At 45.0% G+C, this 115,575-nt stretch overlaps 1 protein-coding gene across 1 annotated transcript; it reads right to left on the bottom strand.

The window, feature by feature from the left end:
- Window positions 1-7,905: 7,905 nt before the first annotated feature.
- Window positions 7,906-108,676, bottom strand: LOC112953149 (exocyst complex component 4). The gene is made up of 9 exons (XM_026046151.1): window positions 108,660-108,676; window positions 91,734-91,953; window positions 68,545-68,681; window positions 61,705-61,860; window positions 51,514-51,692; window positions 34,777-34,918; window positions 31,393-31,571; window positions 29,337-29,496; window positions 7,906-8,279 (listed from the first exon to the last, which is right to left on the bottom strand). The coding sequence occupies exons 2-9, from the start codon at window positions 91,926-91,928 to the stop codon at window positions 8,042-8,044; spliced, it is 1,386 nt and encodes a 461-aa protein (XP_025901936.1). The 5' UTR covers window positions 91,929-91,953; window positions 108,660-108,676; the 3' UTR covers window positions 7,906-8,041.
- Between the last annotated feature and the right edge of the window lie 6,899 nt (window positions 108,677-115,575).

The raw sequence follows: 115,575 nt of genomic DNA, 5'->3' as shown, positions 1-115,575 counted from the left end.
CGTGATGATTCAGACAGGAGAGGGGATTATTAAAACCTCAGTCCTCCTTCCGTGCCCCCTTCTGCCCCATCTGTTTGGGCAAGCAGTGCGGGGCTGCTCATGTGCTCTGGGATGAAATGACTTCTTTAAGACCCCTCTCTCCGTGGGTGCAATTGGAGTGCAAGTAGCCTCAGGTATTTAGGGCTAGAGACAGATTATTCCTGAATGGGGCTATTTAAAAATGAGACACCATCATTAATGCTGAGAGGACTGGTAGGATGCTCTGGACCACTTCTTTAGGCTCAAAGAGCCCAAAGCACTTTCCAAAGTGGTGTCTGTTTTGTTCTAAATATCAGTCATGGGCAAGATGAGTTTCAGGTCTTGATCACAGAATCACAGAATGGTTAAAGTTGGAAGGGACCTCTAGAGATCATCTAGTCCAACCTTCCTGCTCTAGCAGGGACACCTAGAGCACGTGGCACAGAGTGGCATCCAGGCGGGTTTTGAAGATCTATATCCATTTTATCGTCTTGGATTTGTGCACTTCGCTCTGCTTTCTCTTCATCCTTATGTGACCTCCAGCAGCTGCTGGTTGGATTTTAGCTCCAGGTTCTCCAAAGAAGTCCTGTGTGGGCACTACATTTCCCTAGTGATATTTAGTGTTTCCAGCCCCAAAACATCATTCCGATCATTCCAACCTTTGCTGAGACCTTGAACCATTGCTGGCAGACACAAGTCACCTCCACGGAGATGTCTTGAAGCTGATGGACCCTTCATGAGGTTGTGGATTTGTAGTGACGGTGCCTTTGATGGAGTGTGTTTAGGGGAGCCCTTAGCAGTAATTATGCACATGCTTCCAGAGAAGTGCCCATGTTTAGGTTTTCATGCAGCTAATTTATAAACGGTTTGACTCCTGTCCTGTTTGGAGATATATTCACCCACCAGCCTTGCTCTTCTGCATCTCTTTTCCAAGTTTCCCTGGATCAATCCATTGGTCAAAATCCAAGGAGGCAATTTTGCAGGGAGGCAAATGCAAGGAGCATTTCTGTTGCCATAAGGAGGCATGGATGGAATGAAGTGCAACCTCCGTGTTTTCAGTAACGTGGCCTCTTGACCTGCTAAAAGAAGCGGGGAGGATGGCCCAAGCGCTTATCTCTGGTCGCCCAGCACTTGCAGGTTAATCCACTCATGTTTAAAGTATCATTAAAAAAAAAATAGGAGCTGTACAAAGAGTGTCCTTCTTCTGTAATCAGCTGGGAAAGAGCTAATCATGCAGATGAGGAACTCTTACAGTTCCCCTAAATGTCGGGGGCTTCTCGGTGATTAAAGAGCAACGTCTCAGTTTTTCATAGCCTGCTCTGACACGTTCTTGTTCCTCGTGTGAGAAGGGGGATTTCTTGATACACCAAGAAAAGATAAAACTGTAGGAATGATGTTTGATGAGGGGAACAAGACTGGCTGGCTGGTGGGCAAGCAGGGTAAGAGAAAGAGCCACTCGCAACACAACCAAGGTAGCTTCCCTCATAGGAAGCAAGTAATTTGTGGTGAGCTTTGGATCACAGACAGAGCAATATTTACCAGGACTGTCATGTGAGGTCAGTCCCACCAAGCACCCGTGTTTCAATTGGAGATGTGCAGTTTTGCATCATTTGAGGACTGTCAAAAAAGTAGGACCCACCAATGACTTGGCCAACAGTGATGATAGCGATTGACTTGGCAGCAGCCCGACCCTTCCTATCACAGCCTGAGCTTCCAAAAGTGGAGAGATCTGTGGAAGAAACACCCTGTCTGAGCCACGAGGGACTTCTTTGCTTTATGGAGGGCTGGTGAAAGATCTTCTTGAGTTTAAATCTCAAGGAAGTGGCTGGAGAAATTCAGACGGGTTGGATATGACCCCTCCACCTTTGCTAAAGAAAGGCAACTCATTAATCTGCTGTTCCCTGGTAGCCAAAGGGTCCTATGTGGCCCCAAGAATGGGAGATGCACTCCCAGACAAGTCAAGCTCATGTCTCTGCAGTTTGAAAAGTGCTTGGCTTGGTGGGAACCTTTCCCCAAATTCTTCTCGTTCTGGAGCAAGTAGCACTGAATTGATTAAAAAAATAATAATCCAGAACTGAAGCTCTAAATCAGCCGTTATTATCCTAATAAAACCTTCCCAGTATCGACAGAGGAAGCATTTCATACTCAGAAGTGTTAAAACGGTGAATGTTGGCCTTAAATACACTGATTTACAATTCAATTATAAAAACAATCAGCTCCCAAATACACGCCACATGCAAAGCAGATTTATGGGCAGCCCTAGCACTTTGATAGCACTTTGCAGCTGCAAAAGCCTCAGGCAGAGTCGCCCGGTGATTCACCTGGAAGCACCAGGCAGTAAAAGGTCCCAGCTGGATGCGGGGCGTAAAGGGGAAACCAGAAATGCTGCCAAGCTGCTCCTGAGGAGGAAGAGACTGTGAAAGAGCCAGCGTGCACGCAGCTGAAATCACATTTAGCTAGGATTTGCCAGCTCCCTTTTCCATGGCAATGGGGAAGAGGAGGTAGTTTAGTCCCAACTTGGCTTAGCCCTATGGCTGAGTTAATATTTCGCTGCTCATCCCACTGGGAGCCCAGCCAGATTCCCCAAATTAATTCCCTTGGGAGAAGCCCGAGTTGCCCTCTCTCCTTAGCTCCTTGTCTTGCTCACAGCTATAGGTGAGGGATTTCATCGCAGGGCTGGATCCTCTTGCGTTGACCCCTCCAAGAACAGGAGAACACTAACTTTCTAATACAAACAGCTGCTTTGCCATTACCCTCTGCTATTTCTCTCCCTTTTCTTGTAGGTTCCTAGGATTTTCGCCCCTCTACTGCTCACTGCCTGTGATCACCTGGATGTGATGGTCCTGGGATGGAGGGGGACGTCGCAAGGAGCCAGATCTGCAGCGTTGCCTCAACTCAGCGGGAACGTCAAGGAATAAAATGACCTTGAAATTCATGGAAGGCCTTGGAAAGGGTTCAGCCCTGGGGTCAAGACTCAGGCCACTTCCCTGTGTCCTTTCCCTCAGGACCGCTTTCATGTCCCTAATTGCCGGGAATCCGGTGTCTGGATGAACACGCTGAGCTGCAGCAGTGGAGGGAGCGATTTGTCCGTGCCAAATACATTTCATGCTGCAACTCGTGCTGGAGGAAATTACAAACTCTGAAGTCCAAGGCCCTAACAGTCCAATTTTCTCCCCTGATTGCCACGGTGCCTAAGCCTAACAGACTAAATAATGAACACGGATGCAATGAACTTCCCCATAAATCGCTCCTGATGAATTTCATGTAGGTCACCCAAAAGCAAATTTAATCATTATATGCTGGCCACGGCTACCTCAGTTCTGTTTTCTTTTTTTCCTTCCTGGCTGAGCTGTTAGATCTAATCAGCAAAGGAAGGAACAGAAAATAAAATAAAATGCATCATTTCTGAGCACGCTTCTCCATTTGATGCAAAAAAAAGGTAAAGCCTGAAGTGCAGGGCACAGCTGGCTTTGGCTTGGGTTGACAGGATGGTTTTGCACTGCAATGAGAGCAGCGCTGGTCCTCGGGGGACCGAGAGGCTGCTGCATGGCCTGGAGCCCCATATTTGCCTTCCCTGCATCCAGCTCCCTTCCCAGTTCATCGTCCATCAGGCCCATGTGGAGCTCAAGCTCTTCAGGAAGGACCATCCCTTCACATGGGGATGGAAGGATGGTCCTTCCATCCTTCAGGAAGGACCAGCCCTGCCTGAGGCTCAGATCACTTCTGTGATAGAAATGTGGTGGGTCACCGGGCACCTAATGAGCGTTAGGGCAACTCCAGGCCTCGGCTAATTAATTCCTGAATTACTTCCTGAAATTAGAGCACAGTTTCGTGCTCGAGGTCTGCAGAGATGGACTGAGCTTGACTGTTATTTTATGTTCCCATTCTGGGCAGTGACCCCCAGAGTGAGGATCGGTGGCCAAATAGCCACTGGCCATTCCCATGACTTCTCCATGTCCCCACTCCCTAAATGACTTCCCTGCACGAAAACCTCCCTCTTTATCCAAAAGCAATAAGATCAACATTCCTGGGATGGTAATTTCCTCTTGGCAATTCTCCCCTGCACCCCGAGTTCCCTCCCCTTCATTGCCATGTGCCACACTGAAAATGAAAATTGCAATTATGACTTGTGCCAATAAAATAAAAGTGCAGCCAATAAAAGGCAAAAGGAGAGGCTGGGTGGAATGGAGCGAACTTCTCTGCAGAAGTTTGCAGGCAGGGCTGTCTCTGAACGGCTGCATTCATCACATATGTGGAAATTTAGGAGGGGATCCACTCCACGATTTCCCTGGGGGCTTAAATATGTATGTATAAATACATAAGCATCTATATATGTATGTGTATTTTTGTTAAACAGAAAAGTTACCTTAATCGAGAGGATGTCGGAGTGCAGAAGGCTCTCAGGAGATGAAGAGCTCGAATTGATACCCAACTGTGGAAGAAACAGGAACAATTTCCTTTACTTCCCACTCCTGCTATTGTGTCTGGCGCAATAGCAAAATAGTGTGATAATTAAAACCCAGTAAAGATGATGACGCTGTAAAGAGGAAATTGTGAAACCCTCGTGAACTTTTACAGCCCCCATGAACATATTTCATTTTGCGGTGCAGGGGAGTCTTTCCTTGTCTCCTGAAGCACCAAAGGGCCACATCCATAAAACGATTACTCGTTTTCTGCTGCTGCCGGAGCTCACAGTGTTTCATGTTGCATTATGACACCGAATCCGTAGCCTTGTCCTTAAACCGTCTTGTATTTGCAGGGCTGCATCAGGAATGCAAAATCATCACCGGCGAGAGGTGCTGCAGGGAGCAGAACAGATGCAGATCGTGTTTGTGGTCTCACAACCCCACTTTGGGGTAAAGTGGGGCGAGTTTGTGTGGATGGCTTCCATGGGTAGGCTGGGATGGAGGAAGAGCTACCAGAAAACAAGAGGCTGAAGGGAAGTGGGTGCTGAGAAGGCAGTGTAGGAGTTTCCCAAGGGCCAGTAAGTTCAGGAGCCCAGTGGTTGTCTTGAATCTGTGAGAACTGATGAACTCAGGACACCCAGAGCTGCCCAGAAATGTGCAAGACCATGAGTGTCATCAACATGACCACTACAAACAACACACTGAGTGATCTGGACCGCACCAGCTCAGTAGCTGCTATGTGGAAACGAAGATTACCAGCCTATATAGATGTCCCATGATTTCCTAGGGCTAAGGAGAAATATTTTTGCCATTATCTTCCTGTGATACTGTGAAAAAGCCTGTGTAGACTATGCCAATGGATGGCTGAAGTGAGGTGTTTATGGTCTGGATTCCTAGATGCCACAAGCTGCTCAAACCTTTCGCTACCTTTCTTCCCTTGCCTGCAAAATATACACAGAATAATGTGCTGCCATTGAGAGGGACCTGGACAGGCTGGAGAGTTGGCCAGAGAGGTACCTCATGAGGTTCCACAAGGACAAGGGTAGAATCCTGCACCTGGGCAGGAATAACCCCAGGCACCGGCACAGATTAAGGATTGACCTGCTGGAGAGCAGCTCCATGAAGAGGGACCTGGGAGTCCTGGTGGACACCAAGTTGCCCATGAGGCAGCAGAGCCCTCGTGGCCAAGGAGGCCAATGGGCTCCTGGCTGCATCAGGAGGACGTTGGCAGCAGGGCAGGGAGGGGATCCTGCCCCTCTGCTCAGCTCTGGGGAGGCCAAACCTGGAGCACTGGGGGCAGCTCTGGGCTCCCCAGGACAAGAGGGACGTGGAGCTTCTGGAGAGGGGCCAGCGCAGAGCGACAGGGCTGAGGAAGGGCCTGGAGCAGCTGTGGTGTGAGGAGAGCCCGAGCGAGCGGGGCCTGTTGAGCTGGAGAAGAGGAGGCTCAGAGGGGTCCTTACATATCACTGTGTCCTCTCTCCATGGCCATGCCATGATGGGCTTGTGCCATGCCAGCAAATTCCTTCTCACATCTCAGGCTGCACATCCATGGCTTGACAGACAGTGGGAGTGACAGTTCAAAGACAACTCCTTAAAATAATCTGTTTCCAGAACAAAGACAGTCCTAGGATGGAAATTTTCTTGATTTCATGCAATCTGTCACGGCACCCACTGGCACAGCTGCTCAGTGGGTGGAAACCAGGGACTGCAAAGCTTGAGATCAGCCATGTAAAGATGAGGCAGAGCCTCAGATCATTAAGCCATTGTTTTAAGAATGAAAAAACGTCAAAAACAGTCTGACATTAGCCCGCAGGAGCCCAGTTTGAATGCAGAGCTCTTCATATGTCCCCTCTATACCTCAATAAATCTAAAATCGGTGCCTTAAATGTACCAAACAGTTCCCTTTTCTCTCCAGGAAGAACCTGCAAGGCCCCTTGCATCTCAGATCATCAAACATGTTATGATGACAGTGCTCTCCAGCCTCATCCATTTCCTCCGTCCCTGCTGTTTTTCCTTTGCCAAAGGACTAGAGGAGTGAGGAAAACTTCTTTACAGAAAAGTGCACCTGGTCAGGCCTAGGATCTAGTGCTGCAAGATATCTGAGCATACTACTTGAGAGGAATTTAGATGGAGACAAGTAGGAAGCAGAAGGAACTTGGTTTATTGAGCATAAAGGCTGAAGGAGGATAAACATACCCCAGAGATGGGGGTCAATTATTGTAGTTAATGACCAATACTAGCAGAAGAAGGACTGGGTTTGTAAATAAAATCAGGCTTGAAATCAGGAGAATATTCCTAACATCTAGAATTACTGGGTTCTGCTTTTACTGTGGAAGTTGAGAGGTTTCTTCATCAGTCAGTTTAGGGCAGGCAGTTAGATATTGAAGGATTCAGAAGTTCAGTTCCATACTGATGTAACTGCAGAGGACAATGCATGAATTTGGACCTGGAAGAGAATCTTTTCAAGTGACAAAAGTACCACGAGAATAATAATTCTTAAAAAAAAAAATCAACAAAAAAGGAAAGACAGGAGCCTTTGAGGATTCCCCTAAATATACTTTAATTTTGCAGTTTCAAGACTGATGCACAAGCAGTTGTACAGATCAGAGAGAACCCATCATAGGGTATGAAACCCAGCTGGGTTAGGAGTTTACCCTAAAAATCTACGATGTGCAGTGTATTCTTGGTCTCAAGGGTCAGCATAAACTCATCAGACTCGGGGCACAGCAGAAATGGGACTGACAAAGTATTGAGGAGCTTGCAGAGCTGGGGTCTGCTCTCCTACTGCCCTCCTTGGCCATCAGTGCTGAGCTACGTAAGCCCATGTATTCTTCAGTACATTTAATGGCAATGAGGATTAGTATCTTTTGAGCTGACTCAAAAGATATATTGAGAAAAAAAACAGAATTAAGCTCTGCTATTTTATTTGCTATTTTCTCATACACCCAACATCATCCAGTGCAGCATGAGCCTTAGGAACCAATGCCAAGTAGCTCTATCCTAGCGAAAAACAGCAGTGGAAATGAGTGGTCCCAAGTTACCTCCTACTATGTGAAAGGAATGAGCAACTAGAGCTGTTGACAGTGGAAACAGCAGAAAAATATCACCGAGAATAGTACTGGCAGGGCTGAAATGGGCTTCCCATGTAGCAACACCACTGAAAGAGCCTGAAAACCACCAAGATCCCACACTCTACCTACCAACAGATCTGCACTTGTGCATCAGGTGCCTTTTACTTTCTTGTGGTTTGAACTTCCACTGAAAAGCCTGGAGTAACCCACTATGAATTCCTCTCCTTACCCACCTTGCAGCTTCTCTTACATCTCAAGGCGAGGCAGAGGCAATAGATCAAAGGCAAATTCCCCATCCCACTGCCGCAGGACGACGGCTCCTCCTGCAATGCCATCACTCTTGGGAGAACACGTCAAGGAAGCACTGCATGAACCCACATGAACCCCCCCGCAAGCAACCCCCAAATCAAACCTCAGATGGCATTTCCCTCCTTGCTAATACGCCACCCAGAAGATAGGTGCTTTTGCCACTAATTTGAGCAGAAATGCAGAGCGTAGGACCTGCAACCCGACAACCACTGCTGCTCTGTGAAGTGACAGGGCAGATTACACAGTGGTGATTTTCTTGTCCTTGGTGGCCTGCTTGATAGCAGCTTGCTCACAGATGATCTCCTTGAGCCGCTGCAGCCTCATGTTCTGCGTGGTTTGGTCTCCGACACCCGTCTGGCTCCGGTGCAGTAAGTTCAGGGCATAGATGTACTCCAGCTCCGTGTACTTCACCCCTTGATCCACCACGAGGTTTAGGAGCTCGTCTGCGGTGTTGTAGAGCATCTCGTAATACTGCCTGGAAAGCAAGCAAGCAAAAAACACATCCTGGTGAGTATTTGTGCTTCAGCTGCAGCATGTCCTTGCCATACAGCATTATCAACTATTACTTTTTATTTAGCAGTGCCATAAGATGGGACAATTGTGTCAGGAGCTGTACAGGGAGAGCATGAGGATACGGTACATGCTCCCTGCTCCCCTCCACTTAGCTAAAACATGGGAACTGAGGAATCCTCTTCCCTACAAATTGGTGTCAGCCAAAATGTCACTGCTTGGTAACCAGTACCTAGATGGCAGTATATGGATATATATAATTATAAAGGGTTAAGGGGAGCAGAGACTTGTCCTTAGCCAACCCCTCTCGCAGAGAGATGCTGACACAGAGCATAGGAGAGCTCAAAGCCCCAAACTCCAGAGACTCCAACGCTAGTGAAACACATGGTGTCTGAGAGAGAAATATGAAATAATGCAAAATGAAATTTAAGCCAGGAGCCTAGGTGCCTCTTTTAATAAGTAAAAGCTCACCCGAGGTGATAGCATAATAAAGAGGCTGCAGAGCAGGCTGGTTTAAATTAATATTACGTGGCTTAATAAACAAATGAGTTTCCAAGAAAGGGGATTCAAAGAGCAACTTGCTGCAAGGGCAGATGAGCGGTGGGGCCAAGGAAGCAGTGGGACAATTCCCAGAGCTGGACTCTTCACCCTGGCTCCACATACCAGGCAGAAGAGGCAAAGTTCATGAGAGCTGCTGGTGGAAGGTACCACGTTTTCTAGAGGAAATGATTAGCCTTCTAACTTCACCCAGATGCCACAGAACCTCATAGAGAAACAGCTCAGGCAAGGAGGAATGGAAAGATCCCAATCTGCTTGCATGCATCCCATGGCTGCAAGGGCTTCTTGCAGCCACATACGGTCACTTCCAGCCCCTCCTTGGTTGCAGAGCAAGGCAAGGCAGAGGTGGCCACAGCAGCTGAAGAGCTGCCCCTGCATCACTCTCACAGGCTCCTATAGGAGGATGAGGACAGACCAAAATCTTAAGCCTTAGGTCTTGCTGGAATCAATTATTTAAAACCCATAAGCAGGGGCTCCATGAAAAGTTGTATCTACCCTTCCTGACTGTGGTCCTTGAATGCATTAAAATAGCTATTAGGGCAAAGAGGGGAAAGCTGCATATTAAACACCTCTTCTTTAATCTGCAGGCTCTCAAGTCTGGCTTAACTGTGCCTTTGCATAGCATCCAGCATGCAGCAAACTGCAAATCACTGCAGCAAAGATCGTAATTGGATGGGACAAAACCACTTGTTTGGAGTGGCTCAAGTCGCAGGTGGCCACTGGGCCGGGCTGCTGCGCTTTGTAGTTCTGCACTTTTATCTCCCCCATGTTCTTCAAGGCAATATCTGATGCTGTGACCTGAGAATTTGCTCCTGTGACTCAAAGCCTGCACCAGCACAACTGCCCTCAGGAGCCAGGTGGAGGGAGGCGACTCCAAAATTGTCGTTTCAAAGGACAAGGAGTGATGAGATGCAGAGGGAGCAGTGAGGAAAGACAGGAATATGCCCACGCAGTGGAAGAGAGACATAGAAGGCACCAGAAACGAATGAAAAGCAGCTTCTGGAGACAAATGATAAGCTGAAAAGAACAAACAAGCTGTTAGGCAACATGTATTTGAGATGCCGAGCGTGGAACTCCTGCAGCTGGTGGGCTGGAGCCCAGATCAGCTGAGCTTCACAACTGTTTTAGACAGCCCTAGGGGAGCTGGAGATGGGTCTCTGGTAGAAGGACTCACTGGTGTCCTCAGAAGAACCAATGGGATAGTCTCGGTGAGAACATTTCCTTTGGTTCCAAAATCCACTCAAGTTACCTGAAAACACGCTTGCTGTTGGCCGTTCAACAGCACTTTTGATCTGAGGAAACTGCCAAACCTCCTGGTAAGAAGAAGATGGAAGATTGCTTGTACAGACCAGTAGGTAAGTGGAAAGAAAAGGACAAGGAGACCTGACACCACCCTGCTATTTGCAGAAGGCATTCAGGTAGTCTCTACATGCACTGCAGCCACCAGCTTGCTGTCAGCTTTGGGTAACACCAAGTGCTTCACCTATGGATTTCAGGCCTGTGTCTGTGAGAGGAACCCAACGGCGTGACCCATGGACAAGCTCTCTGTCCCCTAGAAGCTCCTGTGCCAACATGTGACATTTATATGATCACTGCTGTACATCTCTTCGAGCTTCTGACTCATTTAGACTGCAGTGCTCATGGTGCTGAACAAGGTCAGTGTCTCCCAACACACAACGTAGCTTTGACGAGAAGCATTTTTGCAATGCTGACCAGGTCCCCTGGAAAGCCACACACTAAATCTATTTTTTTTTTAAATAAAAATGATGCATCATTCTGGCACCTTCACCTGTGGCTCATTCACTGACCCCCCGAGTTTCCAGAAGCTGCTGCTGGCCTCAATATTCTGGAAGATTAGAGCACTTTTATAAAGCTGCTTCACAGCATTATTAAAAATCTAGTATTAGGTTAACAGAGGATATTGGCAATAGCTCAAATACAGTTATGTGCACCATGTGGAGGGAAAAAAAAAACAGTAAAGTTGTCAGGGCAAACATTTGGATTTAGGGAACACTGCTCACCTTTACAGAACTTAATGCTGAGCTGATGGGAAAGGAGATTTTTTACCTTGGTCAAAAGCCATAAACTTTTTGGTGAGGTTTTCAACGGGATGGCAAAGGGCATGTTGTGGACAGGGCCATTTCCCCGTGAGAGAGGGCAAGTCTCTGCTCCAAGGCATGGGACGCTTGAGCTTCCCAAGGTGTCAGACCACGTTAACACAAGAAAGAACAAGAAAACCTCCTCCTTTCACCTTCCCATAACCACATGCCCAGAAACGCACAAGCTCTTGTACCTGAAATGTTTCTATCTCCCCTTGAGACACATCTGAAACTTAGAAAATTTCAAACGCAGACAATTTCAAACATCAGCAAAATTAAACAGTGTGTCCTGGGTAGAAAACCCACAGCCTGACATTGTAGCTGTGCTACTGCCTTTGCCTGTAATATGACAAAACACTTCCAGTTCCTCCCAGACAAGCGCCCTTCAGAAAGCTTCCCAGCACATTTCCATCCCTCCCAGGGGCTGTATTTCGATTTTCTCTTTCAGCAGGAGGCCACAAGGGAGAAGAAACGACCTCCCCACATCCCTTTAGCTCATCTCGCCATCTGACGCTGCATCTCAGCTGCTTCAGGGACATTTAGGTGCCTCATTCTGGCTCATGTGAAGGTCCTTCCCACCCATAATGATTCTGTGATTCCACGTCCCTGAGCGTCTCCTGCTGAATCTTCCCTATTTCGTCTTGCTGGCTCTGTGATGGTGACGTGCAGGGACTCGCCAACCATCAGTGGTCATGGATGTGACCAAACCAACCTTACATCTCTCTCCCGAGCTGCTGAAACTCCTTTGCTTACAGCATGGACCACCCGTCACACTCTCTACCGCCTGTTCTTACAGCTGCCTCCTCTTCAGCCTGTCCCAAATCCCGGATTACCGCAGAAGAACAAACACAGGATCCACCTGTCACTCTGCTCAAGATCAGATTATTTTTTAATTAAAAATTTCCTACAAAATAATAATAAAAAAAAGATGAGGATGAGCGAGACCATGAGCAAGTGAGAGGTATGCATTTTTAATTGAGCACAATTAAAAACCTGCCGCTTTGGCATGGCATTGCCTTCGGCCAAGCTCTATTTGCATGAGTGATTATTCACTCCATTACGAAGTCTGCTCAACTTTGCCTCCCTTGTCTTTGAAAGTATTAATAAATATTGATCAGACGCGCTCCTGTTTGCCTTTGCCCAAGTAGCTCTGATGGACTCATCTTCTGATGTTATCAAATAATGAAATATGAAAGAGCGAGGGGGATGAGCCTCTTGTTCTGTGATTTTTTATTTAGGCGCTTCATTTTACTTTCAGGAGTGCATTTGTCCCTGCCATTATAAATGCTCTTTTGATGATCAGGAGGAGGCTGAGGAAAGGGAGCACGTTGGGAATAGGTGGGGGAAATAACTGGACGCCAAGCGAGGGAGATGTCTCCTCAGTGAAATGCTGCCAAACTGTTTTGGTTTCTCATCTGGAGATTTAAAACCGGGGAGAAGAATTAATATTTATCAAAAGTTGATTCTATCATCTGACAAAGAGGTTGATAAATAACAACAGAGCATTAGTTAACCTAACCAAAAACCAAAGCTTGAGAACATGTAAGCTCGTTAATCGTAAGCTCGTTAATCCTAAACAGAGCATTGGCATTGCCTGAGCAGTAAGATCCATCCAGTTCTTAACTGTGAGATGTTTGGGGTAAGAAGAGGATGGATTGAAGGTGATCGCACCAAATCTTTGCTCATCTGAGATGAACTCAAGAAAGCTGCTGATGGGAACACCATCAACTGCTGGTTTGGAAGAAGAAGGAACATTAATCTGAGCCTGAGTCCTTGGCTCTTCGGGATTGTAAAAGTCTGGCCAATGCCTCCATTTACATTCAGTTTCAGGGCTGATGGCCCTGTTTTGGGAGAGTTGGGAGAACTTAGGCATCCAAAGATGAATAGAAGGTGATACCACAGGGAAGATCTCATTTTATGGTTAATACAGGATGCTAAACTAGTTTTGATTGCTAGTATGGCAAGGATTTAAAAAATTCCACCACTATAATGCTCATTCACGGGATTAGTCCTTTTCTCACATCCTGGTGGTCAACCAACCTAGACAACTATGACCTGGTCTCCTCTGACTAAGGGCAATGAGATTTGGTATCTGAAACCAAATATATATATCAAGATATCAAATATATATTTGATATACATATATATAGATACATATATATATATATATATATATCTCAAAGTATCTGAACTGTTCCTTGAATTCTTAGGACAGGCTTTTGAGTCCAAAAACCACATCTCAGAGCAAATGATGCCCAACCCAAAGCCCAAAGACCAATTAACACTTTCTGCTGATTTCTACTGTTAGTGGCCATGAAATTCTGAGGTCGCGTGAAGAATATCTTTGTACTAAGAACCAGTTCAGGAGGACAAATATCAGAGGTGGAAATGTTTCCAGGTCAAAGGAAACACCTCCAAGGAGAAATCAAAACAGAAGAAGCCAATTAACACGTACAACTGTTTTAAGTTGCCAGCAATGAATCCTCTTCAACAAGGATGCATTTTCAGTGCGTAATATCAACAACAAAAAAGAAGAGGTCTCTTGAACTCCATCCTTGGAGGAAGAGAAAAATAAAGAGGCTTTCTCACATAGCAAGAACCTCGGAAAAAGCAATCAGGATAAGACAAGTTCCTCGGAGGGCTATTAATACTGTTCTCCATTTAAATGCTAATGCTAACCTATAACCCAGGGCCTGCGCACGGCAAAGTTTTTCCAAAGATGGCCAGGTGAATTCCAAATTAAATTCTGATTTCCCCGAGAATGATTCAATCTCTTCTTAGAAGAAGGACCTTCTGATGAGCGCTGTGATGTTTCGGAGCAAGGTATCTCACTTTAATTATCTATACATAATTTAGACGGATGTCTAGCCCATAATGGGGCAAAGACAGAGGTGTTGGTTCACATGGGAAGAAGTCCCCTCTGGATGTGACTTATCCAAAGGGATAAGTTGGCCAGTATCGCTTGCCTTATCTCCCTTCATTTTTGGAGATTAGGGGGCCCTTTTTGCAGGACTCGAAAAGCTCTTAGGTGCTCCAGTAAGAAATAAAAAGATTAAGCATGAAGCTAAATCCGGGCAAAAAATAAAAAATCCCACAAGACATAAGAATGAACAGGCAGGTAAAGGGGAGAAAAGACCAGGGCTGCAAGTGTAAAAGGTCACTCGATTTTTGATACATGGCACCTTGGTGGAAATATTGTGTTTAAATATGCGGAGAAGTTGAAAGAGTGAAAATAGGAGTTAGGGGAAAAAGGAGCAATCTGCAATTCATGTAATTCAGACAAAGGAACTTGAAGGAAGAGAAGAAAAGCCAAGAAATGGGCCCTTTGGGGCTATTCTAACTGCAGAGCACGAGGAGCTGAGGTGGGAAAGGGAAAGGGATGAGGACAGCGCTGGGCATGGGAGATGAGGCAGGAGCCAGTCTTAGCACGCATGATTTTCCAAAACAAGCTTCTAAAACCCGAAAAAGCAAGCAAAGGGCAACTGGTAGAAACCAGCAATTACTATAATTTCTACACCTCATAAAGACTGCACTGATGTTTGCCCACATTTGCTCAGCATTTCAAAGGACACCGGAGTCTACAAGCACGAGTGCTGCTGCTGCTTCTTGGGAGCTAAAAGCAACTATATAGAAACCAGTGATGGAAAGTGCCACCTAAGTCATATACTTAGGCAATAACCACTGCCCTTAAACTGTGTTCTTCAAGTCTTGCAGGTAATTGCAGCATTAAAACACACCAGAGAATATCATTACTCTTGGGAGACTGTTCCACTGGGGAACATAAATCATCATCATTTCTTTCAATTTCTTCGTTGATTTTCTAATGAATCTGGACTCCTTCTGGCCTCCAGAAGGCCTCAAAAGTACTTTGGGGGGAATTCATGCCGGCTTAGGTGTCAACCCTACACCTACAGATGTTATTATTGCTGTGCTAGTCACTCCCAGCTCCTTTTGCAATGCACGGCACGATTCTGCATGGAAAACATGGATGACCGAGAGCTGTGTCCCTGCAGGACAAGAGTGCCAAGGACATACAGCGCATGCACTTAGGGAGCTAAAATATGCAAACATCCAAGCTGTGAAATTGGCTCGCTAAGGACAATAAAATGCAAAAGGAAGAAATAAAAGTGAATTTACAGTATGCTGCTACTTAGTGCTCCTGCAAATCACAGTCTTTAATAAACATGCGGATCAAGGCTGTGATGTAAGGAGAACATTAGCTTTTCTTTCATTTTATTTTATTTTCAGCCACAAACCAAGTAATTTGCCCATGGTGAAAAACAGATACGGAAGTTCTGGCACCTTGATTGGTCCTTTAACCTCTTTGGGCCACTGACTCCAGGGCAGAGACCTCAAACCATCGCCTAGAGCCTGGTAGGAAATCTGGGTGTATTTACATTCTGCATTTTGCATAGGGTAAAAATTAAGCTGTGATGACTAAAGCCACCCATATTATAAAAAGCAATTAACTGGCTCACGACTTGGGCAATTTTGCCCGGCTGGGAACAGGTGACAAACGGAGATCTCCATGGATGAGATGGTGTCACACGGAGGTAAATGCAGTTCTTCACATCTCGTTTAAAAACCACCACACAGACGTTCGCAGCCACCCTTGGACTGTGCCACGACACCCAGCAATTACACAGCTTTTCAAAGGAAGGATAAATGCATTAAAACCCATTAAATAATTTCTCAAAAACAATGTCTGCGACCCTCCTGGCAGCCCCACGCGGGCTGACATAACGAAGGACAGAATTCCTTGTTCTCCAAATGGAACTTTATAGGGTATTAAATAAGCACCCTCAGCACTTATCTAAATCTTTAATTAGTTCTATAATATACTGATGATATCAAGGCTAATTAAATTTATACAGATAAAGAGCAATGAAATTCTAACCAAGTGAGCTGGAAAGTACATATTAAATAGTAAATTTAATGGTTCAAGCAGATAAGTGCAATTTTATATAAAAAAAAATTAAATTCAATTTACATGTTGTATTAAAATTGATTTTGAGTGTGCAAATGATTGGAAAAAATCTTTTTAATATATCAGTAGAAGTGCTAATCCATCCTGTTTAAATATCAGTTATTAATGCCTGCATTTGCAAATAAGCCACACGCATTTGCATTTTTACTGCATATAGTAAAAAGAAAAAAAAATATCTAAACCATATGCCAGTTTAGAAAGAATATTAAACAATTTTTTTTCCCCCTTGCCTCATGCATAAATGAGAGGAGAGGTGGAAATGAATGTAGCCCTTAAGAAAAGACAGTCAGCAGTTCGATGGGAAGCACTAGGAAGACTGCTGCGGTCAGCAAAAAAATAATACAATTTTAGGTACCCTTTGGGAACAACAATTACCGTGGTGAGAACCCAGGCTTATTTAGGATGAAGTGGTTTGGAACTGTGTGCAGAAGCCCAACGCAGTGATTGGGGAGCTGCGCAGTGGTGCACGTTGGATTGTTCTTAATAAAACCCACCAGGACCCTTTGGTAGTTACTCATGGGTGAAGGACACAACCCTTCGGATCTGCTTGTTAAAGGGCAGCCTAAGCACGACAGCAACACCCGGACGGCCCTAGGAAATGGTGACATCCCTTGAGTCAGTGTCCACCTGTAGCAGAAGGTGATCAGGACTTGACCCTTCAAAGTAGGCTTGAGCTGCTAACTGGAGCCAGACAAACTGCCGCAAAGCTGTGAAATTCCCAGGATACAGCTTGATTCCGGCCCTCTACATGTGCTCATTTAGTTTGTATCCCGCAGTGGTCTCGAAAACTAGGAAAAGGAGCCTTTTGAGGCCATGCTGACACCAAAGTTGGTGTGCACCAAGCCATGGTGGAGGCGACATGACTGGAGGGACTGGAAGGAGCCATCTCAGTTCTCACTATTGACTTTGCTAGCAAAGATGCCCTTACAACCCTGCTAGTAACTTCATCAAACTCCCTTCTAAGACGAACTCAACTTTTGGCTCCCTTGACTCCTCATGGCAAGTTATTTCAGGCCCACAGCCTGCCAAAGCTTTCCAGCCTTAGCGCTCGTCTCCAAGCCTCCTCTGCTGGCCAAAGGACTATTCCATCACACCTACCGTGCCAGTTCCCCATGCCCCCGATGCTTAGAAACTTTCAGATTTGGAAGCCCGATGTATTTACACACGCTGATACTCATCTGCTCTTGTAGCAATAATTCTAGTTTAAATCGTTCTTCTCCCTCTCTGACGTCCCTATAACAACCGGTGCGTTTGTTTTCACAGAAGTCATAGCCTCCCTGAGATATTATTCTACCAGGTTAAGCAAGAAGGTCACTTTTAACGTTTTCTTTTCAATGATCCTGTTCCTGAAAAGAACAACATTCACTTTAGCCAGAGCAAGCGTTGAGGCTGTTGTCTGTGCTACATCTGTGGCCTCTTCTGGCCATTTTAGCTTCATTCACCTCAACTTTTTTGAGCCTTTTTTGAGCCTTTGAGCAACTTTTTTGATCTGCACTGCCCTGAAGAACAGCACAAACCCATGGCACTTGCAATCAGAGTGTCATCAAGGCAACCTCAACGACGTACTGCTCAGTGAGGTTGAACCAACCGGCCTGAGGCCACTTATCACGGCCTCAGAGACCACAGGACAAGCCACACAGCAAAGCTGATCTCTTACGGATGAGGTATCTAGCAGCTGCAGTCCTTTGCTCAACACCTCTCAGAAACAAGGTCAGTCCATGGAGTGAAGGGAGAACTTCAGCACTTTTCCTAAACTGGCAGAGCAGTTCACAGGCATCAAATCCAGGGAAGTCCCTCTGAACCACTCCTTTCATCTCAGTGCAGGGAGACGTCCTCTCCTGCCACAAAACTTCCAAGAACTACTGTGTGAGAACTGAACCTGTAGGTTCACCTGCACCAATTTATTAACCTCCTTTCTCAGTTCCCATTGATACTCCTCAAGACACTTCAGAAACCATAAAGCACTAACCTTCTCTGTACTGTCAAGTGATTCCTTTTTGGTGGAGAAAATGAAAATCTGTCAAGACTATGGAGTCAGGCTGAAGTCCTTGGTGTGTGAAGGATGGAGGCAACCAAGAAAAGCCATCCCTGGGCTGTCACTCATGGTACCACCTGAGCAACCTCCCAGCACCGTCGTCCCCACTGGTCTCAGCCTTTGAACTCTCTCCAAAGACAAAACCCACAAGTAAAGGCAGAACAAATTTTGCAGCAGACAGTTAACAGATGGCAAAAAATTACCATCGTTTACCAAGTTGCATTGGGTTTATGAAAACAACCTCGAGTACAAAGGCACTTTCCTCACTGATAAAGATATATTTTACATATTGCTTCTTCATAATACAAAGCTGTTCTTCACGAGAGCAGGGAACTTGCTACTATGTGCACTTCCCTTGCTCTTCGCTTTGTTTTTTGCACATATGACAATGCGCAATATGCATCTGATACGTGACTGAAATATGCACTCGAGGAGCAGCCTTCAGCTTTAGATGTTAACGCGCTACGTGATGTGAGATGTCACTTGCATTTCACATCCTTTCTATATTATTTGATCTCAAAGCCGGAATGAACACTTCAAAATTCAAGACAAGCTTTACAGCCTTCAGTGACATCTGAGTAAGAGATTAGACATTGCAGATCATTTCCTGACAAGGATACATATCCATATATGTTGACATCGTATGTGCATACTGAGACACGGGGTCTGGTATAATTATTTTACAGCCTTCTGAAAAAAAACCAACAACTTAAGTTTTCCATCTTTACCTGAACACACAGATTTCTCTTGGCTACGAAGGCCAGGTTCATTATGGGACACATTTAATTGCTACATCAGAGTTTGTGTGTTGATATTCTGCATCTGATGTGCGAAAGTTCAGGGACGCCAATCAGGCGCGGTGCAGATGCCACTCTGCAAAATGTTCTCAGACAGTCTCCATCTGTCAGAAATGGAAATACTTGCGCTCAATCAATAATTCACCTCCTTAACTCCATGTTTCCTGCATTCGAGTCGGGATTTTTAACATCAGCTTTGCCAGAGGATCTACCTCAGATGGACAGCAATGGCCTGATCTGCATTCCCCATTAAGGCTGGTGTGTTTCTGTGCCCTGGGGCCAGTTGCAGACTGTAGCTGAAGAACCACCACACAGTTTACTCAATTCTTTCCCAACCTCGCTCCAAAAAGCACAGTTCCTCTTTGGGAGCACTGTTATCTTCTTATCAGAGGAAGGAAGTCATAGGATCATTTATGAAGATCACACCTTAGTATCCAGAGTCCAGCTCAGCTGGACCAAACCTTTCCTAGGAAAGCTCATGGTAACAGCAACAACCTGCAGTAGCTGAATGCCCAAAATGGGACTGTTAACTGCAATGAGTTGAAGGGGGGGAAAGCAGGAGCAGGGGACAGCTGCTCTTCTGCTCGTCAGAAGATGCTAAAAACTCATTAATGGCAACTTATCCCCATGCAAAGCAACTTGCTCCATGCAACCAGGAAAAATTTGGTGAGAGCCCAGCGCCAGAAGTTGGGCTAATCAGTGGTCTCTTCTCCCTGCATGAGGCAGTGGCTACGTTGGGTGCTGATCAGTGGTCTCTTGCTCCAGAGAAAGGCAGTGTGGAAATCCATAGAGAATCCATCAAGTGAGATAGTTGCCTAGCAGCAGGGCAAATTATTGCCCTAATTATCAATCCATCAGCTTTCAGCACGTGACAATTGCTGAACTTTCTTTGGCCGACTCGGATTCAATGGGTCATGCAGGAGAAGATATCAGGGCAAAACCATGTCATGCACGCAGGTGTTACAGACTGCATCTGCCAAGTAGAAGACATTGCTTGGAAGGACCTGTACACCCACAGGCACCATTGACTTCAACTGGGTGGAACAACGGTGCTTGTTGCTACCAGCTCTAGCCCTCCTGATGTTTGTTGACCCATGGGGCTCCTGGAGGGAACAAGATGTGTCACATCCCGTGAGGATGATGTCTTCTTCCTGCTGGACAGCCAGCACTTCCCCAAACTTAAACTTGAGCTAAAGCAACTGCAGCTCTGCAAGTAACTGATCATTGCCAAAGTATTGTCACCGAGGCCAAAGTCACTAAAAGTAGAGATTAGGAAGAAAAATTTCTAAAAAGAAAAATCCTTTCCCTTTAATTAACATTAGCAATGCAGCATGACAGAAAGAGATAAACACACATGCACCTACACAAATAACGAGCTTGGGAACATAAAGTAATTACTTTGATTTTTTTTTTCCACCAACATTCAAAACTTATTAGTCTTGAGAAAGCACCTATCAGCAAAAGACTGTCACCCCGGGGATAAATGGGGAATTTGTTTGTGATTCATTTCTAGGAGAATAGAGCCTGATGTTTTTAATGCACTATAGGAACGTGCTCTGGCCAAGCCTAACAGCCAAAAACATTTCTTAAAATTGTTTATTCACAGCTCCCTGAACCCTGGAAATATGAACAGAGGCTTTTGCTGGCTGAGAGGTTCATCTCCAGTGATCGCTTCACCACCACACCGAGCGTGCCAAGCAACAAAAGGCAAGGAAGCCCCTCTGTTTCTTGAGTCCATTTCCAGTTTAGCGAAATTAAATTAATCTCTTCCCTCGGAACAACTCAGACATTCACATTCAGGCAGTGAAAATCATTACGGAGGCCGCTAAAACCTACACCTCTAAAGGTTACCGTGTGAAGATTAAAAGTGCCTGCAGGAAGAACTGAAATGGCTGATGAAAATGAAACCTTTGAGGCCACAGCAGGAGGACGGAGTGGGGCTGCCATGTGCCGGGACCAGACTGGTGGTTTAAGATGCTTCCCTTGCTCTGTGGAGTGATACGGGTGAAGAATGGATGTTATGGGACTTTGTGCACTGCAGCCTGTTCTGCCATTGGGAATGCAGCACCTGCCAAACCCATCCAGCCTCCTAATCCAGAGTTTGGGGCTGTTCCTGTGTGCAAAATCCTACTGAGGCATTTATGGGTTGGATGTCTTCATGCAAAGCAACTTCCTGACCCCATACACATAACCCCACATAACCACATGGAGGGTTGTCTTGCCTAACGAGAGACATCTGCCATGGATAGTGTCACCTGAGCAGGTCACCTCGGCTCTGCAGAGCCTTGTGAGGCAGGAGCAGGCGCTCTTAGGAGGCCACTTACCTCAAAGGACGTGAACCAATTCAGAGAATCTCACTCTCAACACGCTCATTTCTCACCAGCTGCAGTAAAGGGAATCAAGGGCAACCAGCCCTGATGGAGACATGCCCATGGAGGACCTCTAGCTAGAGCACGGGCCACCCTACACGTACCTGAATGTTGAGCGTGTGTTTTGTTGGGCTTGACTGCACGTTCCTTGGGCTGCCACAGCCCCCATATCTCTGACGTGCCTGGCGTGTGTTTTAATTACAAAGCCAGCAAAATCCCCTCCTGGAGGAATTTCTAATCCATGCAGTCACCAAAGAAGGGGAGGGATGGGTTGTCATTACCCGGTTGTTAAGCCACTCTCATTCCACCTTCACGCGCTCAAGTGCTCTCATTACACAAAAATTACTTAAGGACAAACACGAGAAATGTCATCCCCCAAGAGTGAGGTTCTTCGCTTCAGAACAGCTGGTAAATCACCACGATGCCATTGTGGAGCTTTTCCTAACATGCAGAATCAGCAGCAGACAAAAGCTCTTCCCAGACTCAACCAATAAATAGGAAATGTGCAACTCGGCAAGCCTGAGAACAAAAGTTGTCCATCCTCCGACTGGAAGGAGGCCAAATGGCCCAAGAAGGCAGAGAGAAGAGTGATGAGGCCTTCTGCACAAGGACACACTCGCTCCTCCCTTCTCCCCTCTGCTCCTGTATGGAGCAATTTGCTTATTCACCCATCATGCCTTAGCCTAACTTACGGTAAAGTCCCACTTTGAGGAATGCTATCATTTTAGAGGATTTCAGCTCATTTCCTTTTTTGTTCCCGCTGCTTCAGTGGTGCCAGCGCAGCTGTCTGCAAGGCCTGCTGTGAACCAGACCGGGCAGCTGATCCTGCCAAAAACAGACTCCAAGCTGCTGCAAGAAGCCAAACGTGTCCCTTCCCCGTGAGCTGGATTGCTTCCCTGCAAGGGAAGGAAGGACAGGACCAGCGAGTGGGGAGGCTGGGAGGCCACGGTTTGCAATCACACATTTTGGGTAGCCCAACATCTTGCTGTGGATAGAGCTGAGGGTAAACCTCTCCATGCAAGACCCACCTCCTAGAGCAGTCAATGAGATGAAGACAGAAGCAGCTCCCACGTGCTGTGGCTCTCAGTGTTATTGTGCCTGCCAAAAGAAGCTCCCATGCCCTACGTGGCATCCTAGAGAAGGCCGCAGAGAGCACAAAGAAGCCCTCTCCAAAGGCACTGGGAACATCAGGCTTCAAAAAGAAGCTTGTTGTTGTGTCAGAGAAGAAATATCTGTATTATATATTTACCTATATGTCATCATGGACCTCAGCATCATGGGCAGGTGATTTCTGGTTCAAAGACAGACCCTGGCCAAGCTCCTCTCTGAAATAACCATCACCTTGAAGCATCTGTAGGTATGGGAACACATTCTCCAATCACCCAATTCACAGGGGGGAAATGAAGGAAGGAAGAGGATAGTCGGGAAGCTAAAGGGTGCTTCTTAATCCTCTATGGTTGGGATTTTTGGTTAATGCAGTGAAACCACTAATTACAGCTAATTAAACCTGCACTGAGATCAAAGAGAGAAAACGAGAGAAAAGAAAGGAAAAGAAAATACAGATTTTGTTGTAACCCAGTCTTTAATTGAAAACTAAAGCAGCTTTGTTAATTAAAAGCAGCAAAACCTAAATGAGGGCATGCTTCACAGACACACAACGTGGATCCAGCATCAGGATGGACCTAACAGGCCTTTCCCATCCTGCCAAGGGGAAGTTTTCCTTCCACAGCCTGTTCTGTTCCTGTTTTCCAGAAGGATCTTCCTAGAATTGGTACTGCAAAGTGTTGATCACTTCTACCTGCTGCAGCACTGAGTACCTGTGTATGCCACAAGGACAGAGCAATTCTCCAGGCTAACACATTTACAGTTTTTATTTCTTCCTTCCAACACTGTATCAAGAAGAGGTCAACCTGAGACCAGGATGTCTACACCAGGCTCCCAGAAACCCATCTTGGTAGTTGACTGCAGAAGGAAGGGGTTCAATGTGTAGGATTGCCAAGCCCTCATCAAGACATTATAGGACACATATGTGTGCAGTTACCCGATTCTGGGTGCTGTGCATGCTCAGGAGCCATCTGTTTTTCTGCCATGGAGACAAAAAGAAAACCCCCAAAATTCTTATCACATTGATACACCACCCTGATCTTCATATGTCATAGCTCTTTCGGGATGGAAGTGCCTCAGTAGGAGGTAGGACCCCAAAACTCTTGTGCCTGACCAGTGGAAGAGGTCCTGAGTTACCTCAAAGAGGATCCAGTATTCAGGCAATAGCTGCTCCTACCTACAGCCAGACCTCATTATCATATTCCTTGATGTCCTTGACATCTCATCCCACATATTATCCCGAATTCAGTGATTAAAACTTCATGGAAAATGAGACATTGTCCTCACTCAGTTCTCCACCTCCTCCCTGTGCAAGCCCTACCCATGCATTACACAATCAGCTGTTTATGAATAAAATCTGAAAAAAAAAAGCTATCAAGAATAAAATCTGAAAGAGAAACATTATTGCTTGCTCCGAAGCAAGAAGAAGGACCCCTTTATGGGCACGGGGATTCAGAGGGATTTGGTGCACGCAGGCTTCCCCTTCCCTAGGCAGAACCCCAGTAGATGGCAGCATGTTATTGCTTATTCCTGCTGCCGGGAACAGTCTCGTGCATCAGGTGGGAGCCAGAAATCTCTCCTGCCCCTGCACAATTTAACAAAAAAAAATCCGCTGCCTTACAGTCGCAGCAGGAAGTCGTGGCCCTGAATCCCAAATGCGGCATCCTGAGCAGATCCGCACTCCAAAATAAAGCCCCTTCCCCAGCCCTGCTGTTGCACTTGGGAGCTCATTCTCGCTGAAGTTAACGGGCGTTTTCCCATTAGCTCGGGGCAGGAAGAGTCAGACCAAGCTGGGATGACCCTGCTGTCCCCATGGGTGCTTGTGCTAAAAGCAACGGGTCTGTTTGCCCCGTGCAACTGCAGCCCAAGCCCATCGCTGCCTCTCGTCACTGACTGAGCTCCTCCTAAAACTGCAGCGTCTACATCCAGTCCTCTGCTGTGCTAAGCTTAAACTTACTCGCAAAATTAGAGAGCTTAAGAGGGCCCAGAATGGAGCTGGGGTAGATAAACTCCTTCCCAAACCCACATTATTCTCTTCGCATGGCACCTTGTGCAGTGTCTCAGGTCAGATCTCTGTGTCTGACCCCACTGCGTGATACAGGAGTGGGACGCTGGTCCAAAAGAAAGTTCATTCTTCTGGCTCACCCTCCAGTTACATCATTCTGGGTCTTTCTTCTCTAACTCCCCCTAAGTGCAACCCCAGAAGCAAAATCTGGGGAAAGGGGGTATCTCCTCTTCTGGCTGGCTGGTCTGTGGCTCTCTACAAACTCCTTGACGGTTCTTCAAGCCATGCGATGACCATTCTCTTTTGACTCTACTGTCTCCCATCTGCGGGTGGCTGTATGGGCGCAGGGAAGCTCTGCCCCCCCAAAAAATAAAAATACAAGCAAGCGCATGTCCATCGTAGCCTCATCAGAGCAGGGGAGCGAGGTCGTGAGCAGCAGCTGCAGCTTCACTCGGATGGGAAGCGGGAGCTCAGGTCGTTGCTGCTCATGAATGATAAAAACTCAAGGCAGGCTCTGTGTGCAAACAGGCACGTTTGATCATGGGCTGCACTTCAAGGGCTTCTTCATGGTCAATGCGTGAACAAATGCCTGGAATCCTGATGGCTCCTTCCATTGCCATTCCCTTCCCTTCTCTGGGGGCCTGGATGCGCCACTGGTGGCAACGTTGGTGTCACCTCTACTACAAAGACAGAGACAAGGGCCCTGCTAACACCTTTAGCAGCAGGAAAGCAAGGTTTTCTGATCCCTGTGGGAGCATTTGTTCCTTCTGGTCCTGTTAATCAGGCTCCCATGTCAGAACAGGCTCTGCTACCTTCCCCAAAGACATTTCTAATCTCTGTATCTCCTCACTTAGCATTAACTGAGCTCTTTCACATGGATTTACACTGCAGGTGCTAACCAAGCGCCTCCTCATGTCTTACAAGATTCCCTGTGTTCCCATGGAAATCCCTTAAGCTCTACTTGGGTCGTTTTTCTCTTTTTCTTGCAGTTGAAGAACCTGAAGCCTCCGGTCAGCCTCTCGTGGAGAGCATTTTACAGAGTGGGAATGATTAACACTGAGCAACAAATTGGAGAGCAAACCCAGACCAACGGTGGTCACTGCAAGAGCTGGGAAGACCTTCCATGCAACTCCTGTGCTTGTAGACACAGCTGGTTCCCATGCTGCAAACTCCTAAAGCAGCAGACTACACTTTCCGACCCAATAATGAAGCTTACATGGTAATAATAATAACAATAATAATAATAATAATGATAAGGAAGCTATATTCAAAACTGTTCATTTAGGTTCAGCTGTTCACCAGGTCAAAATTACATTGTGTTTTATGAAATGGAGACATTTCATCATTGCTCCCTCCTTTCCTCTCACAACCAGCACAATTCACTTTGGAAAATAAGGCAATTTTATCACTGTCAGCTCTCTGAAAGACACTGTCATTTTTTTTTCTGATAGAAAATGAACACCTAAGACTTGAATTATGTTGAATAATGCTGAATCAGCAACTCAGCCCAGGCTTGACTTATCTCTGACATAATCTCTGTGTAAACATATAAGTTTATTTTGAGGGGTAAAGGAGAGGACGGGCAGGAAAGGAGGCAGAAGACAAAGAATAAGAACAAGAATCCAAATTCAGAGCTGGATTTTATCCCTCTCATAGCAGATGGGTCTGAAAATTCAGAAATTTGGAGGCATCTGGAATCCGTTCTCAAGCCCAGACTTTGCAGCATGTGCCTGCATAATGCATACAGGAAGAAAACGCTGCTTTTTCTCTAACGCAGCAGTGAGTGCCCTAACAACTGATTGCATTTCTGCTGCCCTAGATACTGTACACACACGTAAGGGAAAACCTATTAATACTGGCAAGAAACGCTGCAAATGCCCTTTTGCAATGCAGAGAAGTGCACAAATCTCAGCAGTCAGAACCAGTGTTTTTTATTCCCGCCAGTGCAGAGCTCATTCCCAGAGCCTGCAGAAATCAGCAGCTGCTTTTTCTCCTGATGGAAACGTGCTCACGCTCTGAGTCGTGACACTCGTCAACCTTCCCTGCCCATGTCATGTACATTTTACATGTCCAAGGACCCGAGGGGAGGATGGAGGGAGGAAGGGCCAAGCTCTTGTGGGTGGTGGCCAGTGGCAGGCCAAGGGGCCCTGGGGCCAAGCTGCAGCGCAGGCAGCTCCACGTGGCCGTGAGGAAGAGCTTGTTTGGTGGGAGGGTGCCCGAGCCCTGGCCCAGGCTGCCCAGGGAGGCTGCGGAGGCTCCTGCTCTGCAGATCTGCCAGCGCGCCGGGATGCGCCCGGGTGCCCCGTGCTCTGGGTGTCCCTGCTGGAGCAGGGGCTGCCCTGGGGGAGCACTGGGGTCCCTTCCAACCCCAACCATCCTGGGATGCTGGGATCCTGTGATCTCTACCTTCACGTGAGAACCTCTAAGCAAAGCTCAGTTGGAGCAAACTCACTCCTTGCATGAGCAGCACTCCCAAAGCAGCAAGCCTTGAAAAAGCCTCTTGCTACCTCTAAGTGCCTCCACCTCTGGAAAAGGACTGTCTTAAAACACACTGCAAGGAGGACGATGTCTTTATGGTTAATTGTGGCTCTTTGCTCCTTGACCTCTGAGCATCATGCTCTTTTGGGCATGCGAATACAAAGAGGGCAAGGAAACAACACGGTACCAAACTGCCCATCTGGGACAAGCCCTTAGTCAGGTGCCTTGAAATGCAACTTGGATCCTACTTGGAGGACAAAGAGCTCTATAAAAGCCTGCTAAAAGCTATTTTCTGCAGGGAAAAAATAAATATCACGTCTTTCCTTGCCCAAAAGATCCCATATGAGCGCCTATGACTTCTTTCAAACAAGCTCCATAAAGAAACTGGAATGAATGTTGAATTCTTTTGCATAAGGGCAGATGCAGAGAGCAAAAAGGGAGCTGGCACAGTGTGTTACTTCTAAAATAATCTCTATAATATCCCCTAGAATTAGTAAGGATCATCTACGTCCCACCTGGAAGCAAGGCAGCAAAGACACCCCAGGTAGCAGGAGGGCAGGGGGAGAGAAGGAGAAGGGCAAGCGAATACTTCTCAGTCAGCTCTGGCCCTGCTTGTACATGTGAAATAACCCCTCACTCTCTGGTTTTCAGCTTCAAAAAGGCAAAAAGTGATAGCTACAGCACAAAGCGCTTAAAGATTCATACAGGAGAGGGATCACAGCAATACAAATCACTTTTATCCGACATCATTGATCTCATCTTGTGCTTTCGGAGGGGGGAACCGCTATGTTGATTTTATCGTTTGAGTAGACCTTGGTAACTGGGATCCCCAGGGGAACGTTAGAGCTTGCTCAGGTAATTGTGAATTCAGGTGAGCAGGGCAGGGTTCGGATGCAAGGGAGGACTTGTTTATGTGAAGGGGGAATCCACATGATAAGCATTCGGGAGTCATCTGAAGAACAAAGGGATAAAACACACTCCAATATCAGAGAAATCAGCCCCAAAAGAAAGAGGGAAGCCTGACAGTGAGAAAAGCTAGAAAAGGGCATTTTTTAGCTGTCGAATTTGTATTATGGGGGGAAATGTGAATCAGAAGAACCATCAGGTAGATGCTGCTGCTGTGCAAAAAGCTCAGGTACAGCCAGTGAGCTCCACAGCTCTCGACGGTGGTGGCCGAGCAGCTAAAAGGGCACAGGAGGAGATCTGTTTGCCACGAAACTCATGGAAGAAGAGGGCTGGTGTCTGCGTTTGATGTCCTCAAACCTGCTGGTCTGGCACATCATAGAGCGGAGCGAGATGGGGAAGGAGGAGCGTGTTCCCTCCTCACCCGTCCTGTCAAACCCCACATGAAGTTCTGCAGCTCTGGAAGTCACGGTGCTGCTGCCACTCGATCCTTCCAACGTGTAGATACCTCTGCAGAGAAGGGCTGGTCTTACTCTGCCCACCTCCTGCAGCACTTGGTCAGCATTTTGTCCTGTGGCTGCCAGCTGTGGATAGCACATGCTCGAGGCCAGCTCTGCCTGCCAAAAAATCTGGGCTAATTTGTTGAAAATTTCAACTGAATAGGAAAAAAAAAAACATTTAAAAGGGAAAGATTGAATTTGGGAATTATGTTCCTTGGAGAGTTAGTAATGGAGCTCGCTCTCTTTCTCTGCCTCCCTCAGGCCTCAGCATTCATAACTTCCCCATGTCAATGTTATTATGAGCAGACTAATTCAATAATGAGATCATTCCCCATATGAGAGTGCAAGTAAATGAGGCACTCAGTCATACCCTCCTTTCCCTCCTCTGAAGCAGTCAAGCTTCTCTCATCATTTAGTCCCTAAGACCAATGGCCAAACAGTGACACCAACCACCTCCAGTGTTTGTACCGGTTCAAATCCAAGCATCACACAAAACTGTGTCATTTGACCTTGTCATTTGACCTATATGCCTTAAAATGCAACGTCCAGCTTCTTCCTTTGGCTATTTTTTGGGCTCAGATACCCATTACTGAACCCCTTACTGCCTCAGGGATCTAGGCAATACTCTGCAAATGAAGTAGCAAGAAGGGTGACATACTTGCAAGCTGACACGTCTTGTTTTTATTTTGGTATCGCCATTATTTTGAAGAGCAAGAGCAACAGAAGTTGAAGGGAGACATCTGGAATCCCTTAGGCTGATGCATGCTGTTTTGGTAAGCTTAAATCTTCAAAAAATTACCAGCTTGTAGCCGAAGTAGAACTCATCAGGCCCAAGATCCCCCTGGCCTCAGTCTCACCCAAGACCTACACCTAGAAACTTCTCCTTTCCTGGGCTTAGGTCTTCAGAGAACTGCACCACCAAGAAGCCCTACACATAGGTATTTTGGTGGGATCTCCACTCCAGGTTGATGCTAAGCTCAGACCCTGCTGTTCTGACTGTATCTCAGCAAGCCCCCCCCGTACAACAAGGGGGAAAGGGACCCCTCTGACGGACACTTGTGTCACTTTAATTTCATTTTATTGATCCATCCAACTTAACAGATGGGTTAACCTCTGAAAGGAGCCATGGCTGTACCCATGGACATCCAAGTAGCGAGTGATTCGATGACACGGAGGTCACAGCTCACCTTGCAAAGTCCAGGTCGGCTTCACGGGACATGGTGATGTTCGTCAGGTTCTGCTGCAGGATGAAGATGTTCCTACACATCTTCTTGATGCCGGATTCACTGATGCGCTTGAAATAGTGGGCACCATTGATAAGGATGCAGGAAATAAGATGGCCCAAGCCTGTGAGAAGGGAAAAAAAATCACAAAGATCACAGGAAGAAGACATTTAGTGACAATAATTCATCATAAGAAGAGTGAACGGGCTCCATTAAGCAATGCATGCAGTCTGGAAGAGGAAACACCACAGGACCTATCTGCAAACAGCCTTCAACATTTTTAGAGGTCTTTCCTCAAAGTCTTCTTCCTTAGTAAAAATATAACCGTGCAAACTCCAAGTTGCATTAACATAGTCATTGATCCCTCAGAAATGTACAGAGCGCTAGATTTATAATGAAGCTTCAGATGATGACTCTTTTGATGCCCCTCTCTCCAGCGTGGTGATGGATCACTACTCTCACCGCCTTAGAAATTACAGTATTTCTACCAATAATCAAAGAAAAAGGTGATTTTTTTTTCTCATAAATACTCAGCCCATGACAGCAGAAAAAGTAACCTTTGGGGGGAAAATACAGGCTGCCTTTCAATGCATTTCATGTGTGTTCTGACCATGAAAGCACCTCTGCTCCAGGTGTTTGAGAAGAAAGACAGCAGTACAGGCACATGGCAAGGCTAATGATTAGGGGAAAAATTGGGGATTTGGTTGTAAATCTTATACAGAAATATTGTTATGGGAGAACAAACATGGAAGTTAAGAACCTCTTTTCACAAATGTGTGTCTTCTATCCGAATGAGATCTTCATCTTTCCTCCCCTACTAAAAGTCATAGCCAGCTGGTCACAACCAACACCAGAACGATGCATCTATTCACACCTCATTACAAATAGAAAAAAAAAAGTACACAGGTCTGAATAATACTAAGCATGATAAAGGCCTAAATTAGGAAAATTTGCTCATGTACAGCCAAGGAGGACTGTTTATACGTAAATCTTAAGACTGACTTTAAAGCTGCCTACACTTGTAAAAGGCTGTGCGTAGAAATCCAGCCTTCTGGACCAATGGTCCCTATGGACCTCTGTGGTCCCTATGTCCTCTGTGAAAAGCCATTTTGCTTAAGCTGAGCAGATACCATAGACCTAATTGGTAGCAGAGGAGTCCTCAGTGTGCTGGTGATCACTCAGGTTAGGGAGGATCAGCTCTGTCCACATCCAACAAGTGCCTGTCCCTTGGCAGCGCATATTCCAGTCTTGCACTTGGCAAGGTGTCCAACATTCTTGTTCAGCACAAGACGAAAAACTGTACAATGAAATGGTTATATGGATATGTGGGGATACTGAAGACCTTCTCTTGAACCAGTAAGCAGTGCACAAGGAGGTTAAGCAAGCCAGGAAAGCCTTGAGCCCTGCTAGCACAATATATAGGAGCACCTCCAGTCCCCACCTTCTCCTGCCTCTGAAAAACCAAGGCATGAAATGACATCCTGCCACACAGGCAACCAAGGTGTGCGTCAGTGCCACAAATAAATAGAGGGGAGATGAACCAAATCACGATTTATATTCTCAAAGGTTATCAGAACAGATGAGACATCAGAACAGCTCATGTTCTCTAAATGTAATTTTAGAAATGGAATGGCTACACTTTGGATAGAAACGGTGCTGTAATGGAGCTATGCTCATAATATATACACATGTTCTACAGCCTCCTATGGCAGAACTTGTCCTGTGTGTTTATCAACTTACTGCTTTCAGTAAGTTGACTTCAGCATGAGCCCGTTTCTTTTATTCAGCCACACATGCTCAGAAATGGTGTGGAGGCAACAGGGTTTTGAGTACCCTACATTTCCATGGATCTCACTGATCAATCTGTGTCTTACTGGGACAAATTTTTCAGTTTAGGGCAAAGACTGGAGTCATTTCATCCAAATGAAACTCTTGGTGGTACCACACACTGTGGAACACCTCCTTCATCTCCTCCCCATACTCCTCTGTGACAACAGCAGAGAGATGAGGAGTGCCTGACCTTCAAAGATGTACTGGAACTTGTGTTGCTGGAGGCTGGCGCTCATGGCCTCCTCGATAGCGCTGATGTCCTTGTTGAGCCGGACCACGAGGGGGTCATAATCCATGCTCTCCACGTTGGCGATGATGGCGTAGTTCCCTTGCTTGGCCAGCGGGATGAGATAGTGGAAGCAATGAACCCTACGAGGCAGAAGAGAGAAACGTCGTAATACAGCAAAGTCAAAGGGGTAAAATGACAGCAGGTGACACTCCAAAAAAACATGGTTCTAGATGGGAAAACTCCTGCAGCAGGACGTTCTTTTTGTCATGAACAGAAATGCCAGCAACAACTTGACAGTTCCACATGTTCAAATCCACTAAAGCCTGTAGAGGTCCCAGAGGAGGAAATGAAAATCCATCAACCACAAAACACAGGTCTCAAGAGGCATCAGTGAATGATCTGGAGGGAGCATATGTCTGCATTGTCTGCTTTGCCTTTGGTTTCTCAGCTGAGACTGGTAAGGAGGAGGAGAACTGCAGAGGCCACTCCTCTGCATGGAAAATGTGCTCCGTGGCCTTGATGTCAACCTCAAAACCTCCTTCTGCCAACCCACCAAGTAGCACCAAGATCCTTGCAGGATGTCTGAATGTTTCTATGTTCTTCTGCTTGCTTCATGTGAAGACTTTTTGTTGCATTACCACCACCAAGGCAAACAAAGTTTACAATTTTTAAATAATTAACCCAACGTTTCATGTGCTAGCCAGTCCTCAAACAGAATCTGATGAGCAGCATTTCCTTCACACCTCAGCAGAGGTTAAGGCTGCTCTTGGAGCCAGGTTAGTCTTTTATTTCTCCCTCCAGATGTGAAGGTGTTTCTGTTCACCTTGACTTGACTTTGCCATTAGGTCCTCTGAAGACACTGCTGTTTGCCCATTAGGAAAACCATGAACACAGGACATTGCAGGAACACACAGTTGCTACTGAGCTCAGCTAAGCTCAGGTCAAAATCTTTCTTTTAATAATAAAAAAGTCAAAACAAGCAGAATACACAGTTTGCCCCAAGTATTGCCTTCTTATTTCCTTTTAATGTTCCAAGAAGTGAAAAATAACCATGATTTTAAGGAATGGCAGGCAACTTCTGCCTTAAATGCACCCTCCTCCTGACATGCCACTGTCCTAGCTTTAGAGATAAACACAAAGGACCTTTCATCATTAGATGTGATCTACACTTCTACTGATAAGATGCTAAGTGCCTTTCACCAGGTGCTCCAACCTCACTCAGGCTGGTCCAGCAAGTACTTCACTACTTGAGTGGAATCTCCTTCTGTGGACTATAACAATGGGCATAATTGGCAAAAAGAGTGAGTCAAGGGACATGAAACAATAACTAACAGGCCAAGGAAGTCTGCGCCTATTCCCAAGGATTTAACGCCCTTGCAAATATTTTCTTTTCCAGTGACCTGCTCAGTAGAAGGTCTGTAGGCAGTGAGCTCTCCCATCAGTGGAAAAATCCTCTGCACTCAAATCCTCTGCTAGTGCTCTGCAAAAAAACCCCAAAATAAAATAAAACAAAAACATAATTAGGGTGTTGAGTCATTTCTCTAGAACCTATAAAGGAAAATGTGGTGTCCAACAAAACTTCGGAGTTCAGTAGTACTTGGATTTCACTTGCATCATGTAATGGGGTTGGAGATAGGAGGTTCTCTGGGTTCTTTTGAACATCACCTGTCTGAGAAACTGGACCAAGTCACAACCCGGATGAAATATCCCTCACACTGCTGAAGTTGCATTTATAACTGAGGATCTTTGGTGCACTGAGACCTCAAGTTAGCGCAGAACTGACCTAAGCAGCAGGGAGCAGTGCTGGGGTGGCAGAAGTTCTGATGAACATAGCCTGGCTTTGCTAACCCCAGCCTCCTGGAAGACGTCCTTGAGTTGGCCATTAGGAGCAAGCTCAATGTAGGGTAATCCCAAGGGCAAGCCTGCTAAATCCGGGGGGATTTTCCTGGCCATTCGCATAGCCTTTCCCTGCTCCTTTTCAGACTGGGGCTGTGAGAAGCAGGGGACTAGAGGAGGTAGGAAACGCTCAGCTCCAAAGAGACAGCCAAAACGCTTCCCAATTTGCATTTGCATTTACTTCTGCTTGCAAATGAACGGTCAAGTGTGATGGGAAACCCATGCAGGAACCTGTCCAGACTGGTGCCGACACCACAAGTTCCAGGTCAGCTCCGGCATCACCTCGTAATACATCTCAGCTGGAAACCTGCTCCATTTCCATACCTTAACAACCTCTTCCTCAAATTCTTCAAGCCTCAGCTCATGTGTGATGCCTATGATGAAGTGGTGGGCAGATGACGGATGGCGGGTTGAAGGGCTGCTGACAATAACTAATGTGTCTTTTTCTCACAGCTACATATTGACTTCACCAGGGCTCTGCCAATGCACGCCACGACGTGACACGGCTCAGGACATGTCACAGCAGAGCAAGCTGGTGGTCCATCAAGGCTCACTGCCCACTCCTGACACTCGTTTATGTTTGATGCTTCAGAGAGAGCGGAGCAATGAAAATGCACCTGGACAGGGTGATGCACGGGGGGACAAAAAAGTCTTTCCAGCCCCACAGTGGACAGCTGGCAGCCTGAAGAAAGAGACTTGTGGCCTTTGATATTTGCATGTGTAGTCAGGGACATAATAAAATTATCCAGCCTTTTAAAAAACCCAGCTGGTGCTCACCCTCTCCCCCGGTTTCTGTTGCTGCTTGAAAAAGTAGTAAGAAAAGCTCCTATTTACAATCCAAAGCACAATGGGTGATGAATGCGCAGGCACCTGGTAGACTATAAAAACATCATTGTGCAATTTTCCAAGAACAAAGCCCCAGAAAACGCATTTTTCCTCATCGCTGCCACATCAGGGGACAACGGAAGAGCAACAGTTCTTTTGTGCTGCCCTCCTCCCGCATCAGGACCAAGAGATGGGCACTTGCTGAGCTCGATGGGCAGCCACGACCTGTAGGGCCAGGTCATTTCTACTTCACTGAGAGTCAACTATCTTCTAGGAGAGGGAAATCCACTTACTCAGGTCCATACGTAGATAAATTATAGTGATGTTTAAGACAGCTTCCTAGCAGCAAGTCCAGAGCAGAGGTCTCACAAGAGCTGAAGAGCAGCAAGTGCTGGACTCAGCCTCCCTGTGAACTTCCAGTTTAGGCTTCATGTCTCCCTCCCACTTTGGGTTGTCCAAGCGTGATGAGATCTAGCATTTCTGGAATGTCTTCCATTCTCTTGAACTTAGCTGCTACAGCAAACAAATATATCTGCCCCAGGTGCTGTAACAGGTGCCTCTGGATATATTTTCAGCCCATGGACTCCAAAGCTCACCCACAATCCCCGCACTCAGGCCTTTTACCTGACTTCCAAATGCAGAACCAGTAGGCAGCGGTCGGCCATCTCTTGGAAAGACTTGGCCAGCTCACTAAGGCTTTGCATGATCTGCTCGTAGGCTGGAAGGTGCTCCATGCTGGCATGGCCATCCTGGCCAGGAGACAGGGCTAGCAAGAGAAAAGAGGATATATTTGTGACATATTTAATCAGCACAGCTCTGCTTGAGCAGCTACAGCATCTTGTTTGCTCCCATCCTGACTATGCACGTTCTCTCCCAGCTTTGGCTGAGCAATATAATCCGGGAGTATATGAAGCAACAAGCCGCAATTGATTAAATCCCAAAGTGAATCTGAGGGGTTTAATCAGCCACCAGAACCCATTTGCTTGGAAAGACCCTGCTATGTGATGGGTATTTCTGTAGCTGCACATTCCAGGGACATTCATCTCGCTTTGCTTAGATCAAGAGAAATGCTGCTCAGGAGTCACAGTATGGTACTCAGAGGAAACATATTCCTTTTTGGTCACATATCTCAAGTGAATCATCTGATCTCTCTGCCTGCCCGCATCCCTCCAGAGGTATGTGGGAGGCTTCCTTCATTCTTGTTAAAAAACCACATCTTTTAGGCACTGAAGTGGTTGAAGAACAAGCAAAAGATACAAGCTGACTGTGGGGTTGTCTCCAAAGTTATGCCTGAACCAAGGTGCTGTTGTGCACAGGGGACAGCTGAGATGATTCAAAAAAAAAAAAACCCCAATCTTTTATTCAGTAATCAGAACATCTGCAGACACATTTTCATCAACTACTGATTGCCATCCCACCATAAGCATGGAAACGACCAGTGTTTCTGCTTCACAGTATAAATTTGGAGCAAAAAGGCAACCTGACTAAGGCCACATCACAAGCTGGGTGCCCATCATCTCTGCATGGAGCAAGACCAACACCCTCCTCCCTCCTTCAACCCCTTCCTCCATTCTCATACCCATGGGCATTTTGGTGGTGGTACCATGTGATTCATCCCATCTTCAAGGCCTGAACATTGCTGTCCTACATATACACCATCCTTATATATACCTACGGGGGCTCATGTCTGTGTCCATCCCACTGAGATTTCTTGGGAAAAAAATCCATTCTGGAGAATCTCCCACCTTGGTGGGCTGAGATGTGGGCTGAGGGTGCTACAGCACCAACAGTTTTTCTTAGCCTTACTGAAACCAAAGCTGGGTGTAGCTCCATCTTGAGTCTTCCTGATCCCAGACTGAGAGGATCCCTTAAAATATTGGCATAAATCACCATGAATTTATGGTTCTTTTGGAACAGGGCCAATGAAGATATAACTCTACAGCTTTTACCCACTATATTTTGTCAATGCTGCCTGAATGCAAAACCATCTCCCCTGCAACACAAATCACTGTGAGCTAAAGCAAGATTTCCAATAATAAGAGTAACATGCTGTTATCATACATTCTGTCCTAATTAGAGGAAGCTTATCCCAAACACCTGAGTTCAAGCCCTTGTTCAACCATCACTTTAGAAACGGCTTCCTGCACAGCGTGATTAGCAATGTTTGACATCAGGCAGCCCTACTTGGGCATCCTCCTCTTGAATTAAACAATATGACCGAAAGCAAGATCCTGGATCATCAAGTCCAGCCCTTGTTGGCATTGTACCTTGAGCAGGAACTTGTCCTTTGAGAATTGTTCACATTTCCACCCTCTTTCCTTCCCTTGGTGACTCCTTCAAAACCTCCCATCTCTTAACAGCGAAGGTAGAGATTAAACCCTAGTTTCCAGCCTAAACTCACTCATATTCATATTTGCTTCTTTAAATGCCAAAATTGTTCTTCAAGTAGCAGCCTAACCCTGACATTTCATTTCTGATGGAACAATCAGAAACTTCTCGAGAGCTGAAGAAAGGCAACCAGTTCTCACGGATGCCTCCAAGAGAGGCTTTCCACCCTCTTTATACCCTACGAGCACTTCCACACACCCCTTCCAGTTTCCATTTAATTCTTCTTCAACACAGCTAACAGGAGCTGCAGCTGAGAACAAGGTATGACGGGTACCGTGAAGGCTTCTCCATCTCTTCTGCTCTGCTTTATCTGCTTTTTCTTGCGTGGTTTCTTCACATGTTGGGCTCATCGCTGCTCTGTGATCAACCTGAGTAATGGAGATATGCTATCTGCTGGCAGTAATAAATGGCTGTTATTCTCTTTTCTTCCACTCCTGTTAGCTCCACAACAGACAAACACTTCGCCAGACACCAGCTCAACTCCGGGCACAATGGACTTATCCATCAGAGAGGAGCTGCTGACGATAAAACCTCCATTTGGATGGAGACTGATTAAATAAATATTACTTGCTGCTGTTTGTGTAGCCAAAGCCCTGCTTTGAAAAAGGAGCCTTGCTGATCTTTGGATTCGCCCACAAAATCAAGTGCACCTTCAAGTCTAGCTGGAAAAGAAAAGAAGAAATGATGGGCTGAAAAGTCCCACTCCGTTTTGTGCAAAACAAACAGAAATAGAGGTAAACACGTTAAGACAGTGTGGTACAATGACAAGCAGGCAGCAAAGCAAAGGGAAAAGATTGCACAAAGCCAAGTGCCTAATTGTGCATCTAATTTTACCGTGAATTACAAGCGAGAAAAATGTGCACAGATGAAACTGTCCTCCAATCACAGAGAAATTTATAAAGTTTTTTGATTTTTTTTTTCACTTCTAACAAAGAGACTGCAATGGATAAAGAAATTCAGAGCATGGCAAGCGCTGCCGAACATAATTAACTGGCCTGATGTGGAAAAAAAGAGAAAGAAATGGGGAAAGGGTGGTAATAATCTGCTCAGGGTGACTGGAAATAATGAGGATTCCCTCCTGCCTCAAACAGAGAGATGTTTCTGCAAGGTTCTCACTGACAACTGAGGTCTCCTCCACAAAGGAAAAGAAATTATCGGCTGGGGTGATGGCCTTATTTGCACAGCCTCTATTCCGAGATAACCATGTGAAGAGGGAAGGTGTGGGAGAGAAGAGGATGTTTGTCCAGCTGCCACCGCTAAGCTCTGAGGCTCCCAATGGTCATTTGTTTCACTGGAGGGTGGCAGGACATCTGGATGATGCAGCAGCCACTCTAGGGGTGCTTACTTAGTCCTGGTGTAGAGCAAGAAGCCTCCCCTCTACCGATGAAGAAAATCTTTTGGGTCAACTACTAATAAAATTCTTATCCTTCTTGGAGAAGCTTCTACTGAGCCAGCTCCTGGAGTGAGTTCCCTGCAGCTTGCCTCCTTGGAAGCAGTGGAGATGGAGGGACCATCCACCGAAACACAACATTTGTCTCCTTTCAGTTGCAAGGGAGAGACACACGTGCATTTTTCTGCTCTTCAAAATTCATTCACAGCAATTTGAGTGAAGCTGTGATTATATTTGTCAGTGGGGATAAGAGGACTATCTGTTGCTTGCTGAACTCCTGGGCACACAAGTTCTTCTGGTGGTTCATAGCCCCCGTGGGCAGAAGGAGGACTCGAGCTAGTAGGTGCTGGCTTGGAGAACGTCCTCTGGTTTCTCTCGTGCCAGATGAGGACACCAAGTGTACGTTTGGTTTTCAAGATCAGAAAGGTCTTTCACAGACCACCCTCCTCCTTATACATTCACTTCCATGCAAAAAAAAGGTAAAAATCATAGAAGATGAGAAGGAAAAGGATGGAGAACCTTCAAGTGAGATGTCCTGAAACTATCTGAGCCCAGCCACAGGCCCTCACATCACGCTGCCTGCCAACTTCTCCAGCAAGAGCCACCATCCTCCAGATGAGCCATCAATGTTCCTTTCTCCTCCTCTGGCCACGTGGAAAGGACCGCTCTGCTGCTGTGCCATGCAGCGAGAAAATCCTGTTTCCTTAGGATTTGCTCGGAATGGTTTTACCTCCATCATCCTTGATGATACAAACCCAGAGAAGGAAAGGGAGCAGCATGCCATAACCAGAGCCTAAACTACCGAGGAGCCTTGGAAAGGGTCTTTGGGCAGACCATTACCTACGTGCTGCAATACATGGACGTTTGATAACCCAAAAAACACTCCAAGTTCTTGGCCCACAGGGCAGCAGAGGTATCTCCAGCGGAACAGGAGGAGGAATTCAATGGATTAGCAGGAGACGCCACCATCCATCGCTTCTTCCCCTTCTCATCCTTTTAAGGACCTTGGCCCATTCCTGCCAAGTCAAACACGAGTTATCTGCGCCAAAATACCCAATGGCTGGGTACGCGGTGGCCAACAACTTGTTCCATAGGTCCTCATCATCTCGCAGCCTAAACAGATTAATATTATTTGCTTTCCTCAGGCTTCCCAGGCTGCTGCATAATAACGGTGCTTTAGCCTGGGGGGCTTTCTTTCTTTTTTTTTTTTCCAGCTTGCTGTGAGCACAGCCAAGACGTCTCACTCACAAGAGAAGGAACGTTTCATTCCAGCAAACCTGTGAAAAATAAACCTCACACACCAGTTGTCACCAATGATTTCTGGCGTCGTGCAATCCTGTGTGAGGCTGGTGCCTCTTGACAGCGCGTGCCTTGGAAATCGATGGATGTAAATGCCTCAGCCCTGGGAATATTAAACCAAACCTGCAGCGTTGGCCATAAATGAGTCTCTGTAAGCAAGTGAGGCCTTCAGCAGCCTGCCTGGCTCCATCGTGCTCAAACACAGCAGCGGCCACCGCGTTTCAGTGATTTAATAGTGCAAGAAGAGAAATCCTTCGAAGGTTACAGGCTCTGCCTGGGCTAAAGTGCAATCCAAAGCTACAAAAATAAACCTGCAAAACGTTTTTCTCCACCAGATGACACATTCTTGCTTTACAGGGGCATGGGGGAGAGACTCGCGGTGAAGTTTTACAGCCCTGCAGGGAGAAAAGTAGTATCTGGAAACGAGATGCAGTGTGAGGGCCTCGTGGGTGACGTGAGGGGCCACATCACATGTTCCTGAACTTCAGCTTCTTCGTCCCTTGCTCTCCAGAAGATGCAGCCCAGAAACAGCTGCAGATATGGGCATGCAAAAGGGAATCAAAGGGGAATTGCCGTGGGGTAGGTGTTTGCAATGCTTTGACTTGGGGTTACCTCTTGTTTCCGAGCAGGTCTCTTATGGGGACCGCTGACATGTCACGTTCTCTCTCCATGCTTCCGTGTCCAGCATGCAGAACTTGGGTAACTTTATCCCTCGCTGTAAGCGATTCAGCTCCCCATGTCATGATCAGGGAGGTTTCTGAGGGATGCTAAATGCCAGGAGAGGGGGCCTGTTTATCTGCTGAGACCTGCTCCGAGTGGAAACACGAGCAATTCCAGGACCCTCCACGCAGGGTTATGGAGATGTCAGGATTAAGCCATGGAAACTTGGGAACGTGCTACTTGCCCAAGATTAAAGACCCTCAATAGCCAAAGAGAAGCAGACAAAGCAAATCAACTCAAATGATTTGCTCTCGGTGGGAATAACTACCAGGACGCTGCTCTCGAGCCACTTTTCTTGCCGTGCTTACACATCTCGCCTCCCACTTTGATCCCTCCTGGCTCTTGGGATGCAGGCTTGATCTAATTTGCAGCGCACGCTCGCCGCAGAGCCGGGGCCTTCTCTTTTCATCCTCTTGCAAAGCTCTCGGCACACCCGTGGTGCTACAGAAATAATGAACAACAACAACCATCTGCAGCCTCGTAGGGCCACTTGGGCTGCTTTCTGGCTGCACAAGTCCTGTTTGAAGCTCTAAGGCACTGATCCTTCACTGTCTACCTCTAAATTGGTCTGTCTGGGGCATCTCGGAGCTGCAGCTCTACAGAAAAGTGAGGGAACGAGCCACAAAATCTGGCACTGGATTGTGATTCTCCCAAAGTTCATGAAATTCCTTTCAGAGCTATAGGAACGGAGCAACCAAAGATAGATTTTGCTTATGACAACCTTCCCCTCCCATGCTAGAAGTGTGGATTGAACCTTCGGGGCTCTGAGCAGTGGCAGACTGCTTTAAATATTCATGCGGATACTGCAGCTTTGCTCCTTCTGGCCTAAATTGTTCTCTTTATGGATTTTAAATATTACTAAGAGAGAAAAATAAGTAAGAGCAATGACACCTCTCAAGACTTCCAGGGAAAGGAGTTCCTCAGCCACCTGCCCAATGACTTTCATTTAGCGCTTTGATTTCCATCACGGCATCAGTTGTCCTCTTCATGCAAACCAAAACCCAGGTCTGCAGCCCACGCAGCTGGCAAGGGCCATGGCACTGCAGACCAGTGCTCTGACCTTCACTTCCAGGCCTCTGGATAAGGTCAACTCATGTTATTAGTCACATTATGGATGCTCTTCCTTGCACACATTAATGTCTGTCCACAGCTTTGCTGAAACAACAACCGTTGAGGGTAACAGGGCCAAGACCCTTGAGTGAAGCAGCATGTGCACCCACTTGCAGGCTTTCCAACCAGCAGATGACAAGAGAAGGAGGAACCACAGTCCTTAATCCAGATGCACTGTGATGGATCTAGTCTTAGGATCAGAAGCAGAGTTACATGGAGGAAGCATCTTTCAATGTTCCCTTTGGTTCATATTTAAGGATCAATAAAAGGATAATCAGAAGGTGCCCAAGGTCAGCACCGAGGTCCAGCTCTCACCCAGCTCCTTCTTGGCAAGAGCTGCATAGAGATGCGTGCAGGGAGACATTAGAAGGGGCAATGAGAGTTGGTGCAGGACTAAACCATGTGTCCCAGAGCTGGACTCAAGCCCCATCACTGAGCGAAGTGAGTGGCCTTTATCCCTGCAAAGCTCTGCAATAGGGAGAACATTTAACGCAAGTGTGAGCAGGGGCTCTGCACACACCGCTCGTATTGACCGTTACAGAGACATGGGAAAGCACGTTGAGTTTTGAGAAAACAAAACAAATACCAAGAGGTGAGGACAAATTCTAACAGCTCTTTCAAACAGAAGACGTGAGGATGGCATTTGCTGAGTCTGGCTCAGCTTCTACTGGGATCAATGGCCAAGTCTTGCGCCGACGCCGAGGGGCAAAGTTAGGCCAATACTTAAAGGCCAAGCACAGAAAGTGCAGTCAGCTGGGGCAGGGAGAGCTTCTCTCTAATATTAATCACAGCAAATTCCTCCTAACGAATCATTTTCCCTAGCACGAGGGATTGGGATCACACTGGAACATCTTCAAAGCAGAGGGTTCCACTTGGGATGGAAATCCTTGAGGCTGTGATGAAGACAGGGAAGGACAGAGAACTTATGCCCCAAAACCTCCCAAAACAGCCACCCAGGTCGGTCATCTACCTTCCACCACCATTTTTTTTTTAATTCCAGGCAAAAAATTCAAGAGTGGGAGATAGGATGGATCAAGTCAAGCTAGAAAAAGCAACCAAACTCATCTGCGAAGAGCGGCGATAAGCTGGCCAGGCTGCAGCCCCCATCAGTTCAGTAAACACTGATGACGAGGAGAGCACAGACTGTCAGCAGTGATAAAGAACAGGCTAAACACTCTATTAGTTTTTCATTTTGTGAATTAATGTTTTTTATGGCGTGTGTACACTCGCTGGTTAATGAATTGTCTCGTTAGAGCTGCCTGTGGAGCTCCTCGTCTGCCTCTGCTGGCAGGCATAAATTTCACAGGGAAATTAGCACTTTTAAAAAGGCAATAACTCCTCCAAAAGTGGTTTGTTTTCTACTAGTTTTTGCACATATGTAGCTGTAAAGAGAGGGATTATCAGGGAAAAAACTTGTCTGAGAGCTAGAGGGGTAGGAAGAAGAAAGGCGGTGGGAGGATCTAGCTCCATCCTACAATAACACGTGGGAAGTCTTGCCCGCCCAACACTTTCCTCTGAATATTTTGCATTCACGTCTGCAACGGGTGTTTTATTATTTTTTTTTTAAAGTTTTCATTCATTTACAAAACTCTAAACTGAAATCCATTGTGTGGGTTGCAGAGCAGGGTTTCTTCACTGAGGGATGCAAACTGTGCAGCTGCAGGCAGGCCTTGGAGAGCAACCATGGTGGTAGACTTGGAATAAGGAAGAAGCTCACTGTAGGTCATCCCAATGTGATGTAGCTAAGAAGGCTCCTCCATGTTAAATTTTCCTATTTTCAGGAATTTCAAAGGCAACATTCCTCTTTCCTACCCTTCTCAGGGTAGAAGACATATTGCTTCTTGGGTTGAATTGTACCACTGCAGAAGTAACTTGATTTACAAAGCTTAGTAAATGCCCATTAATCTACTTTTGAGTTACAGGGGGTATTCAGACCCTGTTAAATGTTTCCCACCCTTCTTTGTGCTTGGCGAGGCAAAACCAGCCACACACTTCACTTGGCTCTCATTAAAGGCAGAGCAAAACTGCAGCTCCAGCGAAGCCAACGGAGACACTTCCATCAATCCCCATGGAGCCAGCAGTTCACTCCAAGCTCATTTCTTTCCCTACTGAAGTCAGCAAAAGCTTTGCCACTGATTTCAAGAAGTAGAGAAGAAATATTAAAAGATGTGAACATTTGTGAATGAACCAGCAAAAACAACTGGAAGGAAAACTCAAACCCTCTATGCCACCCACTTTGGGAAAGGCCCTGTGTCCTCAGTGCTCATAGAGACTACTTTAACATACATGTTAATAAAGAATGCTTCAGAGACTTAAGAATAAACTTAAGAATAAACACAATGCCCACAGCATAAAATTAATGCATTTCAAAGGTGTTTGAGTTGCAGCATGCTGGGTCTGCAGTTGATCAAGCGGGAAGGGAAAGGGGGAAGCACTAGAAACCTGTTGAGATGCCATCAAATTGTCCATAAAAACACAAGCATAAATTCAATTTTTTGCTGGGTGAGCATTTCTGGATAGCAGACATCCTGACAGAGATATATTTGTAAAAAGGATTTTAACCTTAGAGTCTTCTGGGCTCACTAGGAGAGCCAGGAAGGGAAGTGCTGAAGTCAGCTGGTGTCCTGAAGCGCAAGAGCTACGATGCACTTTGCAAAAAGGTGGGAAAACGGTGAGGAAAGTATAAAGGAGATAAATATGGGTAAGTATATACCTTAAGGGTTGTATTTTTTTTTGTGAGTTGACATGTATGAACACAACAGTATGGGGGAATGTTCATTTTTAAGTTGGTTGGTCTACAAAGCAACAGGATTAGGAACATGAAGGTCTATGCTGGAAGACAAACTGGAAGGAATGAGTCTTTTCCAGCAGGATACAGAGTGTGAATCTGAAAATCCAAGGGACTATGAATCTTTTCCAAATAGGGTGGAGAATGGAAAATCACTAGACTGACTCACAGGAAAGGAGATGGGCACATTGCAAAGACCACGTCACATCAGCAGAACATTGTGCCCTGCATCAGCAGACTCACACAGAGACTGTTTCTCCCTGATTCCTGCTTATTTAAGATCCATTTGCCTCAAATCCTGTATGAAGATAAATGCCAGTTAGATGAGATCAAACATTTAGCCCACACATGGTGGGAAAGTTTCTGCTGTCAATGGGGAGGCCACAAGTCACAGTAGTTGTGGAAATGCTTTTGATCCATCCACACTCTAGCTAAGCTGCTACCTGCAAAAAACAAAGGAGAAGAATGTGGATCTACTGCTATTAGTCTTTGATATCAATGAGGTGTTTTCTTCAGAAGAGATAAACAGCTCCTAATGCATGAACCAAGAGGTGCAGAGGGCTGATGTGGACAGCAGGCTCTTTGGAGACATCTCTACCAAGACCTTGATTTCCTGGCACTGCTCATGTAGGATCAATGAAAAGCACTGCTAATTAGGTCACTTATTTACATGACAATCCCCAGCGTTTAAGGCTGCTGGGTTTGGGGAAAGGAATACAGGAACAAGAGTAATTAGTGTAATCCTAACAAGAAGCTACGTGCTGACCCCGCACACCAGGTCGATGCGTGGGACAGCATCACAGTGATGAGCCTGCTGTCTGTGATGGAATACCATCAATGCTCGGCATCCAGATCAGAAAAATAATGTTTATTTTCAAACCATTAAATATTTGATGTAAAGTTTAGAGACTGGAGAAAGAAGTAAGTAATAATCTATAAGAACAGCTCGGCTGCAGACCTTCAAGGGAAAAGAAGAAAGGCACTAGGAGATGACTTTCACAGCAAAACAAAAGCTCTTCATTAATTTACTTGACTGATACCTATATGGTTTTAATTCCTAGGATCCAGCAAAGCTGGCCCATATCCGAGCTAGGAAATTTTATCATCAAAATTATAACACAAATCAAAACAACCTCTTAAAGCTCAGGCCCTATCAAAGCAACCCTTGAGTCCTCAGGAGCTCTCTGCCAGTCTTGAAGGTTGAACCATCACTCTGGATGGCAGAGCAGGAAAGGGATCAGCCTGGGACAAGGGCATCTCCCTTCAGACACCTCATCGTGACATGAAGGTAGATTAGGAAGGCTCAGAATGACCAAAAAAGGGGCTTGACCAAGCTTTCAGTTTGTAATATTTACAGAACATAGCACTAACTGCTCTGTTTCTTAAATGAAACAACAATAAATTGGATTATGAGACTGCTTAAGAAGCTAAAATGAAAGTGCTCATTTAGAACAAGCTCTATAGAAGCTGCAGGACATCGTTAGATAACACAGGCTGTCTAAATGCAGCTTTTTAACTTAAAGGCAGATGTTTTGCAGCAGGAAGAAATGTGCAGGCTTTTCTGCTTCACAAGGAAATGCATTTTTGCCATAGCAAGAGAATTCACCGTTTCTCCTGCTGCATTAGGCCAGGCCTGTGCAGATCATCTTTAACTGGGCATTTAAGTAAGGCTGTGTGTTAACACAAGGTCTCTCTGAAAAAAAAGCAACCGATCGAGCAAAATGTCCGGGTTCAGTGACAGCAAAAAGGAAAAAAAAACAACCCAAGGCCCAACTTGTGAGAAAAACAGACCCGTTTAAGAGCTGAACTGAGTCCATTCGAAACAGTGGGGTTAAGCACAAGCGCTGGCCGAGTTCACCGCTGCAGCGTGGCCTGACTGCGAAATGAAAGGCATCAATTTTAACCGGCGTCGGGCCTGATTTTCCTTTGTCCCGAGGCCCCTTTACGGTGCCCTGCCAGCAGAAAGGGGCCTCAAAGTGACCGTAAATTATAGCCCCTTTACGCCGGCAGAGTGATAGAGAGGGGCTCCTACATCAATTTTTAACGACCTCGCTTTCTCGAGTGCTGCAGCCTGTTTTCCATCAGCCATCGAAGCCTCGTCCGGGACGGGAGGCCTGTGGCGCAAGGCAAGGGGATGGATGGCACGCGGGATGCTAAGTGGTCCTCATCCTCTAATGGCCTTCACTTTTCCAAGTGTTCTGAGATCCGTGGCTGCAAAATGCAATGCAAATGCTGGGCGCCAGCGTTAAGAGCCAGGTAATGACAGGTAAATCTGCATGATTTGCTTAAAAGCTGCTCTGTCAAGTGGTTTTCCTCTTGCACTTCTTGGTCAAGCTCCAGCTCATCGGGAAGGTGATGGTGCCCATCTGTGGAAGCAGTGGTGATGGCATCTTGTTCACGTCGCCCTTTGATTCTGGGGACAATTGCTTGTGAATAGGAGAAGGTGACCTGGTTTGGAGCCATCCCGGACAAAAGAAGCTTGCCATATGGATTGCTCATCCCTAGGAAAGGTCCGGAAGAACTGCAGGCACTTTATACTGAGTTTTGGCCAAGCTCTGCTCTCATTGCAACGCAAATCACAGCAAATTCTCCTTGCTGAACCCCCAGAAAACACCTCTGTGTTTTATAATACTTTAAAAACCCGCTAATGGTCCAAATTACCTTCTGATAGCAATCCTAATTGTCCTCAGCTCTCAGGGCACTGCCATGTTCTTTCTACCCTATTCAGCATCCATGGTCGAAACCAGCAATTCCTCAGCTTTATTGCCGGTGTCCTCATGATTTCACTTCTAAGTATTTCTGCAAATAAACCTGTCAGGTTCAGAAACCCATGTGAGATGAAGGCTGCAAATGTGGAAACTGCTGCATTACCCTCCAAGCCGTCACTGGGAAGTATTAGTGCTATGGGAGAACTGCTGCATTTCAAATATCCAGAGTTCAACTTTCAGCCACTGCAGGCATGGGAGGAACCTGAAGCCTACCTGAAGTCAGGCTCATGTAGAAGATGTTCAGTCTTGCCATTTTAAAGGGTTTTGGCTTCTTGTGGTGACAACTGGGACATTAGGGAGGATAGGGAGGATCTGGGGTGGTAAATCATGAGCAAACTAAGCTGAACGTTAAGAGGACAATCAGCGAGTCTTCAGTTTGATTTGGTTGCCCCAAAATTCCTCATCAAAGATGAGAAGCTGAAAGTGAGGATAATGGACTTGGCAAAGCTTGGACAGACACAAGGACTTCTGCTTATCAACAGACATGCATGGACGCACTGTGCAAATGTAAATACCTGTAAATACTACAAATGTAAATACAATATGGGTAGAACTTAAAGCCCAGGCAGCTCCATGTGGCCGTGAGGAAGAGCTTGTTTGGTGGGAGGGTGCCCGAGCCCTGGCCCAGGCTGCCCAGGGAGGCTGCGGAGGCTCCTGCTCTGCGGATCTGCCAGCGCGCCGGGATGCGCCCGGGTGCCCCGTGCTCTGGGTGTCCCTGCGGGAGCAGGGGCTGCGCTGGGGGAGCCCTGGGGGTCCCTTCCAACCTCAACCATCCTGGGATGCTGTGATATCTGGCTTCCAAAAAGTCACCTAGAAGATAAAGACAAGCCTGTCTCTGTGTTTTAAACATAGTGCTTCATTCAGCTGGGTGCTTGCTGCAATCCAAAGTCAAGAAGATGCCAAAGGGGCTTCAAAAGGGCACCCACAGCTCGCTGTGCTAATGGCTCCTCCTTCATCTTTCTACCTACCCCTAGAATGCAACCATTTTAAAAATATAAAGCTTGCCCCAGCTCCTTCATCATCCATAATAATATATATATATATATTTATATATATATTTTTTATATATATTTAGATATTCAGAGAGTTTCAGATGGTTGAAGATCAGGTCGGGGAAAAACATGTGTGTGCAACACATCTGTGTACAGCACAGCAGTGGAGCAGCAGAAAAAGAGGAGAGGAAAGCTCACTCCCGTTTTGATATATAGTCTATTAACAATTTTCTTGACTTCCCTGGCTAAATCATCCACTTCCTGCAACTTTAATCCCAAAATGGTTATTGTTAAAAAAAAAAAGTTTGTATTCCCTCAAAAGACAAGAGAAGAAGCAAATGACTTTGTCATATCTGACTGCTTCGGAAAATACAAAATCCAATTCTGAGGGAATGCAGATAAGGGGAGAGCTAGGGAAGAGCCATCAGCTTAGCAAACACTAAATAATGAAGAATGCTGAGACTGCCCAGCATGATAAAACACTCTATTAGCAAGGCTGTTTTTAAATGGGTGATAATTGTGGCACATCCACAGTGAGAGGTTATTGAATTTTTATCTGGAGTAAGGGGGCCTTTTGGCAGCCTAACCACAAAACCAACAAGTAGAGCCCCCCTTTCTTAGCAGGTTTCTCAAAAGACATCTAATACGTCTCCAACCCTGCCCCTCTATGTCCTAACATTTTAGCTACATCCATAAGTTGCCCATTTACAGTCAAGGAAAACGCAGTAGACTTTCTCCAAGGATGGACAATGGGGCTAAAACCCCTGCAGCATGAACATGGTGGAGATATGGTATTTCTGGCAAAGCAACAATAATTCTGGTCCCAAGTGAGTGAGGCCAAGGTTTAATTTAATGGTTCTGAGATAGAAATGAGTCTGTGGAAAATGAAGGTCCAAAAAATGAGTATGTGCTTTCTATTTGCCACTCGTTCGCCTATTAGAAGGGAGTAAAACTCCCCAAATGTTGGGAAAACACACTTCAGTTAGGAGATGAGACACAGTGCGCAGGACAGCAAATACCACAACTGAGGAGAGAGGCAGTGAAGATGCACATTGAGTCATCATCATAACAGGGAGCACCAGTCAGTTGAGTTCAGTTGAGTTGGTGGCTCAACTCAAGTTGGTTCCCTACTTCTTTCTTTTCCTCATCATGCATTGGCCCAACACACCATGTACATGGATAATAAAACTCTGCCAGTTAATGGGATTATTACCAGCTAATGGGATTACTGCTCTTGTTCAAGCATAGCCACCAAAATGTAGAATTTATTCCAAAGAGTAACACAGAATAAAGCAGAAGATGATCGAGTTGCTCAAGGGAAGGCAACAGTTGCCCAACAACTCAAGTCAGCTCCCAACAGCGAGTGGGGGCAATAACAGCCTCCCGCTTGCATACAAAGAACCAAGCAATCTGGTTGGGCTCATCTTTGGTTTCACACCTGCATGTCTTAAAAAGCCATGCTGGAACTGAAGAATGACGTAGGAGGTCAAGCAACTTTTGAAGGGCTGAGAGCCGAGGAAGCCACTTAGGACAACCTGAGTCTGAGTTTGAGGAGCTGCAGTGTAGGGCAGCAAAAAAAGGAAATCCTTTATTCAGCTTTACTTTTGCCCAGTTTTCCCCCCTCCCTTGCCCTGATTCTCATTAACATGCTGGGGCTGGCAGCGATCTGATGCTCAGAAACGTGGTGATGAAACCAGCAAAGAGGAGCCCTGAGCAGCCCACATTAACATTGCATGACTCCGAAACAAAACTCGGTGGTTTTAACTCCCTTCTCCTCCCAGCACAGCCCAAGCACATTTGTGTTGCTCTTCTCCTCCTCATCCAGGTGGGAAGCACACACACATCTCATCTCATTTTCCCTCTGTTCTTCCTTCTTTGTATTCTCTCCCCCAAAGAACTGTGCTCCTCCATATATCATTGCTAGATTTGTAAATACTTTTGACTTTTACACCACCACCTCTGCCTCTTGGCACTACTTTTTCTCTCTTCCACATAGACCGTGGTCAGCTCTATTGATGTTCCATTTATGAGGAAGATCCCACCAGGTTTCATTTATAACCACGAGCTCAACAGCCACTATCAGTTCCTAAGACTGAGGCTTCCTCCTCTTGTTTCCGACACTCCTGGCATTTGTATACAGCCATTTGAGTGCATCTATATAAAGCTATTACCAAGGAAGACGGATTTTTATTGTCAGCAGGATGCTGCCAAGTAAAATATTACACTTCCTACTTTTATGTGTATTCACGGCTGCATGTAGCATCCTCTCAGAGGCTTGGAAGCCAAGCGTGTGCCCTTTTATATTTGGAAAATATTGATTTGCTTAAAAGTTCCGAGGTCCAGACAGAACTGAAATTATGAAAGATGCTTCTGATTCTGACAACTGTGACAAAGTGTAATTCTTCATCCAAAAGTAGTTTCCTTGAAACTAAAATAAAGTTCTGGGAATAAGTAGTTGACTATTGAGTTTTAAGAGCATTTGCCTTACGTTTGCTTAAGCTGAGATATAAAGCGACAACCATACTGTTTAATACCAGCAAACGTCCCCATCACCTTCTTGGAAAATAAGAGTGAGGTGATTTTCAATGCCGAATTCTCCACTGCAATGTGCTTTTGGGTGCCAGCCCAGCTAGAAATGGCCAAAATGAAGTCCTCAGCATGCCCCCTTCTACCAAGGTATCCTACCAAGCTGAACACGGTCTATTTTCTCTGTTAAGCTTTTCTTCTCTACTCCTCATCTACAGCACCGTGCTACAATTAAACAGATGCTTCCTTCCACGCCCGGGGCAGCTGCATTTAATATAATCCATATTGCCTGCACAGGAAAAAAGAGGATGCTCCGTGCTTGTAAAATGCACTACGTGACACTAGAGGGACCTAGGGCAATGCAAAGTGTAGGGACAAATTTATGGCTATGTCCTTAGGGCCAGCGTCTGGCAGGTCGCAGCTTTGGGAACGTCACAGCAGGCAGGCGAGACCCAAACCCTGTGGCCCTACATAAAGCTCAGCCCAGCGCCAGATGTGCCAGAATAAAATCCCCAGGAGTTAGGAACAGCAGAAGTGCTAAGGGACACGGATTAAGAGTTGTCACACTGTTCAGCGTGTGCTGTTTGGAGCTCTGTTGCATTTGGTTCCTGCTTTATCCAAAACTCTTCCTCTAAACCATCAGAATAAAAGGACCTGGCATTTTGCAGCCTATCTGTTACGTAAAAGCTTGTTTTAAAAAGAGATGCCTCGGAAGACTGCCCGTTCTGTGAACTGACCGGCTGCATATCCCTGAATTCTTTTTAAGGAGAAGAAAAAGCTGTTGAGCCTGCTATTCTGAGCAAGTGGTGCAGGGATCAAAGGTGGATGAACCAACGATTTTCAGCTCCTGGGATGATAAGCACACTTTTAGCAGCATCCCATGGACCATAGTGTAGTTACTATAGCGAAGGATAGAGGTGGTTTTGGTCATCTTTGGTTAAAGATGTCATCTTCTGGCCAATGCTGCATCTTTCCAACACAACCTACTGCCATTAATTGTGCCAAGGACCCCAGCAATGTCCACACAAGAGCGTTGCCATCGTGGTGCATGTTACTGGAAAAGCCTTTTGTGCTATGAAAACAGCTCAGGGGAGTGATGTTCCTGGCATCCTCACCCACCATGCAACCAGAACTGATGTCCCACCAGAGCGTTCACCAGGATGAAGGGGGTTGAGCTGCTTTGTGTTAGGTGCTCCTGAAGGACTGAATGTGCTTAGGAGAGATGCTGTGGGTGACCTGAAAACTGGTAGAACCCAACGTTATCAACAGATGGAAAATCTCTTTGAAACCAAGTACAAGAGGAGGTCCCCTTCCCACCACTACAGTATAATCCTCTAGGTTTTGTCCCAGAGTTGGCCTTAGTCCATGGTTGCTACTTACCCTGGGTGGCTGAGAGGCTGGAGAAGGCCGCCTTTGTGCGTCCAGCCAACCACTCCAGGCTCTCGTGCATGTTGGCCAAGGCCTTGAGGTCGCTGACGTCGCGCAGGATCTCCTGCTGAGGGATCAATTTATCCCCCAGGTTTCCAATAAGAACCTCCGACTCTTTGCCGAAAGCAGCCCTGAAACACAAAGCAAAACAACCCAACGTGAGTGGAGCACAGGGTCAATGGGGCAAGAGAGAGGCCCCATCCCCAGCAACACGAGACTGGCCAGTACTGAACTATCCCCGTGAGTGGTCTGCACAAATTTGCCTGCTGGAGTTTCCAAAACGCCTCATTACAAAGAATACAAAATGCTGCTACTCGCAACACCTCTCACTTACAAAATCTCAATTTAATTTTACTCCCTGTAGTTGCAAATTGCAGCCCAAGCAACTGCAACGCCCCTTCCCGCGGGCGTTTACACCTTGCAGAGCCCTGCAGATGCTTTCCAGGTCTGTGTGGTATATATATAAATAACGCATTGCATATGCAGGTCTTGTAATCTTCCCTTGCAAGCCAGTCCGTCCAACCCCTTAATCAATCTTGTTCATATACACTCCGTAAGAATATACATTCCTACGAAAACTGATGGCTTAAAAGGACAAAAGGACAACAAAAAAATGGTTCTGAGTATTACTCTGTGCATTATTTTATCGGTATGGATGCAGCACCTGGTGAAAAGGGATGACCAAGATGAATGTTTTTATATCACATGACGATTTGCACATAAAATCTGAAAAAACCCTCCCTGCAAAGTCTGTAAATGCTCAATCCGATGCCACGCTCCAGTGTTTGCATTCAGAGTCAGCTTCCAAAACTCACTTCTGTGAAGAGCTGCTATGGAAAAGCCCTGGGTGGATTTTCATGGCATTTTTTGCCTCTTGTGCAGGTTAAGAAACGAACTGCGGGAGCAGCTCTCCCCTGGTAGGACTTTTTGTGTAGCATGGAGAACATCGGGCAATGCTCCCTCCATCTAATTCCAACAGCTTCTGGATGAAATAGTTCATTGAAAGACTCCAAGAGCCGCCACATTTACCATGGGCCTCTGTACAGGGTTCCAATCATTAGTTGCTCTTTTGGTGACAAATTTGCATTCCACTTTCATTCAACTTTGCAAACCTCAACTTCCCGTCATTAGATCTTTTATGAAGTTACAATGAGGAATCATGCTGCTGAGCATAATAGCTGCAACGAGCTGCAGCAAAATAACTCCAGCAGTGGCATTTTATATACTCGCTAAGTAGTTTTATTGCCAGCGTCTCACTAGATTTGTGGGACTTCACTGTCACTTGAGAACGAAAACAACAACGCTGAAATGGCTTAAAATTGCTCGACCGAATTCATTAGGAGCATAAAATAAAAATAACCTTCATTAAAAAAATCGCTTTGAGAATTTTCTTCTGCTTGACAATGAAAAATATGTTGCCTCGGGGCTGTATCCCTGGCATTGTGGTTTTGGAGGAAACCTTCTCTATTGGCTGCACTGGAGGACTGAGTCACAAGAATGTCTTCGTCCTAAAGGAAAAGATTTAGCTGCTCCTCTCCTCCACAGGGTGAGCTTAATTCCGACCCATTCTGGCTATCTGAAATAATAAAATCTTTTCTGCACTTCTGGAAAGCTCTTCAAACCTTTCCCAAATGGGTATTTCCATGAGATTCGGGTAAAACCATAAAGTTGCTTGCTTGGAGTGCAAGAGTTATTCAAATCTGCCCAGGTTTTTCCTGATACTGTCCCTGAGCTAGGGCTCACCTGAAACCCCAATAGGATTTTGAAGCCAAATACATTAAACTAGGTGGCCCAAGCTCGTATTAGAGGTTTGAGCACTCTTTGCTTGGAAATGCAAGACCATCTATTTACATAAAACCCGTCTTCGATTTCCACAGCAGGCAGGAAACACCTCCCTTCAGCTCCATCATGGAACAGACACACCAGGACCCTTCGTGGTTCCTGGGGAGCAGAAGACATCTCAAGGATATGTTTTTTTTCCACAAATGAACCACCTCTCTTGATTTAGGTTATGGGCAGCTGCATCCATTGGTCTGACGGGAGAGTAGGAAAGGAAGTGTTGCGTTCTACCTCCTTGCATGGGACTTATCCATACAAAATGCAGGAAAATAAGCAGTTCTCTGCAGCCTTCCACTTGAGGAATCGTTACATTAGCAGTCTATAATGTAGAAAGCAAGTCTAAAGCAAAGCAGGGTGCATTTTCCATTTTCACACCTGGGAGGAAACCCAAATGAGGTCCTCTCTATGATGCTCTACCCTAACCTACTGTTGGGATGCCTGAGATTCTGCCGTTCACCCTAAAAGAGCAACACAAATTTGAATCACAGGTGCAAGCAAATCACTCTGCTTGCTTCCTTTACCAGACATCTTGGTCTGAGGAAACCCTATTTCCCTGCTCCGTGCAAGCTGCAATCCATAACAGAGAAAAACTGCAGCGAGCAACTCTTGCTTCCGAAAGTAACTCGGACGATCCCAGGATTTGCATTGCAAACTTGCTGTTGGCAATAGCTTCCCCGAAGCAAATTTTGCTCTTGTTCTGGATCCCTGCTGCAGGGAGCATTCACTAGGTGCATTTCTGTCTCTAAATTTGCTGGGGTAAGCATTTAAAGGTAAGGAAGTAAGTGACAGCAGAGCATGCAATCTTGACGTTTTTCTTGGGAACACATTAAAATAGCATCCTTGGACCTATGATTCCCACACTGTTTATCAGCCAATCCTATGCTTGGCACAGTTACAGAGGTAAGTATGTATTTTGGACAGGGAGAGGAGAGAGATTTCGCAAATAAGGCCTCCATGTGCAAAAAGATCTGCAGTCACATCACGCTATTGGTTTCCGAGGTGCCTGATACCAAGGGCTCAGTGGGGGTCCTTGGGCTGAATTACCAGGACTTTGAAAATGCAGCTTCCATCCTTATCCTAACCCCAGTGCTTCCTTTGGACTGTGCCACTCCATGACTTAGGGTGAGCTCTCATGTATAGTAATTTCTAGTGAGAAAGATGGAGATTTCAGACGTTGAGAAAACATTGCAAGGCAGCGGCTCAGAACGGGGAGCTCTGCAGAACTGGAACAAAAGGGAACGCTCTGCTCCCTGGAGAGCCCTTCAGGTGTGTGAGTACCCACGCTCAGCGAGGAGATTAATATTGCATCCTGACTACACAGGGAATAAGGAAAATCCAAGCACACTTGCTCATCATCCGCTGTTTCTTGGTGGGAGCTTTCATCCCGGGGCAAAACTCAAGCCCTGGTCTTGAGGTGCCCCAAGGGAGTGCACTGAAGGCCATCTACAGGTGGGGACACCACAGCACATGGAAGTCCTTGCATTGCCTGAGCTACATAACGAGTCACGGAGTCTGAATTCCAGCTTGGGGATTGTATTTAAAACCTGCCATTACCAAAGCAGACAGAAATTACCAAAGCAGACAGATTTTCCTTGGATTATTTGGAAGAAATTGCTATTATGCTCCTCTTTTTAAAGAGAGAGAGAAAAAAGGCGGTCTGTGGCCTCATCTTGCTCTAATTTGTTCAACAAGCATGAAGAAACTGGGCGAGCTGCAAAACAAAGCAACCTCCATGGGCAATATCTGCCCAAGGATTCACGGCTTCGCCACAGCAAGACCCACAACCCCAAACCCAGCTGCTTTCTGCTCAAGACCTGATCTCACTCGTTGCAAAGACTCAACATCTGAAACTATTTTAAAAATGCAGCAACATGAGGATGTTTCCTCAGCCCACCCAAAGGACACGGTGGTCCTGCTGGAAAGGCTCCGTCAAGGCTCTGTTGGTGGATATAAACTCAAACCGCCAACCTAAGGTAGAGCCCGTCCTAACAATGCCCCAGACTTGAGGTTTGCTGGAATTTAGAAAGGCTCAACAACAATTTGGGCACCTCTGTGGAGGAATGACATGATTGGCAGCTCCAAATCTCTCCTGAGAGGTTGGAGCACCGCGGAGAAGCAACCACCACTAATTGACAGTCGTAGGCTGTAACATCACACAAAATCATTCCTCCAAAATTTATTTGAATATTCCAGTCTTGTTAAGTTTAGATGATGCAATTGATCACAGCGGACAAGTAAGTGCCTTATAGGGGTGTATTGGGTGGCTCTAATGATGTGATTCAGAGAGAGAAAATCTTGTTAAAGCAGTAGCTGTTATTAAAGCCTTGTGGAGGAGCTGAATCTCTGTGGTCCCTCCTCTACCTTCCCTCCCCATCGCTGCTAAGCACTTTACAGCATCCACATTAACCCAAAAACACCCCATACCTGAGCAGAGCTGGGCATTTGTGCATTCATTCCAACAAGAGATGTGATCTGCAGGCTTAATGAAGCCAAAGCTGTGAGATTCTTCCTGAATTCAGGTGCAGAGGAACATAACCCTCAACTGCATCAAACCAACAAAACTAAAACATCCCCAAACCTACTGCTAACATGTCTTTGCCCTCACGAGACAAGTGGGGGCAGAAGGAAACTTCTCCTTCAAGTCCCACCTCTGTGTGGCGGGCCTGCTGCCCGCCTTCAAAATCATCCGTTCACCCTCTAAAAATATCGTAAATCCAATAATCAGGGCCTGAGAAATGGGAGAGGATGACTATGTGTTTTTGAAGAGAAAGGAACAGGGAAAAAAAACAACTTACAGCTGAAAAAGGAAAGGAGAGATAAGAGAAAACGAAATGGGAAAAGCCTCCCTAGAACATCAACAATTCAGAAGGGAGCTATGCAACAAGCCAAGGATCAGAAGAGAACAGAAATAATGGAAAGTGCCAAACCCAACACAAGAAAACACCTATTAGGCAGCAGATGGGACAACCTAGAATTGGACTTTGACTAAAGGCCGCTCTTCTGACCTTCGCTAATACCTTCAGACTGCCCAGAGAGGTGTCACAGGCAATAATGAGTCTTGCTGGTGGAGACCCTGCTCAAAAACAGAACCTGAAGTCAGAGCTGCTGCTGACATGAATGTTGTGTGGAGCCAAGTTAAGGATTTGAAGGTCTTCAAGCAACGCTTTTGCCTTAAGAATGCAAATTGGCCCAGCTCATTCCCTATTCTGCCCTGCAGGCCTCAACACACTGTTGATCTGAGCGATGGGAGGTTTAAACCACACTGATCCCTTTGGAAGCAGCTGAAGCGATTCAACTGTCATCAGGCCTGGAGCGTAGGACCCATCCGTTGAGTTGACTGCCCTTGAGCAGGCTCCGTGGAAGAGCTCCTGGGAGCCCTTCTAAATCACTTCAGTGCGACAGCAGACATGCCTCAAACCACTAGCTCCTTCAAATCTGCATCCCGCTCCCCGGACTACCCAAAGCTTTGCATTTGGAACGGAGCTACACTTAATTACACATCATCAGCTCTGCGCTGGGCCCCCGATGAAAACCAGAGGAGGCGAGATTTCATTCTCAAGTGTTTCCAGCACGCAATCAACTGGTTTGATCACTCCTGCTGCTTGCACGGATAATCACTGCAAGCAACACTCTCAAGAAGTCAGTTGGTTCAGGCTAGCCATGTCCAGAACTAGGAGCATTTCAGAGCTCCGGCTGGATAAGGACATCTTGACACATACACTTCAGTGGGAAGGGCAGCTCAGCATCCTTGCTGGTGACATGTAGAGCTCAAGTGCCACCAAGGGCAGACTGGGGGATGTATGAGTGTCTTTGCTGCTTGCATGTTCAGAAGAAACCCTGGTGATGCAACCCCATCACTGTCAAGTGTGGCTGGGGAGTCTGGGTGGTCCCAATGGGCCATGCCCTCTCCTACAGCACATGGGACATTTGCTGCGTGACACACAGAGGATAGAGAGTTAGTTGTTCCCGGGCTACAATCTCAATATGTATATTTTTGAGACTACCTTAACTCTTCATTTTGGGTGTGCTCCACGGGATGGAGTCATGGCTCATGGTGTCCACACAGCTGCCTCTCCTGGGAGAACTCCCTTGGCCAAAATTATGCCTTGGAAAGCTCACCCAACACTAAACTAGGACCACTAGCATTTGAGCATCAGTGGTTCAAGCTACAGCAGATGACAAGGCCCCTATTGTCAGAGTATCAGCACCAAGCAAGAGAAGACGAGAGATCCCTAACAAGACGAGAGGTCCCTAGTAAAGACAAGAGGTCCCTAATAAGACACAGGGACAGTGTAACTGTCCTGAACAATGACATTTTAAATGATCAGAAGAAAGGTTAAGGGAGGATTTGGGGAAGGCACAGGTCACCTTCCACATTGCTAGCACAGGAACCCTTCTTTTGATGCAGAGCTCGTGAGGATGCATCTGCAGGCAAACAGAGGAGCAGTGGCAGTGAGGGATGCAGCCAGCAACCAGTGCCTTCTGCAAGCAGGGTTATCCTCATTAAAAAGAAAAAAAAAAAGGAAGCAGGGAAAGGAAAAGTCATACGGTACATAGCGATGCTGAGAATTTTTTTCTGGCTCCATTAACTTCACCCTGAGAATCAGATGCAAATTTAGGCGTTTGGGAGCTTGCTGGTGTCAAAGAGGCGAGAAGAAATGAAATCACTCCATCTTCCCCCTAACGCACGCCGGGGAGCGGAGATCTGCCACCAGAATAAACCGCAGCGCGGTGCAAGCTGCAAACCAAGCCGGGCTTAGGCAGATGCTTTGCCCCCAGGATCGCCGGCGTGTCCTTCCTCAGCTCTCCTGCTTCGTGGTCCTGCTCGCCCCCATGCTGCAGAGCAGCACCCAAGTCCACGAGCTGCATCTGCGACTCAAGGGCAGCCAGAGCCCACGTCTTTTTTTTGCCATTCCTTTCCCTTGTCACAGGCAAACCTGGAAATGATGATACGTCTTCGGGTTTTATCACCAACATATCTGATTCGGTAATGAACTGCAGGCTAACCTTTATAAAGCAATGAGGGCAGCACATTTCGCACTCGCGCCGGTGCCAAGTAGCCTTCAGAGCTTTAAAAACTAATTATACAACACAGAGGCATGACTTTTCATTCCTTTCGCCCCTTGCCAAGTTTTTTGAGCTACTATAATATGCTCAATCAGGTCTCTTTGTCTGGCCAACCTCACAGGAATATTAATGGGGAGATTCTGTTAGCATCTTACCCCGCCTTTTGACATCTATTTGCAAAAAAAATAAATAAAAAAAAAGGAGATAGTGGCAGGTTAAGACAACAGAATCAATCACTGCCAACGCAGACATGCATGAGTTTTTTTTTTGGAAAGGCGCTGCTGTTGGAGTCTTCACTCTAATTAAACAAATGAGTTACAGGAAACCTGGGGAGGGGAAGGGAAAGCAAGCAGGACACTGGCATCTCCTCCTGCCGCAGCTCAAAACCGAGTGCTAAACTTTCGGGATGTGTTTAATTTAGCAGCATTTGTAAAGTGAGGCTACCGAGGAGCTCAGGCAGAGCTGTCAGTGCTGTTTTATGTCCAAGCTCAACACACTCCCATGTTTCGGTTTCCTTCCCTCGCATGAAAAACGGAGCACGGCTGAGAGGACTTCAATCACAGCTTGCCCTCTGGAGTCCGTTAAGGAAATTGTTGTTTTAATGAAAAGCTTTCGTTCCCCTTTGAGTATGTTTGCTCTTCAAGAACAACTGGGCTTCTTGGATAAGAATCACTCCCTTCTCTGCACTGGGTACCAGTGGAGGGACTGCGGAGCAGGTTGTACTCAGTGCAGTTCCCTCAGTTCTTCCCATAGATGCTCCCTTAGAGAGAAATGAGATCTCATCTTTCCTCCCAAGACGCCTTCACCTCTCTCTTGATTTCCCTTGTTGCTCCAAACCTTCCTTTTAAAGAAGGGACAGGAACTCCTGTCCCTGCTAGCTGGAGAACGGGGTCTAACACAGGTGGGTACCTATCTATCAAAGTGATGGGGTTCCTATCCATCGAAGTGATGGATGGTTAAACAGTCAGGATGAAATAAGCTCTCCTCTCCTCTCATCTCAGCGATGGGAGCCTTAACCATGTGTCTCCAGGACCCATTTCCCTCCGGCTGTGCAGCGTTCAGGCAGCGAACGCTACGGCAGCGTCTCTCCCAAGTCATCCGCAATACCAAGATGAAGAAAAAGAACTGCAGCAAAAAGAAATCATGTTACTTTGTATTAGGAGAAAGTCTGATAAAATATGCTTAAGCAGAAAGAAGATGACAAAAAAAATGGACAAGCAATTAATTTTATTTTTAAGCTTACGGGAGAGACCTATTCAACCATGGCACGAATTCTCTAGGAACTTTTTAAGCCATGTTGCTTACCATCAATGGCTAAAGAGGGCCCAGGCCAATTATTATCATTTAAATTAATGCTACAGGACTGTTCAAACAGCACTCTGAGGAACTGGAGCTTAAAATATGATGCTCTGTGCAAACACAGAAGCAAGAGAAGAAATTTGTCCTCTTGTCTAGGTTGAAAACAAGCAGCAGGACAGGGCACAGCGATTTCACAGATGACAAATAGGCCTTTCCACTCTAATACCCCTGATACAACCGGAGGAAACGTTTCAATGGATGGATGATAAAATAACATCAGAATTAAATGGATGTTGGGATCAAGATTTTGAGTCTGCTAAAGCCAACGTGAGCTTGGCCATCGGCTGCGGTCTGGCTGGGAATTCACACTCCCAGATGCAGTTCAATCCACAATGCCCTGCATTATCCCATGGGAATTCTGTATTTCCCGAGCACACTGCTTCAGAAATCACCGTCTGGGAGGACATCCCAGCAAATGCCAAGGGCTGGTTAAATCCCCAAGCAAGTCTGAGCAGAAGAAACAGAGGAGAAAGACGAAGGTAAAGATGGGGGCCAGGACTGAACCCAAAAACCTCAAAAAAACAAAACCCAGGGGCTGCACAAAGAGCTCACAGGCTCTTGCATGCTTCTCTCTTCCAGAATAACCACAGATTTCTGAACCACTATCATGCTGATTATTCCCACTCCAATATGAGCAAACGCTTCTGTGACTAGACATATTTTACACTCTCTGTCGTTCCTCTCTCTAGACTGCGTCATCTTTATGTTATTGTTCTCGAATTCACATGAATAAGTAAAATGACAATCTGGGCAAATTAGACTTTAATTTTCAACAGCTTCACTTACTCCTACAGTTTTATAGCCAAATGCCAATCAAGGAAGTGATGAATAGTGATGGGAATCACAGGCAAGCTCTGTGGCTTGTTGGAGTGACAGAGAAGGCTGCTTTCCTCAATATGCGCCAATGATTCAGAAACTAAGGAATTTACAGTGTGTGGGGAACAGCAATCTGTCCATTTGTCTCTTCAGAAGCTGTTTTAGGCTCTTACTTCCCTTAAAAAATAGGCATAAACAACCTTGTTCAGATACAATAATCTGCTTCTGAAAGAAACCCCTGTGGAACTACCACTATTTTTCAAGACTTGTGACCTTTTTGCTTTCTTTACATAGCTCCTGGGCTTGGGACACAGGTGAAACACCTCTGGGTCATGGTTTGAATGCTGGACAGCTCTGGTGACAGTGTCAACCCGAGGAACTCCTGCCCAGTACAACCATTTGGCCTTTCCAGCAGGTCACAGTGTTGCTCTCCCTGTTGTGTTGGTGCTGGGGTGGTCAAGGCAGCACCATGACGCAAAGCAAGGAACCACCTGAGTTAAAAATTATTCTTTCTCTTTTTCCAACCTTCCTGATCTGGTTCACAGCACAATTTTTCCAACAGTCGTGTCTGAATAACACAGCAAGTGGGAACGAGCAGTAAGGCCAGGAAAGCAGCAAGCTGGCACTGCCACTGAAACCTCTCTGTTGAACTATGGACTTGCTCTTCTGTCCTTGCTGGATACAGAAGCAGCTTCACTTCCTCCCCTCTCTTGAAGGGTAAAGAAGTTCAAGCAGGTTTATCTCCCAATCCATGATGGATAGGCACTGATAAACAGAGTCCAGGAAGCTCCCAAAAACAATAAATGTTCCCAGTGATTTCTTGGTACAGTCAACAGACCCGAATCCTGGTAACATATGGAAAGTTTTTGGACAGTAAAGTGTTAGTTCACCAAAGCTGGTCCCTGCCTTTAACGTTATACATCCTAGTGGCATGTGGACATAGGCTTTCTTACGTTTCTGAAGGAGAGACCACATACCTTAACACCCTCTCACGCTCAGGGACACAACAATTACAAAAACATCATGATTTTGTATTATGGCTTCAACTCTGAAATATTTTACCTTATAAAGTCTTCTTCTTCCTCCCTCTTGGGTCTCAACTGCTTGGGCTGAGCCATGTTGCTCCAGTTGGGCAGGGACTTGAGGAGTCTGCTGATATCGTCATCCTTAGCCCAGGAGGCGCTGATGACCAGCTTCTCGTCTGACTGCACGATGCTCCTACGAGAAACCAGCAACAATCTGATTAGGGCGGAGCAAATCGTTCTCATCATGGGATCCCACAATTATTCAATAAAATCCCTATCCCGTACACGTGCAAAGCAAACTGCAGTGATCGACAAGTCCAAACAGCAATTCAACAAAGAACATAATCTTCTGGGCAAAGGAGGTCAACACCTCATGGATATGATGTGAACTTCTCTGACTCACCTCTCTAGATGTACCTACATCAGGTCCCTGAAAAGATAAGGCACCAGATTCTCCTTCTCTTTTAGTCATTCGAGTTTTGCACAACAAAGATGGTGATTCTGTGTGCAGGAGAGGGAGAAGGTAGTTCCTCTCTGGCTCATTTGGTGTCTGCAATCTCAACTGAGCCTGCCAGCCTCTGCTGATTGTGTTGTGACTGCAGCGTGGAAACCTGCCCAGTGAGACCTGGGTGGAAGCCACCAACGCAGTGCACACCAGCTGGCCCAACCTGGGGAGGACATCTGAAGCAATGAAAGGAAATGAAGGGTCCTCGATCCACTCTCCAGCCATCCAAAACTTCTAATAATAGAGATTTCGGCTGAATCGTATGTACGGGTAAAATTGAATCAAAGACCGTAGCACATTCCAACTATGAAGACTTTCCCCATTTAATATTTTTGGCCGTGTAACTAATATGAAATCCTCACTGGCAACCCCAGAAGACAAAAATGATGCTGCATTGGAAGAAGCCAGCTAGCTGCATGATTTCTGTGTCATGATTGCTCATGAATGACCATCAGCACATATAGATCCTATAGGTCACAAGGTCCTGCACTTGGGGAGGAATAACCCCAGACACCAGTACAGGCTGGGGAATGACCTTCTAGAGAGCAGCTCTGTAGAGAAGGATCTGGGCATCACGGTGGATGACAAGATGACCATGAGGCAGCAGTGAGTCCTGGTGGCCAAGAAGGCCAATGGGATCCTGGGGTGCATTAAGAAGAGTGTCTCCAGCAGGTTGAGAGAGGTGATCGTCCCCCTATACACAATCCTGGGGAGGCCACATCTGGAGTAGTGTCCAGCTCAAGACACAAGAGGGATGTGGAGCTGCTGGAGAGAGTCCAGCGCAGGGCTACCAGGATGATCAGGGGCCTGGAACATCTGCCCTGTGAGCAAAGGCTGAGAGAGCTGGGCTTGTTCAGCCTGGAGAAGAGAAGGCTGAGGGGGGACCTGATCAGTGTGTATAAATACCTCAAGGGAGGGAGGGAGGAGGAGGTGGGTGGCCTCTTTTCAGTGGCCAGCCACTGGTGGCCACTGATAGGACTACAGCCCACAGACTGAAGCACTGGAAGTTCTACAGGAACTTAAGGAAAATTTTCTTAAGAGTGAGGGTGACAGAGCCTTGGAACAGGCTGCCCAGAGAGGTTGTGGAGTCTCCTTCTTTGGAGATCTTCAAAACCCGCTTGGACGCGGCCAGTGCCACCTGCTCTAGGTGACCCTGCGTGAGCAGGGGGATGGACTAGATGATCTCTACAGGTCCCTTCCAACCTTAAGGATCCTACGATTCTATGACTCTATATAGCCCAGTCCTCAGTAATGTTTCCTATTTCACTGGGTTCCGGTGAGCTGAGGGGGAAAGCACGCACTCAGTCTTGGTTTGTTCTGCAGATTGCAAGGATCTAGGAAGTATTTTTCCCCCTCTTACAGAGAGAAATGATGGTTAAGGACGCATCCAAAAGATAAAGCCTCAGTAGATCCCCCTCCTAAGGAGATGCTTAGCTGCTAATTAACAACAGACTCACCACCTCCCCCATGCTCTGCAAGACTGATCAGAGCAAGACCGTCTTACAAACCTCCTACAGACAAAGTTCCTGCATTTGCCCTTCAAACATGCAGCATCCCTTGCTCCCAAAGCTACAAGGCATCTAGAAGTAGTTTGTTTTTACTGTGTCCTTTACTGTGTCCTACGAAGAGCTGTCAATGGCGGATCTATTTCTGCAACTACTGAAGAACTGTTGAAGAACCTATTGAAGATAGATACTGTGTCCTTCCAAAAGATGCGGAGGTTTGATGCTGCATCTTTTCAAGGAGATATGGAGTTGTTGGGTCATGCAGCATGGATTTATCTGTGCAGGTTCAGGCTGTGCCAACTCAATCTGCAACCTGTGGAGCTCTCGTGGGCAGCACAGAGCGTGGCCGTGCTGCTGCTGGACCCAAGCCAGCATGGTGCATATGGCAAATCAACCTCACATCAACCAGAGCATTCAGGTTCTCATTTTGGGAAGGGTCACGAAAGACCGCAATAAAGATGCAGCACCTTTATAAGGGGTTATGTGAATTAACCAGTCCCACTCTCCATTTTTTGAAAGGCATGTGGATGTCAATAAACAGAAATAAATGCAATAACACATTGAGTACAGGAGGTTCAAAAAAGAGCACAGTGAAAAGGGCATCAAGGCATGAGCCAACACTGATCTGTCTTGAAATAGAGCAAATTGCTTCTTTTCCCACCAGCACTGAGCAACCCATCATTTCTTTCACCCACCAAGAAAACAACCTCCGCTCAGTAAGTACATGTTATTCGTGAAAATGAATTTGTCACATATACTTACGTTTGAATTTTACGTATTTTTAAATTTCATGTTCAATCTGCCACAAACAAAAAAGAATGAGTTTTGTTTCCAGCCACAGAAGACCTCAGCATCGAAATTTCAATTTGGCCTTCTGCTGCTATTAGGAACTCCGTGTTTTTCCATTTGTGAAAAGGAAGGTTCTACCTAACACCCTAGTGAAAACTAAGAAAAAAATAAGAAAAAATAAATGCTCTAGCAGAATCTTTGACATCTAAGACAGAAAAAAAAAAAAACCTAAAATAAGAATTAAATGATTTCTAGCCATTTCTCTTCCGAGGCAGGACAACTGTTCCCTGGACTACATTAGTCAGTGCTTTGTCCGGGCTGAATTTAAATGACTACAGTAATAGACTCCTTCCCTTGGGAGTCTATTTCACAGTTGAATAAATACAACTCTTGGTCAAAAAAAAAAAAAAAAAAAGAAGGGAAAAATCCTGACAGCGTGCCTATGTTTTACTTTACTCAGTTTCTACCCATTACTCCCAGTAATTTTCCCTGCAGCAGCCTCCGTACATCACTGCTCTTACTGTTTGCACTCTTCAATTATTTACCGCCTTATCGCAGCCCAGGGAATGAGTGTCATCTTTGGCAGTCTTCTGAGGAGCTGTAGAGAGGACAAAGCCACCTCCCTGTTTTATGACCTGTAATATCTGCATCCATCCCAAATCCTGTTGCTTTTTGGAGTGGGCATCAGGAAAGGAGAAAGAGGAAGCTCTTTTGCCACAATATCAATTTGCAAATTCGGACTGAGCTTGGGGTGTCCTTGCTTTTCCAGGGTCAGCATTGCCAAGCTTAGCCCATGTAGTTCCAGTCTTTCTTGCTTCTTAGCGTTATGCCACATCTGGGACCAAATGTCCTTGGGGCTCCGAGCAGAATTCTCCATCGAAATCCATAGAGAGTTGGATTTAATCAGTGTTGAGACACTGCTCCAAGTAGGCCCCTTGGAATTATTTCCTCATTCTTCTCATGATTGTGATGCCTCCTGATTTTTATCAACATGCTGGTTTTAACTCCAACCACCCCCTCATTAATGAAGACGCTGAAGAGCGTGGACTCATCAGACACCCATTCTTCTCCATCATTTCCACCATCCCTGCTCAAAACTCCTTGTTTCTTACACCCCAGCCAAATTCCAACCTCCATAACTTCCTATCAATGTCAATCTAATTCAGGTCCTCAAGATCAGTATCTAGGACACGATGACATATTTTAGCATGTATCTCCCAATGCTTTCGTTCAAACACCTTCTCCCGCCCCTTCCAAGCCATAGGTAATTACTCCTGTCACTTCAACGAGGATATACTTGTTACCACCAGTGCTACAAGCTACACATTAATTTACAGCTCAACTGGCCATGGAAAAGTGCCATCTGCAGGGGTGGTGGCATCCAACTCCTGGGAGAAAAGAGGGAAGAGGTGTGATGTTTGCACAGGCAGTGGTGAAGGGGCGATGAAGGTTGTCCCCTCCACAGTTCTGCAAGTTTTAATCATCAAACGTCTGCCAGCACTAGCATTCCTCATCTGCATTGCTGCCTGCCCAGCATAGTGGGACTGTCCCTGCACACAACCAAGGCTTTTTCTTAGGAAAACACATTTCCTAAAACTTCTGTTTTGTGCAGATGTATTTGGGAATGATTTTTTCTCTTCCCAGTGCCAAGGTCATGTTACCGTAGTGAGGTTTTCTCACAATGGTAAGAGCTTAGAAACAGGTGCTCATCCTGGTGGAGGAGTCATTCCTGCGTCACCAAAGCTTTGAGAACCACCAAGACAATTTACATCTCAAAAAGACTGCTTGGTTGAGTATGGTTGAGCTGGTTGGTTGAGTGTGGGAGCATGAAGAAAGATCAAGACAAAAGGGTCGAGGACACAAGACAGGGCTCAAAGTCAGACAGCTAAATATGAACATGCAGCTTTACCATGAGCATAGCTAAGCATGGGATAAATTATTGTAGAAGGATATAGAAACAGCTTAGTTCTGGAGCTGAAGACATCAAGGCACATCTGAGAAGGGTGCTGGGGAGAAACTGAAAAGAAAGACTCAAATTAAGGGCAGCTTCCTTGAGTTGGTTGGATTTTCCCTTGTCCTTCAGAGATCTCATCTAGATCAGATTAAAAATGATTCTGAAACTTGTCACCAGTGAAAATACGAAACTCATAGTTACTATGTGTATAAATATTTAACCCATTCATATCCAACCTCATTAGTTGCTTTGCACTCAATAGGAAGATCAGAACAAAAGGGAAATCAAATATGAAAAACCTTGGATGTGAATTCCTTCATGCAAAGAGTGCCAAATAAAACACTCTTGAGCTCTGCATTTGAACATTTTCGATTCACATTTGTTTGTATTCTTGACAAACTGTGCACTCAAGGAAAGACTGACCTCTGGGCACGGTCCTTGCACAAACTCTTCTGCTTTCCAAATCTGCCAACTGCCACCAACATCCCATCGTTGGTGTCAGCTGATCAGAGCAGCGTCACACATGAGGACCATGCTGGGGCTCTGGAGGTGATGGTGGCACCTATCGTGTGCCCAAGAGAGATAGGATTCATGTTCCCTTCCCCAAGAGCTTCAGCTCTTTGTGTTGACCAGGCCAGGCTTTATGGGGTCTACTCTGCTTTCAGACAGCTCTAAACCATCATCGCTCCACTCACACAATCAACCTGAGGCCAAAGGAGTATTTATCCTTCTAAAATCCCATGGGAAAACTGTGGTCTGGCAGATGAGAGTGCATGGACTGTGGCATGCCAGCATGGGAAGTCCCTGCAGAGGGCACAGCCACCTCACAGATAAGCAAAGGGTGCAGAATTGCTCCCGGCCCTGCTACGTCACTCCGATTCATTTCAAATGGATATAGATTTCTATTTCAGTCAGTCATTTGCTAGCAGCAAAACTAGAACATTTCCTGTTTTTCCTCCTGCTGTAATCAGGGTATTGCCAAATTAGGGCTGCCCTAATTACTCCTCAGCAGGTGCCCAAGCCAGGATTGGTAGCAGGGAAGAAGGGGAGGAAGGACCTTTAAACTCAAGCCAAGGAAATTACTTCTATTGTTTGGTTCTGGGCAATAAAGTTTCACGTAAAATATGAATATTTTGGACAGCTGCATATGTGCAGCCACCAAACTGCATCAGCCTTCGGACAGCATTTGCCCCACATACGTGTTTATTGCTAGTGCTGTTATTACTAATAATGACAACGATCCCACTCAGCAGATTAAGCTTCCCCTAAATAAGATCAGGCACTAAGGAATAATTTCTTAAAGCTATTGGTCAGAAAACACAGGGGCCTTTTCAGCCTTTCCCCCTGCTATCAGCAGCCCCAATTAGCTCTTAAGGGAGATTAGGTATCAAAGTGATTACAGCCTGCATTGCTGCAGCCTCGTTAGCATCTTGCTCTCCAAGTATTTATCCCTGCAGCAAGGGGCACACTCCCCTCCAAGGGAGGTCAGTTATCAGAGGGGCAACTAAGATGTTTAGAAAGGAAAGTATCTACTAAAAGTCAATGAGGAAGTCTTTGATAAGGCAAGTGTCCGAAGGAATCCAACCCCAGCTCCCTGCATGGCAACCCTATAGGACCAGGCTGTGTTAGTAGTCATAGTACTGTATGGGGAACAGTTAGAGACAGGGTTCCCAAAGATGGTGATGAGCATAGACAGCCTGGGATGGAGTGTGTTTGATGAGCCCTTGAAGCAAAGGTTTTGGGAAAGTGCCACAAAACCCAGGTTACCTCTACGGTGCGTAGTGGTGAAGAGTTCCTACACTGCCAGGAAATTCAAATGCCCAAATCTCCCAGCTAAAATACGGTTGCTTTCTCAAAGCTCTTGTGAACACTCACTTTGAAGGATCTTACTTGCATTACTGCTATAGAAAACTGTTTATATTAAAGATGATGCCTGGTGCTTGCCACCTCCAAGCTGAGATCACTTTTAACAGATTAATAGAAAGGCCAGCATAGTTTTCAAGCTCTACTACCATTGCCACCCATACTGAAAGAGCAGAAACTAGTGTGAAAGACCAAAAACCCTTGAATGTGATGAAAGAAAGGTGATTTGCTTTATTCTGTGAGCAGAGCTACTTGGTGTACCTGTAGGCGAGAGTGCAGGTGTCCTTGTACTCTTGGAGCTTCACGCACACCATGTTGAGGAACTGATCTGAGTAGGCACTCAAGTCGTGCATGAGGTTCATAAGGTCTTGAACAGTCTTCTCCACAATTACTGTGCTCTGGAAAAGAAAGACACCAAGGCAGAATGAGGACACCCCATTTGCACACTGCTGCGAGAGGAGAAATTGAGGCACACCAGAAAGTGAGCCCAGATCCCCAAAGACGGAGAGACATCCAAATAATATCTTGGGCAACGTTGACTGATGAAGAGTTGAAGAACCACCCCTCCCAAGGTCTAGGTTGCAGAGGACCAGGAATGTCCCAAATTAACTGCTCAGAGAGCTTTGGCTTTAGCTAATGGATGCCAGATGCTGATCTCAATTGTCACTAGACAAGAAACCCCATCATAAAAACAGTCATCAAAACAACTGCTATACGACCTCATTCCGAATTTATAAGGGGATACTGATATGCAAAAAAGAAAAAATAAAAGCACAAGTACAAATAGTAGGTTCAATGTACATTTATTCTGCCTCCTTGTGTCCTCTTAATCAGTGTCACAGATGCTACTATACAGTTGGTTCTCCCTGCCTCTCAGTAGATGTTGGAGGTCTAGGATGGAATAGTTCAGGCTATGGGTGCCCTAAAATGTCACAAAAAGAGGAAAACACAGAATTCACGTAAGATGGAAGGTGATGCCTTAGATATCTGATTATCAAGTTTGAAACATTTGGGCTCTTTGGAGTCGGTGGCTCCAGAGGTCAAGAAGTCCTTCATTTTCCACATGCTGATACTCAAGTTTGAGATCTTCTATAAAACCTCAATCTTCAAAAAGCCAGATTTTTAGAGGAGTCAGGAACCTCTGGCTTCCTTTCTCTCTGACTGGAGTTGCAAACCCTGAGTTTTTCAGATAGTCTGATCAGCAGTACTGAACTTGCAGATTTTAGAGTCTCCTTTAAGGACTGTAGCCACTGCTCAGGTTTGGACAACTTGCATGTGCTGAGGACAACCACCCTCCTCCTCAGGAATCCCAGGCTTCTGCTCCTGGCTGAGGTTTAGGCAGTGTCACACAGCCCTCTTGCTAGAAGAGAGGGCATATTGCAAACACGTGGGCACCAGCAAGTCTGCAAACTGAAAACACTGACCAAACTCAGGCAACCTGCAGGAGAAAGAGGTCCCATCTGTTTGCTAACACCTCAGATTTACAGAGCTCTTGCAAATTTTGAGAAACTCTGTGCTCAAGTTATACTAGGGGAAACTCCAGAGACTTCCAGGGAGCTCTATCCGGGATTAATTTAGCTTTTTCTGTTTATTAATCAGGATGGGGAATTAGTTACTCAGTTGTTTGCAGAGGACAATCTCATCAAAACCAAAATCACAGTGTCTGCAATATCCCCACAAGCCCAATGTCCTTTTCTGTATCGAGATTAAAGGGTGACAGTATCAACCCCATGCATAATCGTGCCCTCCATATCCACCTGCAAGAGACAGCAATTGATTCCACTCACCTTCCTGAACCTGATTTGGTGAAAAATAAAAGAAAAATCTGAAAACCTCATTCAGATCCTAGATTTACTGCTTAGGGAGGGACACTCTCCTGGCTGCTGTGCCTGCTACATCCTAGGCTCATCACTGCACTTGGATAACAACCTTTCCCTCCGTTTCTCTGGCATTTATCAACTTGGCTCTTAAGCAAAAACCAGGAATTAACTGATGTTTCTTATTACAATTAGCTGCAATTTAGGATTATTTTGCTCCAACAAAACTGCCATGTGGCAAAGCTCTCTCTCTGATGCTCATTTTCATGCTGCTTCTCTTATTCTTGCAAGTATCTTTACTTTCATAGACAGTCCCACCCTGGGCTTGATGCAAACAGAGCAGAACAACCACTGCTCTACCAACAGTCTGAATGGCCAAAAGGTGCCCACTGGGCCAGTTATTGTCTCTCATCACAGGAGGAAGTGATGTGAACATCTCTGATGGCATCCTTGGAGAGGGCAGAATTTGCTGCATCAACCCAAATCCACCACTGTCCTGGAGGCTTCACTTTGCATGGAGGACCATAGCTCATATTATCCCCTGGGATATCACTGGCAGAACTTGGGTGGGATTTTCACTGGCCCCATGGCATTAACTGGTCTGTTCTGGCTACCAAGAGGAAGGACCCTTCCATGCATCCTCTTGTCAAGCAAATACCATGGGTTGGACAGGTAATGTGCGAATAGGAATCAACCCTAGGCTTTACCTGCCCTGTTTCTGTTTCATCAAGCACCTCAATCTCCAAAATATACTTTAACAGCTTAAAAATCAAAAGGCCGCACATTAGAAGAGACAATATTGCTGCTTCTTTACATGGCTTCTCCAGTTTGCTTTCTCCTCGCTACAACACTAAAACCGTGGCTAAACGCCTGCCAATGTCTGGGTTTTAGAATAAAGCCTTTTGATTTAACAGGAATACTAAGCTCCTTGCATGACTTAAAAAAATAAAGAAGAAGAAGAAAAGGATGATTACCATATGAAAGCCGACGGCACCAGCTACGTAGGGGCTACTTCTCCGCAACATCTGAACCTTCTGCACAGCAATCCCGACACATCTGCATACGTCCCTTGGGTTGCCGGGAATTAGGATGCAGGAGGCCACATTAATCCAGCTGGATTCGTTAGCCAGGGCAGCCCCGCATCTCGTGCGAGCCCACGCGGGGAAATGAAAGGCAGTGCATGTATTATCAGAGAGGTACAACCCAGTGGCTGCTAACCCATCTGCATTCATTACAAGCAAATGGGTATGATCAAAGCTTAATTTTATGGCAAGGCACTTCAGTGGAGCCTTTTTCTTCCTTTTTTTTTTTTTTTTTTTTTTTTAAAAAAGGATGCTAACAAGGAAATTCATCCCTGGAACAATATTCATCCCTTCCTACCTGCAAAGCCAGCATGGGGCTGAATTCTACCTTCACGACAAAGGTGCCGTTCGTTACTCTGGTAGTCAGAGCAAAGGCTTGAAAGGGATTTTCAGGCTAATACAAAGAAAACAAAATTTCCTCTTGAGAACTTCCATGAGAGACTGCAGAGGGAAGGTGATTAAACAGAGTGACACCACTCATTCCCAACACCATGGTTTTCCTCTACCGTGTGTTTTACACTCATCTGTTACTGCTTGATATGGCCTGGGTTCTCTGTTGAGCTGTAGCCCCAGATATTGTAGCTTCAGGGCAGGGTGACTTAGGCCCATGCTGCTTTCCAAGCCCCAAATGATGGCAAAGCATGAGAAGACTTGGAGGTACCATCGTCCTGCTGAAAGATGGGGCAAAAAAAGAGCAAAGAAATGATGAGATTGGTCCAAGATAGGATCAGAGCCAAGATGCTGCTTCCCCAGCAGTATCTGGGGATACTTGCAATGGCTGTGGGCATTTTCTCCCAGCTCCTTCACCCTAGTGTGTGGTCCAGGAATGGTCAGGAAGACACAGAGTCACTTAGACCTCCAGGCCAGGATCACTTAGTGCTGAAACTCTTCCTTTTCCCCTATCTCTTGCACGTGCAATGTGGCTTTCCACCACACGTAATGTGCTCCTGAAAACCCAACAGATGGAGGCAGGGGCTGCCGTAACCCAGAGGTTCTTGATTATTAGTCTATTGTTGCCCATGATTTATAAATCTCCTCAAGATCTCTTGGCAGAGGAAGGCGCCAGATGAGTGCAGGATGGGACTAAAGGGAAAGAAATTAAATCTAATCAATTTTGAAGCTGGACCCTATCTGAAACGTCACGCTCGCAAAGCTGCTGTGTGGAGCACGGCAGTCATTAAAGTTCTAACAGGTCAGATATTAAAGCTTTTTCCAGCCTCTTCCACATCTTCTCAGTGCTGAGCTGCAGCTGGGGGTTCGAGACTGTTTCAAGGCCACTGATGGTTAAATTCCAGGCACACTGACATCTGGACTTGCAATATTTTTCGGTCATTCTCTTGTTCTTTAATTACAGTTTCTTGTCCACTCCACCTGAGAAATTCCCATCTTTGGGAGACCTCAGACGTCCCTGGTGCAGAGCCCTGAGCAGGTCTGTTCAGCGGGAGGCTCCCATGACCCACCCCAGGCCACCAACCACTGGGGACACCAATCAGCAGCTCCAGCACGTAATAAGGTTGCAGAGAGAAGACTAAGCCTGACCCACTCCTAGATATCTACCTGCTGTTAAGGTGAATGGTTATGGTTAAACCACATCCTACTACAGCTTTGCTTTCCTCACAAGTGAATGCTGGTCCTTTCCCATGCAAAATGCTCCGCTCATCTTGTCTTGAGGCAGCTCAGATTGCATGTGCTGGTTATCATTATATTTTACTGTTCAGACCTTTGCACAGGGAAAGGTGGAAAAGCTTTTCTTGACCTCCTGAGCAGCTGTGACATTAGAATATTTATAAGGCTACTTATTTATTCTATTTAAACCTTTTCAAACCATAGAAAAGAAGTCATAAGGAGGTCCAGCATCTGGAAGCCAAAGCTAGATCATGTCAGAGGAGAAATGTGGGACACACTCTTATACAGCAATGGGAATTAACCACTTGATTATGGTGGGATGTGTTGGGCTCTCCATCCTGGAAAGGCCACGGACTTGATTCAGAAATTACTGGGAGAACTTCTCTGGCTGACTATACTGGAGATTAGATGCATTTCTTTTGATTTTCATCTGAAAAAAATTAAATGGTAAAAGATGCCTGGGATCTACTTTAAAGCAACCAAACAGTGAAGCCCCTGTCATCCCAGAAGCTCTGAAACAAAAACCAGCTGAATGCAGTGGCTCTTTCCTCTGAAAGACTAGTAATGCCATTCTCTTACCCCAAACAGATGCTAATTACTCAACTCTTCAAAACACCCCTCAAAAGGGAATTCTTAGCACATCACTATCAGCCAACACACCCAAGAGCTTGCTGGCACAGCAAAAAAGGAAGCAAGCTGTTCTAAGTAGAGGTGGCTGCAGAGGGTGGCACTTGGAGAAGTGGAACCTTATGGAAGGCTCTTGACCAGCAATGTCTTGCTTCACATGTGCCACTTCTCCCCACAGCCACCGTGTGCCACGTGCCAAGGTCTGTCTCAAAAGAAAGACTCCTGTAGACATCTGCTTCACTGCTTCAGCCACTTGAGAGCTGAAAACTGAGGGTGGGACCTGTTCAAGGAGATGCTACCTCAAAGACGAAGGAGAGCAGCTGTAAATGCCCCATTTATCCAATGCCAGAGTGGCCAACAATGCTCTCCTCAAACATGGTTTCCTCCATGCTCTGGAGATGGACCAGCAGAGCAACCTACCATGGTGACTCTTGACCTCTGAAAACACCACCTGTGTTTTCACACAGATGCTGTAGATCACAGTGATGGAAGTGTCTCCATGAGGGTACACGTGTCAATGGTTTTCATGTCAATAAACAGGTGCCTCCAACCTCATTCTGCTAACTCTGCACTGCTGCATGCTTAGAGACTCCAAACCCAGGAAACATCAAAGCCGACACTCACAGGAGGATTCTTCTCCATTTATTCCCATTGCAAACCTCCACGTACCACACAGAAGGCAAGAGGAGAAGAAAAAATGATCTTGCACACAGGACAAGGCTTGTGACAGTCCAATCTTCTCGACGGTAGATTATTCTGCCATCAGAGGCACTGGCACTTGAGGCATTTAAATCTACCCTGAATGATACACTGGTAAGTGTATGATAAGGAACACGGTGGCTGTGGCAGGGAGATGGACTGGATAACTTAATAGGTCTTTTGTATCTCTCCCTTCTCTCCTCCTGCTGAGTTCTGTAGCTATTATTAAAGACATTTTTTAAGGTATTTTAATTTACTTCTCCAAATGGCTTTCCATTCATTCACTCCCACCAAGTGAATGTTGTCAGGGACATTAGCAGCATGATAAAATAGCTGTAGCTTCATGCTGGTTTTAATGCGTTACACACACAGGAAAAGTCATTAGCTTTTACCCCTTAATATAGCCTCTTTCCTGCTAAATAACTGTTTATCACTCCGAAGTGCCAAGTGTCAACCAGGCTCCTCCTTTACTAATCAATAGATATTTGCATGATGAAAAGGAGCAAATCCGGTTATTTTCAGCATGGTTTGCAGCTCAGGAGTTAAAGAGATGGCCCCTTTCAGACCCTCCGAATATCCCCAGAAGTGTCTCTTCTTTTTTAGCATTTTATACAACAAATGTCCCAAATACAGGAAATCTCATGGCAAGGAGGTAACTTGTTTTCTGCTGCTGAGGGGCATGTTTCTCTCCCTGTTTCCACACCTCAACATCATCAACCATCTGCAAACTGATAGAGATTGAATGTGGACCACGAAATTAAAGATGCCCATCACGAGCAGGACATCAGTTCTGTGAATCAACCCACAACAAACGTTTTCATATGCTTAGTCTGGCTTAGGGAACGAGACACATCTCCATTTTTCTGAATGCTGTAGGAGAGTTAGTCTGCTCTAGGGTCTGGTTTTTTTTTTTCCTGGTCCAAGAGCACCATGATTAAAAGGGCACTTAATGCCCTCAACGCCTTGCCAGCAGCAGAAGGGTGTATGGATGCTCCATGTGGAGGAAAGATGTTCCTGGAAGGACATTGGGAGCACAACCGAAGCAGCTATCTGGAGATGACAGCTTCTCTGGAAGCAACTGAGACATCCAGGCTTACCTGAGCTTTGAATTAAGCCATCATTTTTGAGGTCAATCCTAGATATGCAACTTGCTGAAGTCCTACCTGTTTGCTAGGTACCTTTGAGGCACTGAAATGATGTTTCCCAGGTCCTGGTGCCTTACCTTGCTAATGTGAGCAAACAGCATCCTAACCTCTGTGCAAAAATGGTAATGAAAAATGTGGGCTCCTCTTTTGCTTTCCCCCATGTGTGGCAAGACCATCCTGCCACGTGATGCAGACAGAACACAGATCACACAATGAAAGGGCCAAAAGCACCCCAAAATAATGATTCAACATCCCCAACACAATATTCTTTATCCTAAGCACAACATCAGCAATGGCTCTCCTCCTGACAGATGTGATTAACTGCTTATGGAGAAACAAAAGCCAACAGGAAAGACAGAAGGACAATGGGCTAAATGGACAGAGCCAAAAAAGTAGATGCTGTAGCACTGAAATAATGCTACAAATGTGAATAATAATGTAAAAACTTACTAGGACAGAGAAAAACTATGACTAAATTCAACGAGAACTAGCAAAAAGTCATAGTGTGCGACAGCACTTGAAATAAAAGGACCGAATAAATAAATGAGCAATGTGTAAAGGCTTTGCACAGCCCTAAGAGTTAACACAAGCTTGGTTTCTGCCAGAGAAAGGGGCCATCTCGCTGAAAATATGAGGCTATTTGTCAGCATTTGGAATAAGTGTCACATAGCCTCATGTATAAGGCTCAATTACAATGTAGACTGACAAGACCAACATCACTAGTGGGTTTTGAGGAGGTGACATCCAATCCAGGATGGACCCAGAAAGACCCAGGTCATTCAGGGATCACCTTGGAGCACTGAACTTTGTGTTCTGTCCCCTCTAGTCTCTTAATCTTCATTAACTCAACGCTATCTAATGCTGTTAGGTGCACTGCATGCGCCCAAGGGAGTCCACGGAGACTGTACAGAAGACCCCAGTGAAAGGATTCGATTCCTACCATCATGTTCGAAAATACACTTAAATTAGCAGCTAAAATAATCACCAAGTTTACCATGATTTGAATATGACTCAGTCAAAAAGACAGTGAAATGAAAGGGATAGTAGAGTGGTTTTTTTTTTTTTTTTTTTTTTTTTTTTTTTTTTTGGTGCAAGTTTTTGGGGGAAGCCTGTAGATGATTCTCTCCTAAAGAAGGGAATTAGGGAGGAAATGGGAAGACAAATCGAAAATACTCTAAAATGCTATTGAAAGTCACCATTTGTGCAACTCAATCCTTGCAGGGCTAAGGGTGATCTTTGCTGTACAGGGAACAAAAAATCATCATAAGGGGAATTTATCGCCCAACACAGGCCAAAAAAAGTGCAAGAGATGATGTGAGGATGACAATTTTTTTTTTCCTGATGTTTCTAATTTAGGGTTCCCTTGGCAAACCGGAACAAGATTGAGACCTCTTTAATATTTCCTCTAGGGCAAACCCATGCTGAAATACCTGTCTGCAGACCCAACCTGGCTTTACCTGGCTCAGTGGTAGGGAAGCCAATAGGAAGGAGCATGAATTTTCTCCCAGACCGTTCGACTAGCTGAAGGACTTCAACTTGGACTTCCCGCACTGGAGGTCCATGCTCTAACCACTAGACTCTCCAGCACAAGAGAGTGTTTGGGCTCCCCAACTCCTATTTCCTGCACTTTGAAGGGATTTCCACCGCATCTGCAAGACTTCCTTCCACCCAGCTCCATGCAAAGCCACAGCATGGTGGCACATGCATGGGGAGAGCTTGTATTCCCTGTGCTGCTAAGTTATTTTATCAAGATCCATCCACAGATCTCTACTTCAATCCAAAAATAACCCCACAATAAAACAAACTCAAAGAAGCAAAAGTCTTCCATTGCAGTTCATAGTTTCCCACATCAGAAGACGAATATTTCTCCTTCTTGGAGCTTCTTACAAAGGAGCAAAATGAACCCCTCTGCAGTTCAGCAACCGTCTTCTCATAATTCAGGATTTCCCTCGCAACAAAGCACCACAAAGTGCTGCGCAACCACAAAAAACGCCGTTTCAAAACACAGGTACTCAGCAAAAGGGCAATGAATAAGGAGATACCTTTTCTCCTCAATCATGCTGTAGAAGGAAAAATAAGAAAGACCAAATTCGGCAACGAAAGCCTGCCTGGGTCAGCTCATTATGGGAGATGTCTAATAACCCCCGAGATGCCACCGCTCATGTTCCAGCCGGCCCCGGCAAGAACGAGAATGAGAAGTCCCTCTCTGAAAAGGGGCTGGAGGACACCATAGGTCTTCCCGTCCCGTCTCGAACGTGTGTATCATTTCCTGACAGGGGACATCCTGTCCCCAATGGAGCAGACGGCTCCCTGCAGAACGTCTTTAGGAGACCTCCCGGGCAGTTATGGCTGGCACAGAACGAGCGTTTTGTTTCGGCGTTTGCTCATCCGTTTTTTCCCCCGTGTTAATGACCGTCGAGCTCCTGTCCTGTGAATAAATCCATTTAGGTTGAGCAATGCTGGCTGCCAAGCGACGGCGAGGGAGAAGCCAGCCTTGGCACCGCCACGATTGCCCACAAAACACTCCTCTATTAACCGAGCAAGAGCATCTCCAAACGCAGCAGGGTCCCAGCAGAGCCCCGCTGGGAGACAGGAATTCACTCCGAACGGGGATAATTTGTCTCTCAAATGTTGTGGAGAGCTCCGCAGCGCTGCCACGCTGACACAGGGAGTGATATCCCAGCAAGGGGAGTCGATGAAGTCAAGACATTGCAGCAAGCAGCGGGAGCTGCTCCGCTTTTGAGGATCGAATAATTCAGCTGCTCATCTGCGTTGCTGTCTTTTTGTTTTATCCTAAGGGGGAAGAAGTACTTTTGAAGAATCTTCCCTAGGGGTGAGACAGCAGTAATATCAAACACCAAATTGGTCCACAAAAATAAATGTAACCCGCCCCCCCCTTTCTTTCTTGGTGGGAGACTCACTGGGTCCCATTGTGTGCCCGTGACTCCTTCTCAGTCCTTGGAGACCCTGGGAATCTGATGTAGAGGGGCAGCAACACCAAAATCCAGGCATTTCTCCCCAACAGTAGATCAATTAGCTTGAAGAAATGTATTTTCTTTTTAGCCAAAATATATTCACAAGCTCAATGATCAACCATGCTCTCAGCATAACCACTGCCTGTTGCTACAGAGCATCATGCCTGCAAAGGGGAGGAAATCTTCATGCCCCAATACAAGAGCTAAGCTTGGACTCCTTTCCAAGAAGCCATCTCCACATTTAAGTTGTCATGTTCTGCAACATCCATGTCAAAAGAACCCTAACTTGGAAGGATTCGCACAAGATTCATTAGATTAGATTCATTCTACAGCTGGCGCAGGGGAAAAGGGTAGAGGAAAATGAGAATATTATCCCACCTCTTAAAAAGACAGCTTGGCGTCGTCTGAAGAGTAAAGACACACAGAAGGTCACGGAAACAGACGATGGAAAATAATGAGATGAACCAGCAAATACTCAGTGTTTAAATAAATACTCTTGGGACTCAGATACTCAGGAGAATCATAATGAGTAAATTTGCTGCCTCCTCAAGGCACCACCTCACTGAGAGCAAGGAGAGAACCGGATCCTTCAGCTGTAGAAGTCTTCTCACAACGACTTTCCACTCTTGGCCCTTTCTCCTTTGCTCCCAAGCTGTGAGCACCACAAGTGAAGGGCAGACGTGCTGGAGACAGCTTGGCCTACAAAGCAAAGGCCGAAGTGGGATGCCACAAACGCATCCATGTCCCAATGTCAAACAAATCCCTTCCTTACTCTCACGTCCCCTTCTCCAAGGGTTGTCTCACACCTACTCGTGTTCAGCTTGAGGGATTCAAACGTGGGAGAGTCTTGTCTGACGGACCCCGGGGGATGAAGGTAGCTGAGGTCAAGGACTTGCAGCAGTCACAAGCAGTTCAGCTATGATGAAAGATGAAGGATTGCTTAGACTGAAGTGGCAGAACTTTCTAAGACTATGCTTTGCGACAAAGAAGCTACAAATGGCTTATAATAAGTCTGAGTCCTTTGAAGAACAGCTCCACTTTCTGCTACATAAATACAGACCTCCGAAAAGATCTTTGAAGAGGTTTCACAGCTGCCTTCCCTAAAAAAGGTTTACTAGAAGTCACAGAACCAGAGGCAAAGTTTTGGATCCAAAACTGCCTGAGAGACCATCAGTAGTTAAGGCCAAATGGCCAAACTGCATTGAGAAGAACGGCCTCAAGCTTCTCTACCAAATCTGTTGCTCATTAGCGAGCTCCAAAAAGGAGCAGATGGACCTGCACATGACTCCAAGTGATCCAGATCACATTGGTCCCAAGGGAAACCTGGTGAAATGCAGATAGATCAAATTCAGCAACCTGAATGAGTAGGCATGATGTAGCAAGCTGAGTTCAGGACTGATAATATCGTATTATAATATAATATTATATTAAATATAATAATATTAATAAATATTATTTAGGCTAGAAATTAGAAGAATGGTAAAACATGAAAGCAACTGGACTCTACACACCCTTCAAGCAGAGTTATGGGGAAATAAATCCTGGCTCCTTTGAAGCTAGACTTAACATGTTAATGAAACATGATTATATGATGCACTGCATATGGCAGGGATAGGGATTTAATGACCCAAGAAGTTTCTCTCACTGCTCTGTTCCTATTCCCTAGATTTCCAAAGCCCAGAGGGACAAATTAGAGGTGTTTGCACACCTGGCTGGACTCCAAATGAATTACTGGCAATTGCAAACTGGAACAAGTCGAAATTTTCGTTCAGTGTGTAACAAGAGCCTGGAACTCCTTCACATGAGAACGTGTGATCAGATCCAGTGATGGACGAGATGAATGAGGCAACATCTCAGCAGCCTTTGTGATGGAGGTCTATGTTTAAACCCATCTACCAAGATTAGCTTGATGTGGTTGGGAAAGGCATGTGGGGACACACCTGAGTGACCAGAGACCATGGCAAGGCCAGAGGAGAAAGATTTTCCTTATCCTATGTGTTTATAGCAGACGCTACCAGCACATCTGCAGAGCTGTCCCAAGGTGTAAGGAAAACACTGGATAAGCCTCCTTACTGGAGCAAATGTCCACCTGCAGAAAAGTCCAAGATTAGACACGGCAAGAAGGAGTGCCAACCTCCCAGACCCCTGATACTCGAGTGATGGAGACAAAACTCAAAAATCCTCCATTAAAACACTGAGAGACCAACCCAAAGGCAGCAAGGATGCTGCTCAGATAGCCATCCATGTCTTCATTGTAGCAGCCTGGATCTGCAGCGATGCCAAGCGCTCGACTCCAGCAGTTCGGAGCACTGATCCTCTCAAATCCTCAGTGTCTCCAACAGAGATGAGGAGCTGGATTAAAACCTGATGGCTCAGCCATCTCCTATGCCCCGTTTGTTCACACAACTGAGGGACACCTCATCTCCTTCCGCATCTGCTCCCAATTTGCTGCCACATGTTTATTAGAGAAGATGATGGTCCAGGCTGGCCCAACCTGGGCTGTCATAGGTGATGACCTCTCCTCATGCTACATCCCTTTACACCGTGCAGCACAGCAACAACTTAGTCTAGGCACGTTAAAACAGGACTTATATGGGATGCTTTTGAAAAATACTTTTTAAAAGATCCAGAGAACTGTAAGCAAAACGTTACCTTCTTTCACATCAAATCAGCACTAACAAGGTCATAAAAATAAAGCGTGTTCTAACAGTCATAACTGATTTGATATGCATGTTATTAAAACCAAGAAATAATTGCTTAGTAAGTCTTGCTCCCAGCCCTGGCCACTGCCCATTGCTGACTCCCACGAACCTCCCAGTCTCCCGACATGGGCAATGCCCAAAGTAGATGCCGCAGAAGGGACAAATCCCCATGTTTTGCTTCTCAGACCTCAGTGAGGCCCATCCAGAAAGCCCTGGAAAAGTCTAAACAAAGCAAGTGAGGTTTTCACCCAATGCTGTTTTCACCCACAGATCTCCTGCTGAACTCCTTTATAAAAGTCAGGAAGAAAAAATGCTACTAATCTATTTACAGCAAAGCACACAAAAGGTCTCAAAAGGGTCAGAGAAAAGCATGTTTTTTTGATCAATTTTCCCTGGTTTTACCTAAATATTCCTCCCTACCTTTTTAATAATTTGCAGCACCAAGGATAAAAGAGCACTAGAAGAGAGAGAAAACACATTTGAGCTTTTTTTCCCTGCAATAAATTGGAAATGTAAACATATTTTTAAACATTCTTGCATTTTCTTCCCACAGCGGCTCTCTGAGATTGATGGAAAAAGCAATTACAGCATCGAGTTTCGCTGCTACTTCCATTTTCATCGGCCTTTCATAAAAGCGCAGTGCACAGAAATAAAGCAGGAAGGAGGCTGGAGGCTACAGGTGATCATAAATCGATGGGGAGGCGAAGAGAGCGCCGAGATGGGCCGAAGGGAACTGATCACAAAAGTAAAAAATACTTCAATTTGTGCCGTGATTGCTGCTGCATCAGAAAAAAAACGGATTCAAAACAAACCGCTTCTAAATGCAAATGTTTTATTATGCAATTATCTGAAAAAAAAAAAGAATCCTGGGGCATGGAATATTGCTCATAATGAATGTCCTTTATATCAAGTTATTGAAGGATATGGTCCCAACAAGCATGTGTGGATTTACTCTTGCCTGATATTTGTACAGGGAGGTGGAAGATGAGGAAGGGAAAAGAGCCTTTTTCTGCCAGCAACGTACATGCCTCGAAGTTAGCACCTTGATGTGAAAATGTCCCCGATGAGCTGACTCTCAATCCTCATCCCAATCTTGAAGATGCAAAAAATGATGCGACTAAAACTATGCATGTGAGGAATGATCTATGAATCACCTTGAATTATCCAACTGCCACAAATCAGTCCCAGTCATGTACTGGTCACCTCCCTTCCCCTTCTTGTATTTTAAGCCGTTTTTCATCTTTTGAGATCAAATGGCCATGTGGGAAGGGTCAGCAGCAAATAACCAGAAGATGCTGAAAGTCCTCTGGGACAGGCTGTTTGGGGATGACAACTGGAACCAAAAGCTTCTTCCCAATAGTCTCATGCTGCTGGTGGCCTAGGCATCACTTTAACCCCATGACAGCTCCCAACTTTCCTTAGGGAGATGGTGGTTTGACCTGCACCTCTAACTCAGGCAGTTGCCATTGATCAGCTGGTTGGCAATGGCTTCTTGCTCTGGGCAGGAGCTACTGTGAGTTCCCCCAAATAACCAACTTGATGCCACCAAGGAAGGCAACAGAGCACCACTGTCTACTCAGGGTAAGCAAACAAGACCAGGTTAGGAGGAGAAGGGAGCCTGGGGTTGGTGATTGGACCATTGGTGGCTCTAGAGCAGCACAATGGGGAACAGACAAATGAAAGGATGTGGCTGGGCTCCAGATTTCCACGCAGGATATGAGGGGGATAAGTGGAATAACTGGGTTTAGGTCCCAGTTTTGTGGAGGAAAAGGAGAAGGAAGAGGCAATGACGTGTGTTACCTTCTGGGAATACAAGTGGTCTACTGCAGAACTGGTACTCAAGACTGACAAAGGTGGTACTGGATAGTGGAGCAAGACTAGACTGAAGAGTATTTCTCTAAGGCCACCCTAAGCCTTCAAAAACTGCTTGATTATTAAGGGTAAAGCAAAAGATCAAGTCCAAGGGAAGAATAGGAAAACTCAGAAGTAAAAACTGGGGTCTATCTGAAGTCTAAAGGACACGCTTTCCTTTTTTGCCACTGCTGCTAGCTCAGGGGGAGATGCTCCCCTGTCATTATTTCATTACCTCAATTTCAACACTTGCTGACTTATTAGGAGAAAAACATTTAAAATAATTTTCCTCATCAGAGGGAAAACAACCTCTCTCATTACTCAAATATGGATCAGTGCCAAATGATACAGGGAGGAAATGTGCTTTAAATTAAAAAAGCCAAGGTGATACCCATGCACACCTACTGAAAGGGAAGTTCCAGCAACTCAGGGGAAAGGTACCTGACGTAGAAGTGGGGCTCAACCAACGGGGCCACATGAACAAATCCTCCACCCAACATCAAGCCAAGGGAACTAGGGTAAGAAGATGCTGGGATGGTGATATTTGGGCCAGCTCATGAGGGGACTGACATGATGAGCTAAGGGAGGTTACCTGTTACTTCTCAAGCAGCAGGAAACAGCCCTACTATGACTGTAGAAAAGAGAAAATTCCCAAGCAGAAGATCCCCAAAGCCTTTAACTGCTGTGGGGTTACATGACCACAAAGAGGACCCCTTTCCACAGCCACACTGCCTGTGAAGTTCCAGCTCTGCTTCTATAAATAGACAAACCAAATGGCATTTAACCACTTTTTGGAGAGTTCTGTGCTGCTGCAGGCCTGGTGTCGTCACCTGAGCCATGCACTGAACTTCAGCTTTCTGCTGCAAGTGCAACGGAACGGGCACATTGACTTAGCTGCTGATCATCAGGGCATTTGTGCTTCTCCGCTCCATTAGGGCAATTACTTCCTTTTTTTCCTTTTAAAACACACAGATGAAAACATCTCAGGCTGAGAGCTGCACTGAACAAAACAAGTGCCTTCCTCCCTTAAAGGCTGGATTGTTTAATGCTCCAAAAGCTTGTATTCCCAGTATATCAAAGAATAATGGTATATTTGTGAAGCTCACTCGTTCCAGGCACGGTCCACTGATTTGAATGGGCAGGGATAATCCAGAAGCCACGGGCACATTCCCAGCTTCCTTAGTCCCCGTTTGAATGACTTTTGGTGAACATTTCCAGGAGCAAAATCCTTTTTGGGGATCAATCTTTCCATCCCCAAAAGTAAGAAAACCCACCTGCCTTCCCAAAGCTTGTGGCAAGCCACCAACACCCAAGACTTGCAAATATAAGATATATTTCTATTGTTTTGCCACTGTTCCTCAAGTTCAGATGAAACACCAGGGCCTTAATTCAGATGATGTTCCAGCTCCTAGATGAATTCTTGCTTGTCACGATGCCTCCGTTCTCTAGCTCTATCAGGGAGCCTGTCATCAGCAGGCAAGTCTCCGAGGCCACGTACACAAATTCATTAGGAAGAACCGCGAATCCAATCAAAGCCCAAACGCAGCAAGGATTAAAAGGAATCAGCGCGAACGTCAAAACATAAATCTAACCTCGTGGGAAATCAAGGGGCAATGTCAGCACCAAATAAACGGGTAAATCTCAGCTGATACCTTTCACCTGGGAACGAGAAAAAGGGCTTTGAAAAGCAAAACGTGGCTTTAGACGGTCATTTTGTTAAAAAATGCAGTGGCTGCAACTTAGATGCCTCTTCTGGATGCAACGTAGTTTTCAAAGAGTCCTAGGACGAGGCTGTGCTCATTTGTGAGTGGGTTTTGCAAAGCGATGGAGGATTTTTCCCAGTGCAGAGCGTGCAGGATTCCTCTGCCCCGGGAAGCAGCATCGTCCCTGCTCCCAGCGGCTGGAAGCACAAAAAGAACATGGAATTGCTTGAACTGAAAGCCAAGAAACAACAGAGCAGACAAATGTCCATGCCCTTTGCAGAAGTGCCTCCTCCAGGCTTGAATATATCATTTGCCTCGATTCCAAGCCTGTTTTTCCTTTAATTGTGCGCGGCTCAAGAGGGTATTGAGGCTGATGTTATTAATGCAAACAGGAGCTCGATGTGATTCAATGAACGTATCTTTTCTTCCTGTCCTTTAATGTTTAAAATGACTTACTACGGACTTTATTGAGAGTTAATGGGATAGATCACATCTCACCCACACTGGAAGAAATCCGGTGCAACTCCATTGACTTCAAGGTCAACGAAGATGGCAATCTTGGAGAGCATCTTGATAAATCCAAAGCTCTTCAAGGCTCTGCTGTCTGCAGCTTTTCCAGCAGCTGTAATCAGGATCTAATTAATGGAAACAGAGCAGAGCCCGAGGCAGGACTCTAAAGTGGAGCTGCATCATTTTGTCCTATTGCTGCTCCATGTATCAATATACTTTATGGAAGCTCATGTTTTTTGGACATTTTAGCCAGAAGTGCCCATTCTAACTATTTAAATGACCCACTGAGTGTTGCATCAGGCCCATACTGGCCAGAATTGGGATTGCTGCATGGGATAATACACAATGCCCAGTTCTCCCAAATAGTGCCGACCTCTTTGCAACCTTCCCACCCAATGGGGCACTGTAGGTCGAGGGCTGCTCCAGCCTCTTTTCCTCTGGTTTCAAATCACAGATGGATCTTCCTTTTGCATTTCCCAAGAGCTAGGTGTCACATTTCAAAACATGCTTTTAAAGTAGCTATAATTAACCCTTGGCAAAGGGTGCCAGGTGCAGAAATCAGCCACCAAAGCAGTAATAGCAGTATTTTAGAGCATGCTGGAGCTCCAAGGTGCATCAGCCCTCCCCTCTAAGCATGCATCTACAACGCAGAAAGAACAAAAAAACAAAAAAAGAAGAAATGCAATTATAAAAATGAACTTTTCTTCAAAAGATGAGCACGCTGGAAAAAAGAATCCTCCTTTGGACATCTGAGCGCTTCAAAAGGAGGATGAATTAGTGCTGACAACTCAATAAAGTAGTTATCAATTATTTAAAACGCTGTGGCTCTTCTCATCTAGCACTTCTGATTAGGAAAACATTTCAGAAATGGGAAATTATTCTTTCTAAGGGAAATGGGGCCAGACTTCAAATGTCTAGGGGAAAAAAGAGTGAACGTGGCTTTTGGTGAGACCAACAAGAATGCTGGAAAGTTATTCCTCTTGGATCATCTATAAAGCGCACTGCATGAGTTTGCAGTGCAAACTGCATTTGGTTTTCAGGAAGCAAACCATTAGAAGAAAATTCTGCATTATTGCAAATGTGTGGACGTTCAAAAAACCCACTGCAACTGAGTCTCATTTAAACTTGCACAGTGAAAACAGAGTTGTGGAAGATCATTCTGGGGGCCTTTTGGGTAAAGAGTGACATGTAGGTCCCCTAAGTGCAGTTTATCACACTTTGTTTTGTATCTGCTCATAGGTGAATGCTAAGAGCTGGACACTGCAGATAAGGTCATGCATCACAGAAATGATCAGAGAGAAATCAAAGTACTGGATTAAGTGCGAGAAATAGCCAGTCAAGAAAGGAGGGAGGGAGGGAGGGAGGGAGGGAGGAAGGAAGGAAGGAAGGAAGGAAGGAAGGAAGGAAGGAAGGAAGGAAGGAAGGAAGGAAGGAAGGAAGGAAGGCAGGCTGAGTGAAATGTTGCCTCTGTGGTTACTAAATCCAAGTCTTGACACTTCCATTCCCAAATGACTCCTTAAGAAGAAGACTCAGGTGTGCCTCAGCACAGGGACATGGTGCACATTATCTTCCCTGTCAAGGATTGGATTTGGTACATTCGCAGTTACAAACGAGAAATATGTCACTTAATCTTTCAATAAGGAGGCTGAGACAAATGGTTTCTGCTCCAGCCAAATATCTCACACACACAATCACAGAATGGCTGAGGCTGGAAGGGACCTCTAGAGACCATCTAGTCCAACCCTTCTGCTAAGCAGGGACACCCAGAGCACATGGCACAGACAATATCAGGGACTGGTTCTGAGACCAGCCATGTGGGCTCAGTGGACATGGTCAAATGAAGATTTACAAGGGCAATATTAGTGGTGAGAGCAGCCTGTGGTGCTGGCTGGCTAATTAATATAATCAATCAACGGAAAAGATTTGGGAAGAACAACCAGACGGTGCACACAGTCCCTCTATTTGCCCTTAAAAATCCTATTAACGCAGAAGAAAAGAAGTAAAAACCCACCCATTTTGATGGCTGCAGCACCTATGGCGCCAGGATCAACCAAGCAGCTGCACAGGGATGCGTAGTGACATGGGCAGGACCTGTGAATGAGATGCTGACCTTGAAGGCCAAGAAGATGGTGAGGACTTTTGTGATTCTATTTTGCCAGGCCATCCCTACCATGCTAGAACTGGAGAACATTTTGCTCCTTCTTCTTTGGTTGGGGTCCCACTCACCCAACTAACAACCAGGCAAAGCAAGAGGGAGACAGAAGATAGAGGGAGGCCATGAGTTCCTCTCCTTATCCTCCTCTCAGGGTAACCTTGGAGGCTTAATGCCACTTCTGCTTCCTAACCAGGTTGATCCCACTGGTTTTCCGGCGATTCATCTCCCGTTGATTGTCAGCTGCTCTTCCTACATGGACCAAAACCCGAGGACGCCTCTGGTGATAGCCAGTAAAGTCAAATATGCATCAAAAAAGGCAGCTCTCTGATGATGGGATTGACAGAGCGCCAACGTGGTGTGGTCCCTGTGAAGACGTGTGTCATAAATCATTACATCTCCCCTGCTTGTCCACCGAGGGCTCCTGCTGCAGGAGGATCAAAGCCGACAGCTGCCAACGGGCACCCTCCAACGCTGCCTGGAAATGGGAAGTTAGACCCCATTCCCAGCAGGGATTTTGGGACCGCAGCAAACTGCAATTTTTGGAGCAGTGGCCAATGCTTTAACTCCAACTCAACGCTTGAGGGTGGAAATAGAGGCTGCAGAAGGGGTCATCACCTTGGAAAGGCTGTTACAGGCAACCCTTAGCGAGCAGAACTAACGATACGGATTCACCTTGAAGCATTTATTCTTGGACCCTGAAAACGGTACTGGTAGTGACACTGCAAAGACACAGTTTTAGAGAGAAAGCTGCATTAGAAAGGCAGTCCTTGAACAGCAGGTTTTACCAATTAAATCGCATTTTCACTTTGTCGCTTGATAAATATGGATGACAATATTGATCTTCTTGAACACATTTAAGATCTGCTGATGGAAAAGGACAATGTAATTGCTGATAAAGACAAGATGGGGTGGTATCTTTTTATTAACTGGTCTGTTTTTTTCCATAATGTCTTTTTATTAGACTCACTAATACTCGATGGACACTTTCACGTCCGGTATTGTCAAGGCCATTGTGGCTAGACTGACCCTAAGAGGACAAAAAAAGGAGGCATCCAATAGTGCTGGGACAATTTAAACATGAAATCAAATATACCCATAAATAGGAGTACTGAAGTTGTGATCACTGAATCAGGATATACTTCACATTTAATGTACTTTATGTAGATGCACTGCTTGTATGCTATGCAGGTCCATAAATAAAAAATAATATGTGATTTCAATGAAGACTCTTGGTCTGTTCTATAGATCATAGATATGAAACACTGGCCATTGGACAGTGGCCAAAAACTGTGACTTGGGAAGTTCATATTAGACCTAGAAAAAAAGCTTTTTTGAGCCATCAGAGGCTTTCCATGCCTGTAAGCTTTCAAGACTCCTTGACAAAACCATAGATGCCCTGATGTAGAGTTGAGCATTGGCCATAGTTGGGCTCTGGCATGGAGGTTCAGCCAGATGAGATCACCCTCCACAGGCTCCTTTCAACCAACATTGTTACAGTTCCACAATATTGAGTATGTAAATTTTTTTAAATGTTATTAAAACCCTGAAAACAATAGCAATCCACTAGTTAAGAAGTTCAAACCTAATCTGGGCTGGTATGAGCTAAAAACTAGACTCATATTACCATTATTTGGCAAGCTGAAAAAGTGGAGCTAAAATTAGCATGGTGTAAAGCCTTGGGGAAGAGGACAAAGAATATTATCCCGGATTTAGTGCTAAAAAAAGTGGGTATTATATGGATTCTGGGTGGCTCTTACCATAAGATTGCACCTATGTATAGAAAAGACATATAAAAGACTGCAGAGATTAACAGGCCACTCACTTTTCAATCTTGCAACTTGCAAAGGTCAAACATGAGACATGTTGGTGGGATGGTTTGGGGAACCTGTCTTTGCTTTTCCACTTCTGGACAGGAAGAAACCAATCGTGCCTGCAAGGGGAACTGTTCTGCTGTGTCCTTATGCAACTTAAGACCATCTCCCGCCTAGGCTTTACTGAACAGGCATGTTAAACACGACTCTTAAAATAAATTGAAGCACTGCCATAAGAGTTTGCCTACGGCTAGCAATTGTTTTTATATAACTTACAATTCCATGATCAGCCTCAGTGGAGGACTTGGAGAGCTGCTGACGATTTTCATGGGAGCTTCATAAACGCTTCTGAAAAAGGTGGTAACCCCACTAAATGGCACTCCCAATGTAAGAGCTTTCTAAAGAAATACTTAATGGGGTAGGGAGACCCGGATGCTCAAGGAGAGAGAATTTTGTCTCTCATTTCAAAATGAAAATTAGGATTCGGGACTGCAGGGTTCAATGGGAAATGACGTTGCTGACTTGGTTAATCAGTCTTAACCTCCTGATGTTTCAGTTTTCTCACTTGTGGAAGCAAACAGGCTACGTGAAGATGAAAACATCTGCAAAAGTCCTTAATTTTGCTCTAAACCCCATGGCTCTGCAAGATGGTTGAAATACAGGGACTCGAGTCATAGGTGCTCCCTCAACACGGCACCCATCTCTCAATGGGAAAAATTCAATTCAATCCCTTGGCTCTACTGGAGGTGTTTTGGAGGAAACTCCATGCCACTGCAAAGCCCTCTTTGAAAGAGCAAAACATGAAGCACATTGGGCTGGAGACAGACCAGGAACGTGTTTCAAGGCCAATAATAGTAGTGACCAGCAAGCAGAAAGATTAATCGCCTTGACATCAACTGTACTAGCACACTAGACAGGCCATAAAGAGCTGTCAAGCTGCTTGTAGCCTAATTTAGTATTGATTTAAACAATTACAGTGTAAAGTTTAGTGTGGAATAATTTTGAAATGAGTCGCATGCTTATTTGGTCACCATTAAAGGGAAGGGATTTGCAATATCTTACATTTAAAGGCAGAAGAATGAAAAATAAGACCTTCATCCTAGTTAAATATTTTAAAGGAGTCCTACAACATTTTTCTTTTCTTTTCTTTTTTTTTTTTTTTGCAATCTTTACAGAAGTGGATGATTCATCCGCAGGGATATGATAGCAGAGGGTGCTAGAAAATCTCTTATCTGCAAGCTAATTCACTTCCAACATGTGCTGATAGGTATCAAAAAGCTACTATTACCAGCCTGCGCAGGGGGAGCTGATAAACACTCGAACTGTGTTCAAGCCACAGCTCTGGCTCCTTTGGTCGAAGTCTCAGAAAGATGGGCAAGGATCATTCACACTAGGCTGTATTTTCATTGCACCCATGCTGTGAATAGGGTGAAGATTTCAGCCAGCACTGTCAATGCAGAAATAGTCCTTTAAAAAAAAATCCTTTTTAAAAAAAAAAAAAGTTCTTTTTTTTTTTTTTAAAAAAAAAAGGGAAAATCAATAGAATTATTTTAGGGAGCTATTTGGTTGACTTGGTTCAAAGAGGCAGCAATTTTTCTTCTTTTTCACAAAATTACCCTTCCGTAATGTTGGGAACAGGCAGACCTTTTGACCACGTACATTTTGACCAGGAATAATTTCAGTCCAGAATGATTTCCATTCATCATGAGAAAGAAATTACAGGAACTGGACAATAAAAATCCAAGTCATTCTGTTTCTTCAATCCCAAATGAACTTTAAGAAAATACATCGGTATAACAAATCTGCACGGCTGCAAATGAAGCAGCTATCTATAATATCTTGATAAGAGTCCAATTTTGTAAGGGTAAAAGCTGCAATGGTCCTGATCCAAAGTTTTGGGTTAATGTTACCATAAAGAATTTCTAGATCCCAACAGATTGAGTGCCTGGGCAGACTGATTTTAGATTCTTCCCCATCCATTTTCACTCTCAGAAGCAGAAACAGAAGAAAGGCAAACTGTACAAAATACATTTGTTACTGTTTATACCTGCAAAAATCCAAATAATAGCTATTATATACATATGTATTATAGACATAAATAATAGAGAAACAGAAAGTGAAGTATAAATTTCGGAGTCGTACATTATTTTCATTACAAACACTTATTCACTCCTGAGGATTCTATTTTATAGATGTGAGGAGGAAATTCAAAAGGTTAAAAGACCCTGACTCATATCACAGCACGGGCTGGTTCATTCCTTTCAATCTTGTGCACTAAATATGACACTGGAATTTTCTTTGAGGCTTCCATACTGTTCTATTACACATACACTTACTATTAGAAATACACTTACTCCTATTATTATTATAGCTTAAAGAGAAAGGAAGCTGTTCCCACAAGAGACTTCTACATGTGCACACTGAGATCAGTAGGGAGATGACTGTTCTAGAAGCAAATGTTGGATTAAGTTATAGTTATGGACTCTATGGGGACAAATCCTGGGGGTCCCAACGAGCTATACAGCTCAGTTGCGGACCGACAGACAGCAAAGAACCATAGAATCATAGAATCCTTAAGGCTGGAAGGACCTCCAAAGATCATCTAGTCCAACCACCCTGCAAACACAGGGACACCTAGAGCAGGTGGCACAGGCTGCATCCAAGCAGGTTTTGAAGATCTCCAGAGAAGGAGACTCCACAACCTCTCTGGGCAGCCTGTTCCAAAAGGAAGGGTGCTCAGCTCTTACCTGCAGAAGGGGCCGCTGCACACCTAGGACCTTCATGGTGTCGGCGTTAGCCAGTATTTTCAGTGGATCAGATGCCTTCGTGACTCCTTCTATCTCTTTGTTGATCTCAGCAAGGACCTGGTTGAGGAAGATGTTCTTGATGTACATGGTGAGGAACTCACGGAGCGGGCACTGCTTGCTTGGGCCAAGCTCCATGGCATGCTCGATCTCTTGGATAAACCTGGAACACACAAAAGGGAAGAATCCCATGTAGTTAAACGCTGTAGATGCTCTAAAAGTGTCGGTGCTGCATTTTCAGTTCCTGCGTGTCAAAGACAAACCCCAACAGTGATGGGATCCCTGTAGACTGCTGTGACCTGTGGCATGAAGAGTAGAAAGAGTCTTTAAAATGGCCTTTAAAATATATATAAAATGTCAAGAGGAGGTGAGAGAAAACCTTGACTGCTGAAAGAGGAGAAAAGTCAATTATGAAAGAAAAAGAACACCATAAATGGCTAAGAATCCACACACAATTCCTGTGTTATCTGTCCTAATATTACAGTGACCTGAGGTGCACTGGACAGACCTGAGTGGAGAAATCACCAAATAAAATGACGCCTGCGCTTTATGGCGGCACCATACTGTGTTATGCATGCTCATATTATATCTTTATTATGCTTCATTGCTTTATGCCACCATCCCGGTCCTTCATATGCAGAACAGGATGCTGATTCTAGGAATATTTTAACACAAAATGTTTGCCATCTCCTCCCGCAAAATATCTTTATTTTAGTAGTGCCATCTGCTTCCCAGACAGGAGTTTCTTTTAGAAATTACCTCATTATTTTTTTTAGCTCATATCTGAGACAACAACGTCGGCTTCGCTTTCAAATTGGTAGAGATTAAAAAAAAAAAAACAAAAAAAAAGGGAATTCAGTATCAGGAGTTAATAGTGGCTTGAGATATTCTGGCCCAAAAGGGAGAAAATGCATATGGGGTTTTCACTGCCTCCTTGCAATTTTTACTATTTTATTTAACTTGCCAGGCTGGGCGGGTTTTTCTCCTTGTTTTGCAGATTATGGAATGCAGCGAGCGTTTGAACCTGGATCTCCCAACGTTTGCCGTAAAACCTTCCCTGAAAGCCACTTCTTCCTCAAGGGGAAAGGTTTTTTTGCAATCAAGACATTTCGAGCAGCTCCGATGCAGTTAGCGTTTATGAGACATGCCTTAGCACTAACCATGTTCCCAAACACTTCAACGAGGGCTGCTTAATTGCCCGTAATTTTCTGCCTCCACGTTCAGCACTTCAGAAGAGACACCTTCCCTTTGGAGGGCTCGCTTGGAACTCCTGTCAATTTTGGCAGCGTGATTTCTTTCCAGTCTGAGGAATTTGCTCCTTATCGGCTCCGCAGCATTGACTCAAATGATCAGTCTCCAAGGCCACATTCAGGGATTGCTTCCACAAAGAGGCCCTCGTCGCAAGCCTAAAAACTGCCTCTCCAAAGCCAGGCGCTGCGTGGAGAGCAGGGCAGAAGATGGCACTTCTGCTCCACAGCTTTCGCAGATCGATACCATGAACGGGTGTTATCAGCCAGGGAACCTGCAGCGTCACCCGGGAGGAGAGCAGAATGAGTGTCACCAAGCTTATCTCTGAAATAATAGACCTAATGTCATCGGCTTCTGCAGGGACAGCCACTGGTGTCCTTATGAGAACGCCGTCAAGGTTGATGGGACCACGCTCAGCTCTGACTTCCACTGCATCTTTTTATGCTTTCTGATAAATCCGTGATATTCTGTACTCTCTAAGTTGACTTACCCAGCACTTCTGATCTGCAGAACATGTTTAAATAGGGGGAAAAAAGTGAGTTAACTCTTATAGCACCTGGACTAGGTAGCCAAATAGCACTAGGCCGCTGTCAGATGGGAAAAGCGAGATGGAGTGATCTGATTTTGGAACAGGCGTTTTCGGTGAAGGGGACAATCGCACTTTTAAATATTAATTGCAGGCTTAAAAATTGCTAAGCCAACACAAGTGACCTAAAACTTGCGTTAGAAGAATGGCCACAGATGAGCAGCAAACTCGACTTTCCTGCTGGTGAGACATCTCCGAAGGCATCAGAGCTGCTGACCTGGGGTAACTTCTTATCCTGAAATAGCTTGATGGTATTTCTAAGGGTTTGCCACACTAGCAAGTAAATTGCTTACATAAAGCCATAGGAAAGGTCAGCGTTAGGGAGAGGATAATTAAGAAATTTTGACTCCCCGTATCTGCCATTAATCACCATCTCAGATCCCTCCCAAAGACCTGTGCCTTGATCTCCTGCAGGCTTTATCTTCATTAGAGAACTGAGTCATGGTGGTTGACGTGGTCTAACAGAACTTAATTTCTTGGCATAAACAAGACAACAGACTCATTTAATACTGGTAAGGATCAAGAGGATCTGTATTTCACTGGATACAACCCATAAGGTGAGAACAGATTACGTGGAAGCTGTCAGATAGCAATGACTCTCTCCCAGAGATTTTATGAGTGCTCAGCAACACTTGTGATGAAGAGGAAAATGGTCAAGAGCTTGAGGAAGCAGAGTTAAACTCGGTATCAGGAGGAAGTTATTAAGAATGAAGCTGTGCAAGGCATGGGGTACAGGATACTGATGAGAGAGACCTCAAGTTTGAACGTTCAAGAATAATGTGATTAAATGACAACGATAATGAAAGACAATTTCTGAAGTCTTCATTTAATAAGAGATCTCTACTGTAGAAGTGTCTGAGGAAAAGAGAAACTTAGTGTGGACCTCAGAATATCTCTTACAGGGAATATTCCTACAGGACCAGAAATTTGACGCTCTGAAGGCGCAACTACTTTACCAAAGAAGCCTAAAGAAGGAGGCTTGGGTTAAATTGGCTGTGAGCTGACATGGTCGAGGCTGACTTGTCCTCACCACATTTTTATTGGCAATGACCACTTCTAAGTGCAGAGTTATCTTCTTATCCTTGGCTGCCCATCCGTGTCACTCTTCATAGATTTCCCTAGATTTCAAATAACTTATCCAGATTTAATCTAAACTTTCTAAGGGGTTTTACAGTTTATCTAAAATCAATTTGAGAGCACTTTCCTCAAATGTTCCCATTTTACCTATGTAAGCCATCCACATAACTACTAAGATGTCCAAAAAGCAGTCAGACCTATGACCAGATATCAATATTTACAAATATACGTATCAATATTTACAAATATACATATTTACCACATTTTGTATACAAAATATCGTAAGAAACCACATTTTGATCCAAGAGCCACCTATAAAAATACATTAAAATAAAAACATTGACAATATTAGCATGTTAATAAAGCAAAGCAGAGCAGCATCGGATGCAGGTGCCACGTAAAGGACACTTCAAAGGGGCTTTTGGGCATACACTCATGTACATAAACCCAAGTTAGAGGAAATAAAGTCACGTGGGGAAAACGCTGTGTCACTGTGCTGTTTTATCCCCTGCTATTTTCTTCTCACTCTGCAGAGAGTGAAATTCAAGATACAACTCACTGTAAAAACAGGCCGTAAAGAAGGGCCTCAGAGGAGCTGCTTTGATTCACATGCCATTTGCTTTGATTATTCTGCTAGAAAAAGGACTATTCCGTCGTAATTTACTAGTGGCTTCTGAAACAGTATCAACAATCTCGTTTAAAACCATCTCTCACTGGCACCCGAAAGCTGAAGAAAAACCCATAAAGGTTCAACGCGCTGCAGGGAGAATTCTCCAAATGTGTGAAAATGAGTCACGCGGCACTTTTTCCGGAGTGAAAATTCCCCTGCTGCCGAGCAATTACGCTTAGTTAACACAACCACGATAGCTGGCGACCTGCAAAATGCTGAGGTGATTTCCTGGGATAAAAATGCCAAGCGAGGTGGGCTGCTGATGGGCACTGCAGATAGGAGAGGGGGTCATTTGAACACCTAGAGGGGACAGCACTGTTCCTGAGGACGCTTCTAGAAAAGGTCTGGAATGGATGGAGTTCTTGCAGACGGCAAGTAGGAAGAAAAAAAATAGTAAAAAAACAGAAATCTGCATCTTATATTGAATCCAGAGCCTGCATTTTCAAAGTAATGCACATTTTTTAACTTGTTTTATCTTCCTATGAAAGCATTTGAGGTGATTTGTGGCTACAATTAAGCATTCCCCTTAGACAGAAAAGCACTTGCGGGGAAATGAGGTATCTTTTGGTAAATGACAGTCGTTTGGATTGAAAAAAAATGAAAAAGGAGGGAAAAAAAGGCAAGCTATTTCAGAAAATTTAATTCATTCTAACTCACAACTTAATTGCATATGAGGACTGTCTTACCTAGGCTGAGAGCGTATAATAAAAAACATAAAACCTAAAAAAGTGACATGGATTGATTTAGAAACCTAGAAATCTCACCTTCCCTTGGCTTTCTTCTGTCTTCTCGTTACAAGATCTCACACAAAATAAGATTAAAAGAAACTGCAGACGAGTCATTGCAAATGCATAATATCAACTTCTCTTTTTCTTAATGATGATGTTAATAGCATCTGAAATTCCCTCCTCAAACAAATGAATGGCAGCCAAAAAATAAGATATTCCAAAATCTTAGTAAGAGACTTTTACAGACATTCAAACTAAATTTATATTTCAGCTCATTTCATTTTTCTATGATCCTAAACTGGTCTCTTCCCCTGTTAGTGATTAAAACTTGAAGTTGCCAGAAGGAACATTTTGGCAAGCTTACACATAGTGAGGAATTATCAAGGTGATATCAGAAATCCTTGGACCCCTGCTATGGACAGAGGAGTAAATTGCAGACTAGCTCCAGTCTCAAGGCAGCTAAAACAGAGGGAAAAAAAATCAAAGCTCCAGGTTCTTGAAGCTTTGAAGACTTCAAGACTGAAGACATGTTCCAGCTCAGAGAGATGCCTAGAAGACCTCTGGTTGTCCACTTACGGAGTAAGAAGCCCACACACCCAAACACAGCGGGTTTCAGAAGGTGGTTGGTAGGTGGGACAGTCAAAGGCTACTTTCTTCTGCCCAACTCTTTGATAATTCACAAGGCACAGCTCTGATATCCATATTTACTGCAGTAGTGACAACATGGCCAAGCATGGAGGTGATCTAATGCTACGTCCAACCAAACTTGCACCACGGATGCCCTTCTTGTGACTGGTTTGCTTGGAAGCAGTTGTTTCAGTTACAGTCCCCAAAATGATCTAGCTGGAATAAGTTGGACAAAGGGGGAATAAAACCTATTTTTTATCCATTCCTCACACTACTCCATCCTCTCCTGTCTTCTCTCCCAAAGTGAGATATACTGATGTTCCTGCAGTGCCAATAGGTACCAATTATTATACATGGATACCATACAGTAAATTCAATTAAATTATAACATCCACTGTGGCCACCAGACCAGGGATCATCCATCACTGAAGATCAATCAGGTAGGTACTAAAGTAACAGAATGCACATTATTTTCACATAAATCTTAGACCATAGGGAGTTGTTTTGCTTACATTATAAGTTACCCTCGAATGGATATCTCTCGGAGGAGTGTGCAGATGATGAATATCTTGGTGTACACACGAGAACACTGCAGCTTCCATAGGAAGTCAGTCTTGAGGTAGCTACATGCAGGGGACAAGAGTAGGAAAAAGGATCTTCTCCAGGTGACCCAAAATATCATTAAAATAACTGTATATATTTAAATTATGCGTTTTTAAGAGTATAAACAGCTATGAGATGCTCACTGGAGATTTAGCTATGCTAGCTGTATTTAAAATTTGACCAGCTTCCCCGAGGCAAAAAAGACATTAACTACCTCCTATTTTAAAATATGCTGTAGGAAACAGCCAGGAAAGTAAGATTTAAGAAAAATGACAAGTGTTAACTGAAAACACCAACTTTGGGGCATTTTTTTGGCTAAAATATCAAGATTTCTGCTTCATGCAGCTTCCTGGTAGCACTTGCTGGAATAGGTTCTCATTGAAGGAAAACATGGGCTGGACTTTCATAGGCCTCCTTGTCACCAGTGGTCATCTCAGTTCTTGGTCCCCTACACAAAGAGAAATCCCTCATCCAAAAAAACTACCCTTCATTGACATGAAATAGCTGTTTTGGGTAGTTTTAAGGCTTCTGGATATGCCCCATATTGCTGGCAGCTTTGGCACTGGCCTGTGAGAAAGTCCAAAACTATTTTTTTTTTTAATAAAAAAATAATAATAATAGAAAAAAACAATGTCCTTAGAGAATCTTTGTGCTCTGGGTGCTCATCCAGAAGACTGAAGTAAATAATCTTTCCCTCCCATACAGGTGTAATAGAAGAATAAACACGTCCTTGCTTTGGAGTGCTCAGATGCTGTTCTGGATAACATGCACTCGTGTCCATGAAGAAATTACAATTTATCAAGCAACAATACTAAAAACATTCCCTACTTAGGGCTCATCTAATGCCCCAAACCCACTTCTTTCTGAGTTAGCACTTTATTTCAGGACAAAGTACAATTTCTATGGATGTCTCCAGAGGGAAATATCAGCTTGCATTTGGGCCTCAAGGTGCAGAGCTAGAAGTGTTGAGATCTAAGGCTTCAAAATGCCTATCTCAAAGCTTTGCTATTATGGGATGCATCGGGGTCCTGGCAGCCTCCAAAAACTCTTGGTCAACCACCACTGCCTCAAGCGAAAACATTTTTCTGCTCCATTTCAGGGTCTGGGGAACCTGCTTTCCAGCAGTAACTCAAAACCATTACTGAGAAAGGAAAGCTGTGAAACGGATATAAACACTGGCAACGTGGGCAAAATACAGGGAAATATACTGTAGAGTGCTACGTTGCATCACTCAGAAATGGAGACACTGAACTTCATGCTGAGTTGTGTCCCTGCAAGGATGTTATTTCCCCTTCTGCAGATGAAACCAGGCAACTGCTGGTGCCACAGGTCTGGATTTGGCATTTACAGAGCTGGGAAACCCAAGAGGAACCCTCCAAGGGCAAACACAACACCGCTGCTTGTCCTTCAGACCCATGCGGATCAGTAACTTGAGTTAGTAACTTGAGTGAGAGTTGGTAGCTCATCCTTTGATGAAGATGGACTCAAAAAGAGGATCACGAGTCTGACCAGAGTTCTGGGACAGTGAGGTGAGGCGAGCTCAGAGTCAACTTGCAGCAGTGGCTGGCACCACTCGAAGTTTCCCTGAGGTTACCTTGCTCCAGCACTGAGCAAAGAAGCCTTGTTGGTCTTCTGCAATCAAAACAGGTCGCTGTTTGGCCTGTTCAATTCCTTCTCAATGCCCCTGCTAGGAAATACTGGAAAGACCTTGGGCTTTGGAGAAATTTATTTATCCTAGAAGCAGCTCATTGCAGAGAAAGGCATAAACCTTCTACCCAAGAGTGCCTTGTTGGTTCAGTGCATGAGCTCAACAAGGGCTGTCAAAGCAAGTCTGTGGCTTCCCATGAGGGCAGCCCCATGAACTCCGCTTGCCTCCTTGAGACAGACGACCTTCCACATAGCTTCTTCTGCATGTTTCCGAAGGCCCTTCAGATCAGATTTAAGAGGAGAACTAGCTCAGAGGTTCGGTCTTATGCTAATGACCCTACAACATGTTGCCTAGTGGATTTTTTTTTCTCCATAGTAACAAGACTAAACCTCTCCTGATGTCCATGTTTGACAGCATTATCCATTTCCTAACAAGAAAAGTCCTTTGCATCTCAAGACCTTGGACACAGCAAAGAGCATCAAAGCATGGCTCTGTTACCCACATCTCACCATTGACCTCAAACACGGTTTGATGACCAACTATCTGATGATGATTATGGCTTTAGTTTTACACTGATCTGGAGGAAGGCTTCGGGCAAACACCACTGCCCTTCTGAGTGGGCGCCACCAAACCTCTGCATCTGCAAACCACCAGCCCAAAACCCAACGGAGACTCAGCAGAGCCGTCCAGCTGCCTCCACATTATACTATTGCTTCATTGATGGAGATGATAATCCAAAATGACCACTGAACTAAATTACCTGCTGATGATCCATTTGTAATTTAAATCCAATCCTGCAGAAGCCAGAAGATAAATGTACTCAGCACGGTCAATCAATCTCCCTCTCTACAGAAGTTGTGCAGCGTCTTTATTTTACGTGGACCTGGGGCATACGGATGCTTAAAGGCACTGGCTCATGTGTGGAGCTGCGCAGAAACAGTCAGAACTGGGTGATCCCACCACTGTTCAGGTTTTAACTCCCTGTATGAGCAATGCTTTGCTTTTCATAGCATGACTTCACTACTACTGTCTAGTTTGGCACTGTATTGAGTAGAAAATACAGGCAATTTTGCCTAAATGGTATTATAATCTTGAACAAATTTGCCGGTCAATCCTAAACAAATGCCTCCTTACCTCTTAGAAATACTGGGAGGTTTCCTTAAGCGCATATAAAATCCAACATCATGCATGGAGATGTTGATAGAGCCAAAACACACAGTCATCCCATTAGACAGAGCCAGTGGAAAAAGGGCCCTTGCTAACTCTAACTTTCCCTGTTATTCAACCCTATTTATTTTAATGTCTCGGTGCATTCACTTTGTTGACCCTCTCTCAAATACTGCGATAAAAGAAAAGAAATAGCATCTTCTTCCAAACACAACAGTCTTTTAAAAAATTATCTTATTATTTGCATTATTTTTAAATCTGATCTGGTGGCACATTCTTTGTGCTCAAACCCCACAGCTCTCAATCTGGTCCCTGTAAAAAGTAACATATGCTGCCTATAAATCTTTAAAATGGCTCTATTAATAGAGTAGCTGTGGTGACAGCTTTATAAATGGGCACCATCTTTATGCAAACTGTTTTATTAGATTGCATTATAATGATTTGTAATGAGAAGGCAAGGATGGATTTGGAGCGGATGGAGACTCGGAAAAACTCCAGGCAGCCTGAGGTTTTGGAGAACATGAATTGTGTGTGGTAGTTTGCAACAACACACGCCACTGGATTAGCTTTGCTACAGTCTTCTGCTCCTCTGTTCAGTCAGATGGTCCTCCAAAAACTCGTTGGGGCAAAGGGAAATCCCAATTCAAAAGATTACAAGTCTGATTTCCACCTGGGGCACCTGTGGGACTGGATACCTTATGAATCTACTGTTTCACGAACAGCCTTGCTCACTTTGCACACCAACACTGTTCCATCCATAGATGTTTCTGGAAGGAATCGTTCCTTCCACTGTTCCTAGAAGGAACCACTACCCAGGAGGTCTATGGCAGAGCAGTGACTTCCTATACATCAAGGAATGCCCTAACCAGTGGCTCATCCCTTAACCTTCCTTGGCACATTCCAACACTCAAGCCAGTCCCAACAAAGACTGGGCCTTGAAACACATCAGATGTAGATGAACAGCCATATGTGACTAAGGTAACTACACCTGTAAAGAGCAACTCCTGAAAAGAGGTAGATTTTGATCATGAGGAAATCTAAGTTTTCTGTCTAGTAGCCAAAGTGGAGGTATGGAATTGCAAAGAAAAGGGAGTCAGAAAGGGAAGTCATAAATACAGCAGGACCTATTTGCAGACAAGCCTAACTCCAAGAAACTCTGTCATTACATGAAGAACAAAGCAGATTCCTAGATCATTCCCACGTATCTTATGGATAGGAAAATGTTTGAGTAATCCAAAAGGATGTTCTGTGATCTAGGAATAGCCAGATTCCCTGGTGAGGAAGACTTGATTCCACAAAATAATGGGATAAATAAAAAATCTTGGAAAGAAAGCAACTGGCAAAGTGCAGCCAGTAGTTCTACACATGGGACTAGGCTGCATGCAGGCAGTAGACCTAGAAACAAGACCATAAAAGACTTTCCAAGGAGACCTTGTAAATATGCAGACCACCAAAAAGCCTGATCTGTTAATGAGAAAATCAGAGCCAGGGAGTCTGTGTTGGAACAACCTGGGCTTCTCTTCTGCTTTCTTCATCACTGAGCATAAAAACTCCCTTGGTAGCATCAAGAGCATCTACGTCTGCCATCTCATTAAGGACAATAATGTCCTGAGGGCCCCAGGACTCAAAAACACGGGGCTGTAGCCAGAGGAGGAACGACTGCACTAGAAGGCAACAGGCATCAGTGTGCTGAGCCACTTCAACAGGCAACTTTACAGCTCTTTAATGAGGGTAACGATTTTATGGCCTTGGCTTGAGGAAAAAAACACAGTCATTAAGTACAGCACCATCTTTTCTAAATTGTTCTGTTCCTTACTGATTAAGGAGTATCTGTATTCTGTGGTACGCCCATCTTTGCCTGTTTTGGCTTCTTCTGAGCACAAACGCTGCAAGCCCAGGGCCACATCAAAATTAGGAACAATCGGGTAAATAAACACGAAGTCTCTCCTGAGGGCTTGCTGTTGTAATGAATACCTGTTGCTCTGCAAAGTGAACAAGGAGAAGCATGGACAGATGACAGTCTGACTGTGGGAGAACTGTGTTGCCTCACAGAGAAATGCTGGTTCCTTCTGTGCACCTCCACTTTGACCTTTGAGGAGACCCCAGCTGCTAATTCAGCTCCTGACATTCATCAATGAAGGGCTCAAATAGGGCCAAGCAACAATGACTGTGCTGCCTTGAGCAGGACCAACCCCTTGAGCAGGATCAGAACTGGATCCCTATGGATTTTCATGCAGAGAGACATGATCTCAGATGCCATTGAACTTGGTTGGATTTTACTCGTGCTCTGCACTCCCAGTCATGCTGAAATTAGGAGAAAGATTATCCGCAATGCTAATTCCTCCCAGGAAGCAAGCACACACACAAATTCCAAAGTGCAACCCTGGGCACGACTCCTTTATCTTCTCACCGTCCCCAAACATACCCCATCACAAAGAAAGGCTCAACGTCTTGTCAAAACTGGTGCCAACCACAGCTACGTCCCCACTGATGAGTTACAGCTATTTCCAAGAGAACACAGAGATCCTGTATATAAATAGGAGCCAACATAAACACATTGCACATTTGAGATCTAGATTACAAATCAAGGCAGGCTATGCTAAGCTCCACGCAGCTTCACCCTAATCACGTTCATTAGGAAGTTGGCAGAGAAACTTAACTCAATTGGGGCACGCTAATTTCCCTATTTAGGAAGGCAAGAAAAAGTGATCAAAGAAGCAGCTGTGCTGCAGGCTCGAGCCATTAATAAGCAGGCACCTTGTCTACCGAGCCAACGCTGCGGAAAGAAAAGGCATGATGCAAAGTTTGCCACGTGCCCTTGAAGATATTTAGGGAAGTGAAATTGCAGCACAATTTCAATAGCCACCACTATTTATCTGAAGGGCTGCGATGAGGCTCATTGGGTTCGTTTTATGAGAAAAGAGCAAATACAGATGAAACTCAGATATGTTTGACTTGCCTCCAATCATCCATCGCAGCCAACATGCAGGGGCTGGGCCAAGGCGGTAACTGATGGTTTGGGAAGAAACAGATCCTCATCCTAACAGCCCTGATCAACAACTGCTGCTGGAGGCACCAAACAAATTACATCGCGTATCTCCATTATGGATCACATCCCTCTTTTCCAAAGGGTGAGGACACTCACTTCAATGCCCTCCACGATTTATGACGCCAGGAATCACACTAACTAAACCAGTTCCTCGCATAGCTCCATTTGTAAATGATTTTATGTTTTAGCCCCAATCTTAAAAAACAGAAATGAGGAACTGCTGGCAGATGATGTGTTGTACCCCAGACGGTTCCCTTCTGCTCCCAGACAGAGCAATCCTTAGGAAAGGCATGTGATTTATTAGTCTAATAAAGTGAACAAAGCTGCTGGAAAAGACTGGAAAAACACCCCGGATTGCACTATCTTTGGGAAAACTGCTTTCTGACTCTGGTTCACACCATTTTATGTTTGTATAGTGGAAGTTTTATTATCCTGTAATTAGTTTATGCTGATCATATACAGTGCATGCAAAGCAACATTTGGTCTTATAAATATATAACTGTAGAAGATGGCGTCAGAACAGTTTGAAGAGCACCAAGACCCTGGATTATAGACTACTGGATTAGAGAGGGCAACATTTTAGAGTGCGGCAAAATTATCTTTACGTCCAAATGCGGAACTGGCCACAAGCTGTCTACTCAAAACACTCATTGCTGCACTCTTAATTCAGGGCTGCGAGATGCTGGCAAGATGCTACCAAGGTTGGACAGACGTTCTCCACACAACACATCCAAGATGAGATGCTGACCGCATGGTCATGCTGATGGTGGCTCCATGGATGACGCTGTTCTCCTGCTACCGTGAATCAATGCTGGCAGATGAATTGGCAGAACAGGCTTTAATCCATATTTAACCCAGCCAGTGCTGCTCCACTTGAGATGGGATAGAGGCTTTGTGGCTTCTAATCTTTACTGGTACTGGCTCATCGTGTCACCTTCAAAATCTTGTTATGGGCAAAAGGGACCAGCACACACATGCCAGGCAGCTATTAGTCCCCTTATATGTTAGTTAGCTATCAAGATACAGAAAAACGCTCTTATTTGTCTGTTTAAAATAACACCATACTGTCTAATTAATAGAGAAAAATCTAATTAATAATTGCAATAGTCTGAAATTTATTATGTGAGGATCTACTAATCTCTACTCCTTTTTCCTCAGTGTGATGCTCATCCCTCCAAGTCCTTCTTGATGTTGCAGCTGATGGCTTCAGCCTTCCCAGGCTACGAAGGGAAGGAATTTCCAAGGAAGTCCCTCCCAAGGAAGGTTTTCTCCAAGAGGAGTGGGATGTCCACGGTGACTTTGCTTCCTGCCCAGCCATGGGTCCACTTGGGGCTGGTTTTAACCCTCTTCTCCCTTTTCCTGGTCAGGAGCTGAGCAGCTCCCGTCACGCCAGCTTGGAGGAGCTACAGACTTTGTGATAAACAAAATAATAATGAAAAAAAAAACAAACCAAAACACATTTACTGGTTTACAAGGACATTTCTTACAGCAATAGAGGCAGGCATCGAGCCTGAACTTTAAGCCACTGCACATATTAAAGTCCTGCAGGGCAGGACATTATCTCAAAGCGAGTCTGGTGAGCTCGGGAAGATGAAATAAGTGGAAGAAAACACTGAGAATGGAGCAGACATCATTCAGCCTTACAAAACACGGCTGCGTTTTCCTGCAAAACCATGCCGGCTACCTGCATTGTAAACTGTGCTCACTCTCCTCATAGCCCTTTCTTGCAACTCGCACTTTTTCAATTATCAAAAATAGGTAAAATGGGTAAAAAGTACAACTAAAGGAAGGCTAACAATGAAGACTCTCCGAGTTCCTGAAAAGGGTGGATGTTACAGCAGCTTTATTTGGGATATTTTTTTTTCCACCAATTTTCTTTTCGTCTATTGTAAGAATGGGAGCAGAAATCAGGAGCCTAATACTTATTCCAGCTCAGGCAGCTCATGTGAATCATTTCAGCTTTCTGTATTTCATCTTTTTCTCTGCAGAGGAGTGTGAAAAGTGCTTGAACAGTGTGAATAATAACTCAAGCAGGGGCTGCTGGATTCCTCCTTGCAAGAAAAACATTTTCAGAGATCTGAGGTGTCATGTACAAGGCACCTTAAGAAAGGTCTGATTTCCCAAAGTGCCTAAATCTGCCTCATTTTGAGCATGAGGCTTTCTGGGCGCTCAGTGCAGAACACCAGGAATCAAGATGCCCCAAAGTACAATTTGCTTTTGAAAGCAAAGGCCAAGGCACTCTGCCAGTGAGATGTTTATATGGAAAACTCTGACTGAGAAGATGTCCTTTCTGTTTCACCCCCTGCAGTTCTAAGTCTCACCCTTCTGCAAAAATATCCAGGAATTTACGCTTCCAGGAAGGAGAACCAAGCTAGGAGCTCCGGCAGTTGTAGCAGAGCTGCAGAGATGAGAACCTTTTCTTACGTTCCTGTGACAGCAGACACCATCTGTGCTTGATCAGGACACCTTCCTGTGAACTTGTAACTCAAGTTTCAAAACTTTCAGTCCATGGACCTCTCTGCTAATGGACCTCAATGGGTTATGATACCTTATGAGTGGGCAAGGCTAGTGGAGCAACCAGTCCTTGGGATGCTCCTTCTCATCATTCATTTCAGCTTAGTGGCACCACCTCAGGCGAATTCAGTTCTGAGCAGGCAACGTGTCCATGAACTGAAATAGCTATTCCCATTCAGAAACCTGAATGATGTTTCCCAAGCTGAACAGTTGGATGATTTTCTCCTTTGGATCTCATAAACTAGACAGATCCTACCAAAGGCACCACTCCCAGCTTCTGCTATGAAGTGGCAAAAACCTAGACACAAGGGAGCTGTTGACCAACATTGAACTGTCATCTGGTCCACTCCAAACAACTGCAATGGATGCAGCATCTCTAACTTCATCTACTAACACCAAACGTGCATTTTTCATAGGAAAAATAAAGTGGAAGAATATACTTCAGTTTGCCACACCTACTACAGTCTCTCTTTGGACATTTATAATTGACAAATAAAACAGAAACCACAGCAAAAAAATAATGGTTTTCATCCCTTCCAGCAGTACAATAAAAAAGGCGAATAAAAGAGTCTTTGTTCCTAGAAGATCAGGCATGCATAGCGATATCATTTGTTTCTTAAATACTTATCTCAAAATCAAGGCTGCTACTAGGCCTGTTATGCACGTAGCCCTATAGCTGGACTTGACAGACATCAGGGCCCGTCCCCAACATTAACGAAGGTGTCAGACTCAAGTGAAGTCAATCTAAAATTTGTAAGGATTAGAAAATGGGTTGTCTACGTTCTTCATTTGCTTTCTTATTCAGATTTTTGAGTTGTCACAGACACCTTTTCCAGTTGACTTCCATAGGCATCAAGACCACAAAAAAACCCCAAACAAACAAAAAAACCCTTTGCTCCCTCCCAAATATTGCACTGATGTAAAAGCAGAGGCAAAAAGATGTTGACTGGCATCTCCTTGGCAAGAAGAGCGAAGCTCAGACCCATGCTGCTCACCGAAACACAGGCCCTTGCTCTATCTACCAGGCACAGTTTTTCCTCCAGGAACCTTTCCCAGATTTAGTGAATATTTTTTTTCCCCTGTACTCCCTCAAACTTATTTTATCTTTTTTTTAAGGGTAAATCATCCTCTACCTCCCAATCTTACTCCCAAGGTCGCACGTAAAACCTCACGTTCTTCTTGCTACTCCTCTCCACACTCTTCCCACTTATTTCCCTCCCTCCTTGGGGCACATCTTTAACCTGGACATAGATCTCCATCTGAATTCTCTTGTTTTGAAAAAGCAAAACTATGTGGCCAATTTGCACCCCGACTTTTCTCTTTAATCCATATTTCCGATCTGACAACATTATTTTTATTGTAAACCTATCACTATCTATTGTATTTTATCACTTCTATTGTAAGCTCAGTACTGTCTCCTTTTAAGGACCTAAGTTTTCAGCGTCCATCAGTCCCGATCTCCCATGAAATGTTCCTGAAGTTGCCACGACACGCAGACAACCACAACACAATCGAGCAGGATCCCCCTCCTGATCCTAATAAGCGGATTATTCCTTTCTGATGGAAATAAGGAGCCCTCTCTCTGCTGCTATCTCTACAATCGCTGGCATTGCTCAACTGCCGCATTTCATTTTTTAAAAAATTAACAGTTACAAGGGATAATCTCCCCAAGTGCATCCGCGGAGAGGATCTGATCCTGAGCGGGGCAATAAAATTGCAGCAGCACACAGTACATCTTAACTTAAATCTTCACTTAACGCTATATGAAGTACATTAAGGTATCTTTGGATTTTCCATCTCCTCTCCTGCAGATTACCAGGGCTTATCTCCCTCTAGACTGCAGTGTACCCAGCGCTCACAACACCCCGCACTGCGGCGTTCGTGGAGGAGCCAGCCGGGAGGAGCGGAGATCCTTTAGAAAGAAGTTCCAACAGGAGCTAAGGAGTGAAAAAAATACTTTATTAAGTAGTTCTGACTAGCACAGCTACCTGGCAGGATGTGGTAATACTGAATGTCCTCATTCTGATGTCCTCAGAAGCTATTTACTTCTCCAGGACCATGGAAAAAATGATCATGAAGGAAGGGAAGGAGCAAAAGCGGTTGGGTTGTGGAGTGTCCTTCTCTGGAGATCTTCCAAATCCTCTTGGATGCAACCAGGTGCCCTGTGCTCTGGGTGTCCCTGCTGGAGTAGGGGTTGGAGTGGATGATCCCTAGAGGTCCCTTCCAACCTCAACCACTCTGGGACTCTGTGACCTAGACTAAAGTGAAGAACTTGAAGCATGGTTGTGCCCTCCTGCATGCTAAAGGAGCCCCCAACTACGTAGCAAACTTAGTCTTCATCTCCCATGTACATAGACCTGCTTGGTCTTTGCAGATCAGCCTTCAGTTCTGTCTGCCCAATAGGTTCAAGACAACTAGAAAGTGGGCTGGGTATCTTCTCCCTTACAGGAATATGGAAACTATTCCTGTGGAATATATGGAAACCCTTTTTTCTTTTTGGCATAATGCATTTTTTCTTTTGTCTGCCTAGGAAGCACTGTCCTATTGAGAGCAACCCACTCAACACACACGTTTCCTTAGTTGTGCTTCCGATGTCAGCAACGCCGATTCAAATGAAGGGATTAACTACACAATGTCTTAGCACTGCTTTAGGCTGCTTAATTCTGCCTCTGTTTTTGCAAAGAAAAACGAGAAAGTCAATCTCAGTTTCAACTTTGATTTCTGTTCAAGCTCACCACTTACTCCTCATGCACAAGCAATTGCTTGCTTTGAAGCACTGCCCAGCAGTACGTATGCAACACTTAAAAACATACATACTGCTTAAAATAAGCATGCAGAGATAACACAGACATGCACATATCCATATACACAAACACAGCCCAATTACAACTGTTTTTTTTTTAAAAAATGCCTTTGGGGTCAAATCTGACCTGAAAGGACCCCCTTACTTACCAGCCTACTGCTCTTCCTACAGGACATCATGCTCAAGGAGGTCCCGACGAGCTCATCTGGAGCAGCTCTGCACCTCCAGCACTCTCCTGCCTTTATCAGGATGCTTTTGCCTTCTGCCTATTCCCAGCAGATGCTGGAAAGGACTCGTAATGATGCTGTAATCAAGACCTGGTGATGATGTGCAATTAGAGACTCATGGAAGAAGTTTGGGAAGCTCTTTTGGAGAAGCAGCCTCGGCTGTCAGCTCTCCAGATGGAGCTGCAAGTGCTTCCATATGGCTCAGCTGTGAACCCCAGAGAAGGAAGAGGGGTGCCCGGAAAAAGGAATCCAGAAGTTGTGTTTTCCCTGTTTTCCTCCCTAAAACACTGAAGACATGCACGGCTCAAGGATGCTCGGAGAAAAGACCAGCTAAAAAAAGTTTAACAGCCAGCAAAGGAAATCAGTATAAATGTGAATCCTTAACCTATGCAGCAATCTTAGGCTAAAGGGTGTTTTTGGCAAGAAAAATCAAGAATGAATTCGGGACCTAGAGGCATTTACTACATCCTGCATTCCTGCAATGAAAACAACAGCCAAAAGGGCTATTATATTTTAGAAAGTGGGGTAGAACCGCATGCAATAGGCATTTAAGGGTCTCTCAGGAAAGCCAGGCTGTCTTTTGTGATTTTCAAATTTCCAGATCAAGACTGAAGAAATCACCGTTCTCATACTTTCTTCTCGACTCTGCTTTTTGGCAGCTAAACAAACCAGCATCCAGACAAGATGAAAGTCCAGTCTGGTTAAAAATACAAAACCCTACAAACAAGAAAATCAATTCTGGACAAAAGTTAGTGAAAAAAGAACTTTCTGCATTTTTTTTCTTACCCTTTTCATTCACTCTTGACTGAGGACCACACTGCAGCACAGAGAAAGGTAAAGGCTTTATAGCTCAACAGAAGACACATTAAACATTGAACAGACACTGACACTTGATCCTAATCCAAAAAGAAACTTCATCACTCTTTGCATTTACAAAGCCTTATGTTGACTGTAGAGCACTGTCTGAAAGAAGTCAAGAAAAGTTAATTAAAAAATAACATGCCTGGTATTTTATCCTTTTCCCTGCTCTCTTCTTTCACCTTCCTCTTTTTCTATGACCTTAAGGAACAGAGGACCCAAAAATTAAGTCAATGAGGAAAAAAAAGGATGATTAAAGTCATACAAGAGATGGTGTGCTCGCAAAGAAAGCATTTCTATTCCATTATTCCATCCCTAGATCAAGAAGTCTTAACATGATTAATTCTTCTCTGCTGATGAGAGCTGACACACACTGCAGAAAAAAAAATCTCAATATTTGGCCAAATCTCAAATGTGATCTGAAAGGCAGTTTGAGAAAGATGGAAATAAAAGGTTGGCAGCCCATGACTCCCTGCCCAGTGTGCAGCCCGGCTATGGGAGAACCAAGTTCTGGTTCTCCTGGGCTCCTGGGCACAGAGCAGCAAAAGCCAAACCTGGGGAGGGTAACCTCAGACTAGGGGTAGCCTCTGATGAGACACTCAAAAAACACATTTAAGGCCGAGAAGTTTTATTTTTCTTTCCCAAAATGGAGTTCCCAGGGAAACAATGGTGTTTTTGGTGCTTCTACAGCAGCAGAATAAGGAACCACCACCTTTCCTGGGTGGTCTTTGCAGTCAGTCCTTGACTCTTGGGCTCCAGGGAAACAACCGATGACAAGACTGCATGAAGAGGGATGGTAGCAGTCATTAGAAAACTACTGTCATTGTAAGTTCCCAGCAAATCAATCTGCAATCATGATTTTCACTATTTAAAAAAAAAAAAAAAGCTTGCACACAAAACATTGCATGTTTGAGATACTAAGAAGCCAGGACAAGATGTACAAGTCAGTAGCATTGAGTAAGCTGTTAAAAAATATCAATTTATAGACAAGGACATTAAATACTTTGTATTTAAGCATTTTACCGAAATGGCAACTGGCTATAAGTGTCAGGATTTTGAAAACGCAAAAGTTTGTACCCTACAAAACTAAAATTATCTTTACAATGCGGCTTTGGAACGGAAATTTCAACTCCAAAGGTAATTTTCCATTGACGGTGCTCACGGATGCATGAATTATACTCACAGGGACACATAAATAGGATTTGTTTGATTGCTTTATCATCCCTCTATTATAGCAAGTCTTCTAAAGCAGTAGGAGACATGATAGGGATGTTTGTAGATCCCTTGTCTGACAGCGCAGTGGGGGCAAAGTCACATCATTCCTGTTGAGATACAGGGCCTGACCATGAAATCCTAATTAATGCCATAACAATCTATTTATAAGTCTCTGAAGCAGCCAGGATAAGTTAGAAGCAAAATATTGATAGCATTTTATTTAAATTAAAAAGTCTGACATGACAGGAACCGTATTACAAGCTAATAAGGGATTAGATAAAGCAATTACAGGAAGAGACGCAGCTCTTGTCAGCATCACTGCCTTGAAACAACAGTTCCAGCCTTTCCTCAGGTGACATAGAAACTGAAAACAGGTTTGGTGGATGGTTCCTTGAGCTTAGAAATCCAGCGAGGCCAACTATCCTCTCCAAAGTCCTCAAATCCCTAGGAGACACTTCTCTCAGAGAAGCCTTATCACAGAATCACAGAATGTTCAAGGTTGGAAGGGACCTCTAGAGATCATCTAGTCCAACCTTCCTGCTTGAGCGGGGACACCCAGAGCATGTGGCACTGGGTGGCAGGTTTGGAAGATCTCCAGAGAAGGAGACTCCACAACCTCCCCGGGCAGCCTGTTCCACTGCTCTGTCACCCTCAGTCAAGAAGTTCGTCCTCACCTGGAGATAATGATCAGTTCAGCATCTCCCATATCAAGATAAATATTTGCGAATCCCACAACAGAAAGTGGGACATGAAACACATGAAAGCAGGGTTTGGTGGAACAACTTGGAGAAGGAAACACTTGATAGCTGAATGTACAAGAGTAAGAAGAGTGAGCGAGCAAGATTAGGCATCCAGGATGAGGGGGTGACCTCGGCAATGGGGAAAATGCAGGACAGAAGGAAGAGATCATTTTTCCACAACTGAAGATCTGAAGGTCCCCATGGGTTTCTGCAGTTTCCAATACAGGTCGGGGATGTCCTGCTTCCTTGCTTTGTTTGTCCATCAGTGAGCTGTTCCTATATGCCAGTCACTGGTCTTGCTCATAGGACCAGACGATGGGCAAAATAAGAGGTCAGGCCCTTTGGATTCCCAAATCATAGGGCTGCACGTGAAGGCACCTGGCCACCTGGCAAGGGCCAGCTCTATGTGACAGGCAAAGAGGGCTGGAATCACTGTTTCAGTAAGATGCTTTCTAAGCTCCTGAATCAGATTTGTCCCAAATTTTGTGCTACCAGAATTGAAGCCTTACAAGACACGGGTGTTATTTCCTGATCTTCTTTTAAAAACTGGGGAGATTTCTTCATTACAGAAGATGAGGTTGTCTTTCTGGTAGGAAAAATAAGTCTTTTATTTGGCCAGCTTTTGAAGGGGATGGTGTGGGAAGACCACAGAGAAAGGGAGATGTCCAGAAGAAGAGACGTTGGCTCTGTTCTGCAAGTACTGAGAAGTTGATTTCCCTGAAGTATCACAGTAAATGTCAGAAATTGCAGGGAATGACAGTTTTTGGAGTTATAGCAAGGGTCACATGAGCGACAATAGAATGAATAGCTCCTTCGAAGAGCCTAGCCCAAGTCTTCTCAGATAATGACCAACAAACACTGGAAGAGAAGAGGAGCACCTTTGGAGAAGACCTGTGGCAAGAGGCACCAGTTGATCGTGCTATGGCTCCTTGCCAAGTAAGGTCTCTAGAGGAGCTTGAGGATGGGAGGGATGGAGAGATGTTCCTCAGTGTCACCAGGAAATCTCATCCTTTTCACTGTGCTCACTATGGTAGACCCAGACGCCAATGGTGGAGAGCACGCACAGAAGGATTCAGAGTCCTGCTTCCTGGCACGTGGGGAAAAGTCTACATTAGCTGTCAAAGTAGCATCATCTCATATATTCGTCGTTAATTCTAGCAACCGATTTCAATTAGGGCAAGGAGGGGGGAGGAAGCTCTTCTGTCCTTCACGTTGCGAGACGTGTATTAGGAATGACAGCCTATGATTGCTGCCGACAGCCTCTAATTAACTGTCATTAGAAAACACATGTCAAAGCCTGGGGCCTATGCTGGATCCGCTAATTTAGCTCCAGAATATTAAAACCCGCCTTGAAATGAGCTGGTGAATGAATTTTGGTGTCTTATTAAACATCTCCTGCCCTCCCATTCCTAAATCTGTTTTACTCTTTGGTACTTGCATTTAGAACAAATGATGGACTGTTTCTTTTCTTTCTTCTTGTGTGGCAGCCGTCAAGAGAAGGATTAGGAGGCAAATATGACATGAAAGTGGAAGCTGTCTGCAACACTATTAGATGACTAATGAAACAATTATACTTAAACAACCACGACAATTACTTGAGGAGCTTATTTTTTTCAGTGGTACACTGCACGTGCAGACCTTAGCTCTCTTTCTTATTAATTAGAGCAAGCATAAATTAATCCATTTGTTTTTCCTGTCAGCATTGCGTGTGTGGGGTAACACAGTGCAAAGCTGGATGGAAACCTCTTCATTAAAGTCCTGGTGACACCTGCCTCTTGGCCGTGCAAAGTCACCTGCTAGAAGACGACGTGTTGAGGTTCCTTCAACCTCAACCAGTCTGTGTTTCTGTGTGATTTTGTGACATGGAAGTAGGCATGAATCCTGAAATAAGCCACCAGATGGAATCCCATGCTTTAAGAGAGGCCAGACTCCACTTGGAAGGAGCGTTTGAGTTTTGTTTTCATAAAGGACATGTATATAAATTGCAGCAATTCTTGATCCAGCTGCGACGCGTATTCTGGTGTCGGAACCCAGATTAGTGTTAAAGGTTCCTCCTGTTGCAGGAAACACAGATATTTCTTCAGCATAGGGAATACTAATTCCAGAATCCCAGACATTCCGAGTTTTTACTCCATCTATTTATTTTTTCAGAGAAATCCTTCACTTTTTCTGAGAGCTGTACAGTCTAATTGACAGATGCAGATGTTTCTGTGGGACCTTCCCTCTTCAGCCACAGAATACAAGCTCAAGAGTAAATAAGGAGCTGAATATTCACTCTAACACTACCTAAAAGACTAGAAAGTAACCTCTGGTGTGAGTGCAAGCCAAAGATACCAAGTTTGAAATGCTCAAAAACATGTAATCCATGAGTATTTCTCAGTTCAGCCGTTTTTCTCTTTCCCAGGGGTAGAAAATAGACCAAAACACGCTGTCATTAAAGGATGTTGTGATAATGAAACAAAAGATGCCCAGAAAATAGCTCCTCGTGTTAAAGTCTCATTACCGTAATCTAAAGGGTATTTGTGATCATCGTCTCAAATAACTAGATTTTCTCTAATTCTGCCTAAGTGGCTATGACATGCATCGCGTGGGACCAAAGAGATGGCAAACCATTCACCTCCCCAACAAATGAGCCACCTTAATGTCGCACATTTGCCCGAGGAAACACTGAACCTTCACCTTGTAGAAATGCAAGAAGTCCATCCAAACGAGCTTTTCAGTTTTGCATAAACATGCAACGCTCCCCAGATGCTCAGGTTGGTGCAACGTGTTGGACGGCAGCAGCACGTTCCAGGTGTTGGCAGCCTAATTTTAGGAGGGGACTGAGATTCAAATCCAGCCTGCAGGCAGAAAGGAAGAGCCAACCTCCGAAAAAAACAACTCAGGGAACACCATTAATCAGAGCCCAGAGAGCCCATTAATCAGTAAAGATTGAAGCTCCCTTGCTCCACATCTCGGTTTGGTATTTGTAAATATAATATTGTCTATATTTAAGGCTTGATATATATAAAAAAGTATCTATAGGGCCTGAAGGACTGATACCGGAACCCAAGAGCTTGGTTTTCCAGATCTGCAATCACTCTCCAGATTAGCACTTGTCTCAAAAAGTATCATGATAGACACAAACCTTTTGCATCTGGTCTTTCATCAGAGCTTTGCAAACTTCCTGCCTCTCTTTAGAGACACCCAGGGCTGTTTTCTAGCTTCCAGAGCTGGGATTGGAATGTGCCTCCTTGGCACCGATCCAGGCTCAAGTCCCTGCTCTGTGCCATCAGTAGGTAAGATACCTGACATGTCTATATGTAAGACAAGGCCAAGGGCAGTACATAAAGATCCTATGGTAAGCAGCATCTCTTTAAAAGCTGATCTGGTTGATGTCCTTTCTATGATAGAAGTGTTGATATCACGTCAAAGAAAGGGAGAAAAACAAATTTAAGGTACCTCAAGTCACAGGCCAGTTTCTTTCAAATGAAAGATTAAAATATATACGATTGGGTAGCTTTTGGGTGGAATAGGGTAAAAAAAAATGTATATAATTGGGTAGCTCTTCTTTCCTGCTATTTTGGGGTGTTCTGAGAAATGACAGTGAATGCCAAGAAGGACAGATGCTGCTCCCGTGCCACTCGTAGAAGCGAGGGAGAACATTTCTTCATTGCCAGAGGACCTCTGTGCTCAGTAATACTCTGCTAAAGCCGATACAGATCACACTTAGTGGCACGTTTCCTTCTCAAAATATGCAAAGAAACATTCCCAGCCCTTCCTGGGATGAGACTAAATCCTTTCTATCTTGCAAAATAATCTGGACCATGTTTCCAGCTTGCTTGAGAAGAATTATCGCTTCCATCTGCTTGTCCTGCATCAGCCCTTTCAGCTGCTGCTTTCGTCCCACTTTCCCGAGCTGCTTAATATAAATAAATTCATATATTGCAGTTTAAGGATGGCCCCTAATGCTAAACACGTTTTTGCCACAGTGATCAGTGGCTCAATGTTTAAATGAGAAACTACCAACTGGAGTCAAGTTGGAG

This window comes from Nothoprocta perdicaria, unplaced genomic scaffold (assembly GCF_003342845.1).
Source record: "Nothoprocta perdicaria isolate Ctin4 unplaced genomic scaffold, notPer1 scaffold_420, whole genome shotgun sequence".
Taxonomy (NCBI): Eukaryota; Metazoa; Chordata; class Aves; order Tinamiformes; family Tinamidae; genus Nothoprocta; species Nothoprocta perdicaria.
Note: the sequence above shows the minus strand (reverse complement) of the source record. Positions and strands in the feature narration are given on the sequence as shown.

Coding starts and splice junctions, on each gene's coding strand:
- LOC112953149 (XM_026046151.1), bottom strand. CDS start 91,928: ATGGAGCTTGGCCCAAGCAAGCAGTGCCCGCTCCGTGAGTTCCTCACC. Junction 31,572..34,776: donor GTTCTGCATTTGGAAGTCAG/GTAAAAGGCCTG, acceptor TCTGCCTCGTAG/GGTTCATTGCTTCCACTATC. Junction 29,497..31,392: donor GTTCCAGTACATCTTTGAAG/GTCAGGCACTCC, acceptor CCCTTCTCACAG/GCTTGGGCCATCTTATTTCC.